Source organism: Trachurus trachurus, assembly GCF_905171665.1.
Source record: "Trachurus trachurus genome assembly, chromosome: 13".
In the NCBI taxonomy this organism is placed as follows: domain Eukaryota; kingdom Metazoa; phylum Chordata; class Actinopteri; order Carangiformes; family Carangidae; genus Trachurus; species Trachurus trachurus.
In genome coordinates, this window is record NC_139892.1 from 26,527,857 (window position 1) to 26,649,752 (window position 121,896).

The 121,896-nt window shown below is 40.6% G+C and overlaps 3 protein-coding genes across 6 annotated transcripts in view; all 3 read right to left on the reverse strand.

The window, feature by feature from the left end:
- Window positions 1–54, reverse strand: part of mtus2b (microtubule associated tumor suppressor candidate 2b) — a gene marked incomplete at both ends in the record, with an annotated part of 19,606 nt that extends 19,552 nt beyond the window's left edge. The window contains one exon of the mRNA XM_083985672.1: window positions 1–54. This exon is cut by the window's left edge and continues 593 nt beyond it. Within this exon, the coding sequence (XP_083841798.1) occupies window positions 1–54 (54 nt within the window).
- Window positions 55–5,990: 5,936 nt separating this feature from the next.
- Window positions 5,991–22,313, reverse strand: LOC310996066 (high affinity cationic amino acid transporter 1-like). Of its 4 annotated transcripts, XM_083985354.1 has the most exons (13): window positions 18,446–18,464; window positions 18,137–18,188; window positions 13,887–14,301; window positions 13,642–13,800; window positions 13,369–13,543; window positions 13,137–13,270; window positions 12,824–13,046; window positions 11,258–11,397; window positions 10,437–10,539; window positions 9,552–9,757; window positions 9,274–9,425; window positions 8,731–8,839; window positions 5,991–8,628 (listed from the first exon to the last, which is right to left on the reverse strand). In XM_083985354.1, the coding sequence occupies exons 3-13, from the start codon at window positions 14,254–14,256 to the stop codon at window positions 8,441–8,443; spliced, it is 1,959 nt and encodes a 652-aa protein (XP_083841480.1). In that variant the 5' UTR covers window positions 14,257–14,301; window positions 18,137–18,188; window positions 18,446–18,464; the 3' UTR covers window positions 5,991–8,440. The 4 variants fall into 4 exon arrangements, with proteins under 4 accessions (XP_083841480.1, XP_083841477.1, XP_083841479.1 ...); XM_083985351.1 differs by lacking the exons at window positions 18,137–18,188; window positions 18,446–18,464 and adding an exon at window positions 22,059–22,313; XM_083985353.1 differs by lacking the exon at window positions 18,446–18,464 and having other exon boundaries at window positions 18,137–18,403.
- A 4,774-nt stretch (window positions 22,314–27,087) lies between these two features.
- Window positions 27,088–121,610, reverse strand: gbe1b (glucan (1,4-alpha-), branching enzyme 1b). Its single transcript, XM_083985238.1, has 16 exons — window positions 121,403–121,610; window positions 107,146–107,315; window positions 104,386–104,501; window positions 102,018–102,143; window positions 100,332–100,467; window positions 97,362–97,452; window positions 95,476–95,685; window positions 84,340–84,455; window positions 83,279–83,406; window positions 82,868–82,966; window positions 71,766–71,876; window positions 71,503–71,674; window positions 57,707–57,891; window positions 53,448–53,578; window positions 45,066–45,183; window positions 27,088–30,392 (listed from the first exon to the last, which is right to left on the reverse strand). The coding sequence occupies exons 1-16, from the start codon at window positions 121,498–121,500 to the stop codon at window positions 30,330–30,332; spliced, it is 2,070 nt and encodes a 689-aa protein (XP_083841364.1). The 5' UTR covers window positions 121,501–121,610; the 3' UTR covers window positions 27,088–30,329.
- Between the last annotated feature and the right edge of the window lie 286 nt (window positions 121,611–121,896).

Consider the following 121,896-nt stretch of genomic DNA (forward strand, 5'->3'; position numbering starts at 1 on the left):
CTGGTTGTTGTTCCTTAACTCCCCCTCGCTCAGGTTCTCTTCACGCTCACACATTTCAATACAGCTCTGAGTTTACAGCACCCTCAAGAGCACTTTAAAAATCAATAATCCATGGCATCAGTTACGAAAAGTCTGCCCTGCCTACCCATCAAGGAGTCAGCAGGAGCCAAGAAGTAATTTTAACATTTCTTTCCGGTGTGCCGGTAATCAGAGCGCTGAATATCATGTCTAATTCAAAAGGTGGATCTTCAAGACATCTGGGGTCCTCGTTCTGTATAAAAACAACAAACACCACATAAAAAGTTCAGTGAAGTGTCACATGACTTGATTGGACAGGTGTAATCTTATTCATTTAAATGTAATAATTGTTATAATTGTTACAAGGCCATGACAATTTGTTATTGTTTTAATCTGTGCAAGAAAAATGAAGTGAATTTAATTTGTCCTATCTGTGTGGCACAGTAGCCTACCAGCCCACAGCCCAGGGCACATGGGGACCTCTACTCTGAGGAGTGTATCACTGAGAGTAATGTTACACAGTCTCATATCTTCTAACACCTGTGCCAACTGTGAAAGTACAATTTCAAACAAAACCCAAAAGTAGGGCAAATCCTGAAAGTTGTTTATCATCCGTCAAAATCCTGTTCTCCTCTGACTGAAAGCTGACCCCATTACACAGGAAGAATAATGTGAAGGCACAACATCATCTATCATGAGGACCAGGGAGGAGAATAGACCGCAAACAAGATCCCATTAACCTCTGAGAGCAGAAAACAAATTCCACTTACATTTTTCATCATTTCATTAAAACCACAGCCACTGATTTTAACTAGAGGTCACCAAGTTTAAAATAAACCAAAGATAGAAACTACTTATCTCGCAGCAACAGTGAACTGGTTTCTTTGTGGAAAAAAGTGTTTTCAGAAATGCATGAAGCAGAAAGGATTTCATTAACCATCTTTGAAAAGTCTCAGTGTTCTTGAATTTGACTCTTGGAGGTGATGCAGGTGGATGATATCATTTGTATGTGGAGTTGTTATATGTTTCTGAGAGCAGCAAATAGAGAAGAAATGTGACATTGACAAGGTTGAAATGCATCTTGTTCATGCCTTCTTGTTCATCATGTTTTACGTTTCTTCTGCATCAAAAGAACCATTTACATTCTGCAGTAGTTCCCAATGGTAATAATACTGCCTATATCTTGCATTTCAGGCTGTAAGAAGATGTCAGAATGCACTTTTAACTCCAGATCACATGATCTTTGCACAGCGTGAGAGGAACTTGACAAAGTCTGTCTAAATTAAACTGATGTGTAACTGTACACTGGAAAAAACATGCCACCACCATGTGGGACTGACTTACCCTGCTGAGACCAAGCTTCAAAAAGTCTTTCGAAGAGCTCAAGTCTGTCAAATTGAGTTTTTGGTGTTTGCACATTGAACCACAACATGGCTCCTCATTACCAGCTAAAAGAGCCATATTTACTAATTGGTATAATGACCAAGCAATTATTATCAGCCAGCAGGTGTGCTCGTTTGTTTCAACCTCAGTCGTATCCCTGTCATCTCTTTAGACAGGAGAACATAATCATTTCCTCACTGGACTCTTGTAGAGGACAGAGAACCTCTTGACATACTCTCATCTCAAGGAGCAGCTCTCTACCGCAAAAACACCCGGACACTGTTCCCATCTTGCTACATTTTGTCATCATTTAACTGGTAATCCTGCTAATGGTTGTCAACTTGCTTTGCTGTCTATGTTTTTCAATATATTTTCTCCACTTAAGTTGTGATATAGTTGAAGGTACGGAGGTATGACCGTATGAAGGTACCATTTAAGTTACCATTTAAGTACTACATAAGTGGCCTCAAGTATTGGGCCCACCTTCGCATTTACATCACAAGAACAGATGAAAATGAAATGAGGTCTTATTTCTGTTCTACAAGGACTCTTGTTAATATAAGGTGTGTCATCAGTAATAAATAGAGGAGCAAAAAAATAAAATAAAAAAACCCCAAAAAAACAACTTGGGAGGGAGAGAAGAACAGAAGTGGTTAATGTTTGTCATCAGACAATTAGCATGAAGCAGTACTGACTACTGTTCCACCTCATGTCTTTGCTCTTCATGTACAGTATGTCCTTATAAATTCACTTACAAAGCAGAAAGCAGCTCCTATTTTCACCTACGTATTTTCACATGTAATGAAAATAAATCACACAAGAAGGAATAAACACTACAAAAGAGCTGCTGTCCATTCTATCTATGCTTGTCTTCTCACCTCTGTATTTCTGGAAAGACACTCAGTTAATGCAAAGAGGCTCCAAAGGCTTAAGTGTGTTTGCAGCACAAGATAACACACACACACACACACACACACACACACTACACTAAACGCTGTCTCAGCACCTGCACTGCAGAACAGAGACCAGTGAATCAGATTCCCCTATACCTGCCTTTCCCCTGGCTGCCTATCAGGTCACACACAGTGCTGTATAGTTAGCTTACCCCTGTTTTACCAGATGAAGACACACACTTCCTCAGGGCAACCAGACATCAGATAGAGCTCTAAGGAAGATGACAGGCATGACAAGAGATTGGATAAATGAAGTTTCGTTTCAAAGAGAGAAGCTGCAATCTGGTAACAGGATTGTTTCTGCTGCAGCCATGATTGCTTCTCCATCCCTTAAATTGATTTCCAACTCCAAATCAATGTAGTGCACAACGCTGCACAGAGACTAGAGTGCTTCAGCACAGTGGTGGAATGCTTATATGGCTTTCAAACTTTCAAATTATGCTTTTTCTTCATGTATGAAATGGTAATCTACAAATTACTGTAATAAAAAGGATAAAAGTCAATAAAACTCATTTGGATTTAAAATAAGTATATGAGTTTCTCAATCTAAGATGGAAACAATCGAAATGTAACATCAATATTTTGCAGGACCAAAACCAGAAATGAAGCCTCGTTTGCCTCAAGTAATCTGAAATATATGCACCTGAGTGCACCTGCCCTACTTTATGTTCAATTGAATGTTTTTATTGTGCCTCTCTGAGCCATTGCATTTCATCATTTTCTGCTTCAGCGTCTCTCATACTGGATGAAATGAAAGCATTACAGAGATAATTAAACTTTTTAATTTATCTCAACCTCATTCTCAGCACAAACCTCTTGAGGACTGAGCGTCACACTCTGGGCAAGAAGGAGCACGATGCTTTTAGTCTGACTGACTGAAAAACGTGCAGCACTGAGTGATTCAAGTGATGTTCATCACTGCATTTATTGCCCTGGTTCTCCGTTTCCACTGTGTACATGCAAACAAATTTCTGAATTGGCCCTGTCACGTTGACCTCTTTGCCTTTTTAATTCACATTCCTGGCTTGTTTTACTCTCATGGTTTTCCTCCTGCTGCTGCAGCAGCTGACGGCGTTCCTGTGGTGACAACCATCATGGCACGAGGGAGATGGAGGAAATTTATGTTCTTTCCAACATGCTTCCTTGAGCATGTTTCCCCATCCCCCCATTGTTCAGCAGCTCACCCCGCCACCTGCCTCCTGATATGCAACATGATGGTTGAAACCTTCATCTGGGCCTCTAATGAAATCTGTGCTTCCTTGTCCGAGCACTTGTGTGAGTGTGCACTGAAACAGTTTTTCTCAGTGATACAGAAACTCCTTCATTTTTTTCTTCTTCTCAGTACTACGGTAACATCTGAAGCACAACACAGATCAAAGACCACATTTCTCCACCGAGCTTCAGTTGATGCGTGAACGGGAGTCTTCATGAAATATTGAGGATGAATGAAAATGGAGGCACCATGTCTCCCTCCCATTTTAATGCTTCAGTGACCCTGACTTCTTTGTGCAACCGACCAAAGCTCACTCAAGATCATCTGTTATTGTGACTTTAAGACACTGAAACAGTATCAGAGGGGCGTGTCTCTAAGGCTGTGAAAAGCAAAACTAGATGCAGTGCAACATACGCACTGGAAAAATGGAAATGCGACATGCAAATGTGAATGCTTCCTATGTAAATGCACAAACATGTAACATTAACACCTTTTGTGTATCATCACTCAGCTTCCATCGCTGGCTAATTGAGGCCTTAGTTGCTGTGGGGGCTGCACACATGGTGCCTCAGCACTTCACTCTGACATCTTACATAATGTAACAAGACTCTGCATGACTGTGGTCAATGGTCACTCATGTCCAATCATTCAGCTCCTCCTGCCTTGTTCCACATTTCACAAACTCTAAATATATGTCTGCACACATGATCCTCCAGCAGGAAACACAGAGGAAGGACAGGCTTTGTTGGAGACACTGATAAACACACAGGTATAGAACATATGATCCAGGGTCTGACCTTTCATCACACAAACATACACTCAGCCCACCTATAATGGTAGGTAAGCCTATACCTTTCTTTTATCTTAAACCCTTTGCAACAGCCATGTAAGAATTTACACTCATGGAGACACTATGCAAACGACTTGAAAATAACAACGTGAACACAAACACCTCCTATAACTAGATCATCCGCAGTCTCTCCAGCAGATGCAGCAGTGTAAAAAAAAAAATCCAATTATCATACCGTTGATCTACGTATGGCTGAGTCTGACAGAGACAGAAAACAGACGCCGTCCCCCGGTAAGAAAAGGTAGACCTTACCGGTTAGATTCAGGTAATCCGCCGGAGAGGGGCTGGACGAGGAAGAGGACAAGAAGAAGGAGGAGGAGGGACACATCAAGCACGAGCCGTGATGGAGAGCATCCAGTCTGCAGCATCGCTGGAAAACAGGGAGGAGAGGAGAGGAGAGGAGAGACTCAACGCCCATGTCAACATGCGCACAGGTCGCCCCCTGCAGGTGAAATGATCAATTTCATTTCCCTCAATCGATAATTTAGCCAATTGCAACATACATGAAGATACACAAACGAGATAAGTAAATCCAGATGTTTCATGCAGGTGTTCAGTATAGGCTATATATAGGCTATATACACCTGTCAAATACAAAATAAGTTTTCATCATAATTATTCGTCGTAGGCCAGCAGCAGTAGTAGGAGCAGGAATAGCAGAAAGAAGACGAAGGTGATAGAGATTTCACACAGTTATATAAATTTGACTCTGTCTAAAATATATTTTCAATTCAAATACATTTTAATAAATATTATCATGAAATCATTGTAGGGGCCGAATTGAGCCTTTTGTTAATTTAATACTTTCTTGTTTTTCTTCTGTCATTAGTATGTGGGTATGAGAGTGTGTGTTTGCCAATGAGTGGACTGACACTGGCCATAGGTGGGTCTAGCCCCATCTGGTGGACACCTGAGAGGCTGAAGGTGGAGCCCAGGAGGGAAGGCCATATTACTCAGCGGCCAAACAAATAAGCATCTTCAATCAATGGTCGACTGGATCACTCACCTCCTCATTTAGATCTGCACGTGTCAACACTTGGGTCCAACACAGAGGGCTAGCTGATATTGCTATTACAGTCTAGTAAAAGAGAAAAGAAACTGCCTTGGATTGATGAACTTGGATGAAAGGAATGAAAAGGAACTTTGGATGGATCTGGATAATGGACGTGAAATGCAAGTGTGTGTTTAAGGGCAGGTGCCACTCTGGATTGTTTTAAGGCCCAAAGTGAATCTAGTCAATTCTTTGAATAGGGTCTTGTTATATGCCTCAGTTTCCAATATGGATGGCAATGCCACTAATTCTTTACCTGTTGATTCTGAAAAGAAGAAATGTTTGAGTTAGAAAGGTAAAAAAAAAAAAAAAAAAAAAAAAAAACAGAAACAGTTTTCACTTGCAAAATGAACAAGATGACTGAACTTATGTCTGATCCAGCAAATCTGGTGGACTATAAAGGAAAACTTACAGAAACACACAATCATCATAGATGGTATAGTTACATGAACATAATTCTGTCTGAACACAGTGAAAGAATTGGCTACAATGGGATGTGTGCAATCAAAGACAAAGTCTGTGTCTCACTTTCAGCATTTATTTACAGCAGGAACTATATAGACTGCAAACCAATATGAAGACAGCACACACTGAACACTTGACCATCACCGCTCTGATAACTTAGCAGCTCTAATTTACACTTTACACAAATACTTTAGTTCAGCATGCAAATATTTAAATACAACAGATGGTGTCAGGGACAAGAGTCAAACCGATTGTGTTTTCACAAGTATGAATGAAGCCTGACAAGACTTTTCATGTAACTATAACACCTTAAACAAAAAATACAATCAGTGTCAGTGGAACTGTGCTACTCCAAAGGGAGAGGATGGTCACCTGATGAATGAATGGTTGTTTCAAACAATTACATCACATTAACTTTTTAACGGCTAGCAGCTACAATGCAGCTGGTATAGTTTGTATCGATGAATGTTCTTCACATGAAGCTCGCAACAAAAGATGTTATAGATGACAAGTTTTGAAGTTGTAAAGAGCAGTAACTTTCAAGCTAAATTAAAAACAGTATTTACAAAAACAAAGTAAAATGTGAAAATGAGCATTTCAGGTAATAATGCATGTGATTTTATCATATAAAACAAACAAATATTTTAATGCTGCAGGGAAAACTGATTTTGTGCATGTCCATCTTTGTTGATAATGCTGCTTCAGTAACTTAAAATGGGGGAAAAAATTATATTTACACAAAGCCTCTAGGATTTTAAACATGTACAGTAGCTCAAAGTCATCACTCAAAAAAATCTACAGCAGCTCTGTCAATAAATAGATCCATTGTTTTTACACATGATCCAATTAGACCGAGGAGACTTTGGCTTCAGGTTACATCAATAGTTTCTCTCAATGGAACATGAAAAACAACAAAAATAATGCATCATATTCATTTCAAAAGGGACTCAGTGAGGAGATATTTCTCCCTGTCACATTTCCAGTCTTTAGAGAACACACATACCTCCATGTATTGCATTCAGATTGTAGCTGCCCTGGGAATCTGTGCACACTCACAATCAGCTCTCATTTCCATACTCAGTAAATAACATCTGTCTGACAGAGATGCATTTCCAGATATATTAATGCATGAGGTACACTGTTACTGTTGGCACAATACATTACTGAATACACAGTAGGAGTTTCTGGCTTTTCAAAATGAAAGAGAGTGAGTTTCGCTTTGGAAACCAAAGGTATTCAGAGTCACCAAGTGTCTGTGCTTTATCCCATATGGATGTATGCAAACTAAAAAGTGAAAATGGTACACTGTTAAATTCCTCTTATATATTATAAATAAAGGCTTTTCAAAATCCAAATTGTACATTATATACAGACAATACAATACAATATATATATATCACAACTGCTGGTTTAGAGGAAATACCCAGTAAGGCTCAACATTCATTTGGGAAAAAGGCACTTGAAATACATCCTTTGAAGTATCTGATAAATCAAGTCACATTAGCAGCTTTTTTTTCTTTTCTTTGGTTAAAAAAGTGCAATTCCCTGATGGAGACAACACCGGTGGATGTGGTGTATCTCTTGTGAATGTCTGCCCCTACCCCATCAGCTCAAAAACAAACCCAAGTAACATCAACCCTTTCAAAAAAAGACAAAGTATACTGATCACAAAGTAGTGTACCAGGTTATGTGTGACACCGGTGTGTGCTTTTCTCTGAGCTAAATAGCTATGTACAAAATAGGCCACTCTTTCCATACATTTCCTCAGTAACAAAATGCACTGATTATTCACACACAGTTGTACCTTTGAGGTCAACCCACAACTGTAAGGTGTTGCACAAAAAAGCCACTCAAGACTCAGTGAAATTCTGAGCTGTGCTTGATTATTGCTGATTCTTGACTCATGCAATTATTTTAAGTGTGAAATAAAAGAATATGGATTTAAAAAATAATCTTTCATGGGATTTGGACACAGTAGCCGGCACTGTGCCTACTGATGCAGCCAGACGAGTGACAAACATTTACCAGGACATCTGCCAAACGCCAGCTAATTTGCCAAAAGAAAAGATGAGTCTAATTTCAATAAAAGCTTTTGTAATTAAGTCAAGGTCTTTTCTATGAACAGTCAACCCATAGAAATATTCAACAATTTCAAGGAGAAGAACAGTAACAATTTAACTCTTAAAAAGGTTCAAGTTATCGTATTGAAATTAATACAATTTTGATATACTTTGGATTAAGGGACCAAAATAAAGTTAAATAGATATTTGTACTGTTGTATCGAAAAAAAAAACTTTTTTCGCACTAAAAGCTTTTTCAGGGGAATGGAGTTTTTTGTCTTCTAGCAAATTAGACAATATGTTTGGCTGTTATTAGGATTCGGCTCAATGCTCTGAGTGAAGGGGTGCTTACGAGTCTCCATGTATCTCCTGGTTTTGCAGCTACTTCTGAGAATTTCACATGTCAGTGTTTAGAGCAAGAGTTAGATAGGTGAACCTCCCATTTCCTCAAGAATCGTCATCATCATCGTCATCATCATCATCTCTGGTGGCATTTTGTGCGTTGTGGAAGAAGGCCTCCTTCTCTGTACCCATGGGCTCTCCTTTTATCATGCATTTAGGTGGGTCGGTTCCAGAACTGGTCAACACTGCCTCTGCACTGTTCCGGATGCCATAGCTGAAGTAGATGATGAAACCTACAAAGAGTGTAGAAATAATTACACAAAGATTAAGTATTTTTAACAACTCAGGTACAGTATAGATTATATCTAACATTGTTGGCCAAAACTCCAAAGTACCTATGACCATCCAGATTGTGAAGCGCAACCAGGTTCCTCTGTCGAGCTGCATCATCAGGTACACATTGACAAACATGCTAATGATGGGGATGAAGGGCAGCAGTGGAACCTGTGAGGAGAGCATGTGCATAATATATTTAATGAATGACGATATAAAAACGTGACTAAAAATGGATGGGAAATACCTCAGCCGAATTGAACTGTAGCTAAAGGGTTTAAAAATGAACAACCAAACATATTTCAAATGCCTGATGTAATCCAAGTTATGTCATATTTTCCAGGAAGCCATTGGCTTCCATCCATCTCATTACTGCATGAAAATGTTTTAGAGCCTGTTAGAAGTAGTGATGGAGTTTTCACAAAATTCAGGAAAGCTCCCTAAGATTTGATTTCAATAATAACCCAAACTGAACAGGATGCAATCAATTCAGACACAAAAGATGTGTAGTCATTTAAAGCAAATCCCCCTTTCATGGTTTTGTGCTGTAATTTAAAGTGCAGCAGTTTAACTGTTCAACTGCCAGGTGAAAGAATACACTCTACCTTGAAGGCGAGCTTGGTCTTGCTCTGCGGTTGTCTGCACACGATGGCGGTGATAATCAGACTGACCAGCATGATGACACTGAGGATAGCCAACGACCACGGTGCCAGCCCTCCTTGAACAGCTACAATACTGAAGACACACACCAGAACTCCTGAGTGGAAAAAAGAAATCACAGTACAGAGAGAACATAAGATGATTGTAAGCGTCAGTGACCAGGTGAATTACTCTTGAATGACACTTTCATGCACTTTTCTCTGGGCTTTGACTCGTCTCTCACCAAGCACGCTGGTGCAAATGTTGACGGCAAAGCCGGACAGCGGAGACGGCTCCGTATTTGAAGGGTAGAGGAGATTCTTGATGGTGAAACGATCCTCTGGCTGTGGCAACATGTCGATGGTCCCCTCGTTGAAAGATTCAGCCAGCTCAGATTCATCCTGAGTGTTGGCCATCTCGTACGCCTGGTTTGGCTGTTCAGGCTGGTATCTTCACACGGCAAAACAGACAGTCAAAACCTCAACTTCCTAAGACTGCTGTTTCATTTGGTAACTTTGTGTTTGGGGTGATTCATCACTACAATCTCTACGGTAAGATGCATAAAATACAAAAACTATATTTTTAATTGATAAATTCTGATAAGGCGTGATAAGAGATCAGTCGTTTGCATAGGAGCTTCCAAATTCTTATTCTGTTAAACTCTCAGTGTCTGTTCACATCCTCAATGACTCAAAAATCCTTTCTTCAATGAGTAATCTAATGAAAACAATTAAAGGTCCAGTGTGTAATAATTGGCAAGGTTTATTGGCAAAATCTGAATATACTACCCATGAATATATTTGAGTAGTGTGATCACTATAAAATAAAATTTGTTTGGTTTTCATAGCCTTATAATTATTCTTTTATATATACATATAGCAAGGGTCTTGCTTTGGAGAGTGTTGCCATCTTGCACCACCATATTTGTACAGCAACCCAAACGGAAAATCCAGCCAGCCAGAGAGCACGTTTCGTGAGTTTGGTATTCATAAATAAACCAACGAAGAAGAAGGCTAAAGAAAAAGGAGTAGGAAACAGGATGTGCAAATTTGGTTCTGTTCAGCCTGGAAATCCTCAACTATGACTGACAAGTTTAGGATTTATACATAGGTGGAGAGGAGAGGACTACCTGAGGACCAGCACACACGCAGCAACCAGAGTGTAGGCCAGCAAGGTGCCGATGGACATGAGGTCAACTAGGTCTTTCAAGTCAAACAGGAACGCCATCACAGCTGCAGGACACACAGGAGAAGAAGAAGACACATCAGTAGAAAGACAGACTCCTTCAAATTACTCCAGCATCTTACATTGCATTGCATTTAATACTTTCAACACAATTTAATAGAATTACTTTTAGATTTTATTTTATTTACAGAGAAACAATCATCTTAAAAAAGCTCCATGTACTGTATTTACAACTCCACACCATCCTCCTTCCACATGAGGGCACTGTTGCCTTTGGCCTCATCCTTGCTACCTACCAGACATAAGCCCTGCCACAAAGGTGGAGACGGTGGGGGTCTTCCTCTCGCTGACACGTGCCATAAACGAGAAGAGCAGACCATCGCAAGCCATAGAAAAGATAATGCGTGGGAGTGGAAACATGGAGCCAAGGAGACTACGCCAAGGATGAATGAAGGAGGAGGAGGAAGGAGCAGAGAATTATAACTCGAGGAAATGTTCCTGAACTCTGGTTTCTGACACAAGGCCTAGACTGCAGCCGCTCTCAGCCCGGCATCCTGATAAACAATGCAGCGGGCCGTGCTCAGGATGTTACACTGCCGGATTTTCACATTCGCAATAATATTAAATTTGCGGGACTTGCCTTTGTGCTACGTGCCCGTATCGGTTTTTGGCTGAGAGTTTGCACTGAGGCCGTGTGCACCAGGAGTCTTTCACGGTTCTGACAAGCAACCACAACCAGTTAGTCGGTTTAGATCGTGACCTCACCTGCAACAGCACCCGAAGTTATTGTGGCTGTTAGAGGGGCTTTGGTTCGTGGGCTGATTTTAGCCAAACATTTGAAGAGAAGGCCATCTTCTGCCATAGCCCAGATCACTCTGGGCATTGGGAACATGGAGCCTAGTAAACTAGTAGGGGAGAGAGAGAGAGAAAGCATGCCGTGCAAGTGAATGCACACAGTTAGGACAGAGAGGAGAGGGTGTCTGGATACATTTATTATCCTCATTGCTGAACATCTTATTTAGTGTATCACAACTCTTCTGGAGAGGCTTTCATGCTTTCATTGGAATCACTTCTTTTCAGCCACAAAAATCTAAAGTAACTGATGTTGGGCTTCTGTTGGATTCGTCAGCAAAGTGATTCATCCCCAAGATCTGATAAAGGGTTGGAGTCAAGGTTCTCTGAAAGTTCTTCCACACTAAACTTATAGAATTTATAAGAAAATAATGTTTTATGTTTTGCTGAGACAAGAAAGGAACGTCTATAAAAAGCAGTTGCCACAAAGTTGAAAGCACACTAACTTCTATTAGATCATTTGCTGTAGCATGAAAATTTTCTGTGACTGGAACCAAATACCAAAAACAGTCCCAGATGAGAAGCAAATAAAAATCAAACAGTGGTGTCTACATATCTGGCCAAAAGCATCACAACTCAGCTCTGGACTATGATAATATTCAGCAAAATATTCTACACAACAATTCATCCACATTAAGAAATGTTGGTTTAGTCCAATAGAAACTAAAAAGTAAGTGAAGCTGAAATAAAGGTACCCTGCTGTGAGGGAACACATTTATAAGATGCCACAAAGGTGATAATTAAATACTTCACTTACATATGCAGACACATACTGTATCAGAGTATGTATTCAATGCATTCAAGTGAACAAGAAAAGGCAGACTATTTGTAAACTGTATGTGTATGCATCTATTTACCGAATGTGTATGCCTGGCTGGTATACACATGGTATGTGAGTGCAAATGAAGTATGCAGCATTGGCAGAGATGGTTTCTCATGCACATGTAGAGGAGACACCATTACAAAGATCTTGCCAATGGCTTCACACTTCTTCAGTGATCTACAGGTGGTTGAACTGTGATGCACGGCAATGCTTCAATCTTTCACAAAAAAAAAAAATCTACAAATGTCTTATGATGAAGTAAATGTATTCAACACCTTTTGTTAGAATTCACACAGTTTTCAGTGAGTAAATGCAAGCTGAATGTGAACAGAGACTTGTTTCTCACTCAGCTCAATCCACAGGGAACCTTTAAGTAACAGTGTTAGATAACATTAGCCGTGCTGTGTGTCTACTTGAAAGAAATAATACACAGAAATTCCCTCTCAGTGGATCGGCTCCACGATTTTGTCATCTGGTGTTCATGAAACTAGTTCTGCCTTAGAACTTAACTAAACATAAGAGGATGCATTATACTAAAATTCTATACACTGTGTAATCAACTTGAATTATTCACTCCCAAAAAATGCATGCAGAATAATTACATAATAATTCCTCCATGACTTCTCATGCCGAGAGGAAGCAGAAGAGCCTCTTACCTGGTCGACAAGGCACATAAAGAGCCGACAGCCACTGCATAAGTGGCTCCCTCCCAGCCCACATACTTAAAGGCCACAGGCAGAGGGCTGTTTTTGTCCAGCAGGTAGTAAGGCATCATGACAGTGAGGGCTGCGGACACGCCGAAGTAGGCCACGAAACAGATAAGGAGCGAGGCCACAATCCCAACGGGAATGGCCCTTTGGGGATTTTTCACTTCCTCTCCTGAGGGGGAAAAATAACTGAACATGTCAGAGGATTGGGGCTCATGTATTTTGATCGTCTTTTTTTTTTAAGTCATACACTTCCTCTTACCTGTAGTGGCGATGCAGTCAAACCCTACAAAGGCATAAAAACAGGTGGCGGCACCGGAGAGGACTCCGCTGAAACCGAAAGGCATGAAGCCGCCAACACCAAGACTTTCCTCTGATGGTACCGCCTCAGTCACACTGGAAGACAACAGTAAAAACATTTGATAGTCTGAAACACAGCTCTGGCATATCATTAGGAATTCCTTTGTAAGGAATAGGCCGTCTGTTTCACCCACTTGAGGCTAGAGTTGGTGGTGGTCACGTTGAGGATTTCCTCAGGGTTCAAGCTCCAGTTTTTTAGGTTTCCTTTCACCAGGCCAGAGACGATCACAAACAGCAGCACCAGTACATTGATGCAGGTGAATACTTTATTTACCAAGGCTGACTCCTTCACTCCAAACACAAGCAGGCCTGCAAGCAGTGAAAACGGACAATGTGAAATTTTAATGTCTATAACAGGGAAAAAATAAGATAAAAAGGTAGAGAGAGATGTCCAAGCTGCTCCTGACCTGTTAGAGTGAGTATGATGAAGACAGCAAATATGTCAGGATACTCTGCCAGGACACCCGGGGCGTTCATGGTCATGTATCGTCTGCAGAACACCTCAATGTGCTTTCCAATCAACTCGTCAAAGGTCGCGCTCCATGCTCTGGCCACACTTGAAGTTCCTGTGTGGAGGAGAGTGTTAATATAAACTGAGCAACATCTGGTGTAGCAGCCAACTCATTTCTTTCCTTATTTTTAAGTGTCTCACCAATGATATACGAGAGGATGAGGTTCCAGCCCGTGATGAAGGCCCACAGCTCTCCGACTGTCACATAGCTATAGAGGTAAGCCGAGCCAGTTTTAGGGACACGTGCTCCGAACTCTGCGTAGCACAGACCGGCCAGGACGGACGCCAAGGCGGCAATGAGGAAAGAGAGGACGATGGCCGGTCCAGAGCTGCTTCGGGCTACGGCACCAGCGAGCACATAGACGCCAGCTCCCAGCGTGCTGCCAACACCCAGGGCCACCAAGTCAAACGTGTTGAGGCATCGACACAAGCGGGAATCATCTGTGTTACAGTCCACAACCTTCACCCGCAGCAGCTGCTTCCCAATGCCTTTTAATGTTGCCAGAATCATCCTGGCTGACGCTCTGTACAGGAAGCTCTACAGTAGATGATTTACCTGTTGACACGAAGAATTGGAATTACAATGTTGAGATTTATAAAGCATATGTTGACAACAAATCAAAAATCTATGGTGCTATGGTGCGATTACCAATTACTACAAAACGCGAAATGAGATTTTTTTTTACTACATAAAGTTTTTTCCAGGTGTCATGTGCAATGCTTTGTTGTTGTTCAGCTGCTCCATTGATAGGTCACCACAGCAGATCACCATCTGTATTTTAGCTCTGGTATAGGTTTTTACACCAATAATCCATCCTGAAACAAACTGAATTTGGCACTGAACCACAAATTGTTTATTATTATTATAAGGGTCCAACCTGCTCCACTCCCTGAGTCACAACCTGTTCTTGACATTTGCTCAAGACACTCCCAAATTCCTTTACCTGCTCCAACTGTCAGTTCAGAGGTAAAAGATGGTGGGGACTGAGCTATAAGCATTTGGTTGGTTTCACAAGCCAAAAAACTAAAATGAGAACATGGTGGTTGGTAGGTGTGTCCAGCACTGTGATGGATGATGTTTTGCATCTTGAACAATCTTACTTCTCATTCTTCCATGCAAATGGTAACAAAAAGTTATAATGATGAGGTGCTGCTGAAATTTTGAGTGACATTAACATGAGCCAGAGATTATGCAGTGGTGGCCAAAATTACTACATTAGAACACTTGGCATCTTTAAGAGGTTTCAGTTGTTTTTGTTGAATTGGCCATTAATCATCATTATGCTTCTATAAACAATAGAACAAAGCCATCAGAAGAATATTTAGGTAGGTCCTTACAAAAAACAAGCACACAATCACGTTCCTTCACAGAAGAAGCCAAATTATTTACAAACTCTGGACATCAACCTCATCAAGCACATTTAGAGCGAGATGGAAAATAAACTGGACAGATCTATTACCCTTGAAAAGGAAAACATTTGGCTTGAGTAGTAAGAAGGCATGGGATAACATTAGTGCAGAAGTTCTCAGGATATATTGACACCATGCCAGAGAAATGTGCTGCTGTAATTGCTGCAAAAGGTGGACATGCTAAATATTAGATTATAAAAGTGGATAGAAACAGTAGCACTCACTTCATCTAATAGTGCTCTGAGCAACCATCTGCATATTTTATGAACTTTATGAAAAGAAATCAGGTTTTGGAGGCAAAAAAAGGTCAGGGATTTTCAGATCTGTCAGCCGTTGTATTAATTTGGCCATTACTGTATAACATGCTCCATCAGAACACAGGAAGTGGATTTTACAAATGTGGATGAGTCAGACTTCTTCATATAGACGGTTTTACTGTAGCATGCAAATGTGTGTGGTTAAAGTGTGAGGATGAGAACATATGTCACGTCAGGGGGAAACAGTGCACAGCCACTGGTCCGTACACAGTCAAAACTGTCCCGCAATTCTCTACGACGAAAGTTGTGTCATATATACTACTACAGTAGCAGTGACTGAACCACATGGGTACCACAGGATGTACATTTACAACATGTTGTAGAAACAAGGTGCTGAATTTCAATTGGGGAAATTCCATTTATAATCACTAGTATTGACATTGCATACAAGTTTTAGTTGTTCTGCAAGAGCAATTATAAATGTCTCTTATTAAGTGACAATTACATCATGTTAATTTGTTGTTGTTGGTTAGAATGATGCCAAAGCAGCCTCCTTGAGGTGTGCAATGCTACTTCATCACAGAAACATGCCAAAAAGTCACAGGAGCAGGATCATGTCTAGATGCTGGACAGTGAAATACTGTAGACATGTAATGCTGTTATTATGTTTTGAGAAAACACAAAAATCTACACTACGCCATGATGTTGCATGGTTGTGAAAACTTGTGATGTGTGGTGTTCAGCCAAGATTCAATTTCAAAGCCTCTTCTAAAACAGCACAGCAGAGACGGATATAGATCTACAGTAATACACACATACTCACTTTCACAACACAATCCAAAACAGGATCTTCTTTCTTCACTGATGAACTAATTTGCTCTACTGTCAGTTTACAAATCCACCCAAACACTTTCTCCACGGTGCGGCTCTATGAACTAATATCAATGCATCAGGCGAACAGAGACAAGACAGACGTTTACATGCACTGGTCTGACACGTGATGCAGATGCCTCTTAGTGTATAAACCATTCAGGTGTCCAGCTCACAAATAGAACAGTGACACATCACATGGCCTAAGGACTCCAGCTCTCTGCAGCAGCTGTGACGACAGTCATATTCCACCAGCGCAAGACTGACTGACTTTAGCAGCAGCTATCAATTAACATCAAGTCATGAACACAAGAGGCCTTAAAATAATGTGACCCGATTGCACTGTCTTCATCTTTTACAGCAGAGATACAGCTGTTTGATTTTAGGTTATATGTTCGGCCTCTGTTGGGAATTATAATCAAATAGGACACATGAATCATGTGCTTTGTGAATGTGAAGGCACGGAGTCAGTGGTATTTCTGCTACATATCAGGGAGTTAAGGTTTGTACAGAATATCCTTTCCTAGAAAATTAGGTTCAAGGAACGCATGAGACATAGCTGTAGTTGGACAGCTTTGTGTTGTCTGCTGTCTAGGTTATGATGACCCGGGCAGCTGGAGCCAGACATTTCATTAGGCCAAACGTTTGATTAGACCAGTGTGCAGAAGCCAAAACAAACCCTTGTGAAGCGCACATTAAAAAAATAAAAAGCAAATCCTGCATCTGTTAACCAGAGCATATCTCTCACATCTGTCAAATATCTCAACAGAGGCAGGGCATGAAAAACTATGCCCTTATACACCGCGCAAGGAAGAAACATTTGTCATATGATTCACAGCTCGGGCGACAACAGCCAGAGGTTCAGGACTCACCACAGAAGCATACTGTAGCGCGCACATGATGTGACGGTGACATGAGTGGCTGAGCTAAAAAAAAAAAAAGGGGGAGGTGGGCAGGGAAGAACCCTGCCCTCTTCTCAGCCAATCACTGAATTCACCATCTGCTTATGACACAAACGCGTGGGAGTGAATTTTGGAATAGCAGTCGCTCACATGCTCTTCACTGTTTGGCCCCGGAGCAAAATACTTTTGCTCCTTCAAATGTCATTAAAGTTGGCCATGACATTGTTTAGTATTTACAGTGACGTATGTGGAAGTAAACACAACAAGACCTCTGAAGTCAAACATAATATATAGAAAGTAAATCTGAGGTCAGATTTAAAATTAGTGTGACCTCAATATACAAGCAGGTGATCAGACGGACGTGTGGCCATCACTGATTCTCTAAAGGTAAATATACATCTGTGATAATATTACATTATAAAAATAGATGTAGTTCCCATTTGCGTCAAATGATGCTGCAAATGTGGCATCCATTACGCACAATACATAGACACCTGCAGAACCACTCTGGGAAGTCACGTTGTCAGGTTGAGTTTGCAACTTTTTCCCCTCACATGAATTTGAGAAGTGCTGCTGATTGTCTTTGATTACAATTTCCCCCAACATGAATTTAAAAGATGACCACGGCAGAGAGCCAATTTAGAAACCACCGCACTGCCACTTGGCATGCGAAGGGTATTTAGCCGCCCTTCAAAAAGCCCACCTGCCCTTGTGGTGTAACTACGGATGGAGCAAACAAAGTGCCATGTGAGAGCGATCATAAAAACAGACAGCTTACACGAGTCAAACAAACTTTCCTTTCTAGGGATTAGTGGCATGTCTAGAGCCACAATGACCTTGTAACATTAACTTGTAACGTTAAAGCTATGAAGGACAAAACCTAACAATAACAACCATTACAAAAGGAACAACAGCTTCTACTACTATCTGAGCTTTATTTTGATGATCATACCTTCACAGGGAGATGCCTCAAAGTTGGTCCTGGATGCGTAAAGGTTATTGCCCTTGTGGTTAAAAAAGGGGAACAATCATTACAACCACTAACAGAACTAAGTTAAAGACTGAAACTAAAATATTCCCAGTCCTCCTTACATCACACAGGTAGCCTGCATTCTCATAGTATTATGGTAGTAAATGGTACTGTAACCATGTAAAACCACATACTGTGCATAACTATGTGTTACATAACTGATGGGTGGTTGTCACGCTATTTGTTTGTGAAAGTGACATTCAAAGAGTTTAAATATCAACACAAAAATACCTATTTCAATCCTCATGATACCCATTATATGATAAATGTTCTTTAGTATGTCTACAGTGCCTCTCTCACACACGCAAGGCAGCCAATAATAGTGTGTGATGTGGATTGTGACATGTTGACACCCTGGTTTCAAGCCAGGTGCAGTGTCAAAAACAGGCGCCCATTGGAGCACAGCTGACCTTGCAGGCTTCTCTCTGGTTCAGTGTTTATGTTCTATAGCTCCTTCATAGCTCTGGGATTATAGATTAAGTTATAAATGTCAGGATGACACCAAAGACAGTATCCACCCCTAACCCTCTATGGTACGCATTATGATCCCAGTTGGTAAAAAAATGTTTTGGGTGTTTTTTTGTCTTAAAATAGACCAATTAAACATAATCAAGAGAAATTTTCAAAAAATATTATTTTTTTTGTAGTTTTTAGGGTTTGTTGCCATACGGCAACACCGTACGATAGTGGAAAGTAATGAAAATAATAGAGTTTTGTCTAAAATTGTAATAAAATTTATTTAAAAACTAATGTTATAGTCTCAACAATCCCCAGTAGCCTGAACAGTAAAGAATGCATCTCATTTGAAAGTAAAAACCATTTAAAAAGACATTTTTCACTGCACTTTTACCCTCACTATCCTCGCTGTCCTCACCATCTCCACTGTCCTCATTGTCTCCACTGCCCTCGCTGTCTCCACTGTCCTCATTCTCTGGCTCATAGTCTTCATCATTCCCACTGTCTTCATCTTTCACTTTCTCCTTGCTATGTTGCCAGCTGCTCGTTTTCTTCAACACTGAATCCTAATTCATCTTCACTACCATCTACTGGGAGGGCTAATTGATGGACCTGAAAAAATAACTAAATTATTCTACATGGTTGTGGAGCCTGAGTCCATAAAGTTTACAATATTATTTTGAAGAATTTAGGCCTATAACTAAATACAAAATGTTATCAACATGCCGGGCTAGCAATTCATAATGGTACGGTGTTGCCATATGGCAACATACACATTTGAACAAATTTCTAATATTTAATGATCAAGTACAGTGCAATAAACTACAGAATAATGAACTTAACTAACCTATTATTGAGTATATATTTTTTTCCCAGTTGAAAATAGTCATTAAAACACTTTTTTAGATCATTTTTGAGGGGTCAAATGGCGAGGCTCCTCCCTGTGAAAACGTCTGCAGAAAAGGGCTTAAAAATGGCCTCCAGAAGGTCATGTAACAAATTTAAACACTGCTATTGGTTTACTTAGAACCTCCCCTCTCTTTTAATGCATTGCAACATAACTGGGGATGTATTGTCTGTGTGTAGAAGGCTTAAAATGTGTTTGTTGCCATATGGCAACGCCGTACCATAGAGGGCTAAAACATGTGTCACTGCAATTTCATAAGTTGTTAGGCTATACACAAAAGAGCGTTAATAGCTTAAGTGTTGGTTCTGATTCTGATTTGCAGGATCTGACCACTGGCTGGCACATTGCCCATGATACTGGTCCAAAATATTAGAGAGAGAAAAAAAATCACAGATGACAGGTGGTGAGACTGCTCATTTACAATGCTGGTTTAAATTTATTTGCATATGCTTTGTGAACACAATTATGCCTCATTAACTAACATGTCAGGAACATGTAGGTTTTAAATTCATCTCTTAACTTTTCTATAGACATTACTGTTGTTAATTTCCAAAATGAGCTTACCTGAAAACACAGAACCCCAGATAAACACTGATTACTGACGAGAGATTTCTAATAAATACATCTTTTACCAGGGTCACTGACACCACAGGTACTTAACAGCCTTGTTTCAAACTATTCTCAATAGACAAGAAGCCTGAAACCAATGTTAAAAAAGGCCTGGGATGGGGTTTTACCCCATGTGTTGAGGCTATAGTCCTCACTGCAGGCGGCCCCGGTTCGATTCCCGCGTTGAGCGGCCCTATCCTGCCTGTCATTCCCCCTCTCTCTGCCTCCCATTTCCTGTCTTTCTCAACTGTCCTATTAAATAAAGGCATGAAAAGCCAAAAAATATACAGATACACTGTGAAAACAAAGACTGTTAACTCTAAACCATAACAAAACTGAGCACATCCTCAGTAAAAGGAATGCCAGTCAGATTATTTGGCTGGAAGGCAGCACAAAGAGGATCAACATACATGGAAGGTTTCACATACGCAGCCAATATTAGCCTCATATGTGACCGTAGTGATCTTCTCTGGCTTCATGTCTGGATTCTATACAATCAGGGAAATGTATAGTGAAGCAGACATTAAACATGATAAGTACAAGCCTTCTCTATCAGAACAGTGGATGGACTGACTGGGTGACTGAGATGAAACCTGTCTGACGTGTTCTATCAAAATCAACTCATCAGCTGGGTGGATAAAACAAGATTTGACTAGAGTATGAATTATTCTGGTTAGTTTATGATTGATTATAACACAGTTTACTACTTAGCATGTTTTTTTTTTGTATTTGACCTATTTATGCAAAATCTGTTAATTTTTTGTAATGCACGATTAACATTAAAACTACTGGTGATCTGGATCTTTAAGAGGAAAAGTTCATGTAGGCTATGTCCTTACAATGTTCATGTCTTCTAAAGTTTACTGGAGTAATTCCTGTTTATTGTGTGTACTGTGTCATTTTAAAAAGCCTTAGGTATAGGGATAGTCTTACAGTGAAAAAGAACAATCTGACATATTCAGACTTGTTAGCTTTGGCTAAGAAGTTGAATCCATCCTGCTTGTCCTGTTCTTGTCTTCCACCACTTACACTGGAAATACTTAATAAAGGGCTCTGTTCCAGGACAGGTCAGAAGGCTGCTTTAAGACAATTACTAATTAACATAATGTTTTACAATTAATAGTCTGATATTGTACAACTATATCCATCAGTAAGATTTGAAGTGATTCAGAATTGATTTGGTTGGTCTGACCTCTCCACATTAATGCTTCACTTGGCCAATCACTTTTGTTTACATTGCGCTTCGAACACACAAATGGATTAAAATGCATATGTCTGCATTGAAAATTGATCAATGCTATTTTGATATTACATTACATATTGAGCATGTTGTAATTAAAAAAATACGTAATTTAATAACACTAAGAAAGCCTATTCGGTCTATGTACAGTGTGGGGTTCACGTGAGTTCGCCCCACACCACGAGTGGAAGTGACGCTCTTGGAGGTCTGTGGCGCTATAAAAGGCAATGTTTCTGCTCGCGCTCAAACTCGGTATTTCCCCACAGCTAAACACCCACGTTGAACAGCTGGAACTTCTGCTTTTTTTCTTTCTTTCTTTCTTTTCACTCGGCCACTTCAACGTGTCCTCTGATGTTATGAGGAGAAAAGTCAGGGGCACCGCTCTCAGATGCTCTGGGTTATGTTGCATCAGCCGGATGGTTCCTGGCTCTTCTCACCATGTGCACGGCACTTCCTCATGAAGCAGCTCGTGGAGGAGCAGCGTGTCTTGTGAGCCACGCGCTACCTTTCTATCTCTTTTTACAAAATCCTCCAACAAACTAATAAACATTTATAATAAACAGTGCAAACATTTGTTCAGAAACAACTTTATGTTACCTTTAACAAAGAGTTGAAAATCTGAGCGCTCTTACCTTCTCGAGGAAGTCGCCGACCACACACACAAAAAACTGCCCCAACACAACTCTAAACAAAAGTCGCATACAACGCTTTCATGGGCCCGACGCTGCAGACAGATGGTTTGTTGGGCAGGGCAATACACACGCGTACACGCGAGTTGTAGATGCCCTCCTCCCCCCTCTTCCCTCTTGGGTGAGACTCCACCCGACACTTAAAAGTAGTATCACATTACATGCCCACTGTAGCCTATGCAGTCATTAGATGGCGCTCTTTACAAGCAAATGCACCCTCACACACTTTCCATCTTTTCCTCCTCCCGTGTGTCTCCTTGAGGCATCCTGGATGGTGATCAGACACAGCAACATACCTGTAGTCATGTCTTAATTTTAAATTTGGCTCTGCATCAGTATGCGCATCTCTCCCTGCTGTTTCTCCCTTCCCTTTCACTGTTGCATACAAAGAATTTCACATTAACGCAGGATGATTATGGATCGGGTGTGAAGTCGCAAAAGTCTCAGTAGGGAGAAACAAAGCTGTTACACTCCATTCTCTGAGATCCCCTCTGTGGCTGTGGAGCAGCTCCATGTCGTGATGCACCAGGATTTGGGATTATGAATATCAGAGGGGTGGGGGTGGTGGGAGTTCCAGTTGTCACCACACACAGCCCTGGATGGAGAGAATTCCTTCCTTCCAACTAGATCAGTCACTTTGAGGCCTTGCTGAGACTAGCTGTGGATGTTGCTGAGATCAGCTGGGTGGCTGCTTCATGATTCCCTTCTTTGCTTTGACTATAACTACTACATGTATCAAAGCTTGCTAAGACGTAATTGGTAACAGAAGTGCTGTATACGCTGCCTTATCTGACATTTCTAGATTTACGGTTGACTGCTGCTCACCCTGTGGGCCAATTGTGGATCGCCTTGATAAATGGGAGTCAGTGCTCTAAGGTGATTTTGAAGTAATGTAGCTCCTGTGGGACTTGGAGAAGGAAGTACTTCATATGAAATTCTTGCACACTCTCCCTCTTCAGATATTGCTGCAATTTGCTCCTCTTAGGTACAGTGTCTTTACTGTACATCCCTGGTTAATCATTTCCCACCCCACAGATTTATCTTAACCACTGTGATGAATGACAGCCAGTTGACTGTGTTAATGCTTCCCACTATAGGCGTACTGGCGTTTCCCAGCTCTGGTTCTCAGGAGCTTGAGTACTGATGGTTTTAATTCAAGCTGTTTAATGAGGACTGAATAGACATTAGACACCAGGAGAATGCAGTTAATTACCTTGTACAATAGAAAACAAGTGGCACTTTGGGTCCCAAAGATCTGCATTGGAACCAGTCACTGTCTGTGTTCTGCATAGGATGAAAAACCGAGTGTAATGACAAAAGGAATATCAGCCCGCTCTGCTCTCTGCTGGGTCTGACAACAGTCCCATCACAGACATTGATCTTTCCCTCTCCTGTGCTGATTGCAGAGTGCTCCACTAAGACTGTCTGATCCAGGAACCAGTGATCTTTACTATCGTATAAATCACATTAAAAGGAAAAATTCAAATCAGTTTGACCCACGAGACTGAGGATCCTTCTTTCTCAAGCTTTTGATAATGACATTTAAGGAATACTAACATTTTTGGGGAAATTCACTTGTTCATTGTCTCACAAAGAGTTAGAGGAATGATGGCTGATTGATATCAGTTTCATCTTGATCCACTTTAGCCTTGTTTATAGCACGAGCAATGGAAGAAAAAAAAATATATATATACAGAACAGTTATTCTAAAATGAACCACTATTTGTACTTCTCATTCATTTCTATTACAGTCACAGAAGCATCAGATTTTCTGACAAGTAAATACCTGTTGATATTTGAAAAAAACAGAATCCCCAAAGTCTCTTTTATCCATCTGGTTAAAAAAAAAGATTCCCCATGATAGATAAGAGGTTTTATTTATACATTTTCATATCTTCTGTATTGTCTCTTCATCCAAACAGTGAAGGTAACTAGAAATCATGTATGTCTCTATTCTCAATTTGTACAAGTAAAACTACATGAAAAAGTTACACAAGTCTGAATTATATTATTTAATATTTCAATATAATACCGAGACAGTTATAAAAATGGCTAAGACCAGAACTCTGTAATTACCCTCAGAACTGTGATAAGTGTTCTTTTCAGAGACCAGCGGGTATTTATTTTTCTGGGGAAAATTATGCTTAGCTGACGCACATTGTATTGTAATACATGAGACACAAACATGTGTTATATATCAAAATATATAACATATTCAAAAATATATATTTTAGCCCAGACTGTGCATGTTGCTAATATGATGCTAAAATTCAAAAAGCCAGAAAATCATTTTAGGCTCCATTGTTTTTCAAACGTCCTCAGAGCCTTTGACCTATGGTATGATACTGGAGGACTGTGTCTGACCATCCTAGAAAAATACAGCTAGCTGGTCTTAAAAGGATCAGGTGCCATACTTTGCACCCCAGGAGTTCAAATCTGCAGGAGCTGATTGTTCCTGAAAACCACAGGCTGTCTTTCTTCGAAAAACAACAATGAAAAGTACATGTGCTTCTCTGGAATGTTCCGCATATTCAGGAGTGAAAAGAACAAATGGCTTTATGCTGTGAGGTGAACTTTGTCTTTGTCATACAGGATGTGCTAAATATATGGACTTACAAAGAGGACAAAACTTCATCTAACGTCTCTTAGTTCTCAGCTATATTATTCCGCAAATGCAGAAATTGACTCAGCATAGGTCAAAGCAAGTTCAACCCTTCACATTTATGCCCATGTTAAATCAAACCTGACAGATGAAGGTTGAACAGAGCTGCCTTACAGAAATTCTCTGAGGAAGGAATACTTGATGTTCAAGCAGCTTCCTCAGGTACTGGTTTGGACTGGTTTTACCTGCTGTTGAGTCTAGTATCATCTTCAGACACCATACACAGTGCAGACCCCTTTTTATCATGCCATTTGGATGGAATCATTTTACACTAGACTTTGAGTGCTTGTACGGAAAATAGGTGTCCGTGTATGCCCCCAAAATTATTTATTGGTTGTGTTTTCACTGTGCCAGCAGATAAAATGCCACATGACCTAACAGACATTTCACTAATTAATCTAATAAACTTGACATTTCTCATTTCTGAAATTCTTGTCTCAGGCTGTTGAGCTTATCCGGAAAGCTCCAGTGACAGAACAGAATATCATCTTAGGCCTTTTGTGCTAGAGCTGCAGCAGTGTGCATGGTGAAATCCCTTCCTGACTTGCACAGTCTCATGGGTCAGACTCTGAAAACATCCTCTTTGTGCATGCCATAGCCCCACTTCTGACTATGACAATATTGGATTCTCCAGGATTTTCCCTCCAGGCATTTCTATCCTTGTGAGCTCATAAGAAATACAAAGAGACAAACTGCTACAATACACTCTGTGCTTTCAGGCTCACTTGTGAAATCTTCTCATGTGCAACACAGGACATACATCTTGCATAGTTCATGGATTTGATGGTCACAGCCTCTCATGAAATAGCCATGTGTGAGCATCCCACACTGTGAAGCTTGCACTTGCACTTTTTACTGTGGTTTTTTCAGAAAAGTGTTGATTTGACTCACCAAAGTTCAACCATGGTTTGCAATGGTGCTGCATTGTGCTGCAAGGTGTTTCTGTTATATTGTCCACCGTGTGAACAAATTTGCATGGTAATTGGATTGGACTGCATTATATTGTACGAGCCATCCCCTGTGGTAACACATGAATACTCATAAAGTAACTGTGGGCCATTTCTGGATAAGGCCAAAGAGTTTCTGAGGGAGGGGGTGGAGGATTATTTATTTTTGGCATTTGTCTTTCTTAGACACTTGACACTGAAGAGACTTAAAAGTTGCAGGAGATGCGTCATGCAGCTTCAAAATGTGCACCCAAACTAAAAGAGCCGCACAGACACCCAGCAGCTGGTTAATGAATATGTGCTGGGTGTGAAACAACAGCAGAAAAATGCCAGAAATAAAGACATTCAAAATAAAAAAAGGAAAAAGAAAATCATTTTTGAACCTTCCCAAAAATGCAGCCTCAAAAACCACAGAATTGAATCAGCACCTTTGTGAAACAACCTCAACAAAAGCTACATTGTGATCTTCCCAAACTGCCTTTCATGGCACAGCTGCTATTAAGAGTCAGCTTGTATTGATGCCAGCGCACAAAGACACATAATCTGGTGTAAGTAGTGCAAAGTGCGGATGCCTAGGAAATGGAAATTTCAGCATTATAGTGTGATGAGTTGTCTTTCATCCCCCTTTCATCATGTTGTCTGGAATCACTGAGGCAATTGCTCTGTACAGTCCCATAAGAATGTGTCACAGCGCTTCTGGTCATCAAATGGAAACTGAACCTTTGAGCTCTGGAGTGCACAGTGCAAGTTAGATTACTTCCTTTGTCATCCAAAATATTTCAGGGCTGTGGTCCAGTATGATCCTTCACCAAAAACCCATATGGGTACAGTTAGAGGTGCTTTAAACCTCCTCAAAAAGCAAAATGCTGTGTTTACACTATTAGTATTGTGTTTTCAGCATCAGTCACGCTTCAGGAGAAACTAGTGGCTATAATTGCACACAACAGAGACTAAATTCGAGTATGCCTTTCTCACAAGAACTGTTCAATATTTTGCCAAATATAAGTGTTGTGATTCAGGAATCAGATGCATCAGAGGCTACTATGTAAAAACATAGGGTAACTGGGAAATCTCTTGTTGGCCACCAACCACTTTATACAGATGAGGAAACTCTAGGAGATGAACCAGACAGACAGGTGACAATGATTTAGTCTGAACTCTCAGACTACGGGGATGAAACAGAAAAAGTTTTGGATCAAATACTTGGTGACAGTGTCATTGCAATGAACTCTGCAGAATGCAATGTGTGACATGTCAGAATCTGTGGCCAGTCTCCACATCCAGTCCTTGCACGTTTTTCTTGTGGCTCGACAGACACTGATTTTTTATCATTAGGAATAATGAAAGAAGTATGCTGCAATAGTTACTGTGTATCAGACATCAGGTTTACTTTTGAGAACAAATGCAGACAATTCATTTTGGCAGAGGTAAAATGACAATGACATTGGGTCAGATGAAAAATAATTAAACACTCTGTTCTTCCTCACAACCTCCTTGCTTGAAATGTATGTAGATTGATCCTCTCCGTGTGTTTTGAGAGGTGGAGAAAGGCATTTTTGAATGCTTTGGTGTTACACAAAAAGAAATGACATGTTCATGTTACTTTTGGCTAAACACAGGAAGACGGTCCTGAATATGAATGTTTTTTTTCTTCTTCAGCTGCAGGGTAGGCAGATCAAAACCTGCCTTATGCTACAATGCACGGTTTAAATGGCTGAGAATCTGCACTAATGCAGTAGGTGTGGATCACAGAATTTCAGTATCCATGGCAGTAAATCAAAGCATTAGCTTTTATCCCGAATGCTGAAAATCAGCTCTTGTTTTACTTGTAACAGTGTTGCTTTGATAAAACGTGCAGAGAATACTGGAAATTGTCCAAAAGACGTCCAACAAGGGACTTTTAGAGGGAGGATGGAAATCAAGAGAACTCAAAGGCTGGAAAAAGATCAGTTATCGTCGTTTGCAAAACACAACCTCAAAGGATGGAGCCTGTCATATGAAAAACCATTTTCATGACATTTTGCCTGAGTGAGCGAAATCAGGCACAAAACAGTCACCCATCATCAGTGATGTTCCTCAGTTCGTACATGTTTTCGTCGGGGGGTGGTCTCACTTGTTTGTTTGACAGAAGCTCTTCTGTCAGCCCTGGTGACTACTCCTCAACCCCTCGCTCCAGGTTCTGTTTTCGGGCCAATACAGTTTCCCATTTACATGTACACCATTCTTAGGGGGTGTTATCACACTAGATTACTTTCAGCCCTCAAAACAAAGACTCAGAACTCAGAGCACTTAGTAAACAATTGTATGTGAGGGTGAATACTATGCACATTTGTAATTGTGTTATTATTATTATTATCATTAGAATAGTCATACAATATTAATAATTTCCAAGTTTAACTACCAATATAGAGGTCTGAGAGTGGATTGAGGCCAGTGGAGCATAAAGAGAACAGGGTTCTCTTTGCACATGTGACCACAAGAGGAATGTCAGCCTACTTTTTGTGTTTTTTTTTTTTTTCCAAGGATTGAATGTGAAATCACTCTTAGAGGGTTAGGGTGGCCCTAAACTTTTTGGATGCCCTGATATTAGGACCCAGTGGTACCTAGTTTTACCCCCAGTGAAGCCCTGTGTTTCTTGGAACCATGTAAAACCCAGAGAAAAAAAATTGGGTGTGATAAAGTGCACTGATTTGAAATCGGACAAACAGAGATAAACTCAGTGACCAGCTCTCACTTTTTCCAGCTGAGACTCTTTTCTAAGGTCAAGTCCTTTTTTATCGTGTAATCGTTTTGAAAGGGTTACACATGCTTTTATCTCGATCCGCCTTGACTGCTATTAGAGCCTGTATGTTGGTTTTAGCCAAGCCTCCCTCTCATGCTTCAAGTTGGTCCAGAATGCAGCAGATTGTCAGGAGCATGTGAGCGAGAGAACGTTTTCCCTTCACTGGCTCCCCGTATGTTTTAGGACTGATTTTATTGTTTGCCTACAAATCATTGAAAGGGCTTGCTCTAACCTGTCTCACTGACCTTTTAAAACCACACATCCAATCAAGGTCACTCATGTCCACTGACCAGCTGCTCTCATTGTCCTAGGATCAATCTGAAGCACAGGGGAGATTGTGCACTTGTAGCCCCCAAACTCTGGGATGAACTGCCAATTCATATATGGCATATAAGCCTTAAAACAAATCTGTATTCATTGAATGTAACACAGTGTGGGAATTTCCTCTTTATTGTTATGGTCTAATTGCTTTTATTTTCTAAGTCGTTTTATACAACATCGCTTTTGCTATTTTGACTGCACAGCATTTTGGTCAAATGTTGCTGTTTTTAAATGTGCTTCATAAATAAATCTTGACGCGTTAATCAATAACCTTCTTGCTTAACGGCTATAGGGAACACTGATTGAGCACTGCAGCTTTGAGATGTTCAATCATCAAGTGGGAAGAGTCACAGAAGTCACAAAAGTCAGAGCTAATTGGAAAGTGAGGCACACAACGCTTTTCTGTGTGAACTTGTGGAATGCTGGAGTATCTAATGAACACGGTGCACATAGATCAAAGTTGGCAGGGGTGTGAGTGACACATTTAAAAGTCTCTTCTCCCACAAAATGATTAGTTGATTTTCAGCAGCGTTTTAATAGTTGAATTAGCAGTTTGGTGAGAGTTTAGTGAAATTAGGGACATCAATTATTTAACAACATCTACTAACTGGAGAAATTGTGTCACTTAATGCAAAGACAAAAAACTGTGTAACTCAACTAAAATGTGACTTGTGTATTATGCAACACAATTGAAATGAGGCGATTTTATCACCTTTCTTTAGCTGCAAATTACTGGCTTAATAACTGAGCCATTAATAACCACATAAAGGCTCCCAGTAGCTGCATAAATTTAAACATTACAACACAATTGTTTTAGGTGTCCATTAGAAGTGTAATAATTCAAGGCATCTTATTACTTTGTGCAAATTACAGTATTTTTAGACGAACACAAATTAACAAATATGTATCTTCAGTGTTTAAATACATGGACGTTTTGATGTTCAAGTGCTGGTAATATCATAGATCTCTTTGTGTTTTACACTATTATATTATTTATATCCAAAAATAAAATTATTACAGATATTAAAATGAAATGCGTCATTATAACATTGTGAAATATTCTTAATCCTCTGAGCTTTTGTCATGTTTTAATAAATGAATGCTTGCTACATTGCCCCCCCCCTCTGCCACAGTATCTGGTCATGTGTTTCAGATGACACGCCAAATTCAACAGAGCCTATAAATGGCTGCTGGCTAGTGGTGGATGGACTCGGCAGGGTTTTGAGTTTTAGCATCTAGCTGCTGGTTATGTTGGATGCTTCCCAAATGGACCAATCTGTGGTAAATGGGGTTACACAGCATCTAAGGTTGCAGATGGTGTTCGAAAGCACACAAGCTCACAATGTTTTTTTCCCCCTCAACACATTTAGAAAAAGACCTGAACACAAAAAGTGGGTTTGGGTGGCGTGCAAGGTTGACACTTTAAGATGAAGGTGATTGTTAACACTCAGTTGGGGTTGGTATCCATTCTTGATCCTCATCTCTGTGGAGACAATCTTCCTCTAATAACAGTAATCTATCTCCTCGTTGGCCAGGACAATAGCTGTTCTGCAGGGGATGTAGATCTGAGAGAGAAAGAGACAAAAGGAAGAAAGAAAAGAGGGAGAAAAGGAAAAAGACAATCAAGGATTAATGATGTTAATGCGATCATACTTTTTTTGAGATTACTGAATCTTCAGGTTAATGTTTTTTTTTTTTTTAAGGAGGCAGGCATGGTGGTGCCTTAATGATCTGATGTGATCATTTCTAACAATCAAGGCTAAACAAAGAGGAGGAGACAGGAAAATAAAACGGTGAAGAGTAGGATGGGAGATGTATGTACAGTTTTTAGGGATATTCAGATCTGTACAGAAAAACAACTCTGCAGCGGAGACACCGCCGGCTTGATCGAAGAGGACCTGCAAGGTTAGAGAGGTATAATCAAAGTGTGACAATGTTGCAGCTACATGAAAACATCTGGGTGGTGCTGGAGTTAGCAGCTCTGCAGCAGAGGAGAGAACTTGTGTCTGTGAACAGCTGCTGCAGCAATTGATTGTAAAGCTATGAAGAATATGCATCCTGCCGTAGTTGATGCTTCAAATTTTTTGATCAGTAATTCAAACAGTTTCAGACTCACGTCATTAACATTTCATTATATTCTGAGCCTGTGCGTCCAAGTGAGGGATCCCGAGATGCGCGATCTTGCCTTAAGTGAGGGCAAAAAAACAAAAAAGTCCTCCGTTTTAATTCTAAACTCTCTAATCAATGCAATATCTGTGTGTTTCATCATCTGAAAATATTGGCTGTGTATCAACTGTAATTTTGGTATTCTGTGAAGATACAATCTGCCAGTGGGCATAAGAGGAGCTAAAAGAATCTCCTGAGTTTTAGTGGACTGAAAAAAAAACATGTCAGCAGAAAATGTCAGCACACTGCAAAAAAACAACAAAAAACACAGAAGGAACAGAGTCTGGAAATGTCAGCTTCCTTATATATACAGTACAAAGAAATCTTAGTGAGGGCGTTAGTTTGGAGCGGTGTAGCTAATAAAGTCTTTGATCAATCCTTTTGATATTCACAGTGTCGTTTGGAGGCAAGGAGCCACTGTGTACCATTAGTCATTTCAGATTTATGCCAAAGGAAAAGCCAAGCAGACATAAATGATGCTGTATTTCCCAACAGAAAAGTGAAAAACAGAGCAGAGCTGTAAACAATTCAATCACCCCCTGAACTCTTCAAGCCGCCCCTCGGCATCAGTGGATCTGAGCTTGGTGTGGATGTGTTTCTTTGGCAACAGTTTGTCACCGAGGGAGTGGAGCAGCCCAGTGCTGAAACACTGACACAGGCATTGGTGACTAATTAAACAGTCACAGTGGGAGAGTCTCCATGCAGAAGCACCGCAGAGAGAAGGAAAGGCAGAATGAATCATTGCACCTGTTTAGACAAAAGCTACCACTGTGCCTAACCTGGAATATGTCAACAGCTTTTATTTCCACCAAATAGACAATAAAAGTGACAAATTCTAAATCAATCTGTGAACAAAGAACAGCAGAAAGTCCCGTGTGTTGGCACGGCAATTAGTGGAAGACATTCTCGTTAACATATTACTCCTCACAGCAGGAAGGTGTCATAAATTAGAAACATACATTTTGTACTATAAATGATTCTAACGCTTCAAATTCAGAGTGGATGTATACAAAGGGATCAAATGATTCTCATTTTCATCAAACATATTCTCAAGCTTCATCAAACATCATCTCTGAAACAGCACAGGAGAATATACCAGAGCAGAAGTGTGACGCTGCTGTTTAGAGTCAAAACAACACAACCCATGAGGTGTTTAAAATGTAGGTACAGCTGGTGTGTCACACACATAGTGGTTAAAGAGCCATTGCAGTTATTTTGCTTGTTTTAGCCCATTTACTAAAGATCTCATGACTTTATACAGCTAAGCATTTGGTAATCTATCCTGCCGTGTTTTGGTTCATGCATTTTTCTTACTGTTGCAGGCACTCATCTGTTTCCATCATCAAGTTTGCAATATGCAGTTTCAGCAAGTCCATGTAACTGAACAGCTGCCACTGTGGACAGGTGACATGAGATAATGTGGTGAATGTTAAGCGAGTGAATCATCTCAGTATTCATTGTACAGCAATATCTACTTACAGCTTGCTAACATCAGCCACTATGAGCTGATTGCTATGCCAGACAATGTAAGGCAATAACAGCAAAACCATTAAAACCCCTTTAGCGTAAATGTTGTTTTCAGAATGTGAGTCAAAATTCACAGCCAGCATAGTTATATACAAAGTCAATGGGAAAACATGATTGGATGCAAATTCAACTGGATACAGCTATGCGTAAGACACAAGGTCTCTCTTTACAGTTTTTTTTTTTCCAATTGCTATCAAGCATTGGTCAACACTGAAGTCACATTTTCAAAACTCTTAACACAGTCTGCAAAGTGAGGTAGCTTTAGTATTGATCAATGCTTGTTACCAATTGAAAAAAAACTGCAGACTGGTTTGAAAAGTCTGGACCGAATTCAGTCAATCAACATAAAGACATACCGGTAGGTTCGGCCTGGGTTGAGGGGTGGTACATATTCAGCTTGCAGTTGCCACAGACCAGTGAGCAGCAGCTTTTAGATGTGCAGTACTGTCCATTTAAGTAGACAACTCTTTTATGTGAATGGAAGCGTTTCTGTGTTATCAGAGAGATCATCCCTGCTCGCCCTGATCATCTCCCAGTGCTAATTACTTCACATCCCTGGTCAACCTACGTTATGCTCTAATTTAGAGCTCACATCCAGTCGGCTAATATTAATATACATTCCACAGGAATAATGTCAGACGCAGTTCTCATCAGTGTAGCACAAACTCTGCTCCCAGCATTTTGTGAGGGCGATGTGCAACAAGAAACCCTGGTCCTCCTGCATCCGATTTGATTTGTCTGAATATGTCCATGGAGCCTTTGCTACTTTCTGATGAGTCATTTGGAGTAGGTGTTTATCACTTCCCTGGCAAACACTCACAAGCCACATTTCATATCCAAGCAACAGCATACTACCAGCAGTCCAATCCAGCGGCAGTGAGTGTACAAGTGAACCTTTGCAATCTGACTATTTGTTCCAAGCCTTAATATCTGAGCTGCAAAATGAGAGAAAACAAAACTATGCACATGTATTGTATGAGCAGAAAGTTAGCCGGGGCCGTTTGTCCTTTATCTGACTTTTTTTTCCCTTTCATGGATGTACTTACATTGCCTCGTATCACATTCACATGTGAGAATTCGGATTTTCTTCTCCCTTCAAGAGCAGAGTCCAGCCTTCAGGCTAATACTCAAACTGATCAATGTTCAAACACAGTGATAAAGGATTCATGAGGTGCTTTCACAGGAATATATCATCCACTAGGTTTCTGTCTCCTGACCCCAGCTGCTGGTGAGAGGACTGCCTGACTATCTGTGCACATTAACTCTCCAGACATGTCTCTGTTTCTCTCCATTACTCACTTAACAAGGATCAGCTAAGTGTAACTACTTCTGTCCATGCAGGTTGGAGAAGACCATGGATCTGACTGGGTAACAACAACACAAACCTGACTTGGACGGTTAACTGAGATGGTGCACAATTAAAGGATAATTAGGGCCAGAGCGTCAAGTTGACAACAACAGGGCGGTGTTCAGCTCAGTTGGTAGAGCATCCGCCCCATGTGTTGTCACTGTAGGCGACCCCAGTTCGAATCCTGCGCTGAGCGGCCCTATCCTGCATGTCACCCCCCCCCCCCCTCTGCCTCCCATTTCCTGTCTCTCTCTCGACTATCCTGTACATTAAAGAAACAAGGAGTTTCTCGCGACAATTAAAAAGTCTCATATTAATGTGGATGAATCTACGCTACCCACACTTGTTAATGGGTCCATTTTCGATAAATATATCGTTTTGTCTCTATCGTTATTTTGTTATTATTAGTGGTGGTGGAAATGCTGGGCGAGCCGACCAGCGTTTCCTACTTTTGGTTTTGCGGACGCTGCCCGGTGGGTCATGAGAATAACGCCACCGAATCGCCGTTTATGGTCGGAACTACGACGGTATGTGATCATCTTCAAACCTCTGACTTTAATTCTTGATGAATGAAAACATTCTTGACAAGACGTCTGTCTTGTGCCGGTCCAAGAATTTCACCGTGCGCACGGAGGCTCATGGTAAATGCAGTGTGAAAACACTTCACTTTCCAAAACTCCTCGTTGTCCCTTTAAAGGCAAAAAAGCCCCCCCCCCCAAAAAAAATTCAGTTGACCACAAAGGACACTACTGAAATGCACTTTTTATTCTTGGTCACATTTTGGGGGGCTTTCCCGTGCTAGACAAGTCAGGAAAATGTGCACATGGGGACAGCCCAGAATCTACATAATTTGGGATTTTTGCACATGGGCAGGGCAAAATGGCTCTATAGCGCCCCATTCAAATTTTTAAAACTCCTCTGCATAGGGGTTACTTTGTCGTATAGGCAGACTCAACTTAAGACTTGGTGGACGTCATCTTGAGACCGTGATCAAAAGTTATTAAATGATTGTCTGTTGGTCAAAGGGTGTGGCAGCTAGGGCGAGGCACATTTTGACGACATTTTTTTTTAATCTTTAAAAAATTTGAACAGCTGTCACACCTACATTGACATTGACACCTACATTGACTTACATGTACTAGGCTAGCCCTACAAAGCTGACCCAATCAGCATCATTCCTGTTCTACAACATGTCTAACAAGTTCAACCCAACAGGTGAACAAACCTAACGACTGCTACAAAGTTTCATGTCACAGCGTGCATGCAGCGGCACGATGAATTTTGATCCCTTGCAATGAAATTACGTTTGGATTTTTAATAATTTTAATGAACTCATAATCACCTGAAAATCAATACACATATCCAGAATGGTGAGTATTTACACTTGAGAGGGGTCTTCACATGAGTGGGGCCAAATGCCTCAATACATCCCCTTGAAACCTTGTCCACTGCTGCATGGTCCACGACCACGTGGGCTGCTTTCACGCCCCAGCATGGAGTCTGGTGATTGCGGCCACTTCAGGAGGCACACCACAAGACTGCCACAGTGGTGTGGGAATGGGAAGGCCCACTCATGGCAGCAATAACACTAAAGACAGCTCATGACTTTAATTAATAATTAGGGTAACATTATCATTATTGTTAAGATTGATAACCAAAATAAGAATTAAATAATTGTATGATCAGTTTATCAGTCATGAAGTTTATTGAACTTATGTTGCTAAAAAAGAAAAAAAACCCAGATGAAACTCATGTAAAATTTAAAAAGTTAGTTCATCATGATACCATAACTTTTCAGCTCACAGCATTTCAGTTTACAGGAAGAGTTACACTATAAACTATTTAAAAAGGGAGTTTTATATAATCATAGGATGATGTGAGCTAACATGCAGTCTAAACTCACAGGTACAAATCAATGCAAAGTCTAACCTAGTAAATTTTTCTCATAGTATATACTGTGTGATTTCAAGGCACTGCATGTGTGTGTGTGAAGTGTGAAACAGGTCCTGTACGTCCTGTCACAGTTTTACTCTGTTAGTTCACACTTCAGCATTGGGCCTTAGATCTTTCTGATGGAAATGTACGTCTTTTGATCATTTGCCACAACTCTGCTACATTTCCCTCACTTTCTTTTTCTTCCTCACTTCAGCTTAATTTCTTTTTGTGAAACTGTCAAAGGAGACATCCCCTTTGATGCATGCAAAGTTTATCAAAAGGTTTTGAAGCAACTAATTATTCATCAGCGTTTCTTAGCGTTGTGTCTGACATTATAACATTCAAACAAAACTGTAAATATGGCAAATACCGAGGAGGTTAACCAAAAATACGCTTTCTCACTCGGGGAATTTTAGTCCCCAACTATTAAAGTTTTTGTCTCGCTAAATGAATAAATTGGAATTGTTCAATAACAGTTGTCCAAGCTCTTGATGAGAGAGATTCTAATGAAATGCCCTGCAGAGAATCAAGCTGTCAGTTCACTTAGATGAAGGCTCAGCTACAACATTTTTTATTTGCATAAAGAGAAGAGTGCATTTTTTTCATCTATCTCATTCAGCATTATGGCAAGCTGTTCAAACATTCATTCTCCTCATATTACAGGGGCATATTATTGAGGTAAAATGAACTGAGCCCAAGTGCTGATTATTCTGTTATTACCACCAACAACAACAACAACAACTCTGGTATCATTATAAATCAGGCAAAATTTAAACACTTACAATGCTCTGAAAGGCAAATATTGATAGATTCCTTACTAAAGGCACACATCAGCACAGTGCCCATCAGCAAGATGATGCTCTGACTGCTGAGTGCATACTATACTCATTACTATACAATTTACAATTACAGTACTCAGTATTTGTGGGTTGAAACACAGACATTTTCTAACTCAGCCTTCATTTTGATCTCAACTACACAACTATAACGTTTCCTGACTCTTTCTTTGCACAGTTGTGTTGCTGTTGCAGTGAAAACGCCGTTGACAAAGATAACCTGTCAAGCTTCCACTATACCTGGCTGTAATTAGACACAGTCACTGATATGGATGCGATTTGAATTAGACAGAATCAACACAGACTGTGTTATTTTAAGTTTTACTACTTCCTGCCACAGCAATAATTAAGCATGGCAGAAAATGTAAAATATATTATAGGCCTACTTGATTGTTTTTTTTTTATTATTGATATAACGTTATTCGTTTTATTCAATTGATATAGACATCTTTTTGTTTGCCAGGTTGGGCTTGGTGTGAGTCCTACTCCAGCATGATATTCTTGATTTGTGATTTTAGTTCTTTATTTCATGCGACCACACTGTCAGATCACAGAGAGTGAGCAGCAAAGGAACACTAAAATGAAGAACTTATTAGCATTTTCAAATAGACTTGATAGCTTATTAGAAAGTGAGAAACTTATGAACCTTCATCAGTGACTCTATTAACATTTGTAAGTGTGGAGTTGATAATTTATTAAAAAGTTAGTCCTATTAACCTTTGTTAATGAGAAGAAACGAGAAACAAAAGCAAAAGGGATTTTTAATTCACAATCTGGCAACCCAGCCATTGAGCTTATTAGTGGCTTATAAATTGTAGCTAATGTTTTATCAACCTATAAAAAGTCATTGGTTCCAACTAATAAACCCTTTTTAAGGTTAACCTTTTATTTATTATTATTATATTATTATTTTTTATATATTATTTTTTTTGAGAGAGAGACAGGAAATAGGAGGGAGAGAGGGGGGAATGACACACAGGATAGGGCCGCTCGACGCAGGATTCGAGCCATTTTATTATTTATCTCACAAACTGGAACTGCACAACACAGAAACCTCCCCAAGTGTGTACGGTGTAGGCTACTCTGCATATGGAGAATAGGGTTATGGATATAACCCTGGTTCTTAGATTGAGTGTCTCAGTGCGGGAAGCTTGAATAACATTACGGCAGCCCGACCTGGCTGCCACTAATGAAACTTATGCCAGGAGGGAGTGAAAACAGGTCAGGCATAATCAAAAAAAAAAACCCAGCTAAACTCTACCTTAAGCAAGGACAGAAGTCTGGTGAGACACTTATTCATGCTAATCAGAGAACCAGGGTTATATCCATATCATGGACAATCACTAATATCTAGAAATGTTTATTACAAGTAGTAACCATGGGGCAATAAAACAAAGTACAGTCTCAGAAGGATAAACAAAGGGTGAACTCGAGCACTGACTATTATGAATACAGCAGCTATCACAAATACACTGTTGCCCGAAAAGTTGGATTAATTTTGTTTTCAGACACATTCCTTTTTTCAAACTGTCCACCAACTCCGGCCCAGGCTTTTGGAGGGACATGTAGGCCTCTTTATTGTTCTTTATTGAACACATGGCTTGAGATCCTAACAATTATCTTTCTTTCTCTTTCTCCCCACAAGACTCAATTTGTCAGATTTGGTGATATAATGTCTAATCAATCTCTAGCAAAGGTGCAGGGTGAGGCTAGTACTGTATGCAGCCGCACACACCACTTAAATAGAAAGCCCTCAGGCCCATAGGCCACCTAGAAGCTAGAGACCCCTCCAGCTATAAGACAGGGTAACAGTCTGTATACTATTCAGTGGGAGAGATACTCCTTGGACACAGGCTTCCACACATATGGTTTTGCTGAAGTTGCACAGTGAACAAATATTTGAGCTCCTCAGAAGAGATCAAGAGATGGGGAGAAGGGGAAGCACAAGCCTATAACCTTCGAGGTGGACTGGGATTTGGCTGCATCCTAACATTAGTAATCCTAGGGGAAAACTGTAAACATGCCTGATTTATGGAAAGTGCATGGATTTCATGTGCGAAGCAAAGGCTGAAGCAAGCAATAAGGCTGTCTTCAAGGACAACATCTTCAACTCTAACTGTTTCAAGGGGTCAAAAGGGCAACAGGAGAGAGCATTTATTACAGTGAAAAGATCCCACAATGGAGCCAGTGGCCTTGATGTAGGCAATTTACAGGGTTCGCCCTTCATGAATCACTAAAAACTGTTGACCCAATCTTTCTGTTAAAACCAATATAACAGGCTGAAATAGCTGCTAGATAGATCTTACTTTACCCTCGTTAAGACCCTGTAAAAATGAAAGAATCACTGCCACAATACAAGGAAAGGGACTGAAGCCATGGTGCACTGCTGGGGGAGAGCCATTGTATTTATTCTGAACCACTCATGGGACAAGCCCATAGAGCTAGGACAATCTTTAGCCACTCATGTGCCAGTGCATCCATCCAAGTGAGGTTACCTGACCAATTCTAATGGTCACCTGATCAAACGTAACAAAAACTGTTTCACCACCTTGGGTTAAAGCTTCCAGTCCAGACAGGGGTGTGGGCTCTTGATAACAGATCCACCTCTAATTCGGAATACCCGGCACATGAGTTGTTCTCAATTACTGCACACTGCTCCAAACTAAAAGTGTGTGCCAACATGTGCAACTGCCCCTTTGTCTGTTGATGTAGAACAGTTATCTGTCTTATCTGTGGAATTATCTGTCCTAATTAGGGCATGATGACCCCTCGGTCCAGGGAGGATGCAGAGGCTACACAGTGTTGGATGCCTCTCCAATAGAGATGCCACTGGAAACCATCAGGCTCAGCAGCCACTGGAATTGTGTGAGACCATATTTCTCCTGTAAGACAGTGCTAGTTTGTCTGCATACTGTAGGGTCCAGTCTTGCCAGGGACAGAAATGCCTTGGCTTGAGAGCCAAGAATGAGCGAATGCCCTTCTCCACATTTATCTGAATATCCTTTCTTTCCTGAGGTTGAAATTTTCTACTGGAAGACTTTTTCTGATCATAAAAGCAGATTATTTCTTTGAAATGTTGGGGAATGATCTTGACTCCAGGTCTGTATCTCTATCAATCTGCCCAGCTTAACCAGAAGGAGACAGCCAATCCAGCTGGCATGTTGGCACCCTCTTGTGGCTGGGGTGTGTAGCACATGCTGTTATGTGCTATTAAGATTGGCGTTAAGTGATGACAGAAAAGACTGATTTGCTGTTGAAAAATAGCATTTTTTTTCTTAACACTTGACCATTTTCTCAACAGTCTGCTTGGAGAGATTCTTAGTTCAAAATGCATGAGAAAAGTGGTGACAACACTGAACACGTTCTCTTTGTCTTCCTTTGGGTGGCAAAGGAACATGTACTTGGTTCTGCACTCTGTGTGGAACATATTCCATTCAACTTGCTACAGATTGGCCCTTGGAGGTGACATCTGAATGCAGTCCATCTTAGAGGGGAGAGATGGAGCTGGAGAAGACAGAGAGGTCTTTGGATTTAGATGGGTCACTATCAGCAGCTCTATGGATGGCAACTCTCGGATGCTATCCACTCAAAATGCAACAGGAATTTCTTGCCGTACGGTCTCTCCATCTACATCATCACTATCAAATTGTTCTGAAAAATTGCATCTGTGTATTTTTATGTTCATCAGTAACTTGCCATCACCAAGAAACCCCCACTGGGATGGCAAACCACTGGATGCTGATTCTGAAAACTGAGCACTTGCACATGTCCTGCATACTACCCTCCCTTGGTACTGGGGTACTTTGAAAACATGTGAGTGCCAGCAAGGAAAATAGTTTCCATCTCTTCTATGAGATCAGACAACAGGAGCTTCAAATCAAACTCTCTCTCATCATCATCAATGTCTCCTTTTGTGGTTGGCATGAACAGAAGAGAAGTCATCCCTCACCCGTGTCTTGAAAAGTGAAAATGACGGCAGGAGCTGGGCATCTGATATGATCTCCCATTTACTGTATATGAAGGTGAACATGGTATTTGTGACATCAATCAAGTTTTTAAAGAACAGCCACGCCCTCAATATTAGCGTTTCATTCTTGAAGCCAGCTTCATGTGGCCTTTCAAGGAACTGCAGTTTTTAGCACTTCTCTGTTGGTGCAGTGTACAGTGTTGAACTACAACTGTGGGTGTTAGGGGTTACAGTACATGTCACACACATTGACTTGCATGGATCCACTGAGCAGTTCTCTCCCTCTTCCTGGTGGGCTAGTCCACAGCAAAGCAGCTCACATGGGAAAGCAGTACAGTGAATATATTCAAATGTTGTTGTTTGTCCCATTAATATAGTGCTGTTAACAGCTTCTCACTTCTATATAGCAGCAGAGTGGCATCCCATCTTGACATAGGCATCATCATGTTTGTCATGAGACCAGAAGTCATTATCATAGTCAGACAAGAAATACATGAAAACACCTGTTTTCTAATAATGTTATACACAACTATTTCATTTTTTGTTTGTAGATTTGTTTTTAAGGAGGTAGGCACATTTCTTTCATTTTTATAATTTTACGGTAATGGTGAAAAAGACCTGACTGAAGGAGCCAAAGAAGGCAAGAGTAGAGAACCAGATTTGTAGACATAGGGTCTATACGGTTCATCCCAGTGTACTGCGCAATCATGATTCTTCAGACTGTGCTGGTTTCATCCAATTATGTGCATTCTCCATCTGAGGAGTGATGCGTTCTGGAGAATATGAGAGTTTATTATCGTTCCATAATGAGGAAGCTGGACAACTGATGGGCCCATTAAAGACACCGGAGATAAGAAGTTTCCGGAAGACTTTGAAAGCAACAGTTGTTAAATTAAACATGGATGGTGTGGGCACCTTTTGCAGCCCCCACAAAGACTCTTGTCTGATTAGTCTTGTCATAACCAGGTAGGTGTGAGGAGGAGGAGAAAAAACATCTTTATGCAAGACTACAGTCTCACTGTGCAATCTCTATGAGAGGGCCTGAAGGAGATACAGTACAGTATGTGCTGAAGGGTCCCACCCTGCCTCCGCCCTCTCTTCCTGTCGGTTCCATTCCCCTCACTTCCTTTCATTCCCCATTAATCCATGATGGTGCCAACATTAGCAGATGACTTGTTAACTAAATTTCACATTTTGGCCAAGAGGGACGTGGGTGAAGCAGTAGTGTGTGAATTAATAAGAGGTAGAAAAGATTTAAGAGAATGTGGAATTTGAATCCTTACCTGATGAAACCTAAGCTAATACGATGGAGGATCAGAGTCTGCATGAAAGAGGAAGAGGCTTTTTAACGAGGGTCGACAGAATCTTAAATAATGTTGAATTGATGATCTTAAAAGTAGTGTCAGTTATGCCAAACGCATTTTTGATGGATTAAAGTACACCGTCCAACTCTTAATATAGAGTAATATCCCCTATCCGTTAACTGAAACACTTTGGGCATTGATCTGAGGTGGTTAAACAAACATCAGATAAACAAACATCTCACTGGGTGCTATATCAACTCTGGTACTAACTGAAACAGCATAAGCGTGCTGCTTCAAGATGTTTACTAGTTTACTAAACAAACTGGAAAAACCACAGAAGGACGTGATGACTGTGCAGACCACTTCACAGACATCACTGTCCTCGCACATTAATTGGATTCATTAACATAAGATCTAACACATGCAATCAGCCAAGTTACAGTTGGAGTGTTTGGGTATCTGTGCTGATCCTCACTAATTCATCCCTGACCTTATTCATAAACATCTTATTGCCTTTCAGCATTTTAATCAAGAAAAAAATTACAGCAGGAGAAAAAGGAGGCAAATGTGGGAGATCCTCAAGCACTCTGCTTAAAATGCATATCAGTGTTTCTTTCTGTATCTCAAGGTCCGACCTATTTCATGCTATTAGCCTTAAGCAGTCTCCATGATGGAAGCACAGTGGTTCATTCTCCCAGATATTTTTCTCCTCTCCATGATGCCGTGTGAGCTCAAGAGCCACGCACATGAAAAGGTAAGTTCTAACCCCATGAATAATGCACATTGTTTGGTGGAGAATCTGAAATCAGATTCACATGACGCTCATTGACTCCAGGATAACTACCAGAACAATGAGAAGAAACGCAAAGACACCGAATACAATATTCACAAACAAACCTGATGTTGTGGGGGGGAACCACAGTGGATACTATACCCTGACAGGCAAATCTAACTTATTTTGAATGCAGCCATATTTGATCGTGTTCTGGTTTCTCGCATTAAAAGCTAATCATATTAATGAAGAAGATACTAAATTATGGAGCAGCGGTTAAGTGAAGAGGCCCAGACCAGGGAGATGGTGGCTTTTTGCCAGAACAGGCAAAAGTCTTTTATGACAACACACATAAACCTCATTAGAACAGCTCTAAAAGATCCCTTCACCCCAAACTCAATTTCAAGCCAATTAAACTGATTTGTGCAATCAAACATGGAAGATAATGAGGACAAAACATTAATTCACTGGCAGTTAAATTTTTGTATGTGTGAGCAGGTTGCGCCCGTTTCTGTTTCTGCATAAAGAACCGCTGTAAAACCATCAATATCCATGTTACAGGTGTCAACCTGATGAAGATTTACATATTCCTACGATGGAAAAAAATCGAGTCAACAAGCAACAGTGGACATCACCAGCTACAATATACAGTAGTAAACAACGGAACAAAAATACACATGTAACTAACTAATAAAATGAGAAAGGGCGCTGCCTTTACACATGCTTGTGACCATGTCACTTCCTCTGAGCATTGTGCATCCTCGGAATTGAACACTGGGGAAGTACAGGATGTGAAGTAAGGTCAGCAGCAGACCCCTAACTCAATGAGGTTCTTATTGCAGATATTTTTCCACTGTAATCTCATTAGGAAATAAGAAACCATTTCAAGTGTTGTCATGTTTACATAGTGAGAGCCCTCAGAGGAGACACCTTGGATGATCCGACTAGAATCCTCCAGTTATAGGTATGAGCCATACAGTAGGTGTGTCAGTAAGCCAAGGCAGTGATTCAGCAATCACCAAGTACTTCAGTTAGTTGCACAACATTTGTGATGGCTGTGTGTTTTGTTGTGCCAGTGTCAGGATGCAGCTGCTTGTTGAAGAGGTTTGGCAGGAAATTTCAGCGGAACAAAGCCATCGTTACACCTTCTTTTACTGACGGAAAGTCTGAACCTGTCTCGACACCAGCACACCTATATTACAGGCAGTCATTCTGAATGTTACTAAACCTGTGTTTGTCCACTCCAAAGGCCTGAAGTGAAAAGGGTAGACAGAACTAAATCTACACCCCAAAACCACCATAATAAAGAATAGGTTTATGGTGTTTCAGAGAGTTTTGCCAGTAGTTGAGATAACAGCAACATTTTCTCCTAAAAATATGATGCTAAACATGTTAAAGGTCCAGTGTGTAATATGGGGGTAAAACTGTGATATCCAACGTTTAGATTCTAGTTTGCAGCGCTCACCCACCCACTCACTCGCACTCACCCCTCCCGTTGGCAAAGTGACGGTGGCCCCCGAGGACAAAGAAAAACTTGTTTACCACGACTGGGACGACTGGGAGTATTTCAGGAGCATGGAGCAGTGACATGAAGATCTAAACTATTTTATATGTCTGCTGTTTTCTACTCCTTCTTCTTCTTCCCTTCCGCCTTCTTCTTCGGTTTATTTATCCACGCGCTCTCTCTGGCTGGCTGGATTAATCCATTTGGGCTGCCGTACAAACATGGCGGCGCAAGATGGCAACACTCTCTAAAGTAACACCCTTGCTATAAGAATTATAAGGCCACGAAAACCAAACAAATTTTATTCTATAGTGATTATACACTTATACAAATATATTCATGTGTAGTATATTCAGATTTTGCCAATAAACCCTCCAAATTCTTACACACTGAACCTTTAATTTGTAATGTTACTGGCAAAATAAATTTAGAAACAACAAAGAGAGGGAAAACATTTGTCCAAAGTTTTAATCCTTCATTTTTCATTTTCTGATGGTATTTCTGGAGCTGTCTCATCACCGCCCACTATTCTTTTTGATGTTTTTCAGTTCTAAGCAGCTCCTCCACTGCTTACGTGTACTGCGTTGTGGGACAATAGCGCCCATCAACGGCCCTCTCAGAAATCATTAAATATGCATACTGACATTTCCGAGTACACTTAATTTAGTCACTTTTTCAATGTGACTGTACAACATTCTCCAAACCCTGTTTGAATTACTATGCAGAGTGGGCTAGTGATACAGGGTGGGTTATTAGAAAAGTGATTGGATTCGACTGCAATGGTCCTGGAATTATAATTATATACTTCATATTTAGGACTCTCTGACGTTCAACAGAAGATGACCTTTGATAGGTCAGTGTGAGGTTGGGAATATTTACCTGCATGGAGTTTTGGCGACCGTTGTAGGGCTGCGCCTCACTGAAGAACTCCGTGTTGTGGTCCAGACGTCCATGGCCTCCGTACAGACGCTCATCTGAATCCAGCTTGATTTTGTATCTGAGGAAGATGGAAGTTAAGGCGCAATGGCAGTGGGAAACTCGATTATTAGATCTAAGACATAAGAAGCACAAGAGATGGTTTTATCTCTGGTGCTTTTGGTGTGCAGACTTGGTGTAGCAGTGCTCAGCTGGTTTATACTCATTGAAATCCTCACATCCATCAGCATTCATCTGCTCCTTCACAGTGCTGCAAAGCAACATTGCAGAGCTCTAACAGACAAAGACAACGCTGTCTGAAATTAACATAAACACAAAAGCGATTCAGCCATGGCTCAACCATCCAGCCTGCCTGTCTAATTTATCTAATTCACTGCATAAATAATGAATATGATCAAAAAAATGATCCAAATGAGTGACACCAGATACACACAAACGAAGTATCTGCTATTCCTCTAGGACACATCAATGTCAAAGTGAGAGCAAATCACTACAAATTAAGTAATTAAGTACAAAACAGCACATAAATGACTTCCAGGGTTTTCATCCCACACAAGTCAGTATTCAGGTCATTCAATTTGTTTAAACCTGTCACTGACCTAACAAACACCCTTTACACTTGTACATCTGAACACTGAAATTTCAAACACTCCTTTTAGGCGGCATGTGGGATATTCTGTATTATTATTAATACACATCCGGACTTTTTACTTTGACATTTAAGAGACTTTCTCAGTTGATCATTGTCAAAAACATCCTGATGAATCCACTGTGATTCAAAGCTGTAAAACAATAAGGCACGCCGGGGAGGGGTGTGGGACGATTCATCTCTGCGCTGAGACAGTTACATAGTTGAAAAAAAAAAAAAAACAGAACCGCCTTTGATCATGAAGAGAAAAGATGCACATATTGTATTTGTGTGCATGGGTGGGGGAGGATGAGGAGTGAGGGAAAGGCCCCTTGCCATTACTTTTTCTTCTTCCTTTCTCTCTCCACTCTGCTTCTAAATATGGTTGCTTCCATAAGGTTCCCACAGTTTGATTAAATATGTGTCTTCTTTAAGTAGATGCTGTCATGGAAAGTCACTGAATTAAATATATATGTAAAATTATGCCACATGCTCCTTGACGGGCTTCAACATATATTCCACTATTTTTTTCTTCAAAAGTGCAAGATCAAATTGATTACAAGATGAATAAATGCCCTTCAGCTGAGGGAAATACAGAACACTGTCTACTGTGATATCTAAATTATTGAGAAAGAGCTCTGAAGCAACAGTTTTTCAGGGGAGAAACTGCTCGACATTAGTATCCATCTTGTTGCTTGACAGAAAATAAAACAAAAAAAGGATGGATGTCGGAATCAGTTACAAGGCTGTTATTGATGTCAGAGGAAATATTTAAGACATTTTAAAAGGCGGATTTAGAATTAGAGAAAGTGCACTTTGACGAAGTATGTACATAAATATATATTTGTTTTTTATCTGAAAGTTCCCTCCAGGCAAAGTTTAGCCTTGCTCATGTCAGTCAGAAATGCTTAAACATATGTACTCTGATGTCCATGTATAATGTAAACACCCATAAACATCTGTGCAGTGCATTATTAACTCCTGTCTCTCAGGGACAGTGGGAAGCTGTGAGGAGTGGTACTGTAACAAACACCAGGAGAGAGGTGCAGACATGCAAACAGCCCCCTAATTGGCTGGCTGAATAATCACCTCATCTCCCCATAGGCGATCTTCTGGAGTGTGAGTGTGATCCTCAAACACTCCCTCGTTCTGCCCCAGAGCCGGGAAAATTCCGCTTTTGCTGCCTGCTTGTCTGCTTTGATAGTGATGATTAAAAAGAAGTGCTGCTCTGTGCATTGTTTCAGCTGAGGAGAGAGAGAGAGAGAGAGAGAGAGAGAGAGAGAGAGAGAGAGAGAGAGAGAGAGAGAGAGAGAGAGAGAGAGAGAGAGAGAGAGAGAGATACCCTCCTTCACACCTCCTCTGCTCTACTCGCCGCTACGCTAGTTTATTAACATAACAAACTCATTTTTCTGCAGAGGTTGTACAATAACTACCAGAAGAATATGCAAATATTCTCTCAAAGGTTGTAATGTTTTGGGAAATTGAGTATATATGTGATTTCAAAGGTTAAATCTCCTAATACAAACAATAAAAAAACATTTACATCAACTATAATGGTGCATTGGAATATGTTTGTGAAGTCTGACTATTTCCCAGAGTGGATTGAGAGTGTTGGGAGCTACCACAGTGCTCCTTCACACCGCTTCCGGTCTTGCATGCGTATGTGAACTGTAGGTGTGCATGTCTGCCGGGCAGAGTGCACTGGAAATGAGGCATAGTTAGAGTAATTCACAGCAAAGTTTGCCTGCAATGAAGCGACAACCAGCACAAATTGGTAGTTGGGAGCTTTGAGTGATTACAGTAAGTTTTTGTTAGTGGCCACAGACGGCTGCAACCACAGCTTGCAATTCAGCTGTATTGTTAGCAATACTGCCTTTGTGAATAAAAGGGAAGCTTGAAGAACACAATCAATTTCATCCAATGTGCAATAGGAAAAGAAGGCAGCTTGATGATTAGAAGCATTGATGACCTGAAAAGAATCTGGCCATGACTGTGATTGCAGACTGAGCCACCATGTAGTTTCTCCACCAGCTTGATTTTTTCCCCCTTCTCTTTTCCGTCTGGCTTTATGAAAGTAATAGCACCCTGGCATGGGTGAACAAGAGTTAAGATGTGCGTGCACATCTGAAGAATGTGGTATATGGCCTTGTACAGCATTCTAAATACCACATCTTCTCTTTTCAGAGTCGACTTTTCCCTGCTTTCTGCTCAGTTGGTTCAAGTTACATCAGAGCATAGGAAACATTTACGCCAAAGAGGAATGAGAGGTGGCGGCAGCCGACACACATAAACTGATGTAAATGGGGGCCCTTAAAGACTATTCATTTCAAAACAAAGGGATGCCCATCTCTTCGTATGAAGAGCATGACACCTGCTGTACCAGGCTTAAGCTCAGTTGTTGTTGTATTCCCTGTCGCTTTGTATGGTTGTAACAAATCCAGGAAGATCCCAGCAGGCTTTTGTCATACTGTTATGCAAAATGATGAACATCCTTTAAATTTTGTTGGGCGCAACTATGTTGTATTATAAAACTTGCTGTCAAAAGTAAAAAGGCTAATGACAGGTTTTATTGTCATAGTTTTGATTTGTAACTGTAGATTTGAATTTACCAAGCAAAATGTTTTTGACAATATGGTCTCTATCAATGTTCAATCTGAAGATTTTACATAAAGGGGTTTGTTTGCTGTAAATAAATATGTGATTGTGGTTTATTTTTCTAAAAGTCAATGAGTTCCAGAGTTTTAGGTGTGTTTAGCAGCAGAACTACCAAGTAGCTGCTTGATTTACCTGTTCATAATAGTGTGGTGTGTTATTGGAATGGGAGAAACTGAACTGTGCTGGCATATTTACAGATATGCAAGAACTCTTGTCATTATTTTTTATCTGCAAATAAAGTTGTAGATACTTAGGCTAAACTGTTGGCTTGTGTACCACCTGTCTGATTATGTGACTGCTTGTTTTTCTTGCCTCCTCAGACTCCTTTGGTAATGTCAGCCTATTTCCAGATCTAAAGAATTAATTTATCGAATGCAATGTCACCATAATGAGAGGAATGATGGTACAAGCTACAAAAATAAGAGCAAAGCTATAATAAATCTGATTTTTCCTTAAAAAGTAAAGTAGTTTATCTATTTCTCTGCAGCATTTGAACATGACAAAATCTGGAATCACAGACTACGCCTGTGGATTGATGAGGATGTCTGTGGATGATATCTGGTAGAGTCGCAACCTAATGGGATCTCACGCAGAGAGAAGTAATGCAACTTTGTTTTTGCAATCCATCCTGACGTATCTTACAGGAAGTAGATGCATGTTTTCCCTCATACGATTCATTCCAGATTATATCAGTGTACATTTCTGTCACCTATGCACACCTATTCTAAATTCTAGTTAGTTAGTGTCACTGCTCCTGTAGGTGAATTATTCCGAACGGCGTTCAAGGACTGAAGAATGATGACCTGACACAATCTCAACTGCCTATTGGCGCCGGGTGAATCAAAGACCAATCTGCAGACAGGTACAGCTTTCATGACGGGATTCAACTCAGATTTCAAATACTCCAAGCAGCCAGATAAAGCCCACTGCCTGAAGAATGTGTCCACCATGAGTCAGAGAGAAAATAATAAAAAAAAAAACAGTGATGGTTTGAGTGCCTGTCGAAAAGCTGACGTTGACTGCATTTTAATGGCCAACGTTTTCGGCAAGGTGCTTCACTACACTTTCTCTCTTGTTTCTCAGAGAGAGAGAGAGCACACACACACACACACACACACACACACACACACACACACACACACACACACACACACACACACACACACACACACACACACACACACACACACACACACACACACACACACACACACACACACACACACACACAAAAAAAAAAGAGGACATTGAGAAGCAATAAAATGCTTGTCTAAAAATATGAAGAGGCCAAACAGTCACTGAGCATCCAGCTCTGGACTGGTGCTGAGGGATGATGACAATATAGTTATTTATTTATTACCGAGTTACGGCAGCAGCAGACTTTCAATTTTACATAACAAGCACGGCAGTTATTAAGCCGTAACACATCTGTGCAACAACAGCTGGGGATTATTTCTAGCATCACATCTCACATCAGCTACTTTTTCTCAGAATTCCTATGTATAATTAAGCAACGAATAGAGATTTAATATGCCGTTATGTGTGCTTTTTTTAGTTTGGCAATGAGAAAAAACACATGAAAACCCATCGAGACTTACATGTAGCCATCCGACATGTGACACAGGACAAGTAAAGGTATCTTAATGGGTTTTTTCGCCAGAGAGAGACCCTCTGATACAATACACTGCTTGCTATATTGCCTTATTGGATCAATTTTCAATGGTACACAGCATGGTCAGCAGCATACAGCTATTATTTCCAGATACCACAGTGGTATGGGGCTCCTCTGTGACATCCCTGACCCTAACACAGGTAGAAGAAAGTTTAAGTATATGACAGCTGAGTGTAATGAAAAAGCACTTTTGGACTCTTTGAGCTTGTCTTGTTTACCTCCTCTGCCTCTGAGTGGCACTTTCATCTGTCTTCCCCCCTAATTGGATCCTCTGCACACATTCCCATCGGAGGATCTGCATCTCCTCGTACACACGGCGCATTTACCTTCCTCACACACACGGCACATTTGCCTTTATGTGTTTACTGCCTCTCTGTATAATGACAGCCAGAGCTTTGCCCTCACATTTATTTGCATTTCCTCTCAACCCACCCAATGTCTGAGGCCTCTCCTTAAACATCAAAAGGAGCACCAGGAGGAAAAGATGTGGTTCCATCTAAATGAAAATAAACCCTCAAAAATGGTGTTACAGACGCTGTGCAGCAAGGCTATTAGTGCTGTGCCCGAGATTTACTCCATCAAGGCAGAGCTGGAAACACGAGGCAGAACGCATAATAATTGCACATCAAACAAGTTCACAATTAAGACACAATATTAAGACATCGGGAGATACTCCTGTTATCTTCTTAATCATCATATAAACTTGATTATTGCTCTGTCAAACTATTCACATTTAATAACTTGTTTTACAGTTTTTGTCTTTGTACTTTTAGAAGCTGATTGCACACAAGCATACGGTTCAACATGTTTTTTGTGCATTGTTTGTTTTATCCACTGTAATAATCATGCTACCCATCCATCAGTGATTTATAACCTTAACATTTATGGAACTATAATTACCAGATAATGTCATAGCCAATGAGAGAAATGATTCGCTATTTAATATGATATATTGCTGTTTCATATACCGTAATGACATTGTCAGTCTGATATTGTAATGATTTTATCATTTAGGATATTTCATTACATTTTGACACAGTTTATTATTTCATCATAATTAGGAAAAACAACGTGTTCATCTAAATGGAATGCAGAAATCAAAGGAACAACTGCTGTTTAACAGCCTCATTGTCAGCCAATCGAATCACCATAATTTGAGACCGAGTTGCTCATGTGTAGTGGTTTGAACTGCTGGCGTCCTGAGAGAACTAACAAACTCTGTCAGCGTTTCAACTCTCCATCACAATATTTAAGTCATAGCTGAAGAAGCAACACAGCTTCGTATCCATCCGGGAAACTGCTGGCGTGAGCTACAGTGGGCCCCAGAAGAGAGTGATGTCCGTTATAATAAATACAAATCTGTCAGATTTCTGTCCCCCTTCACATCCTTGATCATTAAGCCTGCTGTAATCACAACTGTGGGACTCATTAAATTCCTCTGCGCTGCTCACTGGGAAGACAGACAGCCAATGCTGCTAAAGAGAGCGCTTTCTGAATCACTGGGCTCTGCTATTATTTCTCTCTAATAGCATAACAACACTACTATAAACAACTGAGTCATATTCCTCTCAACAGCGACTGCCAGAATTATATCACAAAAGTATTAGCCTTGGAGAGAACACGACCAGTAAAATTGTGGGTATTTACAATTTCACAATAAGTAAAACAAGTCTGGCGAGGTGTTTAGATCCTGGTCCACTTTTCAGGCCAGAGGAGGCCAGTTTCTTCGCACAGGCGATTTTAAGTCCCGACAAACAATTGATTGATTCATTTTGATCCATGTCCTACCTTCAATCTGAAACCAGCAACATTTTTGTAGTGAACATGGCTGAACTACGTGGCTGCTAGTGAGAGTCACAGAGCACATTTAAAATACAGCATTGTGAACTGGAAATCAGTTACTTACTCTCCTTGATGGCACACAGGGAAGACCTGCTTGCGCTGAATTATGTAAGACAGTCCTAAAATATATACTGTTACTTCAGTCAAACACACATTGGCTGTGTCATAACAGTGGGGCTTTTCTGGAAAGCTCACGAACACAAATGCTGGCAAAAAAAAAGGATAAAGGCAAATCCTGTAGAAAGTGGTGTATTGTCCTTACAGGATATTCTGTATTTTATTTGAAAAACCAAAAACCCTTAATATATTGCTGCCTCTATCAAGTACTGTCTGTGTAGTCAGAGCCTGATATAGCTTGCTCCTCTGTGCCATAGAGCACCACTGTTGTCCAGAAGCTATTAAAATCACAACTGCGAACCACACCGTTCCACCATGTGACATGTTCCTTCATTATCGTGAACACACATTCTAGTTTATTTTGAGTCATTCCCAATACACCATGTTACTACGGTCCTGTTACTCATTAACACTCTAGATAACACAGTGTTAAACAGTCCCCATCAAACATCTCCAAGCAATATGTGGTCCTGTTTGAGTGAGCACTGATAATATCTACAGCGCCCAGGTGATTTAAGGAATTATTACACCTTTTTATTCAATCGAGAATATCTGACTGTATTTGATGTGTGTTAGAGGTGTGTTTTAGATGTTTGATGTGTGTGTATCAAGATTTATGTCTTTAAGTCTACACTTATAAACTCTTCTAGTCTTATCGACCACTCAAAGTCTTTGAAAATGAAAACCACATTAAGCCATTCATACCAGACACACTCACACTGCTGATGCAGGGCAATTGGAGGTTCAGTATCTTTACTTGATAATGCAGACAGGGGGAGCCAGGAATGCATGGGAACATGAGTACTGACTACTGAGCAATAAACTAATGCACTGATGGTTTTGAGCTTTCCTTAGGGCTTGTTGAAAATAATAAACATACTGAATATCGCTAGGCTTACCCTTTTAAATCCATGCAGCCACACAAACAGCTTTGTGATGCATTTTCCATTACTAGTGCAACTGAAGTGATGGGACATGTGGTCACTTGTTTTAGAGAATCCTGTGGTGAAGTGTTGGAAAAAATAGAAATTTGGACATGCAGATGAAAAGTTCGTTTACCGAGAATTAATATTAGCTATTCACTAAATAGTTGTTGACCTGCTGTATCTCAATCATGCTTTTTTCCCCCCCTACTCTCTGTGAGCTTTAAAAGTCAGTCAGCAGTCAGTGTGCACATGAATCATGCAGCTCCCATCCTGACTCCCTTCCACCCTTTCTGACGTTTACCGTCTTGGTTAAAATATCCTCAGTTAGTGATTTTATCAAGCTCATAAAGATTAAGTAACAAACAAAGACATCATTACTCTGAGAGGCAGTGCGAGTGTGCAGTGTGGCGTGACAGAGGAAAGCTAATGTCTGAAGATGTAGAGGAAACAAGCAGCAGAATGACAGCTGAAGGCTGAAAGGATACTTTCCTGGAACTTCTACAGCCACTCTGTAGCTCTGGAAGCTCTTACTGGGGTGGAAGTTGAAGATAAAGAGCACATGTGCCCTGTCAAACACAATGACCTTGTCCTCTTCATGCTGGGCAGTGATAAAGGCCTGGAGGGGGAAAAGGGAGAGAAAAGAAAAGCTAATAAAATAGTTCTTCATGAATAGTCATTACCTTTCTCATCTTGGATTTAGAGCGTTATAATGGGGCACATTATATCAGTGGACTTCACATTTCCAAAATAGACTGAGTAACATCAAATTTCAGGTGGCACTCATCAGCAGAAAGCAGCGGCCCAGGGTAGTGCAAGGTGCACACTGTCAGCTTTAGACAGCTGCACATGATAAAGCCGCCACTCTCCTGTGGAGCGAGCTACTGTTAAGGTGTCATTAGCAGAGATTATCAATGTCACCCAACCCCCTATTTTTAGTGCCTTGTTCCCCAAGCCAATTTCAGGGCAGCATATTCACGGCTGAATGAGAAGATAAGCACCCCTGCAACAGGACCGGCAGAGAGGACGGAGGTTAAGGAATGAACTGACAGTCCAGAGTCTTTTACCAAGTCCTTTTTTTTTATGCGAGAAGTCTACAAATTTGGAGCGATGTGACACTCCTTTGGGTGGCAGCGAGTGTTTTAGCATTAAACCCAATAAACACATACAGTAAATGTGCTTGTTTTCTTGAAAATAAATAAATAAATGTAAATGCAATCAACAGACCTGGCGGTAATCATAAAATCTGATTATATTTAGAATCTGTTGATGCTTGTTGGAAAAAGCCAAATAATTATGTAATAACTTTCCAGTGTGCACCAAGACAAACACGCTCGCCTGATGTGCACCGCCTTCCAGTTTGACTCTAGGTCTAAGAGTCTGTCAAGTTTCTGTTTCTGTCACCGCCTGCAGCACCAGGGTGAACCGAAGCAACAGCTCTGGGTGAAACTTAGCCAGATGGGCTAAATCCCCACAGTACCCACCCATTTGTGACCTAAACACTCTGAATGAAAATAGTTTGGTGAAACCACTGTTCTAATTCAATATTTTCCTTGAACTTCAACCTTCAACATTTTATGTTTCCTGGGAGATAGGAAGCATCAAAAATACATTTTGAAGATGTGAACCACTACTGGATTAGAGGTCAAAAATAATTCCTTGACTTTTCCCCTTAGATAAGATTTTCTTAGACAACACTGTGTGTGACCAAATCATAGCCTAATGCACAAAGGGCTGAGGTCACAGAGGGTGATGCCTCTATGTTCTAAAATCTTAATCGCAAAACTCAGATCTGTTGTGTCATAAGCCGAACTGGAAACGATCATCTACGCCTTTGTGTCATCACGCCTATCACGACTATTGTTATTCTCTTTTTCTGTGTCTTAGTAAAAGTAGATCGTCTTCAACTGGTGCAGAATGCCGCTGCCAGGCTGTTAACCAAATCAACCAAAACCTGTCACATCACTGGCTTCCTTTTAACTGGATCCAGTTTAAAATTCTTGTTTTGACTTATAGAGCCCTTCAAGGTCAGACACCTGAGTACCTGTCTGAACTGCTACATGTACAGTAGATGCTCCTCGTACGAAACTCAGGTCTGGTGATCAGATCCTCGCACCAGGCTCAGAACTAGAGGCGACTGAGCTTTCAAGTCTGCTGTAGCTAGTCTGTGAAATGCTCTCCCACTGAATTTGACAGTTGCTGCTGTTTTATTTTTGTGTCATTGTATGTATGTATTCATTGTTCTGTATTTTAATCCTGTAAAGCACATTGTGAGTTTTGTCTGTGAGAAGTGCTATACAAATAAATGTTACTTTCTTTACTAAATGTTAGAATTCACTGACTGCTTTCACTAAAATAGACTGATCATGTATAAAGTGAGATTTGCATGTGTTTTTTGAGTGGAAGAAAATGTCAAGGCTGAAGGCTCTATATTATTGTTGGGAAAGTAAAGTCAAAAGGAGCTGTCCCAGCAGTCCCACCTGGACCTAACACACAACCTTCATTCATAAAACCATAAATCTATCTCTTATTGATCAACACCTCAGATAAAGCCCTGTAAAAGTGTAAGATATGGGGCAATAACGTAAAAAACAAAAACAATAATAGCACCTGGGCAAAGTAGAATCTAGACTACATTGAATGCAGTCTGCTTGCTACTGTGTACTGATTTATTTCCATTTCATCACAGTGGAAGACCTGCGGTGATGCTATCTCTGTACGAAGAGGAGCCTCAGTTCATGTCCAGAGTTTGGTCTTTTGAAGCTCACAGCTGTACATCTTCAAAGGAGGTGGGCACAAATCACACTTTTAAGCAAAGTCTGCTCAGTTCACTTATACCTGGGACAACGGAGGGAGCAGCCGACAGATCGTCTCCTGCTTCTCATTTTAACTACAGAATGCCCTTGGATCTTCCCACCACAGTGAAATATTGAACTGAGCTATGGAATATTCCCACTCAGCGCGATTACCTTGGCAATGTCATTGATAAGCTGTACAGAGGATTCAGACTCATCTGGTTATTACGGCTGAATCTCTGAGCAGTTATTGGCGTTATCTGTGAGTAATGTTCTACAAAGTCTTCTTGTGATGTTGTATCAATCCCTGAATAATTTTTTCTTTTCTTTTTTTTTTTTTTGTGGCAGCTGCTTCCGAGGATGTAGAACGCAGGCACACGGAAAACTATAGAAGCCTATGGAACTGACTTGTATTACATGTTGCTTCACTTACTTAAGGTTTACATTATTACATTTGAAGAATCAAAGAAAAATAAATCCCTTTTAGTACAATCACATGAAAACTACTTTTAGTGATCTCAACATAAGCACATTTTTAAACACTGACAACAATCAGTCTAAACCTTTGTGATGATCACAGAATAAATATTTGGCAGCTTAATATTAGGACAGACAGACTCCTTCATGGTTTGTGATAAAAAATGAAATCTGTTATTCTATGATCACAGCAAAAGAAAACATGAGATCTAATTACACACGCATCATCTGTAGCCTTATTAAGAGGTACTGTAGCTTCTGCCCTAATTTGATGTTGTGTTCAAGAACACTTCAGCTGGGTAAACTATTGTCATTGGGGGTATTTGAACTAAAGCCCAATTATTCAGACATAACCCTGCGTGGTGATGAATGGTCCTCCTGCTGTCTGCACATTACAGCTGCCCAGAGCTTTACACATAATTTAACTTTGCGTAAATGACAACCTTTAGATTGCCATTATAGCATCGTACAGTATAATTTAACTGCTGATTCAAGGTTGTAAATCAAAAACAGAAGACGATTAAATTATATCTTTAGTATACATTGCAGACCTGTCAACTACTGTATGGTTCCACATAAAAAGCCATTTGAACAGCCAAGAAAAACAGCACCCACTGTGTGTAGTGGGTCAGCACCGGTGCCAAATGTATGCATCTTCCCTGCCAATAGCATCCTTTGGGATCAGCATTGCCTCCAATCCCCCCAAAAGAGAACAGAGACAGCAGCCAGGCTCTGCCTCTCCTTTGCTTTACCTTCAAAGCTCTGTTTGATCCAGTTGTAAAAGGTGTAAGAGGCTCCAGTAAGTCAGAGCATACGTCTGATTGATAGACCAATATGCAGAAATTATCCCTGTGAACCAGACATGTCTCTAATTATGCTCTGATACATTTCCTCCTCTGCCGCATTTGTCTGCCGTTTGCTGAGGAGCAGCACGCAGGTGAGAGCGCGAGGCAGCAAGGTGAAGTTGTTCTAATCAGAGGACTGATTCCTGGGGATGTGAGGGAGGATATTCTTGAATCAATTACACCGACTTATTCCTAATCCCTGTCAATTTAGCCACACTCTCCATTTGCATTATCCTATTACTTTGGTACTAACTCCTAAAAAAAAACACATTTTCTTTCTCCCAATAGCAGGCAACGAGAGAAGCTACAGGAGGAGAGTGAAATCTATTAATGTTCACCTTGACAGCAGCTACAGAAACAAGGCATTTCCAAAATGAACTCTCTTTATGGTGCATTTATCTGCTGCCTGGGTTCAGCATTAAAATACCTACACTGTGAAACAGTCACTGTAACGATGGCAGCTTCTGAATACATTTACTCCTAAATAAAAAAAAATTGCATGTGAGTGAAATCGCCTATGAACAATCAGCTGGAAATAATTAAATACTATGTGACCTATCTTTCAAATGATTTTTTCACTAAGACTGTCTGCACAGAGCCTACTGTAAAGTAAGTATGTTATGTCCTTACAGGTGGGGCAGCCAGCCAGCCGTACTTGTCCTCGGTACGGTTCATGTCCCGGTCAAAAGCGTAGAGCTGTTGGTAGCGGAGGTGTTCCATATCCACCAGGTTTAACTGCCGGCGGGCGTAGTGGTAACTCTGATTGTTCCCCACTCTGGGGAAATCCAGCCACTCAGGATGGCCAAACTCATTCCCTGCAACACAGACAGCGTTATTAAAGAATGTACATTATAAAGGGAGAGGCACACAGTGTCTGTGAATTAGCATAGTCTCCCGTGCTGCGCTATATCGGGTTATTTTCGGGTATCGTGCAATTTTTAATACGACAAGAAATGGGGGAGATCAAAGAGACCGGAGATAGTGACAGTCTGCAGCCTCTTTATAACCCTAGCCGAGTTTAGTACTTTCCATATTAAAACACAATCACAAAGCTCTTGCAACATTTTCACCTACAGTGTGCAAACCCTCCTGTCACAGAGGAACCCGTCGTTTCATGAGTAAAACTTTAAAAAGGAGAAACGAACACAAGTAAAAACACTGCAAATAAATCCAATAACTTTTATCCGAGTTTGGCTTTTTCAACAAATACATACCAACAAAAAGAGGATATTATTTTTTTCCCATAAAAGAGAGAAAACCTCAAGTCAATGCTGGAAACTATAGGAGAAACTGCGAAGGAGTGTGTAAGAGTGACAAAAAAAGAGGCAATGCAAGAGAGTTCTCTTTATCAACTTGTTGATCAAATCACTTGTAAGGTGGTACAATCATTCAAAAATTCTGATTATGTTTTGATACAACTGTCACATCACTTTTAGTGCAACTGTACCCCAGAAGACAGTTGATTTTCTCTAATGTAAACCTCTGACGGTTTCATTGATACAAACAGAGTTACACAGTTCTCATGTAAGACTGAATGCAGCGAAGTGCGGGAGAGTGGAGGAAACAACAGTCCTGTTGCTACGATGCTGTCATGCCAGGAGATGAGATAATGAATCCCTCATTGGATGTCACGACAACATCATAAAACAACAGCCAGGATAATTGAATTCCCAGTAGAGGAAGAAATACACAGACAAGAGACAGAGGGAGATGCATGGCAACAGAATAGAGTTGTTTACTTGGTGCAAAAGCTCCTACATCCTTAAAAGAACAAAAAAAAAGAGAAACTCAGAGTGATGGGATGAAGTGGAACGGACAGAGAGTGACAGCAGATTCTAATGAAATACATTATGTAGGTGTTAAAGAAGTACCCAACAATAAGGCACCGACTGCCAGCAGAATAAGCCCACTGCAGCATTTGCAGAGGAATTAGGGCAGGAAAGACATGCAGAGAGAGTCGGGGGGGGAGTGAGAGTGAGAGTGAGAGAGAGAGAGAGAGACTTTTCTTGTGACATCTGCATGAATAACAAGCCTCCCACACAGCTGAACTTGAAATGTAAAGGAGAGAATTACACCTCAAACTTGCAACACAGGCGGACTTTCTTCCCTACACTCCACCAGGAGGAATGAGTACACTACACCACACACATTAGGTGTGCATCTGTAATTCTCCCATTAATATTTCATGTGCAATTAATCTAACCAAGGACAGGACACTCATGTACTTTCAGGTAGTTCATATGCTGTATTTATTTAGTTGCAGAAAATGTCCAACATTGTATATTGCATTGGCATGACATTAAGTCCTTGTGCCAAAAAGTCAAAGTTGGTTTAACAGGTTATTCTTAACTATGCGTGAGCTCTTCCACTTTTCCAATCACAGATTTATTTCATCATCATATCATATGTAAGTTCACAATATATGAGGCTGCAAGTTGGTAATTTAAGCATCTGAAACACTGGGATAATTAATGAGAACAACAAATCTTGTGTCTGTGTTAGCAACAGGCAATCATATACACACATCTGAAATACTGAAGTGTTCTGTTATGACAGTGCCACAGCGTGGGTCAGAGAGTCAACAAAATCAATAGAGTTCTTCCTAATTGGAACATTAGTTTTTGTTTTTGAGATGTGTTGACCATTAAATTTTTGGCACTTATTGTTGTGCTGCAGGCAGGGTCAAAGGATCACCACAATTGTTAGGTTTCTTACTCGTGGGAGTGTGAATCAACATTAAACTTCACACCAAAGTGGCTGTTAATTGTCAGCATATGATGGTCTCACATCACGACCATCGAGCATGAGTTCTTTTAGACACCCTGCAGCTCACTCGGTAGCCTGGTGATCCCCTCTCTTTCTTACCTAAGTTTACTGACCCTCCCTTACAGTCCCCATCATGATAAAGTAAAATAATCTGCCATAAAAATAAGAAATAAGAACTTTTTTTTGTTTTGTTTTGTTTTTGAATGCCATCGGCAAATCATGATCTGCAGCCAATCAATCGGGGCATCGCTAAAATATAGCATAGGGTGCATCATGTATATAACTGATGCCTTGGATCTATATGGTGAGACCATTTTGATCCAATTTTATTGCATAAGATCGTACTGAAGTTCTGCTTCATCCTCCATCCCTAGAAATAGCCACTCTGCATTTTTACAGACTGAAAATTGCCTGCTCTGCGTGTGCTCAGCAAGTCAGAATGAGTTTATCCAACCCCACTGGAGCTTGGGTAAGGGCAGCAATGACGCTACTTTTCATATAGTTTTCTTCCCTGCTCTCTGGGTTCACTCACCAGTGTCACCTCAGTGCTGAGAATGCTGCAATAGGGATCAACCGCCAGCCAGAGTGCATGGATCACAAGGCTTTGTCGTCAAATGACAAGAGGACAGCAATATTATAACTGCTATTTCCCATATTCACCATGGATGAAGTGAAGACGGAGTGTGAGGGACACTGCAGTGTAATGTAGCCCTCTGCCCCTTTGAAGACCATTGCTGCTGTGTCTTTTCCTGAGAGATGAAGACAACTACAGTACACACCTCTCGGTAGGACTGAAGACAATGTCTTCTTGTCCCTCTCACACTGGTATACTGGTGAATCAGGTGAGTAAGCCCATCAGTAGTAAACTTCACCCTTCTGGCTCTCCTGAGTTTTTCTAAAGGGCACCTCCGTATCAGTTTTCATCCCCTCAGTGCCTAAAAAAATCTAGTCTAAATCTAGTGTGTGAAGGCGTCATGGTAGGAGCCTCTTAAAGGTTAAAGCTCCCATTTTTGACAGAAGTGTTTTTTTGTTGTTGTTTTTTTTTACTTGCATCCTCCCCAGCAGGGCAAATGAGCAATTTCACCACAGATGTTTTGGCCGCTGTGGGCTGTGTCGCTGCCCCAGGCACAGGTAGCAGATGACATATCTGGTAGGCATGACTGCCCTCAAGCAAAAAAGACAATGCAGTTCTCATGAGTGCTTAACCGCCACTAGGGGAACTGTCATAAGTGTCAATCTTCCCAATCTCTCCATCTACACACCCTTGAGGGGGTGGGAAAGAAAAACACATTTCAAGCACCATCCTGAGCTGTCCAAATCATCCTCCCCCTCTGCTTCACATCCACGCCACTTTACTCTGCAGTCTGAACAAAACATACGGTGAATTGTTTTATTATTTATATGTATTGAACTAAAAACCTTGTTCTGGACAATACAGTGTAATGTTGGATCTAAGCTAGCCCTGGACAATCGCCTCTTTGAACCCCAAACTCAGAAATGTGGAGATGAGTCAGGTGTCAGCATGGACAAGCTGCAGGCCAGTGGTGCAACAGGCAGGAACACAGAGTGTGAACATGTTGATTTTTATTCTGGTGCAAATATGAACAGGTCCGTCTGGACACACTGTCAGCGTAAAACGCAGCTGTGTCACCTGAGCTACAGTCTCAGTCTCTCGACAATTTTCCATATGTGTTGCAAATGTGTCCCAAAGAGGGAAGAGAAAAAGCACCTTCGATTGGAGACAGTGGCATCTGAGCGACATATTCTCTCAACAATAAATAAGACATTTATTTATAATGATAAGAATACAACATTCCAGTAAATGGCAAAATCTATGTAGAGATAAAGAGCTGCAGCAGCAACAGAGACAAAGCCAGCTGCCACAATCAAGCAACACAGGATGTGTGTTCCCATTATAATACTTATTGTGTGAGAGATTAAAATATTGATGCTTGCTACATGTTAATGACCTCTATAATTTGGCCAGAGCAGACGCGCCCATCCCAGAAAATCACAGTGAATCAACATTACACTTTACGTGAAGGTGGCTGATAATTGCAAAGTCACACAAAGGTGACGTTTTTTTTTGTTTTGTTTTTAATGCCAATGGCCAATCATGATTTGCAGCCCATCAATCGGGGCATTTACCGTGAAAGGCTCTACAGGCTCCCCTTACAGATCCCTTATTCTGAAGTTGATGGGTTCTTTTGAGTGGATTTATGGTTACATGCCTTTAAAAAAGGTCTGTGCTTAACACTTTCTTAAGATATTTTCACATTTTATTATATAACACAAAATACGTCTGCAAGTACCTTAGTCATGATTTCGTCAAGCTTGCATGTCTTCTACAAAAGGCTGGTGTCTAACAAGTGGCTGAATGAGACTACAGAGGTTGTCAAGGACGTTAGATGTCATCACAAAGCAGTCCGTGTTGACAGCCTTGTTGTGTTTATACTCTTGCTTTTGCAACCTTTTGGCTTAAAGCAACTCTTACCTTTCTGGTAATCAGCAGACAAAAATTTAACATCAACAACCCCCCCTCCCAACCACCTTTTTCTTCCTGCCTTACCTCCACGCGCCCCTTCTGCATGTGTTGGCAAGGTAACGGTAAGCAGAAGAGGAAAGCGAGTGAAACGAGGCAATGATGCCATGAATCTGGCATGGTTACTGTACAACCAACACAGTCAAACACAACCCTGGAGTTTTAAAACTTAAACAGGGTCAGTGGTGAGTTTTATAGTGTTAGATAGGAATGTTAACTGGAAACGTACAAGGAAGATAGTCCTCAACAGGCTGGGCCGCCGTGGGCCGGCCTGACCAACCTGACTGATGCGCTGGTTCTGGGTGAAAATATGTATATAAATGACTGTTTTTTTGGCTGGCCACCATGAAGTATTACTGGAGTGGACAATAATCACACCAGCGAGTAGAGTGGACTAAGCCCATGCTTGAACTGAACAGTGCACAACGGTACAGCCGTACACATGACAACACAACACTGTCCAGAAACTCTGCGACCGTTTTTAGCTCAGGATGAAGCAGCATCAGTCTCAATCATTTGGACTGAATGTAATGACTGGTCAGACTAATGACGAGACATTTTAGTGTGCCATCAGCTTATTAATAGCATTTTAACTTAAACAAAGAAAAGTGTAACATTTCTAGGAAGGTAAGTGTTGCTCTAATAAGACAAGGGGCTTTGGTAGAAGAGGTAAGCATTAAATCAAACTTTCTAGGGTTACACTGTTCAATTTAAGCCTATTAGCTTTTAACTCCTCGTAAATGTATTTCAAAAATCGTAAAGTTCTACTAAACTCTGCTCCCTCATGTTACGAGTATCCAATAGGGTCCTCATTTGTTGTGCACATTGTAAAGAATGAGCCTGAGTCTGATAGGATGGCTCCACATGTTAACACAGAACTAGAGATACAATGGAAAACATTCTCAACCCACTTTAAAAGGCACCTAAGGAGCAAAGGATTGTGCTGAATGAAAGATGAATGAAATAGAAGACATGCTACAATGTGACATCCTTCTTTTATTTTACAAAGGCAGTCACTGTAGTCTCTGGACTCAGGTAGCCTTCACACGATATCAAGACATGTCAAAAGGGAGCAATGGCATGAAAGAATACTCTCAAATGCTGCGATAGTGGCTCCTATCTTTAAGTAGCACCTAAGAATGATTACCTCAGGGATCTTATTCTCTAGTAGAGAAAAAAAAATCCACACTCAGATATTCTTTCACTGTCAGACATCAATATGTGATGTTCAATGCATAATTTACTATTTTGGTGCATCAACTCTCAGCTTGGCTTGTCAACATCTACAGTACTTTTGAGCTCCTACATTTCCCAGAATGACTTTCGACACACCCAAGGGAAATGGGCTGTCTTACGTTGCGCTGTATTGCATACAGTATGTGTAGGTGGTGGGAATGAGAGCAGCCACAAAAGCATTGTAGACTTTTCTGGTGAGGAAAAAGTATGAAAAGGATCAGTGCAGTGGCATGTAATGCACAGTTCAGGCTGAGAAAAAGCCATTTAAGAAGCTGTTGTACTTCACACACCGCTGTCAACGCATCCATGAGGACTCAAGCTACAACTGGATTAAGCATTCAGATATGTGCCATGTGTTTGACAGCTGTGTATATCCAGTTGTGTCCCAATTCTGAGTTTTCAGTGTGTTGTGCATTCATGTTGACAAAATGAAGCATTATCAGAGATGCAAGTATGCATATCAAATCTGCTGGGTTTGTGAGCATACTCTACAGTACATAAACTTGGATGTCCCAAAAAGCAATGCACAAAGGATTTGAAGCTCACACCTGTGAAAAGAAATTTGAATGAAGTAGTCTACTGAACGTGTTAACAAAATATCAGTGGCTGCATCAGTTTAGATTATCACAAAAATAAAAGTATATACTGTAGTTCTATGAAGCTGCAATATTACATGTAATATGAGTAATATTACAAGTGATATGAAGTCTGGATTCGGATCCAGGTCAGGATGTTTTAGCCAACGAGTGCATTGAGTAATCACTGATTAGTTCCTGTCATGAGCAGTGGAATCAACTGATGCAGCACAGATTGAGCCTGTGGAGCTCTGCACACCTGTTTCACATGACATTACTGCAGGTCAGTGTGGGAGACACAGGTATTTCCGGCGCCTTTATCCAATTGCTGTTGTTTTAATAAATTCTTGATGTTTTTACCTGTTTGCTCTTGATCATTTGATGGGGGTAAGATGACTGTCATTTCAATCACAGTGTGGCATGAATCAAAACAAAGCTCCACAACTGTTTTGTTGGTCCCACATGCAGTCAAAGTGATGAAGGGTAATGTGACACTGCTAAAAGTTAAACTTTTTAATTTTACAGCCTTTCTCTGCTCGAAGTGGCAACGATTTCCCCCCAGTAACACTGCAGAATAAGATGGCTGGTTCCATTTTGCTGTCTCATGCCTTCTGTCACTATTTACGCCAAATCAAGTCATGCTGCCAGTCTGAAGTGCTGCTCATGACCGACTGTTTCTCCTCGTGATCTTTTTGTGACCACCAGGGAAATAGATGAAGGCCTCAAGTACTGCTTAGCACACCGACACATGCCGCTGGTGATTGTGTTACTTGTCAGTCCATGTGGCTTTATGTTAACTACTCCATGTTTGTTTGTAAAAGGTCGGAGCAAATGGATCATCTCTTCCCTTTGGTTCAGTGTGAGGAACTGAACTACAGCGGTAAACACAGAGAGGGCTAAATAATGAGCAACAGAGGTATACTATGCTCACAAATATTTCAGTATGAGGTAACTTCATCTACTGACCTACACATGACCTGCACAAGTAGGCCGCCGCCACCACACAATAAAAATATCCCAAAATGCAAAGTATTTTGCCAATAATGACTTTACGGTGTGGAAATGCATAAGTGTGGACCTCTCCATTAATGAGCACTCAGCATTCAAGCTATTTCTTCTCATCCACTTGCTCTTGGAGAGTGTGTGTGTGTGTGTGGCACTGGGAGGCAGAGAGGGCATGCACATGTGCAGATACAAATACACACACATGCACAAAAACACATGAGAGAGAGAAAAAAAACATGATCTGCCTGCTAATTTCTATCCAAGACAGCAAGCCCAGATAAGGCCGGTGCTTCGATAAAAGCTTTTATAAGAGCTACACTTCATTAACAGTGTAAGTGCACCAACCTCTTTTGCCTGTATATACTTTCAGTTTTCCAGTGTTATTATTTTATAAAGTCTAGTGGAGATGATTGATTTCCTGCACAGGTTGATTCAGTAACCTGTGGAAGCCTTTGACTCTCCTTTTTCATTTCAGCTTTAAAGAAACACATTGGACACACCTCCATTAGGTAATCATTTCCCACTCCACTACGATAACACGGTAGTGTTCCTCCCATATGCCTGCATTAATGACCATGATAATCACCTTCCTCTGCCGGCTCACAGCTGAAATAAACCAGATAGCACACTCTGTACAGAAATATGATGAATTCTTACCATAAATACACTCATCAATAAAATAAAAAAACATCATTTGTGCCTCATAATATATCAGGGGTACTGTTATCTAGAATAAAACACTGAGTGGAGTTTTTGTATAATATATCATTCAAGGATTGTGTTTTGAAAATCACTGAAGGATAATTGCAGCTTTCTGACTCCAATGACATTATACAGAGGAGAAAGTAAGGCAGACGATCAAATGGGTTGTTAACAAGCAAACACAGTAGCCAGATTATCTAAACCACTTAATCTGGAGGGAACCTGCATGCATACACATAGCCACAACAAGTATGGCTAGTCAGTTGACCCAGCAAGTTTGATGGAACATTTCGGCTTTGACATGCCCGGGCAAAAGAAATTTGGATACTTTTGGAAAACAAGGAATAAATACATTCTTTCTCATCTTTTTACACCGGAGTCCTGTGGACATTTTTTCCATGCAGTAAAGGTGCACGAGTCAAATTAACCTGGGCTAAAAGCTTCAACTCCCACAGAGGAGGATTGGTCACCCTATACTATACATAAATTACCTAAGCTATGATGAGATGAGATGTCAGCAATTAAGTTTGAAGTAAAACGTTGTCATATCCAATATTAGTTAGGAAATAAGGTTTTGCACCCAACCTACAGGGTGTGATAAATAACTACAGGTCATTGGATGATGTTGGATGATGTTGAAACTTAAATTTATAGTGGTTCCAATAATGATATGATTAATAGGGGGCAACCATGTTTACACAAGGTTGTGTCTGACAGCCTTTCAGCTGGCACATCCCATTACTCCTCTACACAGCCCTGCATCAGATAAGGGCCTGACAGTGACACAGTCCCCTCAGTAATTAGCAGCACAAGAAGAAGCCAAGGATCAATGTGTTTTCCATTGGAGGGATTCTGGCAAAGGAAGATCAATGAGGGAATCAGAGGGGCCAGGAAGGCAAGACTTTTAAATGCAGTGCGAAAAAGAAAAATCAAGATGGAAATGCAAATAGACGGGTTGCAATGTATATTTGCACTTGCTGGATTGATCTCTTGTTGCTGGGTTAATGTACATTCCCAGTTTGCACATTAAACAAGCATTACTGGTGCAACAGCAGGGATTGGGACATACAACTAAAGGCATAAGACTAAAAGCCCCGATAGCTCTCAGTGACATTATCTATTTAAAATGTATGAGGAGAAAGCACTGGTTTTCCATTCATTGTCCAGGGCCACAGTATAATGGTTGCTTGTTGCATTGTAGCACTCCATGAATACAGAGTGCTGGATAAGTTTTTAGCTCAATAATTTACAGTGTAAATCTGCAAGGTTATCTTAAGTCTCTGTGAGCCCTGAGAGTCAGGAAGTGCGAGTGGTTCCATTCTGTCCCTGCCGATGAAATGATAAAACCACTGAAGCGTTTCATTACTGCCACGCCACTTGGTGCTTTAATGTCATTGACACTCCAACATCCCTTACAGTATCCATCTCTCAGCATCTCAAGTACGAGTGCTCCCTCTGTCCTCTTGCTGTGTTGTGTTTGCTATTGGTCATGAGTAAATAAATGGGTTTTTCTTGCCTAGGCACTTCAAATTGATTTGCTTGCTCAAACAATTTGCTCTTGCTCAGCACTAGCTAAATGACTCTCCCATCATTGATCCATTGACACGGCATGTCATCTCTGATTCACTTGATTTTCTTTTTTTTCTTTTCTCGAGCATTTCCCTAATGCTCGCCCACCGGCCTAGGAGGAACTTTAGTGCGGTGTGTCTTTGTAGATTTTCAAACCTTCTTTTTTCTGTATACAATGATTTTATACTTAACTTACTAAAACTTTTAACTTTCATTCATTATTACTGTTATCAATAGATGATGGCACCATTCATTTAGTCAACCAGACAGTCGTTCTCAAAAGAGAACAATTCCTGCTTCCTTAATACCAGTCTCCTTTCCATATCTCTGCTCTTTAAACCACTGAGGATTATTTGACAGAATGGGGTAAATTAAAGTTTGAACTGTGACTTTGCCTTATTTGTTCCAGTCATTTTGCAGACTCCAATTTGACGAAACAGAACAGATTTAGCTGTAATTGTTAGTGAGTAATCATTTTTGAAAAGGGAGGTTATATCTTACTTGGGTACTGCTCCTGTTCTTTACAATGGCTCTGTTAATACTAGTTAAAAGTTTGCCTTATTGTCAAATCTACAGCAAAACATCTTAAAACTAAAAATGATGAATTACTTGATGCCTAAAATGTTTACATCAAAGTAAAAAAAAAAGGAAAAGGCACTGCTGTTTCAGGATCCTATCTAAGTATTTGCAATAAGTCTTCTAGGTTCTCTTAAACCTGAATAACTGGGGGAGTGGAGGACACTCAAATGTGATAGTTATCCATAAGCTCCTGCAGCAATAAAAGGCTTCCAGTCTGGACCGGGGCAAACTGCATCAGCAAGAGGAAGCATCTTTGATCTGTGGTTTAGGAACTGCTCACAGCCGCCAGGACAAGACTCAGGATCCCCATTAGGGGCAGATTTCATCAGGCAACGGGAGGCATGTTTCCCAGACAGGTGAAAAACTTGATAGTGATTTACATACACATTCTCTGGTACGAATTCAAAGTGAATAAAAATTCAGAATACCAGTATTTATAATTGAAACTTGAATGCTAAATCTCAATGCCCCTCATTTTAGTAGCTTTATTTTTCATCTATCCTCCTGGTTAATAGTACAAAAAGTAGAAAATACTGATCTGGAATATATGTTAGAATTTACAAGGTGTCCTGTCCAGTGGGGGTGAGCTTAAACACATATGGATAGTGCATGGTGAAACATCTATTATACATTACTGCTTTGATAGACAAGATCATCAACTACATGTTACAAAACTATTGTTGGAGAAATTACGATACCAGAGTTCTGCTTCTGGTTCTGTTGTACATAAATACATAATTCAATTTGGTAATGAAGAATGCTTATTTTGTATTTACTGTATACTTATTTATTCATTTATTACTTTCGTCAGTATTATGCCATTTTCTGTCCTACATGCGTATGTGAGAGCATAAATGAACTGTGCTGGACTTGGCTTCATGAACACAGTGAATTCTTTGTTGCATCCACTTTCATGCTCTTTAAGCCTGACTGAAGCATTTTGGTCTCCAAGAGAACAATTCATCGACCATTTCAGGCCCCTTGTTAATGTAGTGCTGCATATATCAGCTTGAATTATAAATATCATTTAAATAGTGCATGTGAATGTGAGCAAATTCAAAAGAAAATCGACTATGTGAAATCATCTTCAATTTTTTTGTATTTGGCCCTCACCATATCAACTCCTCATGATTTCTGATGTTGCACTGATTGGGCTGAGAGTAAATGTGGCACAAAAAATCCATGGGTAAAGTACCAAAAGTACAGCCAAGTGTGCCTTTTAGCTATGCTTTAGCCAGAGAATCAGATATAATTATTATCAACTGTCCTTCAACTACCCACACGAGGTCAGTTCTCTGACATGTTGTTCATTATGAGCTGCCCTGCTATGATTGTCCATCGAGAACAGCTGCTTTGATTGTGCTTCTTCCCCCCACACACACATCGCTGCACTTCGCAGAAATTCACCAGGCGTTTTCACTCTTTTTTCTTTTTCCTCGAGTACGACTGGACATCGCAGTGAATACTGAAGGGTGATAATGAATCCGGCACAGGCTTTGTGGAAACATTTTCTGATTGTTTGGACCTGGAGCATGACCGGATCACCTAGTCACCAGGTGGAGCTAAAATGCTGTGGATCACAAGCGTAGCCTGTATTTACATTAAGCCGAGAGCAGCACATGGGAGGAAACACATTTCCTTCAACCAAGGTCAACTTCCACCGTCATTAATTATCACTTTATTATCTTTACCAGCAGGCCTCGATAAAGCCGGGCTGTGGCTCAGATGATGTGTGTGAAAATGAGGAGCATCTCAACAGTGACTGAGAATTGGATCCATTTGAAAAAACAGAACCTATCTGATCTTAGACAGCTTTTGTCCTGTATTTCACCATCAGCTCTGGAAAGTGAGTATTAATGTCAACCCCACTTCAAAAGGATCCTTTGATGCTTATCATCAGCCTTGACTCATTGGTGGTGAGCTATACTCCAGAGATATATGACATGAAAGAAATATAACAAATCTAATAACTGGGCACTTTATCCCAAATGGAAAATAAGCAACAATGACTACATTAAGCCTTTATAAACTGGAATATGTTCATTATAGCAAAAGGTAAAATCAGTTGTTCAGTCTAACCCTGAAGCTAAAACACACACGATGACATAATGATATGCACGGAAATAAATGACACAACGGCACAAAAAAAAGAAATAACACTGCTAACAGCAGCGCAAATGAACACAGTAGGGATAGCTTATCAATTAAATATTTATAGTGAGGCCTGTTTCTGCCTGTTGCCTGTGGAGGACTCTGATGGACAGGAAAATAAATGCGTGTTTATATCTGTTCAGTGAGCACTTAAGGATTGTTGTGTCTGCCTGAGGGGAGAAGTGTAAATTCAGGAAGAATACAGTCTATGCGAGGGATCTGAAATGATTCTCCTCATGCCTTTTAATAAAAAATGAGCCAAACAGAAGGACGTTGCTTTATAATTGTGACCTCTATCACCTCCTTAGCATTTCAATGGCACCTGACCCACACACACATGGTAGAATTAACAATATGGCCTCAACAAAGTGCATGGTTGTGTGATGGCATGACATGAAATGTAATTGGATTTATTGTATCACATGTGACACGAAACATGATGGGAAAGCTGAATCAACATCAATATACATATGTACACCATAAGCATTTTATGTCTGAATTTTGAATTGGAATTTGTGTCAATATGTATGTATGTATGTATGTAAATACACATTATCTGCCCTGGACTGGGCGGCAATAATTGCCTTTATTCCGTGTCATTGATTTTAATTAATCTATTGACCAGAAAAAGGTGGACTTACTCAAAGGACTCACTTTTATATGCTACAGTAGGTGACTTAAATTATCAATGATCATTGTGGATCAAAAAACAAACAAGTTATTAAACCAACACTAAGGAACTTTTCAACCTTCATATTATATTTTCATAACTTTTGTGATGGTACATCAACTTACAACAGGTTGAATGACACCTCTGTCATGGCCTGAGGGGGTCTGTATCGCCTTCACTGGCACTAAGCAGCTTTGAGGAGCATGGTAGGAACCCGGCTCTCACTTAAGTTTCACTTTCACTTTCGCGAGTCACGACGAGGAGGGAGCAGGCAATGCGACACCTTTCCGTTGGATTGTGTATGTGTGTTTACTGTGAAATGATCCGCTGGTAATAGAAACTTAGTTTGGACGTCTTCTTTAATTTCCATGCATCAGGATGTTTATGGCGCTACGCGCTGGTGCTCATGGCAAATGGAGTCTTCCTTCAGGCAAAACACTACCGCTTTGGGCCACTGGCGCCGCCAAACTCAACCAAAATTGAAAGTTCTTAAGTACTGCTTTAAATGTTGGATAGCGGGGGTGTTTAATTACTTCTAAATAACTGCTTTGTTCTGGTGTACACTATAACTGATTGTAGGTGTACTGTAGCTGCAGGGTTAGATTATCTGTCGTACATCAGAATGACTCACCCAGGAAGTTGAGGTAGCCTTCTCCACCCAGGGCATGAGTTAGGAGGCGAATCATCTTATGCAGCTGTATGCCGCGGTCAATGACGGGTGACATTGGAGCCAGGGAGCTCATGTTGGTGTACATCTCCTTGTCCATCAACCAGAAGGCCAGAGACTTATCCCCAACCAGAGCCTGGAACAGTGGAATATGCTTCATAATCCACATCGGCATGAGGCAGACTGTGTTGACTCTGCAATGTAGGATCATGTACAGACGGGCTTACCTGATCATGACTTTCTGCATAGGCTATGCATTTCTCTCCATAGCGCCTGTTGGTCAGTGTGTAGACAATATTGCCCATGTCCCACTCCTCATCCTTTAACTCCTTCAGGATCTGCACAGTGACAGAGAGGGGTTATTGAAAAGGGGAATGATAGATGTGTAGCTGAGAGATCCAGTCGGGCTCTGACTGATGTCTGAACCTCTGTATTTCAGTTCTGGCAGTCTGTCTGGCTTTTTTAAGTTTTCTCTGGGTTACACTTCTTTCTCAGATCAATCTCTGTTTTGACATCTCTATATCCACACTGTGAGTTATGTCTACCTTTGAATGGTGGTAATGGAGTTTTTAATAACTTCACTACAGCCCATGGGTAGTAAGGCATCAGCTCTCCCCACCTGAGATAGGCAAGGTCAGAGCCTCTCATCCAAACGGAGGGATTCAACAATAAATCCAACCGTGGAATCGGTGAACTGTTGCTGGCCTGTGCACATGTGCACTTCCTGCCAAAAGAGTCATTTTCAGGGGTCAGAAAGACACAGGGGGCTACCACAACATGCATTTTGAGCGCATCTGCCCTGCACCGACTGGCCCTAATCACTCACAGTTACACAAGCAAATAATAGCACAGGGCAGAGTAAAGATAACCACATGTACTGCAGCAAGCAGAGAGCTGATTTAATGAAGAGAGATGCCAGAAAGCCACACTATCAGTATCATCCCTGAATGTGAAAAAAAGAGAGTTTATGCCCTCTAAGAACCCTTGGTGATAGACATGCGGTCTGTGTGATTGGTTGGCAAGTCCAACACAGTGACAGGCTGAAGTCTGCTTGGTGGAATTGGTCATGACAGCTGATTGACATGTCAGGAAACCTTTATATTACTCTACAGAGCCATAATCCTCTGAGTAAAGAGAGTAAATTGTGCCGATCAATATGTCTGAGATGAACCGGCTGGTCCACCTAAATAGAGCCTTTCCCTCTCTATATATCGCCATCTGTTCACATTCACTCTTCTTCACCTTAGCCTTGTGTGGCCATATTAGTCAGTGCCACTGGCACTGGCAAATCTCATCGAGGCGCGTGAGGCGTCATCTGCATGTACAACAAATTCTCAGACCTTTTAACTCCCTGCGAGCTCAGTGTGCTGCCTCATATCCTCAACACAAGGCTTACTAGCCATCCTTCTGTTAAACATCAAACCTAATCAGGCCTCTGATGCTCAGGAGCTTTCAAGACTGCGGAGAATTTGCTCCAACCTCTTAAATCACCTTTCAAATCGCAATTGAAGGAACAGGCTTTCATGTTGTTTTCACCAACCGCTTGACACCAGGTCAAATCTACCTTAGCCTTGTGGTCAAATCTAAAGTCCTGTGTAAATGAATTTTTAATGATATTCAAATATTCTTTGTGATAGTGTGAAATAAAAAAAATCTGTTTAATTTATGTACTTGATTTGTTTGTGTTTTTGACCAACTACTTAAGCATGTCATTCACAGTTCAAAAATGCTGTGGAAAAATAAAGAGCTGTGTGTGGTTACGGGGGAATGTGTCTACAGTAGCTGCGTGAAGTGCTCTGAGACCAGAAAAGCTGTGTGCAGCCTGTGCCGTACACTGGTGATGAAAAAGTAGGACCGTAAATCTTGTGTAAACCTATGGAATACACTGTCAAGCAGGTAACACACTCTATTTTCTGTCTGAACACAAGAAAAAAATAACTTATCTCTACAAGAAGACAAAATGAACATAATCAATCTGATGCTATGAGTAAAGGTTGAGAGATGGATTGACAGATTCAGGAAGAAAAATATCAGGTACATGGAGCAATATACGCAGTGTGAAAAATATTAACACTATGAGTAGCTAATAAATTGCATTTTCTGATAAAATGATATAAAGTAAAGTGTAACACAAGCAGAAAATAAATACATCCTCTGAATGATGGTTTCTTTTTTCCACCTACTATAATCTGAAAACATAACAACTCAATCTAAAGAATATACCCCAGAGATCACCCCGGACGCCTCCACATCCACGTACAATCAGACACTATACACTTACTTATGAATCATTACAATTCAATTCAAGCGCAAAACTGGTCTGGGAGCAATTAATCTGGGAGTGGGACTGTCGGAGCGGAGACAGGAGTGACTGGGTTGACGACTTCTCTACCACCAGCTCACCCACATCAGCCCCGACCAGACGAGCTTCCTGGCACCACTGACACCCCACTTCATCAATGATAATGAGCAGTGCACAAATCTTACTTTACAAGCCCGCTGTCAGGCGCCAAACCAGAGTGCCCAGATTAATTAGGCAGAGCCGGAATAAAAATAAAAAAATCTATCCATGCAGGATGAGGTCATCTCACTGCCACGGACACACTGCGACTGATTCAAGAGCCTCTCTGCTACCATCTCACGGTGCTGGAAGGACTTGGAGGCACAGTCGCCTTTAGTGTAAATCTTGTTTTCTTTTTATTTTCTTTTATATTTTTTTTTACATTTGGTGGCTGTCCCGAGCATCCCACCTCTCCTGCCTTTACAAACACTGGAACTGTGTTTGCGTTTTGTGTTGCCATGGGGACATCCGCTCTTTGCACATACATTGCCGCCCCCAGAGGTGAGCAGGGAATGAAAGGTGCGCGACGCTCAATCCCGTGGATCAACCTCATGCCTTCCTATCTTTATCTTTTTGCAGTTTTAGAAATTAATGAAGTTTCTGCCCACGCAAATGTGTCTGCCAGAAGCTGAGATGTATTCCTCAGCTCACCTCGCTGAGGAAGCGCACCACCATCTCACCAGTTAAGACCGTGCAGGAGAGGCCTCACAGAGCAATTAGCTAATAAAACAAAGCAGGTTGAAGCTGAGATGTTTCATGGAGCTGGGGGGTGGGGGGACACAGAGAGTGGGAACCCTTTAAAGGCTGTGATGAAGCCACAGACATGTGAACGCAAACAAGCTGGAGTCCACTGTTGCTTGCGGGCGCCTGAATTTTTATTAAGTCATGTTAATTGAAAGTGTTTCCAGCGTGATGGACAGAGCAGTATAAGCACCAGAAATGGATCCCCACCCCCCACTGAAACTAACAAGGAGAGAGCTGTGCAGACTGATATTTTTCATTCAATTAAACGAAGGAACAGAAACAAAAAATCGGGACAATTGACTCAGAGGTCATTCAAGTTGAGGAGCTGCAAGAAGCAGAGGGATGCTGGAGAATTCTCTGCAACGCCTTCTCTTATCCAAGCTGTGACCAGCGAGCCCTCTACCTCCTCCGCCTCTAATTGTTTCAATTACATCTCAATCTATTGTAGCTGGAGGGAAGGGTGCTTGTTAAATTAGAGGGCTTTTGTAATATTATCCATTAGGAGTGACAGCATTTTATGGTTATAATCAGATCGAATCATCCAAACTTGTGCTCTGCGCCTTATCTCGTATAGTCTCATTAGGATATCTTAATTTTTCACAGCCTGTTGGTCCTTACAGCCTTCTGCAGCCAGTAAATGAGTCATATCAATCAGTCATGCTGAGGACGAAACACAGCGTGAGGCCTCTGCTCAAGAAGCCAAGAGAGATTCATTTGTGCACACATGTGAATCTATAAATAAGCTAACAGCAGTGTTGCTCTGTCTCTTTGTCTCTCCTTCCTTCTGTTTCTTCCTTCCTTTCCTGTCTCTCCGTCCATCTTTCTGAACGCCTGCCCCCCCGCCCCGCTCCACGTCTCCTTCTCTGCAACACACACCTCACTGGAGGCACCACTTCAGTCCATTCAAATCCCTCCCTAATTGACAAGGCAAGGCGAGCCCTGAGTGCACTTCACTGGCTATACCAAGGCATGGCCATGTTCATCTGAATGCTCCCTTGCACAGAAATACATGAGTTCCACCACTCGCTTCCTCTCCTTCAACTTTACCATTCACGACGTGGCATTTCATCAGGGAAGCAACAATTGAATTTAATTGGAAAATAAATAAATACAAGAAGAAGAAGAACCTAATGAATTTTGCATTGCAAGCAATATTGTTTGAAAAGTAAAAACAGCAGCAGCCTCTCCAGAAGCATCCCGATGATAATCCTGTGAAAACTCTGGTTACCGTGGAGGAGGCTGCGTCTCAGCGGTACAGCACTGCCTGCTGCACAGCTAGTGCAAGCATCACTGAGGAAGGTCAAGTCTGGGACTCCCCCCTCCCTCCCTCCCTCTGCCTCTCTGTTCTCCTCCCTCCATCTCCGCTACTGAGTAAAACCCACCGCTGCGAGAGACAGACTTGATTAACGATGCATAGACTTCCCCCATCGAGAAACACAAGAAACTGTAGCGCAAGAGGATGCATGCGGTGCTGAGGTCACACACATGGCTTTGCTTTTCACCAAAATATGAGCAAATATAACTTCCAGTGTGGGCTCATAGATAAAATAAAATAAAAAAAAACACATAGCTTTACATGAATCTTGCAACGGATAACCTCTTTGGATATTCTGAAAACAGCATTTTTCTTTTTGCCAAATATCAAACAAGAAAGCCTCTCTGCCTGCCTAAACATGCACACACAAGTATGCACACTAAAACAGGACACAAAACAATCCACATTCACCAGCCAACCCAAACAGACAGAAACATCCCCGGGGATAACCTGCTGCCGCTCTGTTTCCCTACAAATGTACTTTCTAAAGTAATATTTGCTGATTTCATAAAAACACTTTGGCATACTGACGACGAATGGGTGGCATTTTTATTAATACAGACTTTGAAGAAAACACCAGCGGGGCCAAGAAAATAAATTATGAGTTATGTACTGATCCCAAGTACTGTAATTTTATCCAAGTTCTCCAGAGGAGGCAAACATTGCACAAAACAAGGAAGGCTGAAATAAAAAATAAAAAAAACCTCAGAGGACAAGTCTGAACATGTATGGTTGGATGTTGGTGACAAGTGAGTCTGGTTACACGCCGTCATTCCGACATCCCACCATTCTGACCGCTATTCCGACATGCCATCGTCCCACCATTCTGACCGGTATTCCGACATGCCATCGTCCCACCATTCCGACAAGTCTTTCAATAAGGAAATGTGCATTACTCAACAGGTGACTCCCTCCTACTTATCTGGACTCTCTCTATCTATCCGGCCTGTCTAGCATCTACCTGGTCTTTTTACTAAACTTAACCAACTCCTTTCATCATTGCCTAAACCCAACCAGTGCAAAATCTTTCTGGGAAAAAAAATACGCTATTAAAGGAATTATCTGAAAGGCAGGATGTTTAATGAAAGAAAAAAATACTGTAATTCCGACCATAGGAGGCAAAAATTGGGACATAATGGGACATTTGATAGATTTGATAGAAAATTAAGTGTTGCCATTTAGACAATTAGAGGCCTATGTCGGACTGGTGGGATGTCGAAATGGCGGTTGCCCCCTGTGACGTCATAACAGACAGAGAAAATTCCAGATGAAGAAATATAAAATAACCTCTATTTATTTCTGTATGGATGAGTATGCATGCATTTTCCCTGTGCTGCTAGGCTTCAGTTATGGACTTTCATGGCTGCACAGTTATAAACAATGTTTTCCCATTGTGGGCCATTAAGTATTTTCACAGTGGCAGTTTGGGCTGAAGTGGCGAGCTAAAGGGTGCTTCAGTAGTTGTTGTGGAAGGGCAGAGAGTATTTGGTGCCCAGAATCTCCCATCCAGTCTGAAGCAGTGCTGGGCAGGACACCTCACTAAACAGTGTGATCATCTCTGCCAGTAATCATTAACGACAGCGAGGACAGATATTTAATATTTCAGTCGCTTTTGTTACCATCTCTGTTATGATCCTACACTTATCAGACTGAGGTACAATGATCTAATAATAATAATAATAATAATAATAAAGTCCTATCACTGTCAAGACGTCACATGATTGTTGATGACTTATTTTGCATGCTGAACCTAGTGTTAAAATTGTCACTCATGAGATTTTTAGGTAAAAAATCAACCTACAGTGGGACTAATATAAATATCAAAGTTTGTTTTGTTTTGGAAAAAGGCCTTTCGGTTCCATCATGTTTGTCCAAGTAAAATCTTGCTAATTACAAATGCGATATAATAAGTAAATACAAAAAGCAAAGAGACTGTTTTCAGTTTGAAGATATGTTTAAGTTTTTCTGAGGAGTAAACAGTATCTTTATAAATAAATTGTGACTTGACTTGACTTGACTCTGTTAGAGAAATACAAATTAGAAGGTAAATGAAACCAGCAATGTTTTACTACTGTATAGCTGCAAGTCACACAGGATTTCTTGCGATGTAACGTTTCAATGTGACTCATCATTATCAGCATATAAAAAATGGAAAAATGGGTGTGAAACAATTCCTTTTGTAAAGTCATAGAGCACTGAAGGCTGCTCGCTCGATGTCTTTCCTTCAGTATGCATTTCTCTGGTTTCATGTTAGAGTGTGCAGTAACATTTTTGTCTGGAGCAAAGAGCTCAACATGTTGCTGTACAGCTTGACTGATGCTAACCTTCATCAAACATGGAAAAACATTTAAAAACTCTGACAGGCAAGAAAACTGCTGTGCCCAAAACAGGCTTTACTTATACACTCTCAAAATGACAGTGTGGTTAATATCTTAAAAAAAAAGTTCACTCTACTACCACCTAAAAATCATAGGAATAAGGTGAGAGAACTCATGGCTCAATACATTTCCAGATTATATTATATATAAGCATCTTTGGCCATTGAATGAAATGTATTCCTGCATACCTTCATTTGAACTTAAAACAAACAATTGTATATAAGCATATACATTATTTCAATATCAGTATTTAGCAGTTGACCATTACTGAAATCTCTGTCTGTATTTACCCTGACAATGAGTGGAGGATGAGTATTTATTGTTGGCTGTTGCGCCTCTAATTTTCTGCTATTCAGATCGTCTCGACTGGTTGGGAAAAATCAACAGAGCATTGAATTCAAACAGAAGAATAACCTCCGCTTTGACATCATTTAAAGCTGCCCCAAGGACAGATATTTCAGCCTGAATAATGAATCAAAGTGAAATGTAAAGGTGACTGTGAGCCTATTCAAATGCTCCACTTAAGAGAAAAACATCACAAAAGAAATTTCAGCCTGGATCAGTGACTAGATGACCTTCATGTTAACATTATTAAAGCTTGTCTTTCAAATGAAAACATACATCTATGTAAGAACTTAAGAATAATTACTCATCTTAGAAAAGTCATTATGAACGAGTCAAATGCTTCTAATTTCAATAAGAATTATGTCTCTGCCATCATTTATTCATAACTTTATGTTCCATGGGATAAATAATGACCTTCCCATTTGCACAGCAGGTAGGATTAAGTCAGAAAAGAGGAAAAATAAATTAGCACAGCTTTAGAAAAAGCTCAAAGACCTTTTTCAGTTTGACTCAAAAAAAAAAAAACCCCAGCTCAGGGTGAAAACAAACGACTCAAGTGCAGAATTTCTTCCGAAATGGAGAGACTTCATGTCATTTTCTCCATAATAGCCAGAGAAATCCTGACAATTCATGTACATTATGTTTGTCGAAATACATTCGTCATTATCTGTTTCTTGGAAATACAATGGTGTTATATTCATAATGTCTGTATGAGTTCTAACAGTTTGTAGCATCACTTAATGAGAAGGTCCAATGACACTGAAGATTCCTGTTACATAGCAGTATTATCAGTGTGAAAGAAGCACCTCTATTTTATAGTATAGTGTTGGTGTTACTGATCCTATTACTGTTCTAACATAGAATAGAATAGAATAGAATAGAATAGAATAGAATAGAATAGAATAGAATAGAATAGAATAAATCTGTATTGTCCACTGAGGTGTATTGTCTTTGGCTCACCAGTAAAAGAAGACAAAACAGCACTAATTAACGTAAGAAGAACGTAAATTACAATAAGAGAACATTTGATTGAAATAATTTAAAATAACAGTAGAATTAAAAGAAAGAAATAATAAAAAGTAGAGCAGTTCAGGTGAATGTCTGTAGGTTGGTCATTTGAGAACGCTGATAGAGTTTGGGATAAAACACCTTCGGCCAAAGGGACACAATAGCGTCTCCCGGACGCCTGGATTTTTCTGACTCTCCTCCTTTTCTTCCTTCAAAATTTTTTCTGATAACCAGTTCCTTTTCAACACACTGATAGCTGGCTATAGGGCTTTGGTGTGGTCCTGTAATAAGCCAACTAAGGCCATGTCATCTGCATACTTAATACATTCAAAATTGCAACTGTTAGGTGCAAACTGATTTGTAAATAAAGAAAAAAAAAGCAAGGGTGAAAGTGCACTGCCTTGTGGGCCGCCTGTGCTTATGTCAAGCACTTCAGACAGGGTTCCATTAACACAAACCCTTACCTCTGAGGGCGGCAAGACAGAAAATCTCTGATCCAGAGAATTAGGCCCTTATCAACATTGAGGTCTGCCAGCCTTTTCAAAAGGATATGTACAGTAGCTTCATAGAGTTGTAAGCTCCAAATAGGACCCTTGCATACCCTTTAGGAAGCGTGTGCCGTTTTTGTGAGTCAGTACATCATCCGTGCCTCTGTCCCTCTTACAGTATAGGCAAATTGAAGGGGAGATCAACCAGAACCCTCTCCATTGTTTTGCAAAGTATGGAGGTTAAGGCAATTGGCTGAAAATATCCAGGCTTATTAGCACCAGGCTTTTTTTGGTATAGGCCTGACTGTTCCAAAATTTGGGTGCTCCTGTGACAAACAGTGAATTAAATACTGTAGCCTGGAAAAGACTCCTTTACTGTAAGTTGAAGAATGCAGTCTTTAAGTAGACAAGCTTTCAGGCAGTCTGGACCAGGGGCCTTATTTGGTTTTAGTTTCAGGAGATTTTTAGCAACAGCATCCTCTGTGATTACTATTGATGAGCCTGCAGGGAGACTTTTACAAATCTCATCACATTCACGGTGTCATCCACAACATTACAGAAAAAATGGTTCAAGTCATTAAGAAAACTTTGACTGTAAACTGTTGTTGAGGGTGGAATTATCGTTTTTACTGGTTTTGACCATTAAGGTACTTAAACCTGCCCAAGACTGTTCTATGTTACCACTAAAATACTATTTTCTTTTTGTATTCAGTTTTTGCCTTAAAGATGTTCCCTCTCAGTTGCCTTCTTTTCTCCTGCATTAATTCCAGGTTGCCAGAACAGAAGGCAGCCTTCTTTTCATTAAGGCAGGTTTTCAATTGTTTTGTAACCCAGGGTTTTTTTTATTGTTTAGGAATATTTTCACAGTCTTTGTTTCAGACACACAGCCCTCACAGATTTTGAAGGGTGTCTGTGAGTTCACCTCCCTTCAAAGAAGTTTGTGTCATCAAAACAATTCCAAAGTTGTTCTTTATTATTATCTGACTACACTTGTATTTCCTTGACAGCTGGTTTAATTCTTTTGACCACAGACTTTTATTTCTCCAAAAGATGAATTACATTATGGTCTGACTTTCCACTACGCAGTCTGCATACCCTAACCCTAAGTGTCAGGGATGTTGCCATAGCAACGGTCAAACATCTGCTTCAGACGTGTGGGACAGCTGACGTATCGTTAAACAGTAGGCAAGTGGTCAGACAGATTATAGGAATTGAAGTCCCCGAGGACAAAGAGGGGCTGGTCAGTCGAGCGGGCAAGAGCCTTGTTATAGCTCTCAGCTATTCTCTCCCCTGCTGCTTCGTCATTCGGTCCGGAGTAAGCGAGAATGATGGTGATCTGGCCGAACTCCCACGGGAACTAAAAGGGTCTGAAGGATACCTTTAGTATCTCACAGTCTGGTCGGTGTGCATTCTTCTTGCTCCCTTTCGTGATATTGTGTGGCCCAGCCGTTATCCACAAACAAACACAATCCTCCTACAACAGATTTATGAGTGCATCACTGGTTCCGCTCAGCTCTGATGGTGGCGTTTGCTGACAGACTAGGAGTTTCATGATGGTCTTGAAGCCATGTTTCTCTCAGTCACACAATGTTACTCTGAATGTTACAGTCGTGCTCGGCTCTTAACATACGTTCATCCAGGTTGTTGCTTACAGAGCGAACATTTGAAAGAGTGATGACATGTAGGGGGAATCTGCTGTGGCGTCTCCAGAGTCGATGCTTCATGGAGGTAAAATCACTGATGGAGCCACAATAGCTGATTGAAGGGGGAGCAGATGCTCTCGGGTGTAGGTGAGGAGGTTTTTCCAGTTTGTCAGGCAGTTCCCAGGCACAAACACAGATAGGTAAAATAGTAGCCACAGTGAAGCGATTTTCATCATGGTGAGAAAGTGCAAAATGCAAAAACGCTTTACTGTAAATAAGTGACATCCACATCAGACAAAAAAACTGCTTAAATAAGCGTTGAAAACAGAGCTAAAGACACAAACAAACCAAATGGTGAGTGCAGAGTAAATTTGTTAAGAAGCAAAGTTTGTTTCCTACAGTGAGTGACCAAAAGTATATATTGTGATATAAATACTTCATTATATAAAGCAATCTAATACAAAACAATATTGAGTTGCGGTAAATAAATGCCTCCATGGCACAATCAATAAAAACATTATAGCCTTTATCCCAGGACTATTCTGTTCTATAGATTATTCTATTATAAGGATGTGTGGTTTTTCTTATTCTTGTGTTCATTCATCAGTATAAACAATTTGAGAAACAAGTCAATCCTTTAAACTGTCAAAGGAATATAAAAGCATTTTTTGCATACATTTCTTAATCAGTAACGATGGTGCCATTTCTCTCAGTGCAGGTTGCATCATGTTGCTAGCCTAGGTTCATCGAGACTCTGTGTCCATTAAGGTTACAGCAAAACAAAAGAGTGTGGCGGCATCTCCAGAAAAAAAAAAGTCACTATATTGCTTTACACTTGTTTCTCGAAAGGCTCAAAAGTTTAGCACAAAGCTCAGCTGTATTATACCACAAGAGTGCTTAGTGCCTCCTGTCACTCCCTTTGTCTCTCACCCCTGTTTTGAAATCAAACGCTTTTCACTTTCCTCTGTATTTGTGGTTTTCTGTGAGTTTTCTGTTTCTGTGAGAGCTCATGCCCACAGTGTCTGTAAAAGTTGCCAGGGAGATTAAAAAGAAGTGAATCATCTTACCTGAATCCACTTGTCAGGAATAGCCATAGCCAGTCGGTAATCAAAACCAAGTCCTCCCTCCTCCACTGCTCTGCAGAGAGCAGGCATCCCTGACACATCCTGCGGAGAAGTCACACTATTTCATATCACATTTTCTCTTGGTGTGCACAGGTTTCTTTCCCAGAAGTCAGCCAAGATCACATCGATGCCACTCCACAGCTCACATATTAAAGGGTAAAAATCCTATACCACAGGCCAAAAAAGAGTGACATCCCATTTCCTTTTGCATTACTTCTTAATTACACCAATGAATACCTAAGTAAGCTATGCCTAACTAATAAGTGTTTTTAATTAATAATAGCTGGGGGCAGTGTCATTGCAAAGCGAGCGGATGCTGACGGTGTGAGTCGTGCTGGTGTTTTTTTTTTTTACCTCCGCAACGGTGATGCAGTCAGGATAAAGGGTATGAAGAATGTGATTGGCAAGCATCAGGTAAACCAAAGACTCTTCGTCCACCTGAAGGCCAAAGTACTCGCTGTAGTCCCCTGAGAAGGCTTGGCCTGAGGAGTAAACACCCACACAGTCAACGTCGTCATGTTTTTCTACAAATTTTCTAAAATCCTTCAGCTACTGTTTCACCGCATATATTTCTGAGCAGTCATAGACATAAATACAGTTTTATTTAGAACACATTTTTAGGTTCATTTGGGTTAGATTGCCACAGGGTCACATCTCTCCATTGTTTGCTCACAAATACATAAACTACAGATGCTTCTTCAGAGGTTAGGATATTCAAAAATTCACAACATAATAACTATGGCGACTGAAAATGACTGTGTGGACTTTAATTTTAAATTTTAGTTTGCTTTTATATTTTTGGTCATAATAGATGTAGTATTGACAAAGTTCTCCTTATAATGTACATTTGCGTGTCTGATATAAAAGATTCTAAAAATTGTATTTGTGTGTGTGTGTGATTACAATAGGAATTTTGGGACATTTTCTGTTTGTCTCACCAAAATGCACTGTGTGTATCCAAGATGATATTGTTGTTTAAGTGGCAACTCATTGAAGAATTGATAAAATAGCCAATCAGGCCACATTGTGTTATGAAAAAATACAAACATCTCTCTCCACACACTTCACTCAGGAGAATGACCTCATTTGAAACACTGTTGAGGAAACATGTTTTGTCAACTAATCAGACTGTGTTCTGCTTGCAATACCTCTCTTTCATTTTCATGTATAGATTCAAGTTTGGCTATTATCTTCAATTTGTTGATTTATGTGTTTTCAAATGAAACTTGCTTTGTATATAAAAAATCCTCCACATGAGGGTGTGCTAAGCCAGACTCTCATATAGGCCTTATTCCATAAAACCCTCTGGAGTCCGAGTCCCAAATGGCATTATGGGTTTCAGAGAAGCTGGGGTATGATATCTTAAAACACTCCACACATTCCTGAATTTTGAGATGCAGACAAGCCAGTCTTACCGAGGCCATGGTGGTGATACAGCATGGACGTAATGCCGTCAAATCTGAAGCCGTCAAAGCGGTACTCCTCCATCCACCAGCGCAGGTTTGACAGTAAGAACCTCAGCACTTCCCAACTGGTAAAACACAGAGACAGGCACACAAACACACATGCACACACTTTCAAGGTCAGATAAACAAGAAGCTGTGAATTATACACACATCTCATCATGCACTTTAGGCAGCAGAGATTAATTTTCACCGCTACAGGACATTCACATTTTGATAACCAAAGCTCCATTATGTCAAAGATGGAGTGTCGGTGACAGGAGATGGTGTTTTCATTAACGCCACAGTACAGGAGATGCTGTCTTTCACATATCCAGTTGTCAGGATGAGAAATCAGCAGCTCACAATACATAATATGAAAAGTTTTCTGATTACTATCAGACCACTTCCATGACTACTGAGCAAGTATTTAGTATAGCCAGGACCATCCCTCGGTATTTCAACTGATAGGATTTCATGCTACACTTGGGTAAACAAACACCATGCAGGGGAATTGAGTTTCCTCTCCTTAGGAGGAGATAAAGCTGCACACTTCTATTCTCTTTGGCTTCGATTGTCAACATATGAGGAGATCCTTTGTCCTAAAAGCAATGGGATAAATATCCCTGAAAGCAAACTAATGAAATCGCCAAACCATGTAAATATGAAAGTGTAACTTATGGTTGTTTTTTGTTGGCCACGGTGTTGTAAAGCATGCAAATGCTCTGTGTTCCTGCTGGTGGAGGCTGGAGGAGGTGGATTCCATAAATGGCCCCAGTCCCCGCTCCTGACTGAGTGATGGGAGAGTCCTCTGGATCTGAACAGCCACTCAAGGCAAAATACACTACGCATCTCACCTCTTCCCAATCAGTGGCGTGTTGCCATGGAGACGTCAGTTAAAACTCATGATTCGGTGGTCTAGCCTATGAGGCCCGCGTAATGAGCATCAAATGAAATGTTGTGCACACGGATGCTGCGCTGGAAAGCAGCAGCAAAGCGTCAAGGATGTGAGACGAATGACACATCCACGCCACTGATTAAATGTGAACCGCTGCCTCTGCTTCGGCTGAGATTCACAACTCAGATGCTCTGTGTCCTCATCTCCAACAATCGTTTTAATGATATGTGTCTGGGGTCCCTGTAAATAACTGCACTTATGAACCCTGTTTTTTGTTGTTGTTGTTTTTGTTTTTTTGACAAATTGGGAGTACATTGGTGACCTTTCCTCACCAAAAGTTTCACGAAATATCAGTTGACCTCCGGAGCTTCACACCAACCTCTACAGACAGTTTGTTCAGTTGTGTTAACATAATACTATAATTAACTGCACTCATTGGCTGGCAGCACGGCAGACCCTGGCCCCTCTTTTACATACCCTGGAGAGCCTGTGTGTATCTACTAGTGCCTTGTATTATGGTTTTGTCAGGATTGAGAAAAAGTTAATAAATATAACAGTTCATTTGAAAGAAGAACTACAGCACCTGTGAATTTTTATCATCGCTGCAGCTCGCATATTATTTGCCATCAAAGCTGTGTCATTTTTTTCTTCTCTGCAAATGTTTATGTGGTAACTGCATGGCATTGTTGCTTTATTTGTATGATGTTTTGCAATAAAAATGAACACCCATAAACACATTTTCTCGTAATATTAAACACGCCTTCATCTAAGGCCCATATGTTATCCATTCACAACTAAATGAATGATTCATGCTTGATCAAGGGGGCAATTTATGTGGCACATTTTATTTGCAGTGCTCGGGATTTTTATTTCTGCTAAGCGCATTGAATGACTTCTGTGTATGATACTGTGCAATACAAATACATTCCCTTGCCTTGGGATAGAAGACAAAGTTCTTTGTTTGCATTGTAATGGTTTATATATAATCGGACAAATGTTTTGTCACCGGAGGTTATTCTGTTATTACGTACTGTAAGTGCTATGCTTGTGTGTCAAGTTGGTAAAGCCTCACTTGCATTCATTAAAGACACTAAAAACAGAAAGATTTTAATATTTACCATCTCTGTCTAGACATAGACTGAACCAAAGATCTATTTTCTGCCAGATATACTGGATTCATTTTTAGTCTCTTTCATTATTGACGATATACTGTAAATGTGTTATTAAAGGAGGTTTTCCTTATTTCTCAAATGAAAGGGCTGACTTGCCTTCAGTTTGCTGCATCTACAGTTGGAGGTTAAAATAACTGGTTTTGAATTACAAAAGTTTGATCTGAACTCCCTTTGTTTTTTTTTCCACCAGTTGTGACACCACACTGTGGGGCAGTTCAACAGTTTTTTGCTTGAATGATGCAATTTCATCATGTCAAAAAGTTGGTGAAGCAGTGAGTCCCAGATTCATGCTTCAACAACGCTTCAATAACATCTCAAACTGCGAAAATCCATCCAAAAACCAGACCATTCTTGTTCTCAGAGATACCTCCTCTTTAAGGCATATTGATTGAACTTCTGAATGTTGCAACACTGAATTCTGGAGATTACATCCTTGATGGTGAGAGACAAAATCCCAGATTTTTCTTCTGCCAAGTAAGCCATGACACAAAATACATTTAAATGTGTTGCCCTCTGTGCTCCATTCCTCAGGGATGACCAAACCCGGCACTGTTTGACAGGTGTGAAGCTGCATGTTACATCTGCGCTTCCTCCTTCCCTTGAGGAGGAGCACGAGGGAGCCTAGTATGATCCGATATAGCAGCCTGGCTGGGTGGTCACGCAGACCCTGTGATAAATAGATTAGGTCCTCCACACCACTGCGCAGAGCCAACAAAGGCTCAGACACAATGTATCCCCACGGGATGGAGATAATAGCCTGTGAGAGCCAGAGGCCCAAGATGAAACCATACTGCCACATTAGGACCCACAATGCCATTCATCATGAAGTCCAATTACAGTGAGAAAGTTAGATCTCTATACTCGATGCAATACACCGCTTATCTATGCAGTTCAATGAAGTTATCATTCAGTCTGTAGTGTTAATACAAAAGCAAATTGCATATTACACTGTCCTCATGCTAAAGCTTAGCAATGACAGTGAAACCTGGTTAGGGAGCACTAATAGAGTAAAGCTCTAACATTGCTGCTTGTAGAGTATGATAAGGTAATCTATCATATGTGATGTTGTTTTACCTGCAAGCGCATTTTGCTATAGAAGTAACAACAAGTCCTGGCAACTGAAAAAGTCTGACTAGGGCCATTACAAAGACTGAAATAGAAACAGCGGTGAGCAGATTAAAAACAAATTATAAACCTGGCAGTGACAGCAGTGCACAGTGCTACAAACCATTCAGGGACTTGCTTTTGCTGTTACTTGAGTAGGATGGTAACTCCCACCATCCTAGAAGAAAGATGTATTATCAGTGGGGGAGGAGTGAGAGCTACTCAGATCATAGATCTTTATTTACAGTGTACATACTGTAGATTATAAAATGTACTATACCTTGATTAATGTAAAAATTAAGTTATATTGAGTTTTTGGATGATATAATAGAAGATCTAACTGGAAAACTGCATTTTTCTCTCATGTGCTTGAGAAATTTGGACTAAATGGCAAGACTATCCAGGGTATTAAAAAAAAAAAAAAAAAAAAAAAAACTCCAACCGCAAGGATAAAAATAAATTGCAGCCTGACTGATAGTCACAATGTTTATAGAGCCTCTGGCAGAAGCTGTTAGGCAGAATAAAGATCTTAAAGGGGTAAAAGGTCAGGAATGAAGAACATCATCAGGCTTTAGACGAGCCAGACATAAACCTCTGTGTTTAGTTAGTCAATCAGCTTGGGATGTTTGGCTTTTGGAAATAAATTGAAGTTGGATGTTTTACTTGCCAACCACAACTAATTAACAAAAATACTGTATTTTACTTTGGGGGATCTATAACAAGAGGAATCAACAGGCTGCATAGGGTAAACTACTGTATATGAAGGTGGACTAAGACATAAGGAACAATATTGTTCTAGTAGTGGCCTTAGGTGAATTGCAGTATGATTACAGGTGCACTAATCACTGATGAAGCAAATGGAAAAACACTAAATGTCATGTACAGGGGCAGGAAATTCAAAGCCTCATTGGAGCAAATCTGTAACTAGAGACTTGCTCTAACATTTAGATGCTGTCACTCGATTGCCATTGATCAGACTTCTTTGATGGATAGCATAGCTTATATCCATGGTTTTTCAGATGTTCAAACAATGGATTCCACATGCTATGACAGCATTATGTACTGTGACAAAAGATGGTAATGTAATGGCTTTCCAGCGGCTGAGACAAAACTATGCATTAAACAACAACATTAGCCATGGCTGTTTAATGCAGTTTTACTCAGATAATTGAAATTAAGGGCATTTTATGGCAAAAAAAGAAATGGAGCACCAATGGATATTAGCTAAAATGGGCTAATTTTAAACATAAAAAGATTTTACAATATGAAGAAATACAGAAAAATATTAACATTATTATCAGCATCTTAAAGACAGTGTAGGAGATATAAGACTTTATGTAAAGAGGAGGGTGAGGGGGTGGTGAAAGGAATTTGATATGAACATTTCAAACCCTGTAAGTTATTTCAGGGTTCAGATGAAATGGTCAAGACCCAGAGTCCACTTTAAAACATTACAAATTAGGAAATATATATAAAGGGGCTAATTTGTCGATGCTGTGCAAATTAGACCAGGATTAGGCTATTTACTGGTGCTCTATGACTAATGAAGCAAATGGAAAAAACTTGAACTGCATGTACAAGGATGGGAAATTCAAATCAATCCCCTAACTAAAGACTTGATTGACGTCAGAACTGACGTCAAAACTGCGGCTGAATCTGGGGACAATGAAAACGTTTAACACATTTTGAAAGTTACAAGTGGGCTTCAAACAACAGACATGTTTTACATCTTCAAACTACAAACTTCAAACTTTATTTATTTGTATAGCACCTTTCATACATATAAAAATGCAACACAAAGTGCTTTACAGTGTTAAAGAAAACACTGCTCCTTGATTAAGTTGCACCTCCAGCTAAACTTGACTGTGATGCATATGATGGTATTTAATGTTCTGTTGTAGGCAGAACATTTGTGGGCAGAACATATACTGAAACATGCTGCGTTGCCAGAAGTCAATTTTGCATAAGGCGCCATGGCAACTTGTCATGATGGCAGGGAGAAAAACTTGAGTCCCTGTTTTCACAGCATCACAGATAAGCTGCATAGTATAAGAGAACACAAATTCAAGAAGCTGACAGGTCACACAAGAAGTGAGATGCTCAAACAATGATGCCAGACAGCCCGATGGATGGTGTGCGTTTGCTGGACGAAAAAGAAAAAAAAAAACGTGCCTCATTTAACACCTCTCAAACTTTTCTCCAATCCCTGCCTGCAGCCATTAATGTGTCCAGGTCAGAGATATTGACAGGTGTGACACCTGCTATAAATTCACATTTCTTGGTTGAGGCTTTGATTTTACGTTTTTATTTTTTATTTATATACACATCACTTTTTTGATTGTTGGATTATTCATTCATCTTGTGAAGGCATAAAATACACATGAGCGCAGCAGATTACTGAAGGACATGAATTGCTGATGTTGTATAATGTCTTTTCAATCACTTTTGTGACTAAAAGGAAGAAATTCTAATCATATCTAGTTGCCATGTCCCTTTTCATAAAGTAAGCGACAGTCGAGTAAAACACAGTCAGCATTGTGTGCCTGAAAAAACGCGAACGTGTGCTCTGCACCGGACATGTGTAGCAAATACGCCTTTATACTTTGTACCACATTGTTAAGCAGCCTTTCAGACAGTCTGGTGATGCTGGCTGCCTTGCAGGGTAAACTCTCATCTTGCTGTCTGACAGACTGTCCCTGTATTGCTGTGCTTTGTGTCAGATATCTGCCATTTGTCTGGCATTCCTTAGGCTGCCTGGCAGCTCGCTGCTCTTGCTTGGCATCCTGGGAGGGATATTCTGCCGCCTGAGAGACTGTTTGTATGTTTAGCAACCTGTAATTAGTATCACCTTGTTCTTGCAGCCTTTCAGGAATCAATTGCAGTCTGGCAGGCCAATTCTGCCCTGTAGGAGTTTTCTCCAATGGGCCATATTTTAGTAGAGGCAGGATATCTCTGTAGGTGTATGTTCCCATGTATAATCACTGAAATGACTTAAATGGTATGACCATTCTGGCAAAGCAAAGATAAGGCAAATTAAAGGCATTCCTCCAAAATCATAGTTGTACAGTTAGCTAGCTGGCTGGCTAACATCATCATCATCATCATGTGTTGCAGTGTGCTAACCTCTCTGGCTTGGTTGATTACAAAAACAGGTGGGTAGCCAGCCTTGGGGAGGGAGGGAGCCTTACAGGCTTTACTGAGGGAATATCAGCTCCTTGAAATGCATGAGCAGGAGAGGAGGACTGAGCAACAACAGACACAACTTTGTTACCGCTTTTTAGTATGATATTCCAGACCAACTGCACCCTTTGATAGATCAGTGTTGATGGAAATGAAAAATTCATTAGCAAAATAACTTTGCAAACTTTGCAATCTTGTACTGAGTGAGTGAGTGGTGTCTCAGTATCATGTGAAAGAGAAACACTGACATTGAGTATTACTGCCTTAATTTAGGCTCTTTGCTGACATCTCCTGCTACTGAAAAATGGATCAATATACTGTATAAGTTTATTGATTCATAATCAAATTTACACAATCTTTCTGCTGATTAAATGACTCTGGTCTACAAGACAGTTTATAATCTCTTGAGCATTTAAAGGGGAACTATGCAAATCCGGTTGCCTTTTCGCTGTTTTGGTCCCTTTTTCTCTTTGCAGCTTCCCCTACAGTTTCAAAATGTGTATTTTTTCACTGTCGTAAAAATTCAGCGCTAACCCTCTTCCCTCCATGGAATCCATAGAGCAATGTCTACCTAGGTGGGTAACGTTAACAAGAGATTATGGATTACGGGGCGTTTTTCTGTCACAGTGCCATAACACAGTACATGTTTCTCACGAGACGAGATCTGGGACACCAGGTTGGAGGTGTCGGCCAAGAGACGCCAGGGGGAAGGCAGAGAGCCTCCATTCTCCCCGTAACAACTAATTTATCCACCACAATTACTCCGAAGCCGTTTAATTAAGGTGCAAATCTTGCATAGTTCCTCTTCACATAAACAAAACTGAAGAACATATTACTGCAATGGATTTACTTTCTATTTATTTGCCAGATAGTTTTAAGAGGCTGAGGGGCATGAGGGTACAGAGCAGCTAGGTTCCTACCTCGTGGAAGCACTACAGGCAGCTCCAACCAGCCACCATGTGCACCTGCAGCTAAGCTGAGCTCATTAGCTGAAGCTCACCAGAGGGGAAAAAACTGCTTTTCCACTCGCTGTGTGACTTGATGGGGCAGGGGGAACATCTCATGGGTGCAAAATACGGAAATTACTGAATCTGGACACAGCTGACTTTTCAAGTTTGAGGTTATTGATTGATCAGACAGTAGCTACAGTCCAAAGTCCCTGTATGCTGAAAATACGTGGTTCCAAAGAGAGAGACAGGCAGTTCTTATTCTTCTGTGACAGTTTCTGCTGTGGGTTCTTAAAACACGAGACTGTCAATTAGCAGAAAGATGATTCTTTGTTTCCCTTACACATGTTCCCTCGTGTGTTATTACTTCCACCAAGGAGGTTGTGTTTTCACCCCTGTCTGTTTATTTGTCAGCAGGATTACAAAAGTGCTGAACCGATTTGCACAAAACTTGGTGGAGGGATGGGGCACGGAGGAAGCCATTAAATTTTGGGGTAGATCTAGGGTCTTTACAACGAATTTGAAGTGAAATTCTGGTTTCTGTCGTGGCCTTGGCAAAGGGCTGTGTTCTCTGAATGCCCTTCAAGCTATTCTGTGCTATTTTAATGATAAAGCTATGAACGGTCTAAACACAGCCAAAAGTCATGTTTAAGTAATATGTGTCCCACAGTTTATTACACGGCTCTTGGAAATAAAAGTAGTGTAGTTTGTAATCAAGAAATCTATCTTTCATTAGATGAAAAGATTAACTGATCACTGCCTTTAGTGCAATGTTATATTTCAGAGAACCTGAATTATTAGATTCAGTCTTACTTGAGCTCTCATACTAAAGAACACACTTAGAGTCCAAGCAGTGCTAATCTCCCTTGCTGAATATATGTAAGATCACTGTTTATATTGCCCCATCCACACCAGATTAACAAATATTTGAACATAATAAAATGCATGTATAGAATAATCTTGTCAAAGAGAGAATTATTGCTCCTTGTTCTTTAAACACTGGGCCGATCTCTCAACATGAGAACATGGACAGGAGTTAAAAAGAGTTTTCAGAAGCCTGGCTGTGAGCCTATTTTTCATATCTTAAGAATTCACACAAAGATTGATGAAAAATGGATGCAAATGATCCTGTGAGAAGTGGGGGGGGGTGGGGGTGGGGATTACAGAATGAGCCCACATCAAGCTTCTCAGAACTCTCACATCTGAAGGCCCTGATCTGCAAAAAGGCTTGGCTTCTGTGGCTGCCAACCCCCAACACGCCGAGCCATGGGCTCTGTTCCCTCAGCCACCGTCTCAAGGTGACTTTGACACATTTGAAAAGGCTTATGAAGGTAACAGTGGCCAACAAGTAATTCAGATATCCCCTAGACCTGCCTATGAAGAGCATCTGCGTGTCTGGTGAGTAAGTGTGTATCAGCTTGTGTATATGTGAAGTTTACATCCAAGAACCTCTTGACATAAACCAAGCACACCGTGAGTTGCGGCAAGTGTCGGCAGCACCTCCCCTGCACAGTTTCACTGGTGCTCAGTCCTTTTTGTGTTGCGTTGGTATTCAGCAATCGCAAAGCTACTTCTCGCTTTTCTACAGCCTGGAACCAATGTTTGCAAAGTCAGACATTTTTAATACGCATTTGACTCCAAGGCAACTCAAGTTAACAAATAGGATAGCAGGCATCTATCTAAACAGCAACAGCATTCTCTCCAGACTGAGGTGAATGTTTGATGAGGAAAAGTCGAAGAGAAGCACATACTGACAAAAAAAAAAAACCAACCAAAAAAAGTGCTCTGTGATAAAGATGCAGAAATGGAACCGGAGCAGAGAAGGCAGCAACGGGGAAAATATATCTTTGCTCCGATAGCCTGTATCAGTCAGGTTCTGTCAACCTAATAAGAACATCATGGTCAGGCTGTGATGGCTGATAGCAGGGCTGCTTGATTAAAAACAGGCTGTGTTTCCACATGAGGTTCACGGCTAGCCTCTGAGGTTCATTTCCTTCTAAGGGAGTAGCCGAAAAGCTTGACACCAACGACACGTCCAAACAACCTACGAGAGGCAGAGAAGACAAATGAACCAACTATGGCATTGCAGAGCTCCTCTGGGCTTTTACAAATGACCCCTCGTATGCCTCCCAGTCGTGGCATATGTCTGCACCGTGTCTAATGAGTGCTTCTGATATGAGGAGAGTTCAATAACTAATGAAAGAAGAACCTTGTTCTCTTATTATAGCCCCCATGCCTGACACTAAACATTGTGTAATGTATTGGAAATTGCAGCAGCGGCCCAACACACTCTTATTAAAGAACAAGTTCAAAAAAGGCATTTGATAGACTCCACAGTGCCCGGTCCTCTTTAATGTTACGCTGGGATCATTTTGTGGGTACAGAGGCAAGAAGAGAGACACTTAATTAACAGGGTTTACAACAACACCAATCAATAGTTTTGTTGTCCACTGAGCACCAGCAGAGTCAGAGAACAGCTCGTCCACTTCAGGCCCTTCACATTATTCCTCACACTTGTGTAATTAGCTGATGATATGAACATAGCCAAAGCCTTACAACACTGAAACATCAAATCATCCCTCACAATGCATTATAATTCAACACATGTCTGACCAAATGTGTAAAAGGCGTAAAAAAAATCAAGAGGATTTGAGGAAACCTAACTTCACCATTAATAGCCCTTTCTACGCTTTAGGAATATCAGATTAACGGTACTGTAGGTGAGAGATGTAATCTGTCATTTTTGCAATCACGTCTTGCTTTTGACCTTGAGCACATCATGCTGTATGAGACAGTCTCATAAAATATCAAGAGTGGTATGTCAGCTACCATTTGGCCTCATTTATCAATCTCTTCATACCCTTTTTGTTTTTAAATTCTTGACCCCTAAAGCCGTAGTACTCATTTATTAACCTTATACTTTCAAGGAGAACAAACATTTATAAATCAGATGGGGTCTTGGCTGCATTTTAAATCTCTATCACAAGTATAACATCATATGTATCTACCATTCACATGCAGAATTTAATCCCCATATCTAGAGTGTAACGAAGAGTTGAGTTGAAATTGCAATAATCACTGGGCAGTTCCTTGCTTTTATATCGTGGACGGCGTTAAAAGGCTCAGCAGAAATGGAATGTCGGATTTAATTACCTCAAAATTATAGCAGCAAAAAAGTCAGACAAAAGTAAAAGGAGCCCAACGGCGCTGGTTAAATGCAAATCTGCTTGCTAATGACACAAAATGTAGAGGAGCACATTTTCACAACTACTGTAACAGTATGTAATTGCATTCTGATTTAATTACATAGTGCACCCTGTTTGGAATATGCTCTTAAGGCTCTCACAGCTTCCATAAAAGACTTCACAATCACCTGTTAGTGGTCCCTGAGAACATTTTTCTCTTTGCCTAGATAGAACTGAAAATGTAAATTGCGGTGCGCAATACTAATGTATCAAATTGACCTAAACATGGTGCTTTAACCATATGCACCAATGCACATCTAAAAAGTTGTGCATCAGTGCACAACATATCTTTCTGCCAAACAAACTAAATGCATAATTATGCTAAAAAGAAACAGCTTGTGTTGTTTATACATCTTGAGATGAGGTACTGTAGGAGGTAAGATGAAGAGATTTCTCATTCAGACTCGCATTAAGGACTTTCTCACATGGAGAATCAAAGATCATTAAGGTTACTAATACATTTTCTTCTTTAATGGCTTTCAAGTTTACTTTTATCAGCAGGCTGATTAAACTACACAAATATGGAGTGCAGTATTTAAGCACTGGAACCAAACAAGACGTACCTGGAATAGTTGAAGAGGCGGCTGTCCCACTGCTTGTGCTCCCCTCTGGGTGGAGAGTGGAAGAAACACGAAGTGGAGCCATCAAAGCGATTCAGGCCGTCCTCCGTGTTCTTGGATGCGTGGCTGTGGACGACGTCCAGCAGCACCACAATGCCCATCGAATGAGCCACGTCGATCAGTTGCTTCAACTCATCTGGGGTACCAAACCGACTGAAGACACACACGTAATTTGTCAGTGCAGTTAGCATCACATCCGGACCCTGTATTAATTCACTTGTAGTTCCACTCTCAACCTTTAATTCTCGTCCAAATGTCAAAGTTACCATTACTGTAGATGATAAACAGACCAACTCATCTTTACTACAAATAAAAGATCAACTGTGTGTTCAAAAAAATCTTTCCAATGACCAAAAATGTTCAACTTCCTTAACAATAAACCATAACCATGCCCAACTATATCCCTGAACCTTGACTTGCGCCCTCCTCAAAAAACTAAACCTGACTCAACCTGGGGACATGATGAGTAACAAAACTACACCGAGTCTGGAGTTTGTTTTGCTTAACATACTATCACAGTATCAGCAGGCCTACAATTTAGAAGCAAGTGCGAGAACACTGAATTTATATTTCCATTAGAATGTGTGTGTGATTCAGACTGTAGAGCAGTATACTAGTGTATATTATTTCACAATCATAATCTTTTTCAGTTATCTTAAGATCCATTATAGCCACACTGTCAAGCAAGGTTACTGACATTTTGTCATTTGATAGCTTTTATATAATATCATAACTCTTCAACCTTTTAATAACATCTAAAGGGTAATGTAGAAGACACTGTGAACTCAGAGGAGAACCAGAGAACAACTACATGTGTGCATAAACACCTCCATTAACAAACCCACACACACATCTTTGTGTGCAGTTCATTTTGTCCAGTAAGGGGTCTGTCTGTCCTTCCAGCTATCATCGCATCAGCTTCCTTACAAAACAGGACACATAGCAACAGTATTACCCGGCTTCCCGATACTCAACCGCTCAGGTTTTAAATGACACTGAGAAATCAATCATGGGTGAAATTACACCATATACATTACACTTTGGGTTTATACTCTACTCGAAGAAAAGAAGGAGGGATATCTGAGAGAAGATAAATACTCAGTCTAGTCTGCCTTTATCTACAACTCTCTGCACTGTCTGGATTAGAGGCAAATGTATTTATAGTGGGGTTTTTGCAGGTGTCAGATTTTCTAACCTTGATACAAGTTGAGTTGGAAGTTACTCACTTATTTTCATGTACCTCCAAATAAATTATTTGCAGTTGGATCAATGGCAGAAGCTGTAACCTGACTTAAAATGACTTGTGAAATGCTTGAGTTATAAGATGTAGTCTTGGTCAATTTGGAAATACCTAGGGTTACTGGTGGCAAAAACATTGATGCACACCATGCACCACAACACTAACCCTGTCATGAGCGACTACTCTTTCATTAGGACGAAGAAACTGCAACTGGAGCATCTATTTCCTGTGCAACTACACAAACCATTGGCTGAGAGGGTTAATAGTTTGTTTTGGTGAAGAAGACGGGCAACAGTGTCGCCATTGAAACACTGAACTCATGATCAAATATTGTCTTTCACATACTATGTGAAATGTACCAGCCTCTGTACATGCTTCTTGTAAATATCAGCATCTAAACCCTGTCACTAACAATTAAATTAAAAGACATTTTAAATACATTTATCTGCTAGTGCTGAAATAACTAGTAGAATAATATTTTTTTTTAAAGACTTTATATGCTTAATGCAGTTTCTTAACATGGCAACTATTCAGTGAAAGCCTCTGCATTATATATATAATTCATGCTCTGAAAGAAGCAAACATTTACCTGGAAGCGGCAAAGAAGCTTGTGACCTGATATCCAAAGCTGGCATAGTATGCATGCTCCATGATAGCCATCAGCTGAATACAGTTGTAACCTAAATACAAAAGGGAGATAGATGGAAAAGAGAAAAAGAAAAGTAACATTTTACTAATTTGAAAAGGTTTATCTCAGTTTCATGTCTTCGAAGCTTCCCAACTGGATTACAAGGCTAAATTTGTCTAACAGAGTGTAAACACTTCAGACATGAGCTGTGGGTAAACCACTAAATTATGTATGATCATGAAATATCTGTGTGTTATACTGCACGTATGGCAGCATGATACAATGTAGTTTGACATTCTGATACTTCTCTGTTATTATGAGCATTACATCCAATCTATTTGGATAGCCTCATTTTCTTAATAACTGGAGGGGGTATTATTCTCACCACCCCCCGATTTCTCTTAAAATAACACCCTCTGCTTAGATCATACATCACACAACAGTTAAAGATGCAAATTATTCTTATTAATAATTCTCATGTGTGGAGTTGGTTGGTCACACAGGTTAAAAAAGGGAAATGTTTTTTGCACTATGCAGTATTACAAATGTATACACAGTATAATTCTGCACATATATACAGTGTTCACAAAATTTTCACACATTTGACACAGCAAGCGTCCGGAAATATTACAACTTGATACTATTTGACCCATGACAGTTGTACAGTATATGAGAGCTTCAGGCATTTCCTTTTTGAAACAAGTTCTAGTATCCTAAAGCCAAGCCATGGCTACAGGGAAACACCAGCTATCAGAGTCAGGAGGTCATGTACAACATTTTAAAACGACCTAAGAAAACTGCTTCTATGAATAAGAGAACAACAGGCTTTTAAACTGCCACTGAGCACTCCAGAGGGAGGCCCTGTGGTTTTTCACTGTTGTGTGGTGCAGATTTATTTATTTATATCGCTGTTTCCTTTCAGGCTAGAGAGAGAGAGAGAGAGAGACGGAGAGAGGAAAGAAACTTTGGCTTCTAAAGGAGAGTGACAAAGCATCGGGGTGAGAGATAGTTTCTCTTTTTTAATATAAAAAAGAGAAACTTATATTAATGTGTATATATATATATATATATACGTATATATATTTACACTCACTCCACAGTCAAGAAAATGAAATGGCAGCCAAAGGCGACCGTCACTAGAGACGGTGGAATTTAGCCTCCTGGAGAATCCTATTGTGCAGATTCCCTCAGCTGCTGCAGGTAGATTCTTTGACAGCGTTTACCCCGGCAGTTTCCTTTCCCACTAAACAGGATGACACGACCAAGGAAACAGCATTTATCAGATTGCTCCTGGTTTTCTGTGCCAGTCATATCTGTGCCTATTAATAATGTCACTGCAGCAGGCTGTATTCAAATGCAAAATGATGATGCCACTTTGCGTATGAGCAAAACAAACAAAGACAGAGATCTGCTCCATAGGATAAAAGTTATGTTTGAATTTAGATTTTTCTGGGGCGGTGCGTGGCGCAGTGGTTAAGGCGGCCGCCCCATGTAAAAAAAAAAAAAAAAAAAAGAATTTAGATTTTTCTTTAATGATTTGATTATTCTATGAATACTAATCACACATCACAGTTAATGAATAAGAAAATTAAGTCAATAGTGAGACAAGATCACAAAAATAAAATGTTTCCAATATTTAGTCTGGGTTGTTCTGGATGAGAATTTCACATTACACTGTGTTTGATTAACTTCAATTCATCATGGAAAGACACAGCCCTGGTCCAGAGACCAACTGGAAACAGAAAACACATAAAAAAACAGACATAAAAATAAAGGCAAATTGAAAGAAATGCAATTTGCAATGGACCCACAGACAGTCAGGCTGACTTTGCCATTCATAACACTGTGGTGCTGGCATGACTAAAAGTCACACTTGTGCTTAATAGTATTGAAAATGTTCTAATTTATCTAATAATTAGTTAATGTTTTAAATTTTGCATTGCTGTCCAAACAATTGCTCAAGCACAATCTTGAAGCTCGCCTCTACATTTCTTTTATAAAACAGCCAAAAATAAATAAATGAAGTCAAAATTTTGCCAAAACTCAAACTCAGTATAATTTTAAGATAGTTTGAATTCTCACATACTGTTACATTCATTTCACAAATACTAGATAAGATCAGCCTACATTCAAGTTCATGTGTCCAAAATCTCCAGTGACAAAGCACCAAAACCCAAACAGACACAAAAAAGAAAGTCAAAAAGCATATCCCAATGTATCTAAAAATACCTTGTTAGATTGACTGTTATCAAACCAAATGTGACAGTTTTTCACGATATCAAATTTAGCTCATGTTGTCGCGCCTTAAACAGAGGTCTGTATAATTGGTTTTCCTGATAAAATGCAGGAAAAGGCCTTTTCTGCACTACTGGCTGTCTGAGTGCACATCATGAAAATGGAAACAAGTTGTCAGTTTTGGAGCCATGACTGCTGTGTGGTGTGACTTGTGCTGTGCTGTTCAACGGTCAGTGATCCCTTCAGGTCATGCCAGTAAACAGGATGTTGACTTGCTGATGCGGTTTTGTGCAGAGGGAGTGTGACAGGTCTGCCACAGAAAATACTGCTGGTGGAGGAACAGTGACACTCAGAAGAGCCAGGCACATGTACTGGGTTATGGAGCAGTGTTGACAGAGATGGCTCAGGACACTGGCAGTTATTTATAAAAAAAACAACAAAAAAAAACGCTCTTTTCCAAACACCATTTAGCTGGATCAGATTTGATGTGTATGTAGGTAGATACAAACATCGCCTATTTTAATGCTTCTCTTCCTGTGTTGAATAGATACAAAATGTTCTCAGATTAAGTCAGGAAAAGCTGGAGGATCACAGCAGGGCCACTGCAGCTGTGCACCTTTTTGTACAGACCTGAGTAGCTGACAAAATATACCAAAGGGGGGAAAAATAAGTGGGTAGCCCGTTCTCATGTCTTACCCAGATCTTTTATCTGAGGCAACACGTTTTTGGTGAAGTTGGTGTACGAGGCAATCGTTGGTTCTGGTGAAGCGATGCCCACGTGGGCCTCGTATATTCTCAGGCTCGTGGGTTTCTTTGGCCGAGGGTGAACATGCTGGAGAGGAAACCAGCGTTAGACAGAAAACCATGACAATACAACACCTTTTCCTACAAACTGGTAAAAATACAGTCATTTTGGTGAGTAATTACTGAGCACAGAGTGTGGGTTTTTTTTAATCTCTGCACCAATATCTTGCCATAGAGACTGATGATACTTCTGCAAGTTAAATATTAAAATATCTATGATTCACACTGCCAGAGTTACACAACGGGAGAGGGAATTGTTTCATACATAGAACAAATTTCCTGATGGCTACCCACCAGGCCTTGTGAGCCTGCTATCTGAAGTACATGATTGCCACTTGTAAATAAAGCAAATATACGGCTTGTGAGAGGACTCCTCTAATTAAAACAGTGCCAAATAACAAGCGATAAAGAAAGCAAGGTGGTCTTTAACAGCCTCTTGTTCTTTTGCTTGTGCACAATTGTGCTGAGCACTGAGATATGTATAGAGCCTCTCAAATCAGCAGGATTAAGCAGCTCCACAGCAGTTTTAGATCTGAGATGTAAGGCTGATTTCAGATGTGACCGTGTTCACATTAAGTCAAATCAGAATAGTGATGATAGGACCACAACACTGGAGGCCATAATAAGCTGACACTTAGCAAAACCATTATACAATGATTGTCAATTCACTTTCCTTTATTTTGTTAGTTGGTTTTTTTTCCAAGGAAACTCATGAAAAAAAGTTGCAATAAAGCTTTTACAATGAAAACAATTTATTTACAAGAAGAATGTCATGCTGTTTGTTTAAAAGGATAGGCTTGTTTTGAACTTATTTTCAGTTAAATGTTACCCTTTCTGGCACCCAAAATCTGTTCCTGTTGCAATGCTTACTGAAATCAGCCCCAACTGTGAGCACTTTTAAATCCAGGTTAAAAACATTTCTCTTTTCATGTGCTTACTATATGGCTGAGCTCTGGATTTGCAGTGTATACAAATCAAACTTTCATGCAGAAAATTCATATTTTATGCTCTATTTTAATCTAGCTTTTATTATATATACTATATGAAGAGTTCATTTGCAAAAGCAGATAACTGAAACATAAAAAATAAAGTTTTATTGAAAACAACACTTTGCAAAGAATAATTACAAAGCCTCAGCTCATTTTTTTCAAAATGGCACTTATCTGCTTTTGCAAATGAACTCTTCATATATATATATACAGTATATATATATATATATATTTTTTTTTTTTCTTATTCCTTGTACTTTCTTTATTCTTTTTTCTTGCTTTTAATTGCATGTTTAATGTTTACGATTTTTACTATTCTGGTTTATGCTGGGGTTTTTTTTTTCATTTCCATTTCTTACTGTTAAATGTCTTGTCTTTATGTAAACCACATTGAGTTGCCTTGCTCATTGCCATGCACATTAAACAAGATCCTCTTGCAATACTGACAACTCAGTATAGTAAAATAAACCAATTGCTTAAGTCATTGTGCTGTACTAGTATTTCATAAATTAAATTTTAACCAGAATTTTGTATTGACTATAAACAAATAAACTCCTTTTTCTATTCGAACATTCAAATACTAACTTACAATGTAAGGGTGAAGGGGATCATAGTGCACCCAGTCGTAGATGACGGATTTCTCATCCCTTGTCACGTATTTCGCCCATGGTGAGATCCTGTACAGCCGCTCACCTTCCTTAGTGTGAACAACCACCTGGGAAAATGAGACAAATGAGCACTATGTTATAGGAAGGGCACTTAAACAATGACAAAGAGAAGGGACATTCAAAAGACACTTCAGGCACTTTACATAATCTGAGAGGACGGGACACACAAGTCATCTAATAAGTCAACAAAGGATAGGCATGTGATAACACAATGCAGCACTAATATAAGAATCTGAACTGAAAAAGTACAGGGACTTGCTCTACAATAACAGTGTGCAAACTACTGCAAATGTAAAAATAAAAATAAAAAAAGTGCTGCAAAAGTGAAAAGATAATTGCACAAAGAAGCCAGAAATAACAACCCTCTGGTTTAAGGTCCTCTGTATATCTCTGTCCCTGAACGCATGGGACTTTAATGTCAGCATTTATTTACATCTTCCAGCCATGAAATGCTTACATCATAGAAACTGTGCTGTTGCTATCCATCCATTAAACAGAAAAGATGGTGCAGATTGTTCAACCAATAAACCAAACATTATTCAATATGTCAACACGAAAACCGGCCCTCTTCCAGGGAGCAGCTCCCTAAAACTATTACACAGGGCTCTCGGGGGCCAATGAGGACATAATATGGTGTGTAGAGGACAAAAAGCTACAGTATTGACCAGAGAACCTGTTGTGGTGAATCTAGATTCAATAGTAATTATGTTGTGTGCAGCTTCTCCATTGGTTTTAACACAGCCACTCGCTGGCCCGTCTTGAGAAGGGATTTGAGCCAGGCAGCAATTTAGAAAAATAGGAAATCTAAATCATTATCCTTTGCCTCTTATCTATTATGTCTGCAATTCAGGATTGGAAGGGGGTCAAATAAGTATAGTTTGGAAATCTAACTGACAAGTTACTTTGCCTCCATCAGTCAAATAAGAAAAGAGAAAGCCAGCGTGAGAGTTGGAAAAACCCACCCAGAAATCGATCCTGTAGTTACCCACAGTATGGGTTCACCCCACTTTGTCCCCTGCAGAAACAGGCATTAGAACCCAACTAATTCTGGCCACTGTTGTGAAGTAATGACTGTTCCAATGCCACCTGCCTGTGAGCCGTTGGCCAGACCACCCTCTGGGGTTTTTTCATTATGGCCAGGCCACCTGGGGGTTAGCTGCCTGGCTCCCCTTATGACATGCTTCAGAGTTTATAGGATTAGGAAAAGATAGTTGGATAAATGGACTGGCATAAAGCCTTGACAGAGCAGTGGTCCTTCAGACAAATTGGCCAGCATTAGGCACATTAAAGAAAAATCAGACTGCTGGACAGGCTGTAGGGTAGTGTGGACAGGAAAAAACAACCAAGAGCCAAGCACAAGAAAGTTAGGTGTGGAAGGAAACCCAGTCGCTTAGATGCCACTTGCGCTCACTTCTCTAAAGTCTTGCACACTTGCAACCTAAAGAGCTCATTGTAAATACTGTAACCACGAAAGGACACTGCTTGTTTATGGAGACAAATTGGGCCGTGAACAAAGGGGATGGAAGGGCAAGCTGCTCTACATGAGAGCGATTGGAGCTAAGCTTGTGCTTCCACGAGGGAGTGCTGTGGAACTAATTCTAAAGTGGAGCTCACAGCAAGACAGCCATTCATAGGCAGCAGGGGTGCACAAGGAAAGGCCAGGTGCCAGCATTTCCATCTGCTTCTTATCGTCCTTAGACTGACCTCCACTGACAATGGGAGCTGGGCAGGCTGTTCGGGGCGCAGGAGTGTGCCAACGATGACCCAGTCCCAAGGAGAGTGGCGCCGTGATGCCATCCATTCCTTGCCTGGCATCTCATTTCACAATTATTTCTCACCCATTTTTCTTTTTTCTTTTTTTTGGGGGGGAAACAATGCATAATGGGAGGTGTGTCTTGCATTTAACTCTGATGAATTATTTACAAGAGCTAAAAACCAATCATCTTCAACTACTGCGGCCTGTGTTCTGCACCGAGCAAACATGGCGTGCAGTCCTGAGGGACATATGCCGCAGATGGGAGTTGAAATAAAAAGCCATCAGTCGGGCTCCTCAGGTGTATCCAGCCTCCACTGTGCAGATTGTGTACATACAGTAATCTCCCTCCTGCGCGCTGTGAGTATGACATGTTGTTGACGGCGACATGCCAGGTTTTCATCGGGTTCATAAGACAACCACACATGACAGGGGAATCTCCCTCGCACATTACGGTGACAAGTTCCCATGCTGCCGCAGCACGCTGACACCTGCCGAGGGAGTGAAAATAGGCATGAAGATGTTCTGTTCTCTACCTTGAGTTTGGTGTTATGATTCACAGCTGGAGACTTGTCATTTTTAGGAGGCAGAACCAGTTCCCACTTGCCAAAGTCGTTCTTGGTGTAGGGGTTGGCAAATTTGTTCCAGTCATCTACAGGTGAACAGAGAGGATTTTAACACATTAGGTTAAGAGGTTTAGAAACATTAGTTCTGATTAGCTGTGTCCTGATCAAAGGGAGCCATACGACAGCTGCCAAGTCAATACATGGCTCTCTTCTTGTCTCTTTGGTGTAACGTGACCACAGATGTGACAACTAGAGAAAAGTCTGTACAACAATAATAATAATCTTATTTGCCACTTCGTCAGATCTAGCTTATGACCCAGCACATGTCATGATCCCTCCCTAGTTGTAAAACGTGGAAATGTGGTAATTAGTTTGTTAGTTATTGCATTATACTGAGCTGGTAGACAGCCTCTCTAAGCGCAATTTCTCTGTGATTATAGTGTAAAATCTTTTTTTCTTTGTTTGTTTTATAACTAGGAGTCACCAAAGTCAGAAATATTAAAACCCAACCACAGACAATTTAATTAATATCATATTTTAATCAAAATGAAACCTTGACTGTTTCATTCTTATTTATTACAGCAGTGTGTTGCTGTTGTTTTACCTCGTGCTAACAAACAGTTTGTAGCTGATGCTCACCAGTGTGGCTTTTGCTCTATTTTAGTATCCCCATGTGGTCACAGGTCCTCTTTATTTTTCTGACTTATACACTTACTCTTCACAGTTTGTCTCCATCTCTCTTTTCTAGCTCTTATGTAATTCTTCCTCGTGGGTTTTTGTTCCCCGCACTGCTCTCCAGTTTCCTGTGACTTTTGCAACAGTGAGTAAAGCAGCAGGCTTAAAGAATAACTGATAAAATATCGCTTCACTGTTCATTGAATTATATCTCTGAGTGAACAACAGAGAGGCTTTACATTCATAACCTGCTGATACCACATTACCTGCTGCCATTGACTGACAGGACTGTATCACAGCACAAAAAAATTTGTGAGAAAGGGACCACTTTGGCATGTCAATTTAGAGCATTGTTTATATTCAGTAATCCATATCTGCTTGTTATTCATGAGCAAAAACAAAGGCAGGATAGGAAATGAATCACAGGAGATGTTCCAGAAGTGACCGGGCACGACACCAGCACTTTTCCCAGGCAGGGCGAGTCATATTTTTTTTCACATTTATTTATCTTCCTATACTTAAACTCCTCTGAAAAAAAATACAGTGTATTATGGGTCCAACCTGCACCACCATATTCATGACTAGGGCTGCTGGGCTGTCTCCACATTTACTATGAAATTGAAATCAAATAATATGACTGAGCTGTGTCAAAATATAATCTCTCACAGAATTGAAAGTTGGAATTGAGCTGCTGCCCAAGGTCCTGGGAAGATAATTAAAAAAGGAACAGGAATAATGCAGAAAGTGGGAAAGGCAGCAACACAACTAACTAGCACAAAAAAAAAATGTAGGGACAATACACAAATAGAAAAATCTCTGGTTTTGCACACGGCATTGGTCTGAGGATATTACCATTAGCATTTTTGCTCTCCTTTATCATTACCTGTAAAGTCAGCTCAGACTGGCTGTGGCATAGAGGTAAGCATTTGTGCTGTGGTGGGGGATGGCACACAGTATCTGAGTTATGTGCGCTGGGCTGCAATCTTTCACCTGTTTTTTGTTTTTTTTTGTCTATTGCTACATTTTTGTATTTTGTATTTGTCCAGTCAGAGTAATATATTGCTACTGGCATGTGTAATAGATCTCAATGCATTCATAAATTTGATAAAAGAAAGAAAAAATGACACTGAGTGCTTATATTACCTTGCATATCTATTTGACAGATGAAAGCAAATCTCATTTAATCTTGTTAATGACGATAAAAATAAATTATTTTGCTGCATTTTCACAGCCCACATTAACCGAAGATAACACTCAGAAGACTATTAACCTGAAATTACTTTCAAAGTTGGCACTGGAGGGGATAGAGATTTCAGTGCAAACACAGAGGTTGCACTCTCTCAACAACTTTGCAGGCAATGATGAAATAACCAGCTACTAAAATATTAACAAACACTCCCACATTCAAAAGAACCCCCTTCAGTATGCAAGTTTATCCTGTGTAATCAATATTTTCCACATTTCCAACTCCCAGGTTGGTTGATCAAAAGAGCCAATACCCTTGTACCGCAGTCAGCTGTTCTATTTCTTAATTATTGGCCCTTTTGTGTTCAGGAGTGCAGAAGTGTCAAATTTCTTATTTAACACACCGTGAAGATACGCAACCTTTGTGTTTGCACTGAAATATTTTTCCTCTCGGTCCCAACAGTGTCCGTAACTGAACATTTCTGTGTCATTTCCTTTTTAATTATCTAATTTATTATTGCAAATTGTTTGCTTTTGTAGAACTGGAATGAAGAATACCTTCATCTAATAGCCTGCTGCATGCTTCTTTAAAACATAATGAGGACGCCCTGCTGTGTCATGAAGAAATGAAGATTTCTCAACACAGGGAGTCTCCCTACTTTGTACCATTACATTTGCAGCAAAAAAAAGAGCTGCAACTTTCAGCTTTAATTTCAGTGTTGTAAGAACTGCAGCACTTTTAACCATAGATTATGCAAGTGTGGACAAATAAATGAGCAGCGATAAAACTCAGCGGAAGCCTTGCACAGCCTAGATATCACACTGGTGTCATGTTGTTCAGGAGCTGACAGTTCTCCTCAGGCTACTTACTGAAGTCACCGGTGAGGAAGAGGGCCTCTGCAGCCGGGGCCCACTCTTTAAAGACCAGGCTGTTGTCAGGCAGTCGCTGCACACCAAAGGTCATGTAGCTGCGTGTGAACTGGTCAAAGCCTCCCTCTGCCTCTTCCAGCTGCACAAGCTGCTTCTGTAGCAGCTCATACCTTCAAACCACAGGGAACACACACACACACACACACACGCACACACACACACACACACAGGGACAAAACTGCATGAATTCAGTGGAAAATCAACCATTGGATACGCAACCGGCTGGATACATTCAATGATATACTGTATATCTCTCTCAGTGAATAGATTTCAATTACTTTGCACTAAAATGATTGACCTGTGTGTGTGTACTGTATGTGTATGTGTGTGTGTGTGTGTGTGTGTGTGTGTGTGTGTGTGTGTGTGTGTGTGTGTGTGTGTGTGTGTGTGTGTGTGTGTGTGTGTGTGTGTGTGTGTGTGTGTGTGTGTGTGTGTCCACAGCATCGAGCTGTCCTCTCTGCTTCTACTTCACTTGGCACTGTCCTTCATTTCCCAGAATGCTCTAATTTGAATGACAACCTTCCCAAGAACATCATTTGCATTCAGGTCTGGGTGTTAGAAAAACAACAAGACCAACTAATATCATTTTTCTGTTGAATGTATTGCAGGGTTTCCCCCAGTGTATTATAAGCCTAGCGGGGCGCCAGGCCTTACTTGCCCCCCCTGCCACGCTAAGCATCGTTCATTTATTTATTTAAATCATTTTTTGTACTCCATAAACACGTGATCAGGTGTCTTTTTCAACGCCACAACTTTGTCGAGAACGAGTCGACGTCGACCTTGTTGCTGTTAGCCTAGCACATCGTCCGCGATGAAAATGATCAATTTTTTCAGTTTGTAAGGTTCTCGTTTACACCATGGATGTATGATAAGACCATACATCCATGGTTTACACACGTTCGGCATGCCGTATTAAGTTTCACTTTCACCACGCGCTGCTGTTATGCATGCGCGCTTCTCTGTGGTGTGTATGTATGTGAGAGGATGCGGAGATGAAGGCGATCATCCGACGGGGGGGGGTATCGCTACATTTTTATTTTTTTATGACGTTAGTTTAGGCGGCAGCTCTTTCCTGCGGGAAACCCTGGAGTGTAAATATAGTGAGTCTGAAATTTAAGAATTTCTTATTGAGTTATTGATGCAAAACCTGTTTGAAGTTTCTTTTTCATTTTAATTATTTGATTATAGATTTATCACTATTGTGAAGTACTGATACAATGTTATAATTTACACATGAAAGCATGGCACACCGCATCCTCATTACCATATAACGACTACAACACTCCACAGGAAGGACAATGCAGTGGAAATTATAGTGATATTCTTTTTTGTTCTGGTGAGCACAATGTCAACACAAGATGTTGACACGCACACAACGTATCACTAAACAACTAGTTATGAAATTAAAATTACTGGGGAAGAAGATATGAATCAGTAATTACCAGTAATGCCACCATTACTGGGAAAAAAGCAGCCTCTCTATTGTACAGTGTCAGTGTTATCATTGCTACTCATAATACAGCAGTGGAAGCAATTTTTCGAAATCATTGGTCACACTAGAACGCCATTCCAACACAAACAAAAATCTATTTCACTGGGTAATTAATTATTTCCACTAAGTTGTGTTTAATTAATGGTCTTAAATTTATCAGAGTGCCCAATTTTTAAACAGTTTATGAACTTTTACAGTGGATTCTTCCTTTAAGGCAGCCACAGGAAAAGGGAGGATTAATCAAAATTCTTCATTCAGTTCTTTCCTTCAATGATGATGAATGGAAACAGTCGCTGGGCTCAGTGACCTGAGCTGCAACACAAACATGAGTAAGCACTTTGTGTTTTCAATAAAGAAAGCACTTTACCTGTTACCACTAAAAGAATGATTTTATAAGTTAAAACCAAAGAGGGGAAAGACTCTGGAGACAAATTTAACAGTTGGAATATTTAAGTTCTGAAACTATACATTTGGAAAGGCTCCTTTGTTTGCACAAATTCACAACTTTTCCAAAACATTGCGGTGAGTGGAGTAGTGCACAGGGGGGGTGGCGACCCCCATTCCGAAGGACCGCCATTCCACGGTCTGACAGTCCGAAAATTCCTTCCGAGGGGCCGCTCCGCTACCAAAGCATTCCCTGTGACATGTGTACCCAGTGCCTTAAACCTTTTAATGGCGGACCTTTTTCAGGTTCGGAATGGCAGCCCTTTACCATAAATAATTAAGGGCCGGCATTCCGACAAATTAAAGTAAACGATCGGAAAGGCGGCCCTTCGGAATGGCACCCTGGAACCAGTGCACAGTGGTGTATCTTAATGTTTCAATACTAACATTATCTTTTTAGGTCCCACCTGAGGATGCAAACCTGCCTCATTCCCTCGAGAATGTGTGACTACAGGCACATCCTGAGAGATAAACCTCAGTCTGTTACCTTCAACTAGGAAGGATAGACTAACTACTTTGCAATTTATCTCACTTAAGTTCCTGCAGCCAGCTGGTGTCCATATCAGATTCCCCCTGGTACAGAAAGCCTCTTTCAGCCAGCTGAGTTAAGTGCACTCTCTCCCCAATAGCCCTGAAGCCAAGCTCAGACTGGCCTGTGAATGCCCTGGGGCTAGTGATGATGGGCTGAAGTAACAGCGCGATTTCTCAGCAGCTGCTCCCTGTGTTGAGCACAGTGGATAGAGAAAGTGCTTGCCAAACGTAAACCTTTAAAGTCCAACCAACGCTGCCACATGCCTCCTTTGCCACTTTGTCACCATTTCAAGAATATGCTGAAAGGAAGGACAAAGGCAGGATTCACTTAAGGGCAGAGCTGCACTGCCACAGTATTAATAGGCATCAAAGTCAAGCCTATGATTAGAACAAATGAGTTCCAGGGGGGTTGACCAGAGGGAATAGTGAGCCAAAATCCTGTATGCAGTATTCACCACACACCTCTTGTGTCTGTTTCCACTTGAGATTACAACAAGGAGGCAAAATCAAGCCCCACATCACAAATGAACTGCGTCTACTAAGACAGTTAATTTCATAAAGTGATTAAAAGAGCAGAAGCTATAAGCAAAAATCAAGACTTTCGTTTATTAGGAACTTAGGAATCTTCGTATTTAGATTCTCTCGCCAGCCACTCATCTGAGGAACTTCAAGGTTTTTGAAACTGCAGTGCTCAAGACAGCTTCAAACATTGTTTTTCTACCTGTATGTTATTCAACGAGAAAAAAAATGGCAGAACTATTCTCCAAGGCCAACACACTCAACTAGTTATTGGCAACCAGACAGAGTCTTAAGTGTACATCAATTCCTCTCTTTCCTTATTCTTCAAATTATGATGATGTTGCTGTTCCTGTATTCTACAATATAGCCTAGTATCTGACTGCACAGGGTATCTGTAGGCAACACACTCCAAGCCTCAGACTGCGACCATTTCATCACGTATTTGCCATATGTGATGAAATGGTCATACCATGTGTCAAGCCCTGACTTCCTAATACGGGAAGTCAAGTCAGTGAACACGAGTTCTGCTAATAACTGCTATTTTCCTTTATTCAATGTTATGGTGTTTGGAGGTAATGTTTCCAGCTACAATTACAGCCAATTGTTGTACAGGTTTACTTGAACAAAATAAAAACAAAAGACTGAAATAAGTGCATTCTTATGTCGCCCAAATGTGACTATTTAGTAGTGCTTTGCCATCTATTTGACTTTAACTAACTTTTGGTTGATATAGGTACTGTAGTATAGGTATATTGTATGATGTATGGTATGCGATGATGACAGTGGTGATGGGGTTGGGGGTTGAGCTGGGTAAACAGGGTGTGTGTGTGTGGTGGCCTCAGGTCTGGCTCTCTCACTGGTTTCACTAGTGTTAAAAAATAAATAAATAAAATGGCAAATTTACCGGTCCCACATGCACAAGCGCAAGTAGATGAAAGATTTACTCCACTGTCTCAAATTTTAGCGGTAAAATGTGACCATTTAGAGCCAGTCTGGAGGCCTGTAAATGTTTGTTCAGTATATAATTTTTTTTTGAAAACTAAGGTTTGAATTGAACCATGAGTCAAAAACCTAAGTTTGAACCAAATCATTTGTGAACTGTTCCACCCCCAGATACAATATATGAGACCCTTCAATTGAGAATATATAATGAATTGTCCTGTCCTGTGCTCGCAAATCCACATGTAGTATGTTGAAGAAAAGCTGAACTTGTTAGCAAACAATAGTATTTCCTTCAGCTAACAATTGTAAATCCCATATAAATTGCCGCTTTAGCTCTGTTTTGCTCTCCACCAACTCCTGAGGGAAACTTCTGGTCCTTAAGTTGCTAAGTGCTCCACCACAAGTACTATACAAGTTAACTGTCTGCCTTCAGTGGATTCATCCATTTTCGCTCTAAATGGCCACCTTGTCAAGTAGTTAATGACACTAATGTGAACTGTGAAAAACAGTCATAATTCAGGCCATGAAACCAAATCAATCAGCCAAAAGATGCTGAAAGGCACAGTCTGATAATGACAATTATCTGCAGGTTCTTCAGCTATTCCTATTAACTGCACAGTCGTGCGATCCTGGGCTAATATAAAAATACTGTTATACACAGTACACAGTATTAAAAGATCAATTACAGGCCTGATACATGACAGAATTTTGTGAAAACAAGAGATAAAACAGAGCCATAACAGTTTCACTAAAAAACACCTTGACTCATTTACTGACTCTGTCCATGACAAGAAACACTAATAATCCCTGTAGACAGAAATTACAAAGGACTTTTGTCCTGTCTCCTATTTAGTGGTAATAGAACAGCGGGAGATTATAGATGTGAGTAGCAGATTTCAGCCCTAGGTCTCCTATCTCTTAGTTGAGTAACTGCTCTTTATCGACCTAGACCGGTTTTTAGATGTGCTATACAAATAAATGTGATCCTTGACCTTGATCGTCAAAAATAGTGCAGAAAATATATGGCAGAAGTGAGATAATATAGCAACATTGTGAGCGACAAACTTCCTGTTGAATAACTGAATCAGTTCTGTGTCAGATCAATTTCTGCTTCTCAAATTTAACCCAAAAGAACTTAGACTGATGTCTGATTCAAACTGAATCATGCTGATCATGTTGATGTGTGGAATTCACAAATTTGTTAGTGGAAGTTTTCAACTTGTCCCAAAGTTAGCAGCTAAGATCAAGATTAAGGAGGCCCAGGAGAAAGCCAGATCTTTGAAGAAATCTCTCCTACAAGAGAGGACCAATGTTCAGAAGGCACAAGAAAAGCTAATCAGTTGGTGAAAAATCTCCTGAAAATCAATGCTGAGGTTCAGGATGTGCTTGAGAAGGTGGGCCAGTGAAGATCTCACCAGGGAAGCTCTCCTGGATGAGGGAGACGAGACTTGGAAACAGCCGGAGAAACCGGACTTAAGCTCTGAGGCCCAGTGAGTAGCAGCAGAAGATCAATCATCTGCAGAAGCAAGAGGAAAAGATATCCTCTCCATAGGGCCAAGCATTTCCTTGCTAAGGTCAATCAAATGCTGCAGAGCAGAACTTGAGTTTGCTAGGAAACAGAGCAGCATGACATCCAGGCTGGACAATCTGGGACTTTCCACACATGGCTTAAGCAATGGAAGACCAATCACTTGTATTTCAAGCCTGACATTCCGTGGCAGGGGAAAGGCTACTTGATTTTTTTTTCAGTCAATGATGAAACCACAGGAGGAGGGAATGCTTTGCAACAATCTGTATTCACTGACAACAGACAGCTAATCCACATTATATGGAACATACTGTACACCTTATGGTCGGCTACATCTCCCATATAAGTGCAAGAGAAAATACTGTAAGGTTCTTAAAACAGTTGGAGAGAGAAACAACACGCAGGCAAGGGCCTGCAGGCCGAGTCACCATCGCAGTCCTGCTCAGTCACAGTTTTTGTTTTTCAATCTTGGTTTGCGTGTAAGAACAGTAGTGCATCGACAAGGGCTGGGTAAAGGTTTGCCCGCAGTCGTGTGACGGTATTTCAGTAAACATCCTCTTGCTTGCTGTGCTGTGGCTGGGACAGCCAGGTAACGTTTACACAACTTGGTCTCTCTGGGCTCACCAGTACAGGACTTCTAAATGCTTTCTTACCTTGATCTTGAAGATGCAAGGGCAAACTACGTGATCAACTACTAGTTAGCGTCAAGCTCTAAATGTCATTGTGGAGCAGTAAACTCCAGAAATCGACTAGTCTGTGCAACCTTTATCTCATGGAAAACTTGTTTTACAATAACCTACAAATACAAATACTGGGTAGCACCTCCATTTTCTATGATACATTACAACATTTTGCAGATTCATGCAAATCTTCTGTTCCAACACAGAGTACGTGCTGGAATCCGATATGCCTGGGGAAGCCACTTAAGTTCACTGACCTCCGGTTTTTGATAACTTTTGCTTCTTGATATGGTTCCTAACACAAGTTCACCATACAGTTCACTCAGTTTGAACCAGTTAGTTTTGCTGCTTGTCTAACTTTATCCAAAAATGCTTTGTTTGCTTCCACTTCCGCAGAGCTTATCTCTGAAATAAATATCTTCACTTTAAAATAAAATGAGAAGTTTTTAGAGAATAAGTTGATTATCCAGAACATTAGACTGTGATGTGCAAATGACTAGATGGACAAGACATTTGCAAAGGAAGTGAGCAATACAGCACTTTGATAATAATGATCAATACGTATTAACATATTTCCAAAACTCTTTTCGGTACTCCCATTAGAAAATGTTGTAGCATAAAGGCAAACCAATTAATCAAATGAATTACATTCCCCTAAGCTCTCTCCGGTCAACCCTCCCAAGCATATCTGTAAAAAACCTTTTAAATGTAAGTTCTTTGAAGAACAAATTATTTTTATCCAGTGATCTCAAAATATAATGATATTGATATTTTTTTGTGTAACTGCTCAAAGTCAGAGCAAAACATTGTGCTGAATGAAGCAATGTCTACAGCCTTTACCTATGAGAGGCCTAGAAACCTTGGTAGTTTTCTAGTTAATTAATTAATTAATTAGTTAATTTCTATTATTAATATCCTGTGGGGCGTTCTTCTCCTTTGAAATGTAATAGTTTGAGTCAACAAGCAGGGCCTTTTTTTTTCCTCTCGATCTACCTTTAAAAGAGTCTGATTTCAATATCTATATGGGTAGGCTACGTTGTCCTAGTGATGGATTCATGGGGAATGTCTCAACCTTTTAGGATCTTTTAAAATTTGAGCTTCTCTCTAGAGGAAACACAAGGGCTGCTCTCTTGCTCATGACCTGAGGACCAGTAATATAATATCAACTTTAGGGACTTTCTGTGTATCTGTTTATCTTAGTATTTTTGGTAAATTTGCATTCTCCACTACCTCTAAAATTGCATTACCCGGCATTTGCTCTTGCATCATTAACGCAATAACAACTTATATATTTTTACTGGATTGAGTTGTCCCAGTCAGAACCAGAACACATTAACTGGTAAATCTCACAGATAATCAATTACACCAAATATTCCAGTCTGACTTTCAATCTGTTCACAGAATTGAGACAGGTCATTGTAAAGTTTGTAATGACCTTCTATTGACTCAATCTTACACAATCATTGACGGGGCCTTAAATTGGTTCAGGTCCCATCTATTGGCGCATTTCCACTAGCACGGCTCGGCTCGATACGGCTCGGCTCGGCACGGCTCGGTTTGGGTTGTGTTTCCATTACAACTGAGTATCACTAGTGCCGCCATGACGTCATTTACACGGCGCGCTCTAAACTCTGTAAATATAAAACTTTAGCAACATTTGAAACATTTTCAGGCGAGAAAGTAGTCGTTTAGATCCCCAACGTGTTGAAAATCTGACAAAATACCAACCGTTTACAATTTTGTTTCGACGAAGTCGGCATTACTAAATACTACTACTACTACTTACTAAAGCTAGCCGTAGTGAGCAACGCACTTCCGGTTATCTTCACAAAATAAAATACCCGTTACCTTTTATCATAAGGAAAGCCATTACGATAGAATTGGTGCTTTTACTTTGTAAACAGGAAGTGAACCTACCCTCGCTGTAGCTAGCTTTAAACCGCCGTTTTGACTGCTCTCGTCCTGTTAACGGCATTTAACCGTTCAATATGCCTTACCGGAGAGTCTTGCCAGCTCTGAGATCGGCCTGGTTCATTGTAAAACATTTATTTATTGATGTAAATGTGGTGTTTTCTGTGCGTACAGACCCCAAGGCAGTGCTGCTCTTCTGTCTAACCACAAACAAACTTCTGCTACAGCCACAATTGTTAGATTTCATCAATGAGACCAACATTTAGCCTATCCCCTAAAAAGAGTTTAACCAGCCGGTGGTAAACCTCTAAAAGCCATCGGTTAAGTTAATTAGCGGTCGTTTTCTCCCCCGGGGTGACGACCGTAGGCTGGCCGGCGGAGCACGTCAGGAGCCGGGCTGCTGCCTCTATGATGTCGCGGTCGCTGCTCGGACCTGGAGCTTCACTTCTCCGAAAAACATCGGGGCAAACTTCTAAACAGCCGTCGTTTGGATAAACTAACCGCACATGGGGATCTAAACAGTTACTTTCTAGCATGAAAAAATATTAAAACTTAATAAAGTCACGTAATAACAGGCTTCAGCAGGAACATTTCTGTTGTCGGTCGTCGCGCAGTTATGACGCTTCCAGTGACGACACTCATCGGCCAATCAGTGGAAGGCAGTCAGCTGACGTCACGTTTTAGTAACGCTTCGGCTCGCTTGGAACCAGGGCTGAGGTGATACCAAAAGTGTACCTGGTCGCCGAGCCGAGCCGAGACGAAGCGCGCTAGTGGAAACGCGCCATATGTAGGCTAGTAGATGTTGTCTCAACAGCTGGCCCTGTTTCATTCCCTGCCAACTTATTCTGTGGTATCCCACAGGGTTCAGTTGTGGGTCCAGTTTTATTTTCCATAATGCAACACAATCAGCATATATAAAAGAACTTAAATCATGGCAAATAGGTGAACTAGCAAATAATGTTTTCAACAAGATTTGTATGTGGATTTGGAACCCTGGGTATACAAAGTTGTTTAGTAATGTTTTTATCGTTTGAGAAATATAGCCAAGGTTAAGTATTTTAGCAAGCCATGTAGGCTATCTGAAGAAGCTCTTCCTTGCTTTTATTTCTTCCCTTCTTGACTACTGCAACTCCCTATGTACTGTACCAGTCTCAGTCAGAAATCAATCCACTGCCCACAGGAAGTTCAAAATGCTGCATGGCTCCTACAGTAGCTCAATGCAAAAAAATGTGTTCACATCACTCAAACAAGCATGCAAACATCCTTGCACTGGCTGACCATGTGTATCATGTTTGATTTTGAAATGATTTTAATTACTTTTTAGGACAGGGATTTGCTCTGCCATCATATTCCTGAGCTTTTATCTCCCTACCTACTATATACATTTTCTTCATCCTGCTCCTTTCTAGGGCTGTAGCCAATATCAGTACTCTAGGTAGTAGACTAGGCTATTCACTCAGCTTGGGTGGCATCCGAGTGCCAAATGGCTAAAAAATGCTAAGATTTACATATAGAAATCAAAGCAGGAGTAAGCGGAATGTTTGTGTTAATATAAGTCTTAAATAGTTATATCTTCCGACGGCAATCACTTATATAGTGTTTGGTCTGAAACACGGGTCTGTCAGTCACTCTGCTCTGCTGTAAGCCGAGGAGAAAACTTTCCTTGTATCCTACAACCTTTATCCAATGAGGAGAGAGAACGGCATAAAGGGGCGGTCCTCTCTGTGTGTGCAGCCAAGGGATGCGCGTGAATGTGGTGACATAGGGACGAGGGCTGGGACTGCTAACTCCATCGGCTGACAGGAAGTTAGCCAAAACTAGAGCACTTTCCCAGTGCTCTAGCCAAAACGACCGGATCGCTTACTTCTGCTTTAATAAAAAATTATCAACAGATGTAAAATGTAACAACAAGAGGTGTATCTCATGCAACCAGTGTACTATGATCCCAAACTGATTTTGAGTCAATTGATCACATGACCTGGAAGCTATAGCTAAAATGCTAAAATTTACACAGTGTTTCCGCTAGTATTTTTTTAATGAGTGGCTGTGAGACAAACTGATCTGTACTGAAACTGTTGTTATTCTGTCACCTGAGTTAAATGATGCTGCGGAAAAACACGCTGTGGTCCATCATCAAGGTGCAGACGAGGTGCAAAGAGTTGATACTGAGCAAGATATTTATGTAGTTTACCTTCGTACTTGCGAGTACCCGACCCAGTGCAGGACTCTGCTGTGAAGGTGGAGCCGTAGTGTATTTGCGACAATTCTTTTTTTAAAAGAAAGAAATTTGAAGGAGTGGCGGCTATATGGCGGCCCACCACTCCTAAATGAATGTAGAGGAAACACTGATTTACATATAAATTTACACGACCCCTGACATATATGTATTATATGTGAGCTTGTGAGTTTATAAGTTCACATCTGATAATAGATCACCCTTTAAGATTATCCCCCCTCTGTAACATGTTTAGACACTCACTGTTAGACAATCATGCATCTAAAATTAGAGTGAATGTTCGGGTCTGTTGTGTTGCGTATGACTGATGGCGACAGCTGAAGCACAGAAGTGTCAGGACAGTCTGCATCAGCCTGTTGAGGCACAAGTAAGGAAAGCACCTCAGTGTTCTGACCTCAGCTTGCCTAAAGAGCTTCCCTACAGCCCAGCAGGAAGGTGACTTTCAAATAATGTCATTACTGTCTGTCTATGACCAAGTGCATTAATGAGGGGAAAGAGGGACCTGTGCATTTGTAGGTAGGTTGATTGATGAGAGCTACAATTCCCTGCTGACTTCACCCCACTGTTGACCCTGAAGAAGGGGATTGGTAGAATAAATACTGCCAAAGCTACCTTCAAAAGAAAAAAAAAACATTCATTCATTATAATTCAACAGGCACTTTAAGAAATTTAATCCAGTCATTCCAATAATTCCTATTAACTGTGGGCTGCGTTTTTTCCACTTATCTTTAATTCCTGTTTTTTAGCTCATTACTATTCAGTCAGAGCGCATGCATTGGTAGTTATCACTTCAAAGTCAATAATCACTTTTGCTTTAAATATATTGCATCACCACCACAAGCATGAGACTCAGACTTATGCGGTATTTTCACTTTGAAATGAGTTCTGATGACATACTCAAGTCTTTGCAAAAAAAAAACTATTTGCCGTAATAAGCAGCAGTCCCCATGCTCCCGCTTTCATTTGGTCCAATTTAGGAGATACATGGTGCCATGTGCAGCAAAAATCCTAGCAGCACTTCCTGCATACTTGCGCAACAGGAAGGGTAAATAATGAAGCATGTCAATAGAGCACTGCTCACTAGGGCTGTAACCTGCGTGCAGCATCAACCGTTATTCTCACAATCAATCTGAAACTAGGATCCTGATTAAATAAAATAGGAGCTGCCTGTAGCCACTAAGTGACTAATTAGATTGGGACGTGTGCAAAATATACTGGAATAATTCTAACCATCTGAGCATGGCGGCTGTAACGGGTGTGAATCAGAGTTCAACAATCCTGTGATGTGGATAGCCTTGAGCCATGACATAGCGGTGAAATCTAAAGAATCAATGTGTGTGGTCATAGGTCTCCTTCTGATAAGCCAGCTGAATTCTTATCACTGTGCAGCTCAGTGAGGGGACTCAGCATGATGCCACAGCCTGAGAAAGCTCTTGATTTCTATGCCTGTTTTCATGATATGGTGCTTGGACGCTGGGCCTTAGAACACCATGGGGCTTACCAAGAATTAACCTTCACACAGCAGTGATCCTACATGTAAAATAATTTATGTGCAACTTTCATCAGTGAGACAGGTGTTTGAGACACGTCTAGAGCTCGGTGAAGCCTAGCAATCCCAAGCTGTGTCTGAGATGGAACTGACACGCTCATCTCTCTGAAAGGCTCGAGCCCTGCTCACATGTTTCAAATACAAAGCAGGTGGTCCCTTACCTGCCACATTAAAGACAAGATCTGACATGGTAATGAAAATGGATAAAACTATATGGCGCCTAAGCAGAGTTTTAAAGCCTAATTTCAGTGAGCAGGCACTGCAGCAATGTGAACAGATCATTATCGCTGTCAGCCTGTAAGTAAAAAAACATTACCCACATTTTTTTTTTTTTTTTTGAATCCAGTAGGTAAAGCTAATTTGACATGAGATGGGGAGTTGAGCTGAAGAATTACACTGTTGTTTTGGGAGCCAGATGGCCCTCTATCCAGAATTTCAAAGACAAAGTCAGGATTGTGAAATCAGCATTGCGTTATCATTAACTCGAGCTGTTATGTTGCAACTCAGTCATTGTGCATCTCTTCACTCTAGCAGACTACCGTCTGTTTATCTTCAGAGAATCTCCAAAAACAAATGAACATCAGTCAACTTTGAAAAAAAAAGTGTGAGACTGCATCATCTGTTGATTCACAGAGTGGCCCTATTTACTTTTGAGGATAAGTCTAGACACAAGGTCAGTGCTTTTACCACTGAGAGACAAATGCCGGTTCTTTTCCGGTCAATCTAAAGTAATGCAAGAAATCAAGTCTACACTTTTATTCAAAATGTATTTGCTTAGGTAGGCTACTCACGCTATATTTCCCAGTGAATAGTCAATATATTATTTTTGCATCCTTTGGGTGAGAAAAATGACAGGGAATAATAAACAGGCCTATGGGGTCGCTGAATTGACTAATTAGCAAAACTGATGTTTATGAAATTCAAGTTCAGTTAATTAAAATTGATTCTATTAAGAGGTTTTGTATGTTCTGTCTCTCCTGGGTGTGTATTTTTAAATGTAGGCTAATCAATGTTTGGTGAGCCTCTCTATAATAAATCATGTTTTAAGACACTTGGACAATTCGCCTGAATGAAAAACAAAAAATTAAAAAACAAATCAGGTAGCCTACTTCGCAGGCCAAGAAAGGTTCCAATTACGATATGAAGCAGGATTCTGGTTCATTCAGAACAGCTTTGATGAGAAATTATATCAATCTCAAACACAGCTATTAAGACATCATCCAGAGAGCCAAAAAATGCTGTTATATTATTTATCAGAACGTTCTGCATTGGTTTCCTCCATTACTGGCAAAAATATATGACTCAATTAAGAACATGCATCATGAAAACATATTCTAGTCTTGCGTGTAGCTTGATACCATCAACCATCATAGCTCTGGCAAGTGTAGGGAAATGTGATTGGAATTTATGATGGAAAAAAATCCAGATTAATAAATGCACTAGCCCACCCACACACCCACACACACACTGCTGCACAATTACTGCTACCACACATACAGCGTCAGCTACTTAAGACTTCCACCCTAATAATTAATTTCTATGGAGGCCAAATCGAGGCTGAAGGGGGGGAAATCATGCAGCATATGAGTACTGCATAAAGTCAATTAATGTCTGAGGGGTTATTTATAACGCAAAGCCTTTCACTCTGCAGGAAGCAAACCAATCAGCTACTGTACAGTATGTGCTCCTAGTTGGACGCGTCCGAAACTCTGGATTTTAATCCCATTATATTAAAACACACACATACACACACACAATTTAGGATAACTAATGATGCTTCGATAACAGCCAGTGCAGACAATCACTGCAAGGCGGCTAACAATGAGGACCGAGGCCCACAGAGAGTGAAGTGATGCTGGCCCACAGCGATGCACCAGCTCCGGCTCAGTCAACACTGTCTGACCTCAGCACGCAACGTGGACGTCACCTGACCGAGGAACACGTCCCCGACTGTCAAACATAGGAAGTTGTTGAGAGAGACGACTCCACGACTCCGTCAGCAACTACGCACATAAAATGCAAAGCCTTTCCATGTGGCGGGTCATTAATTTTACATGAGATGAACACTTTGTAAAGCGTGCGTGTTATTCAGCAACAGGCTGGGGAGACAAGCTAGCAGCTAGCTGCTACTGCTACATCAGACAGGGGCGGGGGGGCAAGACTCTGTGCGACCTCCCCTCATTTAGAATGTCAAACAGGGCACTGAATGCGACTGTCTGCTGTTACAAACGTCGTTTTCTGTATTTGTGTGTTTTAATTCAAGACACGAACGCCACAGTGAGCCTGCCCTGTCTGTTAGCTTCACCGGGGACTGATTTTAACAACACACCGTGACCAAAAAACGCCGTTTAAGCCGTGTTTTTACCTCCGCTGGAAGTCCTTCTCGTACGTTTTGAGGTAGGGGTCCATTTGGAGAAGGCAGCTGAACTTAGGAATTGTAACATTATCCTCTTGGTCTGCCATGGTTTCTTCAGACGAAACCAATCGAGTACTGACTACTGCCGCTGCTGCTGCTGCTGCTGCTCAGAGCTCAGGGACAGAGGCGGCATCAACACATCACAGGCACATGTGCAGTTAGTGTACGCGGGGGTTTCAGTATCCGGAGAAAACAGCGAATCAGGCGGCTTTTTTCAGCCAAGCCCGTCCCTCCACACAGTGGGTCAGAGATAAGAGAGAGTCGAGCCGTGCCGAGATAACCGGTGTAACTTTAAGATGACAGCAGAAGAAGCATCTGGTGCGTCAGAGGAAGATGACTCGCATTTGTATGCAGATGTGCACTTTTGTATGCTGATGCAAAGAGCACCTACTACTGTATGACACACTTACTGAGAATAAGACATGTAATAGGTAGGAACATGT

What these genes read in the sequence shown, in the direction of transcription:
- LOC310996066 (XM_083985351.1), bottom strand. Translation starts at nt 14,256, where the DNA reads ATGATTCTGGCAACATTAAAAGGCATTGGGAAGCAGCTGCTGCGGGTG. An exon ending in CATCATACTCACTCTAACAG is followed by an intron (nt 13,544 to 13,641) that starts GTCAGGAGCAGC and finishes CACTGCTTGCAG; the next exon opens with GCCTGCTTGTGTTTGGAGTG. An exon ending in CATTTGCACCAGCGTGCTTG is followed by an intron (nt 9,426 to 9,551) that starts GTGAGAGACGAG and finishes TTTTCCACTCAG; the next exon opens with GAGTTCTGGTGTGTGTCTTC.
- gbe1b (XM_083985238.1), bottom strand. Translation starts at nt 121,500, where the DNA reads ATGGCAGACCAAGAGGATAATGTTACAATTCCTAAGTTCAGCTGCCTT. An exon ending in CTTCCTCACCGGTGACTTCA is followed by an intron (nt 104,502 to 107,145) that starts GTAAGTAGCCTG and finishes GTTCACCTGTAG; the next exon opens with ATGACTGGAACAAATTTGCC. An exon ending in CGCCTCTTCAACTATTCCAG is followed by an intron (nt 84,456 to 95,475) that starts GTACGTCTTGTT and finishes GTGTTTTACCAG; the next exon opens with TTGGGAAGTGCTGAGGTTCT.